General features: G+C 32.8%; 9 protein-coding genes, 1 long non-coding RNA gene and 1 pseudogene across 11 annotated transcripts; 5 read left to right on the forward strand and 6 right to left on the reverse strand.

Annotated features, from left to right (window-relative positions):
* Nucleotides 1-4261: 4261 nt before the first annotated feature.
* Nucleotides 4262-7715, reverse strand: LOC134258965 (failed axon connections homolog). The gene is made up of 5 exons (XM_062741562.1): nt 7601-7715; nt 6272-6407; nt 5695-5905; nt 4923-5102; nt 4262-4332 (listed from the first exon to the last, which is right to left on the reverse strand). The coding sequence occupies exons 1-5, from the start codon at nt 7690-7692 to the stop codon at nt 4262-4264; spliced, it is 690 nt and encodes a 229-aa protein (XP_062597546.1). The 5' UTR covers nt 7693-7715.
* A 2447-nt stretch (nt 7716-10162) lies between these two features.
* On the reverse strand, nt 10163-13930 carry LOC134258976 (uncharacterized). The gene is made up of 4 exons (XM_062741572.1): nt 13924-13930; nt 11893-12025; nt 11166-11265; nt 10163-10369 (listed from the first exon to the last, which is right to left on the reverse strand). Exons 2-4 carry the CDS (start codon nt 11967-11969, stop codon nt 10295-10297), a joined length of 252 nt encoding a protein of 83 aa, XP_062597556.1. The 5' UTR covers nt 11970-12025; nt 13924-13930; the 3' UTR covers nt 10163-10294.
* A 3235-nt stretch (nt 13931-17165) lies between these two features.
* On the reverse strand, nt 17166-31552 carry LOC134259050 (clarin-1-like). Of its 2 annotated transcripts, XR_009990268.1 has the most exons (5): nt 31176-31552; nt 27340-27447; nt 26885-27073; nt 19046-21118; nt 17166-17933 (listed from the first exon to the last, which is right to left on the reverse strand). XR_009990268.1 is itself a non-coding variant. In XM_062741654.1 (4 exons), exons 1-4 carry the CDS (start codon nt 31414-31416, stop codon nt 20859-20861), a joined length of 798 nt encoding a protein of 265 aa, XP_062597638.1. In that variant the 5' UTR covers nt 31417-31552; the 3' UTR covers nt 19031-20858. The 2 variants fall into 2 exon arrangements, 1 of the variants encoding a protein (XP_062597638.1); XM_062741654.1 differs by lacking the exon at nt 17166-17933 and having other exon boundaries at nt 19031-21118.
* Nucleotides 31553-35239: 3687 nt separating this feature from the next.
* Nucleotides 35240-37348, reverse strand: LOC134258987 (uncharacterized). Its single transcript, XR_009990255.1, has 3 exons — nt 37237-37348; nt 35567-35653; nt 35240-35369 (listed from the first exon to the last, which is right to left on the reverse strand). It is a non-coding gene; the product is annotated as an uncharacterized LOC134258987 (long non-coding RNA).
* Nucleotides 37349-40105: 2757 nt separating this feature from the next.
* LOC134259061 (uncharacterized) lies at nt 40106-48202 on the reverse strand. The gene is made up of 14 exons (XM_062741666.1): nt 48116-48202; nt 47447-47651; nt 46217-46296; nt 45927-46037; nt 45290-45499; nt 45017-45132; nt 44749-44869; nt 44322-44547; nt 43951-44015; nt 43513-43650; nt 42725-42970; nt 42189-42295; nt 41777-41915; nt 40106-41233 (listed from the first exon to the last, which is right to left on the reverse strand). Exons 1-14 carry the CDS (start codon nt 48168-48170, stop codon nt 41079-41081), a joined length of 1974 nt encoding a protein of 657 aa, XP_062597650.1. The 5' UTR covers nt 48171-48202; the 3' UTR covers nt 40106-41078.
* Nucleotides 48203-48332: 130 nt separating this feature from the next.
* On the forward strand, nt 48333-53301 carry LOC134258996 (coiled-coil domain-containing protein 130 homolog). Its single transcript, XM_062741585.1, has 7 exons — nt 48333-48509; nt 49919-50052; nt 50352-50526; nt 51319-51403; nt 51536-51708; nt 52062-52200; nt 52743-53301. The coding sequence occupies exons 1-7, from the start codon at nt 48507-48509 to the stop codon at nt 53216-53218; spliced, it is 1185 nt and encodes a 394-aa protein (XP_062597569.1). The 5' UTR covers nt 48333-48506; the 3' UTR covers nt 53219-53301.
* A 13378-nt stretch (nt 53302-66679) lies between these two features.
* Nucleotides 66680-75383, forward strand: LOC134259011 (A disintegrin and metalloproteinase with thrombospondin motifs 18-like; annotated as a pseudogene).
* A 12835-nt stretch (nt 75384-88218) lies between these two features.
* On the forward strand, nt 88219-105896 carry LOC134259020 (fibroleukin-like). Its single transcript, XM_062741618.1, has 5 exons — nt 88219-88507; nt 91421-91557; nt 91949-92045; nt 92398-92565; nt 105565-105896. The coding sequence occupies exons 1-5, from the start codon at nt 88219-88221 to the stop codon at nt 105894-105896; spliced, it is 1023 nt and encodes a 340-aa protein (XP_062597602.1).
* Nucleotides 105897-109387: 3491 nt separating this feature from the next.
* LOC134259030 (uncharacterized) lies at nt 109388-110891 on the forward strand. The gene is made up of 3 exons (XM_062741630.1): nt 109388-109794; nt 109958-110019; nt 110434-110891. The coding sequence occupies exons 1-3, from the start codon at nt 109388-109390 to the stop codon at nt 110889-110891; spliced, it is 927 nt and encodes a 308-aa protein (XP_062597614.1).
* Nucleotides 110892-111144: 253 nt separating this feature from the next.
* On the forward strand, nt 111145-131342 carry LOC134259039 (A disintegrin and metalloproteinase with thrombospondin motifs 4-like). The gene is made up of 23 exons (XM_062741639.1): nt 111145-111180; nt 116938-116998; nt 117125-117182; nt 118091-118328; nt 118525-118681; nt 118902-119083; nt 119550-119636; nt 119754-119857; nt 120987-121112; nt 121670-121786; nt 122765-122835; nt 123955-124034; nt 124545-124655; nt 124756-124913; nt 125346-125415; nt 125558-125693; nt 126045-126187; nt 126855-126966; nt 128826-128918; nt 129821-129984; nt 130262-130325; nt 130567-130650; nt 131136-131342. The coding sequence occupies exons 1-23, from the start codon at nt 111145-111147 to the stop codon at nt 131288-131290; spliced, it is 2607 nt and encodes an 868-aa protein (XP_062597623.1). The 3' UTR covers nt 131291-131342.
* A 5038-nt stretch (nt 131343-136380) lies between these two features.
* Nucleotides 136381-138251, reverse strand: LOC134259003 (uncharacterized). Its single transcript, XM_062741598.1, has 7 exons — nt 138195-138251; nt 137506-137664; nt 137346-137397; nt 137029-137236; nt 136830-136898; nt 136613-136694; nt 136381-136509 (listed from the first exon to the last, which is right to left on the reverse strand). Exons 2-7 carry the CDS (start codon nt 137592-137594, stop codon nt 136449-136451), a joined length of 561 nt encoding a protein of 186 aa, XP_062597582.1. The 5' UTR covers nt 137595-137664; nt 138195-138251; the 3' UTR covers nt 136381-136448.
* Between the last annotated feature and the right edge of the window lie 2182 nt (nt 138252-140433).

A 140433-nucleotide genomic window follows, 5' to 3' on the forward strand; every position in this document is an offset into this window, starting at 1 on the left:
AAAATACAGAACTCCTACATGTATCTTTACTCCGCACCAAAAAAAACCCCAGAAAACCTAAGACGTACTGTACCATGTACACTAATTAGCATGTTCTCGAAGTGGTGTACTAGTATACCAATTTTCAAAAACTCCATAAAACTTTTAGAAAAATTTAAAGTCAGTACTACGTAACATCAAAACTTAACGATTTTTCTACACCTTTTCCCACTTTTCTCACGAGAAAATTTAAAACTTATCAGCTTTGGGATGTACTAATAACAGACAACTGTGTTTTCAAAATGAAACTGGAATTTTTATTGTGATTGTGCACCACCAAAAATTACTTCGCTAAAAGTACTCTGATTACAGATAAGTATTCTGAAGTTATATGGAAGGGAATTACCGCCAAAAGTCTATGTTTCTTGCTTTTATTCTTATTCTGCCTACTTCTTTATGCTTTGTTATTATTGTAATTATATGTCACTTTATTGTTTTCATATTCGTCTTTATTACATTTCACTTTGACTTTTATCCTTCTTCATTTTGTCCTTACTTCTATGTTGCTTTATTCTTGTAAATGCATTCTACTTTTTTTTAAATTTAAACAGTTTCTTAAATAAATTATTCAATCACGCAAACAATGAAGCATATTCAATGAAGACGAATGGAAGTTGTCAAACCGTCAAAATTTAGTGCGGCATTATAACGCTAGGTGGTGTGGTGTTCGCTACGAGTGTTGGTAAAACTAGGTAACCAAACCCGGGTCGGGTTATTTAAGATTCTTCAATACGCCTTAGTACTTTAATTATCAATCGAACTTCTGAAGGCTGGATCCAATAATCCGATCCAATAATGGAAACTTCATATTTATTTTCTCTGGGCACACAGGAATAGCGGCCTCTTTTTTCAGACATAACTTTATACTATACTGAATATGTTCATTGAAAGGCCGACCCACTTTTTGTAAGAGTAAGGGTCAAATAAGTTAATGTAGTACGTATAGTAGGAAGAAAATTTAAATTTGATTCTATAGAAGAAGTTGAATCTAACCCAAAACTCACCCCGCCTTCGAAATAGGATTTCATTGGCATTGGAAGCAAATTGAAAGTGGGGAGGGGGGGCTATGTGTAAGAATTTTTTAAGACCTTAAAAAAAACCTGACAAGCAAAAAAAAAAAAAAGAAAGAAAAGAAATGTCCATTTTCCGAACTCAAATATTCAATTTCGTCGGGGGGGGGTGGGGGGGGGGGGGGGGGGGGTAGGTTCGAACTCCAGTGCCAAAGTTTTTTTCCATACAACACCACTTTCCCCATTTTAAACCTATACTGCATCGTGTCCATGGCAAGGTGGGGGGGGGGTGGTGGTCTAAACCTATGCAGTACTAAGTCTATCTCTGGAAAAAAAAGTGGGGGCTAAGCCCCCCCCCCTCCACGGTTCCGACGCCTAGTATGTATTTTCAAGTTTGGACAATTTCCTGGGGTTTTTTTGCGCTTGTCAAGGTGCTTTCAGCCGGGTACTTTACCATTTATTCTCTTGTTGCCCCCTCCCTACTTTCAAAAACGTACAATGCTACGTCACTGTTCTCTCGCCTGAAAAATATAACTCTATTAAAGTTAATTGTTGGATAATTGAATTCCAGTTTAATTGATATAAAAACGTTCAATATTTTGATACTAGTTAACCCTCATAAATTGGGTTGTTTTTTAGAACCATCCACTGAACTGAACTTCAGATAGTATATAACTGCTCATGTGCGTGATTCTAGGGACATGGCTTTGCAAAGGAGTGAGGAGCGATAATATGGGTAGGCAGGCGCGGATCCAAATTTTTTTTTTCCGGGGGGGGGGGGGGGGTCCACCCCAGTCCAAAAAAAAAATTTCCAATCCCAGAAATTTCTTGACGAGCATAAAAAAAACCTAAACTCGCCCAAACGTCAAAATCCTATTTCGTAGGGAGCGTTTAACATTTTTTCCTTGCTTTAGTATATACGTTTTTAAACCTTGTAAATTCCAGGGGGTCCTAACACCCCACCCTCTAGATCCGCGCATGGTAGGCGAAGTAGGAACTAGGCATCATGCATCCAGACATACTAGAAACTCCCTGGTCTTATTTTCAGCGTTAATATTTTATATTAAAATAACACTTAATTTTCAATAAAGAAAGAATTTATATCTTTAGTACGCATCGTATTTGTGATCAGCCAGAAGAGCTAAAAAAATTCTTAGAACTCAAAAATTCTGTTTGGTGGTGGTGAGGGGGGAGGGGTCGTCAACTTTTTTTCAGTACTAAATTTTACTCATGCAAATAAGTACATGACTTTTAATATATAAACTGACTATTAGTACTGCAATAAAAAGGGTAAGGGATGGGGGCAACAAGCCTTTCGCTGAACGTTTCCAGTAGTAAAAAGTTACGTTTAGGAAAATGTTTCGTGGCCACCCACCCCTCTACCGGCGAAACTTACCCCATAGGAGGTCGTCCACCCGGAAGTCAGTATATATATTGAGACTTTGGTGGTTTGATTGTACATTGTATAATGCCCCTTGCGAGAATTTTTAACTCAAAAGGAGAAGCCACATCTTGCCAGTGGAGAGCTGCAAATTTGTCCTATATACTTGGCACTTATAGCCATTGAGCAGTGAGGGATCTTTTTTCGTGCCAGCACCTACTGCGACACGGGACCTCGGATAACAAGGTCTAGATCTCACCCGATGGATTGAACTCCACGTCCTTCAGTGGGATTCTTACCCACGACGTATTGATCGACTCCTTACTACTGTACTTCGTGACTCTAGACGCCGTAACCACAGTGCCACGCGGGCGACTTTACCCAGGGGGAGGCGGGAGGGGGGGTGTCATTATCCATATGTACTCTTGGAGATTATCTATGTTTAACTATTGGTTAAAATGATTTAATTATAAAGCACTTTTAAAATGATATTATTTAAATATTTATTCATACATGTATCATGTGTATAGGACGGATAACTTTTCTTCAAAAACTGAAAACGTTCGTATATATAAATATCGTTTTACGATTAAAAAAAAACTATTCGGGGGAGGGGTTGCTATGAAGTGGGGGCGAACTGCTATATAAAGCGAGATTTCCCACGGAAGACTAGCTATAACCCGGGGGAAGTCCCACTGTATAGTCTTCCGAAGGAAGCATCACTATGTAGTCAGTCTTCCAGGGGAAATCTTACCATCTAGCGAGACTTCCGAGGGAATGGCATGTATCGGGTACATACCTGAACTAATAACAAACATCATTCATTTGAAAATTTAAGTTCGATTGATAAAGTATTAAGGCAGAAAATTGGGAAAAAACTCGAATAACCCCGGCCCGGTTTGCTTACCTAATTTTACCAACACTCTTAGCGAACACCCCTGCCACCTAGCGTTATAATGCGGCACTAAATTAGGACAACTCGTATTCGTCTTCATTGAATATGCTTCATTGTTTGCATTATTGAGTTAACGTTCGTAATAGAGATAATCATTTAAGATACTGTATCAATTTAAAAGAAAATAAAATGACTTAACAAGAATAAAGAAACATAGAAGTAAGGACGAAATGAAGAAGGATAAAAGTCAAAGTGAAATGTAATAAAGACGAATATGAAAACAGTAAAGTGACATATACATGTAATTACAATAATAACAAAGCATAAAGAAGTAGGCAGAATAAGAATAAAAGCAAGATACATAGACTTTTGGCGGTAATTCCCTTCCATAAAGTTAATAAATAATACTTATGTAGTCTTTTAGATCGAGTACAAGTAGGTCTTTCGATAGTCTGCTGGAATTTCGATGGACTTTTACTGAGCTCTTTTATTTGTCGACCTGTATTTTGATTTCTTAATTTGAAGCTTTCATAATTAAAAAAAACTTCCATATTAAAAAAAATAAAGAACTTGCTGTGGCCTTTAATTCGACATTCAAATATATCGACGACGTTGTATTTCTTACAGTCATATGTCTTATTATTTAAAAAATGGTGCTAGATTGATTGTATGTTGTTTAACGTCCCTCTCGAGAATTTTTCAGTCATGGAGACGCCACCACTTGCCGGTGGAGAACTGCAAATTTTGTCTTATACTCGGTACTCTTGGCCATTGAGCAGGGAGGGATCTTTTTCGTGCCAGCACTTACTGCGACACTGGACCTCGTTTTCTACGTTCTCATCCGAAGGGCCGATTTCCTTGTCCCACAGTGGGATTCGAACCAGCGAAGTAAGGGTCAACTACTCACTTCGCGACTCTAGCGCATGTACGCTCTAACTACTGCGCCACACGGTCTACAAATGGCGCTAGACTCTGCCACATCTGTTTCATATTTGGACGTTTGACTGCTTATTAACAATAAGGGCCAACTAACAATTCGTATAACAAACAATTTTCCGTTGTTAAGTTTCTATATTTATGTAGTAATATTTCTATTTCTAATATTTTTCTCTGTGATAACTCTTTGAAAGTTAGGGGTAGTTTATTTCTTGATAATTCTGCCGGAATGTAAATTAGGCAGGTCGATGGGTCGGGAGCTAAGGAGGCCTAATACGCATGCAATTCTCGTGCGCATCTGTCTCTGTGTCTGACGCTAGGGAGGCCAAATATGCATGTAAATCTCGTGCGGCTGCCTTTGTGTTTGACGTCGGTTGGCGAGGACTGTTGAAATTGGCATGGACGTCATCATGTGATTTAAATCTATTAAGCTACATTTTTAAAGTCTAAATCTATAATTTTATTTCACAATGAAATGGAGATATAAGGAATCACTGTCTAGTTAGGAGGGTATGTCAGGGACATCAACAATAGTGGGAAACATGGGATAATTTAAGCATAACAGGCTTCGCCCGTTATGCAAATTATCCCATGTTTCCCACTATTGTTGATGCCCTGACATACCCTCCTAACTAGACAGTGATTCCTTAAAAATACCTACCCAGATAGTTAGACAGAGCCTCGATATCAGCTTGACCTATGCTCCAGACTTCCTCCACACTGTGGCGTCCAATTCCGTGTCCCCAGGTGGCGTTTTTTATGGCACGTCTCACAAACCAATAATACAGCCAAAAGCCAAATCCCTTAAATGGAGCTGAACTTTTCAACACTGGTATGTTGTCTTGATTACAGAACAGTTCGATACATAGCGTCCAGAAATGTAAAACAGACATCAGCTACATTCAAAGGAAACCTTTTGATTACATACATGTACATGTATCTTAAATATTTGGAACCAAGATGGTTTAGAAAGTCTATTTGTTACATTTTTTAAAGAAAATGAATTGTTTATTTTAAAACTTTGTGTAGTATAAATGTAGCTTATCGATATCTCAACGAAAATCTTTAATAATTAATATTACTCGGAAGGCGTTGGAACCGGAGGGGGGAGACTTAGCCCTTACTTTATTTTTTTTTTTTGCAAAGTACCCATAATATAGGCAATGGACATTGGAGCGTAGGTATAGTCCCCCCTCCAACTTTCAATAGGCCCGTCGCAGTTTAGGTCAAGAAAAGGTTATGTGGTATAGTGTTTGGAAAAAAATTGTTTTGTTACGTTGCCGATATATATCTACTGTCCAAACTCAGTTCATGAAGGAGGGAGAGTATATAAAAATAATATATGCTCATCAATATTTATGTTTCAATGGGGGGGGGGGGGGGGGGGGGGGGGGGGGGTAGAGGTGGGGGACGGTTGGAAAGGGTACATGTACTTAGGCAGTCATACCAGTAAAAGTTTTCTTCAATCAGTTTCAAGAACGCCCTGGCTACGCTTTTCTGCCGGGAACTTAGTTCTGTATTCAGGTCGATGCCGTTTTTCTTTTTCAGGAAATCTATACAGAATTGGGAATCCGCAACTTCTGTATCATTGAATTTGATCCATGGTGTTTTACCTTTCTTGGACATTCTCCCGCTGTGGTCATTCTAAAAAGGTTTTAGAAATTAATATATTCTTACGTACTTTTTAAATGTATGGATATGTCAATGAAAATAATTAAATTTCATCTCGATCGAAATGGATAACTGATACAAACCTCAGGCATGCCTGGTATACTATACATACAACGTATCTTTAACTTCTGGTATAAATAATATCAAATCTTTATATACAAATATATAACCTGCTTTTTGACAGAATGTTATGAAGATAGTAGAGTAAAAGGCCATTTTTCCTGTTTGTCAAGATTTTGTTGCAGGTTGTATAGATCTGCACCACTCTTACAACTATAGTTTAAAATATTACTAAATTACAAAAAATAACAACGGTTTATATTATATAAAAGCGCCCACCATATATGGTGTTTTGGTCATGCGTAGAAACGTCTCAAGCTTCATTGGGAATGGCGACTTGCTGGGAACCATCAACCCTCTTCCAAAGAAGTGATGGACCACTACCACATTTGTAGGAACTGTCAGAAACTTTTTCCTGCGAAAAAATGTTTTATCCCTTTCAATTAATCCATTGTCGGAAACCCACGGTCAATCTTCTCGCATATACACGAAATGTAACATCAATGCAAATGTAATACAAATGTAATACTTAGTAAATCGGGATTATTACATTTTACGTTTTTAAATTTTGCGTCGAGATCAACAAAGAATGTAATCATGCAAAATGTAAGAATATAAACATCCTTTTTGTTATTATTACATTTTACGTTATTACATTTTACGTCGAGGTCAACACAAAATGTAATAATCTAAAAATAACGTCATTACATTTTGCGATTTTACATTCAGCGTTGATCTCGACGCAAGATGTAATAACGCAAAATGTAATAATCCCATGCAGTTAATTACATTTTGCGTTGTTATTACATTCCACGTTTAATTTTAACAAAGCTATGCTTATTGACCGGGTGATGATTAAAAGACGAGGACATCTCTGGGTATCCGACGATACTTTCAATCAAAATGGTGATATAATTTTGTTTTACAATCGTGCTTTAAAAACTCATAATGTGAGAATTTTCGCAATTCGAATTTTGTAAAAATGTGTGCCGAGAGACCTCGAACAATCTCCCAAGCACAGTTGCTCAATCCACAGAGCTTTGGGGAGGGACCTTCCCATCCCCCTTCCTTCATAATTCATAAATTGGTCCGTACCCCTAAGAGTTCTTTTTTACTTTTTTAAGTATCAGATGGTATGGGGTTTTTTTATATATAAAAGGCTTGTTTTAGCTATAATGGATTTTCCAGTTGTTATACTCTGTGAATATGTCATGGAAAAATATTTCATTTAAAAAAGGTCAAATAACCAATCCTTGGGGTACGGAAGGGGGGGGGGTTCCGGGCCGTCCCCGGGCACCTGTGGAAATTAATAACGTTTTAACCCAGTTTGACTTCCATACTACGTATTTTATAAACACAAGACTTCTTTGTCCATGTAACAGAAGAATGCTTTCAACAATAATATCATTTAAATGTACTTTCAAATATTACAACTTTATACATAACTTAATCTTAAAGAAATAATTTTTTAAAACGTTTTTAATCCAAAAATAACATTACTCTTATAAAGTTAAGTCAAGCATGAAATATCAAAATAAACATGGAAAGGCGGTCATAAATTTGTGAATAAACTATAGGCCTAGCAGTACAAGTTCAATGTAATTTTACCGTTTTCGAAGGAGACAACAGCACAGAACAAAACAAAGAAGAAGTGCGCATCCAGCCAAAGAAAGCCATGCTCCTTGTTTGAATTCCATCATACCGCAGAGCGTAAATTGCGTACATGAAAAGATGAGTCTGCCCGACTAGGTCAATGACCTCATCGGATTTTTTTCTCTCTGAAAATTGTTTTGCGTCAGAAATTAGGTCATGACAATGTTGTTCATGGATCAATTGACAATACCTTTCAAATCAAAAATATTCAAGAGAATATTATACATGTACATGATGTAATACGTAATCTGTACTGCATGGAGACTACAGCATTTTATGAAATTTTAGGAGTGGGACCCCATCTTGCTGAGTAATTATCTCAAGATATTTAACTGCATTACTGATTTGAGGAATTCTAAAAATGAAATATATCATTTAAAAACAAAATTCTTTATATAAATTTTATTTCGTGAATTTGTCTTACTTTCGCAGGTTGATTATTTTCAATCTTAATTCTTCAAGGTTCTTGTCTAATTATTCATTTTTTTATTAAAGGGGGGGGGGGTCGACTAGGAGATCGTTTAAAAAGATGCTAACTTTGATAGTAACACCATTTTACTGATACTTTAAAATTTGCAAAAAAAAAAAAAAATAAATAAAAAAAAAATTAGGTTCCTGGTGGATAATTGAACATTCAAAGACTCAAAGTTGTTTAATTTATTTAAAGTTTGAACAAATATGTAAAAAAAAAATATATATATATACGTGTCAAAATCCCTTGAATAAATATTGAAATCTCTCCTTTTCCATTATTGTCTTTCTAAAGGTGAGCACCTTTTTCCGACTCATAATATGGTAGAGAGGGGTGCCCTTGTCAACAAGTACCCGTGGTTCAAATGTGTGTTCATCGTGACAAGTATTTTCCATGAATATAAAAATTTTTAGACCTTGACTTTTGACTCACTTTTAAAAAGCCTTGGACATAATTTTTGAATGGCTTTTCTACATGTATTTCAAATGAATATATTCATTGAGACAATTCCTTTCTTTTAGGTTACAACATTTTTTTTCCCTTTGACCTTTACTCTTGAGTTTGATCTACTTTTGAAAAACTTCAACCTTTGCCATCACTTTTGAACATTTGGTGCTAGAGCTACAATATTTAGTAGCTGTATTTTTTTCTAAAAAGGCCTTCCCCTTGGTACCTTTAATTTGACCTTTGACCTTGACCCACATTTTAAAAAAAAGTTTTAACCTTCGCAAAACTTTTAATTAGTTAGTGCTTTGGCTTTTCACATGTACATGTATAATTATTGAGACAAGTTTTATCTTTGGATAAAAATATTTTTATTGCTTGACCTTTGGGTTTGATTAACAATCTCTAGACTTCAACCTTTACCAAAAGGTGCCATATCGTGGCATCAGTGTTTTTTTTTTCACATACACACACATACACATCTTGTTTTCTTTTGAATATTCATATCTACAATCTGTCATAGAGGGATAAAAGCCATTTCTTCTTTGTGCAAACTTTTTATTTCTATAAAACAGATTTCAAGGTAAAATTGGTGTAAACACGAGGAAACAAATTAGATAATAATAATTAACAAAAATCAACATAGAGATTGTCACAGCAAATATATATAATACATGTATATTTATAAATGAATATTATTATATCATATTCATGTAAATCAAAATACAAGCATCAAAGTTTAGTCTTAGCAAAGTGACATACTGGTTTGTAAGACATTTCACTTCTCAATCAGCAAAAGTTTGTCAAAATTAATGCTAATTAAATTTAACTGCATTTTCTGTAATATAAAAAATACATAAAGAGATTTAAAAAAAATAAAAAGCTGACTTCAGTAAAAGAAATTGCACATTGTTTCAGTGTTCATTATACATATATAGGAGGGACACTTGATGAAAATCACATGAACGGATTAAATAATAAATAACTAAACTAAATGAACAGAATGAAAAAAAAAAATGATTTCTATATGCACAGTTATAATACTGAGAAGTTTTAATTTGCAAAAATTGTTTTAAAAATATTAATATTTGAGCATAATTTTTTTTATCTGAACTTTCACTCTGGAGCTTTTTTTCTGGGGGGGGGTGTCTTTCTGCACTTTAAACTCTTTTCTGTAAAATCTACCTTTTATATATATATAATAAATATGACCAAAATAATAACAAGTGTGACCAGAATAATAACAAGAGTTCACACTATAGGTTGGAATGTGACATCAATATACCCTTACCAGAAGCCCTTTACAAATGACAAATAAAGGTCAATTCCTTGACAATACTTTTATTTTTTCTTATCTTAAATTTCAAAGATTCAAGATGTTTGTTTCCAAGAAAAAAAAAACATAAATGTAAACCACAACTTTGAAACCACATTTGATGATGTGTCTGCACCGGTAAATTAATTTAATTCTAATCAAATTCATTAAAACTAGAAATTAATTAGTGTCTAAGAGTCCTAGTTTATTTTAAGTAATTTCAATAAAGCAGAGGGTATAGCATTAAACAAATATATGTACTAATGACAAAGCATCTAAATAAAAAAAAAATGCTGAAATTAATTATGCAAGGATACATGTAAATAACTGTCACCACCTATGAACTACTTTTCACACCACACACACTTGAGATTGGTCTTTATTATGTGTAAAAGTCGCATATTGCAGTCTCTCTGGTTTATCTCATCATAGCTTTCTTAAGACTGAACTTGGTTTCCTTGAAAATCTTGACATTAATGGAATCTTTCTTTGGCTAATCAAGAAAATAAAAAAAAATCAAATATATATATATATAAATATAAATTAATAATACATGTAATAATTGAAAAACTGCATGACCATTCAGCAAGGGCCCCATAGATAGATAAAACTATATTAAGGGAGCAGCTTAATTAAGGGATGATGATTTTACTTAGGAAAAGAATTATTAGTACTGTAAAACCCTTTTTTGCGAGATCTTTATTTTCCCTTCTTTACACATGCTATTTTGCATTCAATGGAGACAAATCTTAGTTTGACAGAAATTATAAAAAATCTACCCATCTACTAAGGCAAACATGACCCTAGATTGACCTTGATTTCAAATTAACAACATTTTCAGATTGAGATGTTAATTAATCTGGCTGTGACAGCTACGTATATGACAGGTTAAGGTTCTACAGCAAATACACAGCCAGTTTACAGAAGGAACCTCTACAGCAGTTATCTCTCTTTGCTCATTTATTTTAGGAACCTATCCCACCCCCTAGCTCTAAGCTGAATAATGAAGAATCAATGAGTCTTATGACTTATTTAACCAATGTAAAAATGAGAACTTTATTGGACAGAGGTGGAAAAATGTCAACAACTAAGTGGATAGATAGACAGAGTGATTGCTATAGAGCACGCATGCACAATTAGTCTTTGCCATGCTCTAAAAATTTATTGTAGTACAACATGTACAATGTATTGATATGCTTCAGATTAAGAACTCTGCAGTTTTATCATTGATTGACCATTCAAAATGTCAGTTATAATTTCTGAACATTTCCATATATTTGTGTTCTTACATCTACAACTGTTTTGTCTGGATAAATTTTCTGTCCTTCTGGTATTGGAATATCGTATCCATACAATTCACCATTGATTGTAATCCTTATGCCAAGATATCTGAAAATACACCAGTATTATAAAACAATTAAAAATTCACATATTGTTTAGTGTTTAGACTATTCAGCAATAATGGTACAGCTTATTTTATGAGGAAGTTTCAAAAAATTTAAGTAGATCTCATTCAATCTCATTGAAAAGTTTTTTTTTATATATACAATTTACTCTGTACTTATTAATGTGTATACAATATACTCTGCATTTATTCTTTGTGTATATGCCAGCAGAATATGGCTCTAAAACAATTCTAGCTTCTCATCTCTGTCAACCCCCTTTTTTGACCCCTCCCTGCCATTTTATTAAACTTTATTTTGAAATGCAATAAAATTCAGAAATTCGAACAGTTCTAATCTGGGGTCAGTATTCAATCTACCATTAAACTACAAAATTTCAGCATGATTGATTTTGACAGTTGACAATTAACCAACTAATTGTGAAAAATTGGTAAAAGTTGAAGAGTCAAAGAAAACTGTAACTCTTTGATTTTTATTCAGATATAATAGTGAAAATCTGCAACAGTTTTTAAAACGTGTCAATAAAAGTATCTGTACAATGAACCTGGAACAAAGAATTAAAATTAACATGCCATGCCCACCATAATTTTTTTCATGAAATTTAGAGCCTTACGTTTCTGTCGGGATCTTTTCTATGGCCCCCAAGTGATCTGAGAACTTTACATCTTTCAGGGTTCTTTTCTTCTGCATCTCGGTCTTTGATAGAATCACCTCTGCTTCATTGTCGTTTTCCTTGCCAAAGTCAGCTGTGTATGAAGAAAGGGCATAACTAATTTAAAATACTAACAGACAGGGCTTGATTATTATTACTGTAGATCCCTTATATTTTTGCAGTACATATTATTGCGAAATATGTCTTTAACATCAAATTGTGAGAATAATAATTTACGAATGGATGGTTGATAAAGAGTATTAACATAGATTTCAGCACCATAAAAATAAAGGCTGGCAGTATCTTTACTTCCCGGGTGATGCTCCTAGTAAAATTACTTGATAATTAATTCCTTGCATATAATTAGGAATTTACTGATGGCTAAAGTTGTCAGTCCTATACCAAATATGTTTTAGCTTAATGAGAAAAAATTGACCTTTTTAAAATTCATTTTTTTAAAAACAATTGCCACCAATTTTAGGGACTAATGAGGTCTGTCATTTGTCTATAAGTACAATTACTGAATTAGTCAATTTGTCTGTCTTTCAAAAATACAAAGATATATAAAGTCTCTCAAAGAATGCAAAGCTAGGAAATATAAACATCATGAAGATTTTCTCAACTTTTCCTTTTAAAAAAAATGCATTAAAGTTTAGTTAACTAACTTCTTGGCAAGAATTCTCTATCTGGACCGCATATTCATGAGCCTTTAATTCTAATCCAAGATTCCTCTGACTCTATCCCCTGCTTTTATATTGTGACATGTCACAATATAAAAAGCACGAGTTAGAGTCATAGGAATCTCGGATTAGAGCCTTTCCTGCTTTTGCTTGGAAAAAACCTCAGATGTTTTTATATCGTTACGGATGTTAACAATTTGAACAAAATATGGCCGCTTCCTATTTATTAAAATTTTGGACAGTTGGAAGTTCAAAAATCCAATATTCTCTGAATCTGATGAGAATAATAGTGGACAACTTATTATCTTTAATATGTATTTGACGTAATATATAAATAGCAGGTCCGGCACAATGTCTTGATTAAGCTATATAGCTTTAAAAAGCTCTATAGCTTTATTAAGCTATCTAAAATAGCTTAATAAAGCTATTTATATGCAGTTTTTAACAAAAACGTTTTTTGTAAGAAATAAACAAAAAGTCGCAAGTATTTGACTAAGCATATATGTACTTTTGGCAATCAAAAATACAACCTAAATCATAGAAAGTTGTAACATTGCTGTGTTGTTGATTTAAATAAATCTTCTAAGGGATTAAATAACTATAATAATTTATACCAAACAAGTGTTTTTTTCATATGAATAATTCAATATTTTTATTTTTAACGTCTAAAACCTATATAAACAGTATAATTATCACACTCAATTAAGAGGCGATCTGAGGGGCACAGGTAGAGTTGCAAGTAGAGTAGACAAGCAAAAGATGAATTTCCATTGTTTGAGTAATTGTGTGTGCGGTGAGGCGTGGGTTAGTATGATTGCTTCTCATTGTGCTGAACTGTTACCAATCAATTATCATGTTGGCCATAACTGACCTCCTTTTAAATTTCATTCAAGAAATAACTGTGTGGTCACTCATCAATAGCCCCCACACTTTTAAAACTTTGAGTACAAAGTCTCTCAAGGAGACGCAATTTGGTGAGTGATTTATACATGCATTGTATTCATCAGAATTCAAAATTTAATATTTCCACTGCACCAAGGTGCGACTTTTTGCAAATGCTGAACAAATAAAACATTTGAGAAGAAAGTGTGATAAAATAGCTTATAAATCAAGCTATTCTGAATAGGTTGATAAAGCTATATATATAGCTAAATCAAACTATATAGCTTAATCAAGACATTGTGCCGGACCTGAATAATGTAAACATCACAATCATATATGACTGTATTTTTCCAACTCAAGCTTTACAATTATAACATATCATAGCTATCGATATATAATACAATAAGTCAGAAAGTTATTGTAAACGCACCATTCAGTTCTGATAATTTTTTTTTTTACAGCAACAGCACCAATCAGCCAATCCGGCTTATTTTTCATCAGCGACACTAACCGGGTCAATATAAGAAGCCATGTTCGCACCTGTAAGCAAACAATACACATTTGATCAGTATAAATTACAATTACTTTACATACGTTGAAATTAAAGAAAACATGACGAAGTCGTGTGTTCTTCATTTCTAATAATACGTAGATACATATCTTTTTAAAACTTCCTAAACGGATGTTGAAATTGAAAGTAAAGTTTCTACCTGGAATCCCCCAAGAAGACGAACCCTTCGGAACTCATCTTTTCTTTAGATTAATGTATTCGAAAAGATCCGAAAAGTTATGATACAAATTGTTCATTCGTTCATGAATGTTTCGGAAATCTGACGATATACTTCTTGATAAACATTAACTAAATTTTACAGAAATTCTGTCATTAAACTAGAGCTTTAAATTAAAAAAAAGTTTTGTTGCAAAACAAAACAATCTTTTTTTATTATAGTTATTTTTTTTCGGGGGGGGGGGGGGGTTATACTACCAAAAAATATGTTCTATTCGATTTCAAAAATTACTTCAATTTTTTTTTTGGTGCGTGTGGATCGATAGTTCATCAGGTGACCAATGATAAAGAATGGATTTTTACGTTATACGTCAAAGTATCGGTGGTTGAACATGTTAAACTAAAAAAGTTTAAAGTTTCAATACAAGAAGTCTCAAATATTGCCCTTAAAACAATGTACACGAAAACGGCATGTCACAAGCTAGGCCTAATAGATGACCAATTACAAGTTATGTCTTAATTGTTTAATTGCGAATGGTTGACATATACGCCAAAACCCATTGGCAATGACAAGAAATATACATTAGACCGAGAAAGTGTGAAAGAAAATGTTATGGCAAACAAGAAACTTAACCATGCAACAAAAAAATTACATTTCTCCCGTGCGAAGATTTGCATATTTCAGCAAATATAATTAAGCATAACTTTTTGCAGAATTGTAATTCATTTTACCTCTTTCAAGTTATTTTGATAAAAATAAGAACGGCAGACTGTAAGTTTACATCTAGCTATCACCTTAAGTGTTTTACATCTCCCATCTTAATCAATACTCAAGAGCATCATCCATGCAGGCCCCATGCAGTAAGATCAGTAACCCTAGGCAGGCTACTCGGTAGGCTACGTGTTAGATATAGATCTAATAAGTTGATGTTACAAGGACTTCAACCATTTTGTTTAGCAAAGTCTATGGTCGGCCTTATACACTGCTATAATGACTATATTTATAGCAAAAATAACCTGGTTTTCCTGTTATTTGGTCGTATTTGGCTGATGCATCATACCAATATTGTTGTAAGGCCTTTATTTTTGTCCCCAGCTTTCACGATTGCGAGGAGACATTAAATCTCATTCGTCTGTCCGTCTGTTGCAAAAAACTTAAACCTTGCTTATAACTTCTGAATGAAAAAATTTATGGTTTTATGTTACACATCTGTTCACTTGTGATAAGACCTTTTTGAATACGTGTACATTATCATCGATTATGATTTTTGACCCATGACCTTGACCGTGAAGTTTGACCCACTTTTCAAAAATATTAACAATGAATGAGAAGAAAATAGGGCTTTTATATTTATATTTCACTTTTCACTTACACCTGTGAGTGTGACAAGACCTTTCTAAATAACCATGATTTTTGACCCCGTGTCCTTGAAGTTTGACCTTTTCAAACCTTTCCTTATAACTTTTGACAGCAAATAGATAGGGCTTTCATATTTGACATGTTCAATCATTGCCTGTAACAAGATGTTTCCGAGGATGCTATAATTTTCGATCCCTTGATCAATATTAACCTTCATGTTTTGCCTTATTTAAAAAAAAAATAATTTTGGGGATTACTTTTGCATGACATTAGATAGGGCATACATATTTAAAACAATATCATATGCCGTAAGTATTAGAAATTTCGGTTAAGTGTAGGCATTTGAAGTTTTGTATTACGTCACGATCCAGTTGTAAACCGAAGCTTGCGATTAGGAGACGTGTATTTACCTTGAGCGCAGCTGTCATCATAGGTTGTGACGCATTAATGCAAAACTTCACACATAATTGAAATTACTAATATTAATGGCATCCCATCCACTAAGATACCGGAAGTGGGGGCACAGTTCTTTGAATTTGCTTGTTAAACCGAATTTGACAATGGAATGTTTAATCTACCTGCTCAATACAAAGGAATTGAAAGGGGGGGTCAACAGGGGATCCCCCCCATAGGCATTTGTTCCAACCTCTGGAATTTCAAAGGGTCCATATTTTATGCCCTCTTCAGCTTTGTACTTTTACAGAATTTTTGAAATTTGTCTCACTTTTAAATAAGTTTTCAATGTTTTCTCACAATGCTAAGGGTCCTGTCCGAGCCAGCACGCTACTGAAATCTGAAATACTGTTGGATGCAACCTGTTGACTCTGAACCCCTGGCATTGCAAGGACGAGGAGTGCATAACTATAATACATGTATTCATGTCCTCATTGGCAATTGATAATTGTTAGAATTAACAAGGTACACTTTCAATACACATTAAGCCCTGTATTTTTCAAGAATATGAAAGTGATATAAGAAATTAAAATTCATTGTGTTTGAATCATAGGAATTCCATGCAGTAAGAATACCAATATAGATGTTAGATCCGCTCGTATACTCTCTACACTAACATCTAACAACATCCCATTGAGAGTCACGTCAGAGGTCAATGTTTTCAAAGCAGTTTACATGATATATCCAAAAATTGAAGCGGGCGACGGTGGAAGACACTATTTTCTAATTAGGAAAATAAGCACAGAAATGAGCCATTCTAAGGCTTTTCTGCATTAAACTTAGAAATGTACCAAATTAGTGACGTCATATTTCCAGAATGGTCCTCCTTCATGCCAATATTCTTTCATAATTTCTCATACTGGTATTCATCTATTCAACTATTGTAAAACTACTAAAAGCCAATTTCATAACTTTTTAAAAACATAAAATTTTTAAGGCACAATAAAGCCCAAACCGTACCTTCTTCTTTTAGCGAAAGATAGATTTAAGACCTTGTGCCAAAAATCAGGTCCATTGCACTGCATTTTTGGGGGGTAATTTTTTTCATCGGGTAAAACAAAACAAACTCTCAAATTAATATATAGATACTGTATCTTTTACTGTAAAAGGTAACAATCATAAGCTATTTAAAATTAAAATCAAAAATATAAAGTTAAAGGATCCAATCTTTGAATTTAAAAATACAATAATTTTTAAAGTGTTTAAAGTGTTGAGACAATGTTTTGACAGATGGATATATGTACTACATGATTGTAATGGTATTTCATATATAATCAATAACCTGACTTACTCAAAGAAATGCATATTATATAAAATACATGTAAAAATATCTTGATATATTTTCATTGGCCCTTGTCTTTGGATTTCAATCATTCTTACAATTCAACAACATTACTAATAATAAATAACATTCTATGATAAAAAGTGTAAATCATTTTTTGGTACTAATTAGTTGACTAGCTAACAATGGATTAAAATAGTAAACCATAAGAAGTAGAACTATTTTCCATATCACTAAATTCTAAAAAAAAAAATCACAAATAAAAATTAATGATATTATTAATACAAAAAAAGAAGGAAAATCATAAAAATAACATAATCATTTCATAAATCAGAAGACAACAAAACAGAAATTAACTTAATCAAACACGTTATTGTTTTTTTTCAACATGAACAGAATCATTCAACATTGATATGCCTGTAGCACCTTACTATGTGACTAAACTACAATAAAAAGTTGTAAAGGTTCATGCCTGTAGCACCTTCCTATGTGACTAAACTAAAATAAAAAGTTGTAGAAGTTCATTAAAGCTATGGTCCAACAATACAAAATTCTGAATATAGAGTCTAAAAATGTGATGCATGCATACAAATGGTCAAAGGTTTAACTCTTTTCCCCCTAATGCATTACATCCTTTACCCCCTGATGCCACCATTTGACGCTATGCCCCATTTCCCTGATGCCACCATTTGACGCATACACACAACAACCCTAATTTAGCTCTGTGATTTCCCCTGTTTCTAAATAAATTCAGGACTAAAATAACAGCCAATCATGTGTATTACAGTCATTAGGTAATGTTACTATAATTAGTAAAGTCACATGTTGTGAATTCACATGAGATTTACCTGTGTAAAAACAATGGCGCCTAGTCTGTTTACAAGAAGAAATTGGGCCTTGTTACAAGCAAAATTCAGCCTTAATATAGCATTTTTTGTAACATACCTTGGATTGCATTAGCATTCACAATGTTTTTACATCAGTTCTAAAGTTGAATTTTATAGAAATAAAATTTTACAATGAAAATTAGAGGAAGAACATCATAGAATCTTTAACAATTAAGAACAACAATGGCGGCCACAGATTTCCCATGTGTTTTATCAGTTTATGAGTACATGTACTAAATAATCTACTTTCAGCATTTTTTTCATCTGGGCATTGATTTAGATAAAAACATGTATTAATTTATTTTCCCCAAGACTTTTGCAAGAAGTGGTCAACTAAATATATAAAATAGTTAATATAAACAATGGTTGCTTGAACATGATTGTGAAGTTTAGTTGGCTCAAGTCTAAGATAATTACCTATCATTATCAATCTATCTTGATTAATATTAATTAAAAAATAATGAGCCTTTTAATTGGTTTGATATTATATTTTAAGTTTACTGGTATATTTTATAGAAAATTTCTTTCATAGAATGGATAATATGAAGATTAGTTGTGAAAAATTCATTTTACCTGGTTTCACCTATATATTGTTAATTGTAGATTAATTATTCTTAGAAAATTATATGACAATACTAAAGTTCAATCCATTCCCCAAACATTGATATATAATATGTGCCACTTTGATGATGTTTAGGTACTTAATTAGCATGTTCTAAATGTAATGGTCAGTCATTTCAAGTCAGTCAAAATGGCTTCAGGGGGCAGCCAGATAAACACTCTAGGGAAATCGCAAATGCGTCAAATGGTGGCAACAGGGGAAAAGAGTTAATATGCTTACACCATAAAAAATGTAATTAATAGTTTTTCAGGTCAAAAATCTCAAAATTCAATGCATGCATCAGTTGTTCAACAAAATGTGATATTAGCTGAATCTTTATTGCTCTCTTAACATAAAAAATTATAATTTGTTAAATTTACCCGGTATTTAATGTTATTCTTAATACCTGTATTTGTTATAAAGCCAATAAATGAAGGACCGAAGAATATTGTTTATCTGATAAAAAGTTTCTTTACTTAATACTGTTATGAAAAAGGAAATAACTTAATTTTCTTTTTCAAATTTGAAAAATAGAAAATTGAGTTATTTCCCTTTTTTAAATGATGATAAAACTGATCAATGTGGCAGTTTTTGACCTGATGTGGCGGCGCCTGAGAAACTATTCATTAATTTTTTTGGCCTTACTTTTGATACACTGAAACAATAATGCAATCAATGCATGTCTATACATGTCTACAATAAAAAGTTTTCAATACTATTTAAAGCTATATGGTCTGGTAATACAATATTCTGAATATACAGAGTCTGAAAAATTATATGTACCATTGGTCAATACAAACTCATCACTTCAAGTTTTAAGTTTGCATTCCTACTTTTGTTACATTGAAACAATATTGCAATCAATGGTATTAGGAAATGAAGTTTACAACAACAAATAAATACTCTGTGCTTGAATTTTTTGCTCTGATTTAGTCTACCTGCAAAGTTCTTCAATGGTACTTTTTCACATTATCATTCAAAGCTTGCAATATCTCGAAATTTCTTTTCCATAGATCTGGGTAAGTACATTTTAACTCGAAAATAAAAGTTCAACAAACGTCACTTATAATGATCAACAATAAGCACTTCTAAAAATTTGTTTTCCCCCAACCGCTATTTAATTGCTCTGGAAAGCAAGTAGCTCATTAATTTTTTTTCTCTTGTTATTTTGCAAATGTTCATTTAGCATTATACACATGACAATTTCAAAAAAGAGGCAAGAGTATGACACAATAAAGCACCAGGAATGTATCCCATTAAACAGGGGGCATTGTCCTTAAATCATCTCCCATGTGGATATATGAAAATGATACAAGTTTAACAATTTTTCCATGGTAGAATTTATACTGGGTTCACTCCAAAATTGCAGTGTGGCAAGTATAATTTTAATAACAGACTGACAGATTACGTAAATCAACCAGCTGTTACAAATAAATATGACTTATGTTACATTTGTAATGAATTAAAGGCAAAGTGTCATCCAGGTCCACAGAAAGCAATTTCCATTTCCAAGTTGGAGTGGGGGAGGGGGCATCACAACCCAATAGAAATTCCTTAAAAATAAAAAGGGGATTTCAACCCAACAGAAACTCCTTACAAATAAAAAAGGGGGGGGGTGGTACAACCAACAGAAATTCTCCGACAACCAAAATATGGAGGGGCACAACCATAAATTAAATGGAGCCCTACTCTAAAGTATATGTATTATACTGAACATCATTCCTCACAAAAACAGACTGTGAGGGTCCTCCACCCCTCACAAACACACACTGTGGGGATCCTGTGACATCCCTCATAAACACACACTGTGAAGATCCTCCACCCCTCACAAACACACACTGTGAGGGTCCCCCTATCCCTCATAAACACACACTTTGAGGGTCCTCCCCCACCCCAACAGACCTCTCAATTGTCACAGCTTCACATTTTTGATTAATAATATATAATTACTTTAGAAAAATGCATGGAATTTTGATTTGCGAATAACACATGGATATATATACATTTATATATCACTGATATGCAAACTTCAACAAAACACTATTGAAAAAAAAATCAATACAGAATGATGCCATTGTCCATCACTTTCTCTGCCTCTCTGGTGAATCCACAAGAAAATTTGAGTCCCGATAAACACAGCAATATCAAGTTAAGAAAGAAGAGAATGACGGCCACCATCAGCATGTAGAATGAGAAATCCAGGTCGGCGTGGCTGACGAAGCCCTGGTGCTGGTCCTCCCGTGGTAACACGCTCTTCTTGTAGTGCTGGAAGTACAGCACTAAGTACACCACCACCGCCAGCAAGGAAAACAACACTACAATATAGAACACTCACTATTCAAAACTAAAATATTTTCTCCTAAGATTTGAAGAAAAATTAAATGGTTTAGGGTCCGTAAGTTACTGTATATGTAAAAAAAAATTAATTATAAATGTAAAAAATTGAATAAGATATTATATACATTCAAATCTCGTTATCTTGAACTTTAAGGGACTGAGAAGAAATATTGAGATATTCATTCCTATAGGATATTGAGGTAGGGGTGTGCAATATTACCGGTATATCGGTATATTGCGGTATTATCCACCACGATAATATATCGCGATATGAAAATCAGATACCGGTATTTCACGATATTTATAAAATATATAAGAACCTCCTTTATTGTAGAAACTGCTAAAATAAAACTGGAAACTTCTAAGGCTTTTTCTTTCTCGTTGAAAGAATACTTCGCCAGCTTCGTTCGTTCGAGAGAGAGAGAGAGAGAGAGAGAGAGGGGAAGCTTTAATTCACTGTTGCAGTTTTGAATATCTTACTTTAAAATAAAATTGCTAATTGATAAGACTTTAAAATGAAATAAATTTATAAGAAAGAAAATATATATTTAACATTTTTACAGGGTGTATACCATGTGCATTGTGGTTCTCAAAATACACGATCGACATCGCGGTGAAATATCAAGTTCAATATACATGTACATATTACAAGTAAATGGTCGTCCATGTTTTCACTTGTAGCAGTGTTGCTTTAATTCGTTTTTAATAACTTTCATGCCATTTTAAACACCTCATGCTATACCAGGAGCATGTATATATTAAAGCAGTAGATATAGGTCATGTCTTGTGAAATTAGGTCGGGTTAGACTAAAACACCAAAACGCAGGAAAACAGGTCACAATTTCTTTCTGGTTTTAAATCTATTATGTAACCACAATAAAATTATTTTCATATAGGCCTAGTATGTATATTGTTTTAATCTTTAATAACATTTTATGCTACTTCATTAAGACCCCCCCCCCCAAAAAAAATTAAATGAAACAAGAGGCCCAGGGGCCACAGCGCTCACCTGAGCACATCAGCTAGGAAAAAACACATATCAGATCAGAACTGAAAGTTAAGTTGGGGAGGGGGGGGGGGTGAATTTTAACCCCCAAAGGGATCATAATTTGAACGAACAAGAATCTACATTACCTGAGGATGATTCCATACAAATATTACTAATCCTGGCTTTGAAGTACTTGAAAAGAAGATTTAACAAGAGGCCCAGGGGCCACAGTGCTCACCTGAGCACATTGGCTAGGAAAAAGCACATATCAGATCAGAACTAAAAGTTTACTGGGGGGGGGGGGGGGGGGCTTTAAATTTAAACCCCCCGGGGGTTCATGATTTGAACAAACTAGAATCTACACTACCTGAAGATGATTCCACATAAATATCACTAATCATGGCTTTGAAGTACTTGAACAGAAGATTTTAAAAGGTTTCCCTATATGCCTATGTAAAACTTTGGTCGGAAATTATGTCCCCACCCTAGCCCCGGGGGTCATGATTTGTACAAACTTGAATCTACACTACCTGAGGATGATTCCACATGAGTTTCATCTTTCCTGGCCCAGTGGTTCTTGAGAAGAAGATTTTGAAAGATTTTTCCTATATATTCCTATGTAAAACTTTGGTCGGCCATTTTGGCCCCACCCTAGCCCCGGGGGTCATGATTTGAACAAACTTGAATCTACACTACCTGAGGATGATTCCACATGAGTTTCATCTTTCCTGGCCCAGTGGTTCTTGAGAAGAAGATTTTTAAAGATTTTTCCTATATATTCCTATGTAAAACTTGGGTCGGCCATTTTGACCCCACCCTAGCCCCGGGGGTCATTATTTGAACAAATTTGAATCTACACTACCTGAGGATGATTCCACATGAGTTTCATCTTTCCTGGCCCAGTGGTTCTTGAGAAGAAGATTTTTAAAGATTTTTCCTATATATTCCTATGTAAAACTTGGGTCGGCCATTTTGGCCCCACCCTAGCCCCGGGGGTCATGATTTGAACAAACTTGAATCTACACTACCTGAGGATGATTCCACATGAGTTTCATCTTTCCTGGCCCAGTGGTTCTTGAGAAGAAGATTTTTAAAGATTTTTCCTATATATTCTTATGTGAAACTTTGGTCGGCCATTTTGGCCCCACCCTAGCCCCGGGGGTCATGATTTGAACAAACTTGAATCTACACTACCTGAGGATGATTCCACATGAGTTTCATCTTTCCTGGCCCAGTGGTTCTTGAGAAGAAGATTTTTTTAAAATGCCATTAATTTTTCTCTAATTCATAATTATCTCCCCTTGGAAAAAGGCGTGGCCCTTCATTTGAACAAACTTGAATCCCCTTTACCCAAGGATGCTTTGTGGCAAGTTTGGTTGAAATTGGCCCAGCGGTTCTTGAGAAGAAGTCGAAAATGTGAAAAGTTTACGGACAGACAGACGGACAGACAGACAGACGGACGCCGGACAAAATGTGATCAGAAAAGCTCACTTGAGCCTTCGGCTCAGGTGAGCTAAAAAGGTTTCCCTATATATTTCTATGTAAAACTTTGATCGGCCATTTTGGCCACACCCTTACCCCGGGGTCATGACTTGAACAAACTTAAATCTACACTACCTGAGGATAATTTCACATGAGTTTCATCTTTCCTGTTTCAATGGTTCTTGAGAAGAAGATTTTGAAAGATTTTTCCTATATATTCCTATGTAAAACTTTGATCGGCCATTTTGGCCCCGCCCTACCCCCGGGGGTCATGACTTGAACAAACTTGAATCTACACTACCTGAGGATAACTTCACACGAGTTTCATCTTTCCTGTTTCAATGGTTCTTGAGAAGAAGATTTTTAAAGATTTTTCCTATATATTCCTATGTAAAACTTTGATCGGCCATTTTGGCCCCGCCCTACCCCCAGGGGTCATGACTTGAACAAATTTGAATCTACACTACCTGAGGATGATACCACTTGAGTTTCATTTTTCCTGGCCCAGCGGTTCTTGAGAAGAAGATTTTGAAAGATTTTTCCTATATATTCCTATGTAAAACTTTGATCGGCCATTTTGGCCCCGCCCTACCCCCGGGGTCATGACTTGAACAAACTTGAATCTACACTACCTGAGGATGATTCCACATGAGTTTCATCTTTCCTGGCCCTGTGGTTCTTGAGAAGAAGATTTTTAAAGATTTTTCTTATATATTCCTATGTAAAACTTTGATCGGCCATTTTGGCCCCGCCCTACCCCTGGGGGTCATGACTTGAACAAACTTGAATCTACACTACCTGAGGATGATTCCACATGAGTTTCATCTTTCCTGGCCCTGTGGTTCTTGAGAAGAAGATTTTTAAAGATTTTTCTTATATATTCCTATGTAAAACTTTGATCGGCCATTTTGGCCCCGCCCTACCCCTGGGGGTCATGACTTGAACAAACTTGAATCTACACTACCTGAGGATGATTCCACATGAGTTTCATCTTTCCTGGCCCAGTGGTTCTTGAGAAGAAGATTTTGAAAGATTTTTCCTATATATTCCTATGTAAAACTTTGATCGGCCATTTTGGCCCCGCCCTACCCCCGGGGGTCATGACTTGAACAAATTTGAATCTACACTACCTGAGGATGATTCCACATGAGTTTCATTTTTCCTGGCCCAGTGGTTCTTGAGAAGAAGATTTTGAAAGATTTTTCCTATATATTCCTATGTAAAACTTTGATCGGCCATTTTGGCCCCGCCCTACCCCCGGGGGTCATGACTTGAACAAACTTGAATCTACACTACCTGAGGATGATTCCACATGAGTTTCATCTTTCCTGGCCCAGTGGTTCTTGAGGAGAAGATTTTTTAAAAATGCCAATAATTTTTCTCTAAATCATGATTATCTCCCCTTGGAAAAGGGCGTGGTCCTTCATTTGAACAAACTTGAATCCCCTTTACCCAAGGATACTTTGTGCCAAGTTTGGTTGAAATTGGCCCAGTGGTTCTTGAGGAGAAGATGAAAATGTGAAAAGTTTACGACAACGACGACAACAAAGACAACGACTACAACGACGACAGACAACGGACAAATTTTGATCAGAAAAGCTCACTTGAGCCTTCGGCTCAGGTGAGCTAAAAAGATTATATAATCTGTAAAAACTTTTTTATTTCAATCTGAAAATTCTCCAAGAGAGTTCATCTTGTTGTACTATTTTACCTGGAATTTGATTAAAAGTAAAGTGTTAATTTGGTGTGCAAGCAATGTCTTATCTCTCCTCCCCCTTTTAAACTTAAAGATAAATTCAAATAGTCTTTGAACTTGACAGCATTTCAAACATTCTGCTCAAATTTATTAATGATAATTAATCTAAAATATATTGCAATATATTGCAATATTCAAAGTAAAATATTGCAATATACATACATGTTAACTCTCCCGATTTAGGCGGGAGTCTACCGCTTTTTAACTCCATCTCCCGCCTACCGATTTAATTCAGAAATCTACCGCTTTTCTTCAAAAGCTGCGTCTAAAGTATTTTTGGTTCGCTTGGGTATCCATTTTTAAAGCACTCTCATAAAATCTCGCTAGATATCGCGTGATTTGCCTCAGAATCATACAAACGCTTTTTTGTACATAGATTTCAAGCACGGATTTGACAACGACACCAACATAAGACTACCAGTGATTACATTGGTTACGATAAATTAATCAACATCCCTGCCATGAAAAAGGAGATACAGCTTTTGAAAATTAGATGAAAACATTTGACATCGTCTTTAAAAGCACAGAAGCTCACAACTTTATCAATAAAGTCAATAGAAATCACTCGATTAAACAAGCCATGTGGCACATCTCTACTTTCGTTTTCGATCATCGCGGGAAATCTGATTTACATAACAAACTTGTTTTAGATCTCGCTTAAACCATGCCATCATTTGTTTTGTTTAAAAACTGAATGAACATTCAGAATTATTGCTTCTAGGTTATTTCAGCAAAGATCACTCTTCAAAAGGCTAAGTAAAGCAGCCAATCCAAGCAAAATGATGAGCATGAAAAATATTTGAATTTGTACAATTTATGTCAAACTTAAGGTGTTTCTGTCATCTTTTTGCTGTTGATATTTAAGATTAATTAGTGTAGGTACCTGATTTCATTTAAAGCTTATAATATACATGTATATTACATGAAAGATATCGATAATCAAAGCGTTAAACAACGCGAGCGCAATGCTTCCGCTTTTGAGGTCTGAATCTCCCTCTTTTTCATCACAATAGGTTAACATGTATGCAATATATCGCAATATGGTTTTCCTTCGCAATACCCAACTCTATATTGAGGTTAAAATACTGAAATGAAAAGTAATTAGGTATTTTGACTTTTAAATCACCTCACTCAGGCGCGGATCCAGGATTTAAAATTAGAGGGGGCACCAAAAGTAGGCAAGGGGTCTGGGGCCGCCTTGAGGCCTCCAGTGGGTCCAGGGCAAAGCCCTGCTGGGGGCCAAGGAGGCGAAGCCCCCAGAAGCTCCTGGATTCTAGAGATTTTGTAGGGTAAAAATGAGGTCTAGCAAGTATACATATTTACATTTTCTAGATGAAACTGTGATTTACGTTAATTTTGACAATTTTTGGGGCCGGGTGCGCCCCCCCCCCCCCTTAAATCCGCCTCTGTCACTTCATGTGTGAATTCACAATATCCGTGTTCGTACTAAACGAGTTTTACTGTATCTTCATGGTATTTGAGATATGAGTGTCAAAAAATTACGGGAAAACTACTCACATGCCAGTCCTTTCCAAATGAATAGACCAAGTGGCCCAGTGATGGTCTCGATGGGTTTCCCACAAATGTTGAATGTAGCGAATCCAATGTAGACCAGGCCCCAGATCATTCCCAAGGCAGACATGACTAAGACCACCACCCAGAGGCTGAAGGGAAATAACCCATACTGGTACATTTCTGTATCTCCAGCTACAATAGGAGTAAAGTGGTAAAAAAAATAATATTAACACCTGATAAAATAAAATAATAAAATTTTATGATGACTTGTTCAAATTATACTTGTCAATGCATGGTATTACATTATTACAATAATCTCATTATGTCTTTCAGAAGTTTACAGCAAAATATATAGGCAAATTAATTATTACATTAAAATTATTACAGTCAGCTTACCGTGATGCAACACATTTATCAAATGGAATTACATGCACGTACATCAATTATAATGTGTATACCTGTTTGATTATGAGTGTAAAGATCAACCATCGCCTTCAGTTTTTTCCTTGATCCTATTCCTCCTACTTTGTCATTGTAAAGAATGCAGTACTTGCTATCACAGACAACTGTAATGAAAAGATAATTTTCATTTTATATATTAGGGCTGGGCAATAATATCGATATTTCAATATATTGCAATACAATGACAAAAAATATCGTATCGCAATACGATTTTGTAATATTGATATATTGGCAATATGTTTAGATTAAGGAATTTTGTCATTTAGATATAAAAATGGACTCATGAAAGTTTGTTATTAAGCCAAACAGTAAGTCAGAAGTTGTTTTGTGGGAACATTTCAGAGCATAACTTAAATGAAATCAACAAGGTTTTTTTTTCTGTGTTGGTTACTTATCATAGTTATGTACATTCTGCATGTAAATTAAAGAAAATATAGTAGAAAATGCCATTTTTATTACATTGAAAATATTGCAATACATATCGCAATACAGTTTAAAATATCGCAATATATCGCAATACGAAATCTCGGGCCAATACCCAGCCCTATTATATATAAATTTAAATAAATTTGTAGGTAGCACAGGTATATTAACAGAGGATCTTACTTGTAGGAGTAAGCAAATATTCACCGAATACAACCAACTGTTCAGCACCAACATATTTATGAGACAAGAGTTTTTATAACCCCACCCCCACCCCCCGTGCTTGATAAGTGGGAGGGTATATAGTAATCGGTATGTCCGTCCGTCCGTCCGTCCGTTCATCCATCCGTCTGTCTGTTACGCTTTAGGGTACCCATCTCTTATCCACAACTCTTCTTATACCACTGAGTGAAATTTAATGAAACTTTCACAGAATCTTTATTACATATTGCAATTGTGCACCTCCTATTTTACTTTTTGATCTGACACATATTTTGGGTTTCCCGGCCACAGCAAAACATAGTCTTTGCCATTATAACCATATGGGAGGCGGGGGGTATCATTTAGTGAGCTCATTGCTCACCTTTAGTTTTTTTTTCAGTGCTTGAAAATATTGATGCATCTACTTACTTATACATGTAGTATAAATGATGACCAGCTCAGCCAAACAGACATGAAAAGAATGTACATGTATGAGGTATTAAATCTGTCTCTGAGATATTATTTTGTGTCTATATGGCAGATCATTATACCCCCACTTGAAATGCGGGAGGGTATACAGTAATCAGGATGTCCGTCCGTCCTTCTGTCTGTCTGTTGCACTTTGGGGTACTTATCTCTTATCTGCAACTCCTCTCATACCACTGAATGAAATTTGATAAGACTTTCACAGAATCTTGAATACATATTGAAATTGTGCACCTCCTACTTTACCTTTTGATCTGACACATATTTTGAGTTTTCCATAGCAAACTTTAACTTGGACACTGCCATTCTATTCATATGGGAGGCGGGGGGTATCATTTAGTGAGCTAACATTGCTCACAGTACCTCTAGTTTACAATGATCTACCAGTAATTCAAAATTTTATAGAGGGGGATTTTTTTCAGGGCCTATGTGGACCTTCGTTAATTACATGATCAAGTTATATATGGTCGTAAAGAGGGCCTATCTCATGACTTGCACAACTTTGAATAATTTGAGTAATAAACTTGGCTTTATTTAATGCACATATCAAATCCCAGAAGTGAATTGTACCATAAAACTTTATTGTGAAAAAATTGAACAGACAAATTCAAAATGACCTGTATAAGTCTCAAATTGAATTTAAAATTTCAAAGTTTTTCATCAAATTTCTACAATATTGTCCACATAATTCATTGAAAAAAATATATTGTGAAACACAATTTATTTTTTAAATTAATGTTCTGAACAGTTTCAGGGAAACACTGAAACTTTTCAAAAACATTAATTTTATGAAACACTGGTCACCTATAAGCATGATAAGTAACAGCTTGACTGTATATATTATCTTTGAAACAGGTTGTTTGAACAAAACATGATCAAATTTTTAAAATGCAACATTGCAGAAAAGAAAACAGGTGATATGGGTACATGGTTTAATCGGGGTAGATCTATATAGTACTGCATTGAACACTAGGTGGTTATAAATAAAACAAGTCGTGACAGGTGCACAGACTTCCTGTTCCTGGATTCGCAGGAATGTCCGTAACTCCGGTCACCGTAAACTTCATCGATAAGAAACAAACACCCCGATTAAATGATTCAAAACCCTATACAAAGTTATAATCCTGAATTAGTGGGCTCTGAAGTACTTCCTCATATCTGTACATGGGTGGTATTGGCACTTAAACATTTTCTTCATCACTTACACTAACAGGTGCTTGTGATTTATACACTTGTAAAAGTTCCCCGGCCAATGGTTATATATATTATACATGTATTGAGTTCTTATACATATATAGTTATAGTAAATACTAAAATATGCTGAATGCTTGTGGATTTAAATAAAACGACATATTCCACATGATGTAATATTTTAAACTGAATGATTGTCATATTGTATATATATATATATTTTTTCATTTCTAATTTTTTTTCTCTGTGATAACTCTTTGAAAGTTAGCGCAGTTGATTTCTTGATAATTCTATACGAATGTAAATTAGGCAGATTGATAGGTCAGGAGCTAAGGAGGCCCAAATATGCATGTAAATCTCATGCGGCTGCCTTCGTGTTTGACGTTAGTGGCAGAGGACTACTGGAACTGGCATGGGAATCCTCATGTAACTTAAATTAATGGAGAAATAATGTACAAATAGTGATTTTACAGACCTGTGCTATTTTTATTATCCATATATATGAGTTGAGCTGTTGAAGCTTACAAGAAGTGGGTCAAATTCCAAGGTCAAGGTTAAAAATCAATTTAATGGTACCCAAGGGAGGTCTTGTCTTAAGAAATATACTACCAAAGATTATGGTTCCAAAATGTCTTTTCACAATTACACCTGTGTCAGAAGTCTGAAAGCTTTAATTAGCACAATCTGTTCAAATTTAGGTAATTATATGGACAAAGTTAAAGTTTGGTACTTTTTTCAAAAGTGGGTCAAACTCAATGGTCATGTTCTAGAGGTCAAGCATGTTGGCACCAAAAGAAAGATTAATCATTATATGTAACATTATCATGATTATATACATTTATTGACTGAGTTCAAGGGCAACATGCATTTTGTCGGACCCAAGAACCAAACTGTCTGCCTGAGGCCGTTAAGCCAAAGGCAGACAGTTTGGTTCAAGGGTCCGACATTTTGCCCGAGAACTCTGTCAATAAATGTTTTGTTATACCTTTCATTTTATTTTATGTTTTTGACATACATGTATTTTGTACTGTATTCCATGATGTAAAATCATGTCTGTTACTGTTTAACACCAACGAATGAAAATGAGATTAAGCTCCGCCCATTCTGTGACGTAAGCGGTCCAATATCTCTCCGAGCAGTCCAACATCTCGCTCAGCGGTCCAACATCAATTTTTTTATGCCCGCTCAGCAAAACATTAAAAATATTAGACTTTTTTTCCGTATAGATTTATATAGGAACAAATTTTAAAGGTATAACAAAAGATATGAAAACCATAGCTCCAATCAATTAAAAGTTATGGGGAACATTAAAGTTTTTTTGGCAGACAGACAGACAGAGTGATCAGGACGAACCTAGATACATATATATACAATACGTACCCTCGAATCTTACGGTGGCATAATAAATGATCAAGTGACAGTCTCAATATGACCCCCCCCCCCTTCTGTTTTCATTTTCTAACACTGAACAAATTAAAAATCAATATGTTTCCAAGAACAAATAAAATGAAAGCTTATCAAAATGATCTACCCGCTATACTATGAGGCCTCGGTCCATTTCCGTAGTTAATTCTTCGACTTCCACGGAATAAACCAAAGCTACCATTCATGCTGGGCACATTGGAAACGTTGTAGTTTGATGTGGTGTTTTTATTTCCCGTGGCTTTTATCCAGTTATCGGTGGCAAAAGACCCCACCATTAATCCCAGAGCCACGAGAGTCAGAATCAGTGTTATTATGACGAACAGTTTTTGACGCTCTTCTAGCGCCATTTCTTTCAAATCCTCCAAGAAAACACGCGTCAGAAATTAACGTAGGAAACGCATTTTGATTTTTCACCACCTGTCCACGCCCTTGTACTGTGTTTATCGGAATTCATGGTCGATGTCATGCACACTACCTGATTTATCCATTGACGATTATCATTATCGAAAGCGCTCAAAGGACGGGGACCATACAAGGATAATCAATATATTGAGAGAATGAATAAACTTCAAGGCAATTATTTTCCGGCTGCGGAGAGAGAGAGAGAGAGAGAGACGCAGTGTATAGTACAATACTTTACATGCAAATATTTGAAATAACCTAAACTATTTCTAAGCTTCATAACCAATTAATCAACCATTTACTATTTTAAAAAAATTTCAAAATGAATATGCATAACGTTAGAAATAAAAAAAAAAAAAAGAATTATACTTTATGGGTTAAAAATTTATTACAGAAACAATTTAATTAAGTGCCTGTCGGTCTAGATCTTTTCCTTTGATTCCACGGGGCATATGACTACATACATAACTCTTCAGGACAGAAAAAAACTCTTTGTAATATTTTTTTATTAATTGATTGAATATTTCCATCTCTCTGGCTGATGATCTTCCAGGTGAAAAAATATTTGACTTAAAAAAGGGGGAGGGGATTCCAAGATTAGACGAAATAGAAATAGTTTTGGAATGTTCGTTCATTTCCATCCGAACAATCAGGTGAACATTATATTTTCAGGCGAACCGGATCATGGAAAGGAATGAGTGTGGAGGGGAGGAGGTTGTCCTCATCCTGAAACCTTTTCAATGAACGTTAATTCTTACTTGCTGTATAAAATGTTTGTTGAAGGGCAAAAGCCTCCCCGTTACTGGAGGTAAACGCAACCTCCAAGGGCTACCCCAATCCAACCCTCTCCCCCAAAAAGAAATGAAAGAAATCTCTTTTCTGGGGTTTGGCTAGTCAAGTTTTTTTTCGGGTAATTTCTTTTTTTCCCCTTTTCAACATACCCTTTTTAAGAGTCAAAATCAGCAAGCATCGAGCATTGAATGGAAAGTCAAAATTTTATTTTTTCAAAAGCTTTTGGTATATGAAAGATTTTGTCCTACCTAATGCTAAAACACAATTAAAATTTTTTTTTGAACGTATGAAGGGACTGGTATCCAAGGAAATTCATTTCCTTAGCAACGGGCTCAAAAATCCATAGGAAAATCAATGATTTTTAGACATTTTTCTATGAATATTTTTTCTGAACGTGATAAGATAAGATATTTTGGTTACTTTATTTGTTGAAAGGTGGAATTACTTTATTCTTAAAACACAGGAAAAACAAAATTTCTGTACTGATATTGTTGCCATGACAACGGGAAAAGAACATGGCGTCAATGCTTATTAATTTTGCAAAAAAAAAGTTACATATGTTTATAACTATATACACAAAATCTACAACCACTGCTGGAAAAATGAATGTTGTGATCTTGTTACGGGTTATCTATATGTCATATCTATACAATAAAATTTGCAGGCAACTTTAGTAGAAAAAAGTTACAAATGGTTAAAATGTGTGATAATCTGGCATTTATAAGCTTTTTTGAAGGGGTGGGGGTAATTTGAATACATGTACAGTGTCCATTATATTGGTCATATTGGTTCTGATCAATGCATACTCATAATTTTACTATTGTTGATAAATAAATGCCCATTCAATTTCAAAAGGAATTTTATATTCCTCACAAACGAAACTTTGAAAGGGGGGGGGGGGGGGTAGTAATCACCTTGTTCACCGATCCATATGTATGTAAAATTTTGACTTGTCCATAACATTTCAATGAAGTGCCACTGAAAGTTCATACTTGATATTAAGATTGCTTGTGATCGAGAGATTGTCAAAAACTTGACTCAAGGTCATTTGAACAAGTTCAAGGTCATTGGTAGAAGAAAAGTGCAATCTTCGCCCATTCTGTAACATTCTAATGAAAAGACTTGGTTTCATCTCGGGAATTATTTTTGAACTGTAGGCTTCAAAGATTTAGCTTTCTGGTCCCTTGTAGCCCCATTTTTGTCATGACCTTGACCAAAGTTCATTTGGACATGTTTGACCTTGACTCAAGGACATAGCTTTTTCAAGGTCACTGCAGTAAAAGTGTACTATATGAGTTTGTGCTCAACACAACGGTTTTACTACTTATGACTTGAGTATTTGTCATAGTCATTTTTAGTATGTATATCTACACTAGCAAAATTTTAATAGGTTTCAAATTAATATTTGGACCTTTTTTTTTTGTAATAAAAAACATTTAATGCAATAGCAGGAGGGTTGGTATCATTTTATGAGCTTGCTCACAATAATTCTAGTTTATGAGAAAGAGTCACTATGACAGCTCACATAATTTTAAAGTTAAACCATGTCAATCAGGCATGTAGCATCAGGATGACATCCCCAACCAAACTTTTTTCTCAACATAACCTGATGTTTACCCCCACCCCCGAGTTTGGAGAATTTCCCCACTTTTTTTGCAGTTTTTTTAATGCCTACATGTACCCCACACCATGCACTGAAAAAAAAATAGTTGAAGTACTAAGAAGACTAGTAAATTTACTGTCCATACAATCACTACCTTAAAAGTAGTTTTACTGGGTATTGATTAGATTTACTAGATAAGATTAGTAAATCTAGAATTGATAAGTAACTTTCATTAGGTATTTAAGTATCTATACAACCCCCGCTCCACTTCTAACTATCTTAGACAGTAAACAGAAAGATTACTAATCACTACAAACGCTTTACGAGGCACACTAGTTAAAATCACAATGTATTTCTTTCAGTGTGCACTTTCAAAAACGATACCATGTCTGTCTTTGGTATTGAACCGATGATATATTCTCCTACTGTCCTAATTTAGAAACAATATTGCAGGACAGCTAAGACCTCAGTAGCTACTGATGCCTAAAATAAAAATCTGGAAGGGCTAAATATGTATGAATGTCTAAATTTGAACTGACCCTAAAAGAAATTCATTAAAACCCTATTGGGCAATCTTTGAATGGCATATATCGAAATTTTTATTGTACTTATATTTAAAAACATTTTGAAAGCAATGTAGAAATCAGAAGAGAAGGAAAAATATGAATATTTTATATATACATGTGTAAGGCCACACCATTAAAAATTTTGTTCGTCGGACCCGCGCGCTCGTATTTAAACAAAACGATACAAATAATATTAATTTAAATTTCCCGCATCATAGGAATTCTGTGCTATTTTCTGTTTCATTTCTGTTTATTGTATTTTTTATCTGCTTACTCTGTAAATCAGAAAAAATATAATTGTCCGCTCACATTTTTTCACGCTCCGCCTAAAACAATTGGCCAGAAAAAAGTAATAATATTATTATTTAACCACTTGCCCGCTTGTACTTTTTTTAAATCAAATTTCCGACGAACAAGAAATTAAATTGGTGTGGCCTAATACCTAGAGATACAAAACATATAAATTTGAGGAACATGTCGTCCGACTTTTAACTAGTTCATCATCATCATTTTTATTTCACTCACACCAACATCAGTGGTACATGAGGTACAATATATAGATTAGCGCTCTTTCTTTTTTCTCACAAAAACATTTTGTCAGTTTTGAAATTAATTAATCATTTAATATTGACCTTGTATTAATTATGATACTTCAAAATGCAGAATATAAAGATATGTTTCAGATTCTTCTACTATCTATTTATGAATCTGCATGCTAAAATTTGATAGTTATTAGATTTACATCAATAAAAAAAATGCTAACAGACAAACAAAGAGTGTTACTTTTGGATTGAACATTTTTATTTGATCCATTTTCATGAATACACTGTACAATTTATGGATCTATTTTCTGGATCCCCGAGTCTCCGGTAATACTATCCACTCACTTCCAGCATCAATGGTCTGTACTGTAATAATGTATTCTCATAATGATAATCTGAAAAAGTGATAAAATTAAAATGTAATAATATTGTACAGCTTTGCCTTCAGATACTTAGAACCATTTCTAGTTGAGCTTGAGCAATGATGATGAATGGAAAGCATGTTTATTGGAATCAATTAAATTCCAAGAGATCTCAATGGTTAATCATTTTATTTTAAAAAGTTAACGTTTTTACTAAATGTATTATTTACATGTTTTTCCTGTCTAATTCTATATCAGCTCATCCAATTCTGTTTCTGCTTCTTTCTGAGTTTGGCTTCAAAGTGCCGAATTTCATTCTAAAAACAGAAGTATACAACACAAAATTGAGACCGTATTGATTTTAGATATTCTTTAAATTCAAAAAACTTGTAATAAAAAGGTCAATTGGTTCTAGGTTTTGTCAAAACTCTAGATTATGGTTTTCATTTCTTTCCAATACCCCCCCCCCCCCCCCCCAAGAGACAAAAAATGGAGTATAGATATTCTTTTCATAAATTTACGTGCTTTAAATCTAATGATGCTTATTATTGAACCTAGTTGGCTTAAATTAGTTCAGTGGTACCGGAGAAAATGTTAGCTGAATATGAATTTTCTTTTATAAGTAAACACTGGATGACATCAGCAAAATTTTTTTTTTAATTAATTATTCTACTGTGGTATATATACAATTCAGTTACCACTAGTCCACTACATAATACACTTGTCTGTATCACAATACTTCCAAGGTAATCCCCTTTCCTAAACTAAAATATATTAAGTACAGAGTTAACCCCCTGCCCCCCTTTTTTTTTTACGGACGCCATAACAAACATATAGTCACGGGGGGGGGGGGGCAGCGGGGACACTAGCCCCCCCCCCCCCCCCCACTTTCAGATCTGGTGGGGCAAGAGTATGTCTATGCCCCCCCACTTTTTAATGAAGAACAAAATCACAGCTATTTTGAAATAATATTTAACCTCATTTTATGGCTTTTTTTTAAAGTTCAGCAACTGAGTAAGCATTTCTCTTGAAATAATAGTTGTATTATATAGTAATGTAATATCGTAATTAAATCGTCAAGACCTGTGCCGCCCCCCCCCCCACCTTTTTCCCAACATAAACTTTACTATAGGAAATGTTCATTGAAGGAATACTTGCCCCCCCCCCCCCCCCCGAAATTGGATATTCGGGTTTGTGGAACTTTCAATTTTTTTTTTTTTTTTTTGCTTGTCAAATAATTTCTGGCGTTGCCCCCCCCCCCCCCCCACTTTTAAGTTTGTGACTACGCCTCTGACAAAGGTCATTCCATTTTACAAATAATTCATTATAGTGTTGGTTTTCATAAATTCATAATTTTTTATGTAAAAAGCAGGTATTATCTTAAATGGTAAATAAAGATATCTATTATTATATACAGAATTTTTATTTACCCGACCATCACTCAAGTTATAATCATTATAGCTGGTGAGTGACTTGGTTACACACATGCCGTGAATACAACAAATCAAAATTAAACTAAATTCAAATTAAACTTTATAATTTGGGATACAGTTATGTAACTGATCATGACCAACTTTTTCACGTTAGGCCCGCAGAAACAATCTATGTTGGGGAATTTAATTTAATTTTATCATATTATAGTTTAATATCGGCAATATTATGGGGGGGGGGGGGCATACCCCCTCCTCCTGGTTCCTCATATAATGCATAATCTTTTCTTTTTAGTTATAAAATACTAAAGTAATGCTAACATATATACTAGTAATCAATCAGAATTAAATTGAAATACATAAGCAAAAACACCTGCCAAGTGTTACATATTTTACTGCATGGTTAATTTATGTTATACATTCTTCACTAACTGTTGTAATGGTAAATTGTAAAAATTTCAGTCACTCACCGTAATTAAGACTCATGAAAACGCCAAAACTGAGGGCTCAGACTGCTCCAAGTTAGTAATTTTCTGCTAGTCTTCTGTACACTGTTATTGAAAACAATGTAAGCAAACTACCGTTTATTCCTCCTATGTTAGAGAGCTTTACCAAAGGGAGGTAATTTGAAGCAAAAGTGACAGAAAATAATGGATTTAAATCAGTTATCATATATAACTGCTTTAGTTGCCTGCAGATTTTTTTCTTGATACTTCTAGAACAAATACTGTTTAATATATATTTTATGTTGATAAGCTTTAATGTGGTTGTAGATTTCTTATAGAGTACTTCAAAATTGCTGTTTTTTAAAGCAAAATTAACCTCCAAAAACTAGTTTTATTTATCAAAAGGTGAAAAGAATTTCAATAATCAACAGGTTTTAAAATAGAGTATTTTCATATAAATAAAATAATAATTAAAAAAGCTTTTATTAATGACTAGTGATAAAAAATTATTTGTTTAACCATAAATTCAAGTGCCATGATAAAGTACAAACCACGCTATTTGAAAGGTGCGTGGTTTCCATAGCAACAATGCGAAAAAATATTTTTGGCTTGCTTTTTTCTATTATACCCATTGTTCTGAAAATTTATATATGAGTTTTAACTAAATCTGTTAATATGCCACTTTCCACATTTTTTAACTAAATGCTCGATGCTTGCTGATTTTGACTCTTAAAATTCAATCCTCGTGCCTTACACATTATTACATGTACATGTATTTTTACTACATCGCACCTAATATAGATTTAACAAAAATATCTTTAGTACAATTGGATATATTTGAATATTTTTATCCCGTTTCTCTCATTGTTTTTGGCCATGACCAAAAAGTATGAGATGGCATGGATTGCTGAATTACTTTGTATCATTTGAGCATTATGAATATAACAATTATTTCTTCCGTCTTTCTGGCATATTTTTTATTCATTAATAAAATATGCATTACGTATATGTCTTCTTATTTATATATTTGCATTATTTTTTATTTGGGTTGTTGGTAGCTACACTTTTGTGTGCTACTCTTACAGCAATAGCGGATCCAGAAATCTTGAAAGGGGGAGGGGGCGACCAGTTTGGGTTCAGGGTAGGGGACCATGGCCACACCAAAAAAAAAAATATTTATTAAATCTTTTGTATTTTTTTTTTTTTGGACACAAAGGAGTTGCGGGTCCCCCTCTAAATCCGCTAGTGTACAGGACTTGCGTGTCATACAAGGGAGAAAGACACTCACACCTGTCTCTGCATTTCGTGAATATTGTATTTCGAAGGTGGCTAAATCATCGTATTGACTAAAAAACGGTTATAATTGGGGAAAGGCCTATGTATAAAATTGTTAATGAAAAGAAAATAAGTGCTGAAAGGTAACACTGTATATTTGCATATCCACTGCACTCTCCCACTATGAACATGTAGCCATCAACTGCGTTCACAGGACTATAGACGCAACTGCTTCTTCTATGAGTGCAATTGCTCTATCTCACTCCTGTAGGACAAGCTCTACTACAGTCTCAGTTGGTGTTGAGAAGTATATATACTAAATGTTTCGTAAAAGGACTAAATATCAGTTTTTGATAATATTTATTGGAAAAAAAAGAATTCAGAACAATTTAAAATTGCTGTTTGATAACTTTAAAATTTAATTTTGGTCAATGTATTTAATTGTAGTATAAAACTTTTTAAAAATTGAATAGAACTCCATATTTTTATTTTTTCAATCATGCATGTACAAAGAACGATAACTCTTCGAACTTGGGTAATAACATATAAAGAGATCTAGATCTATATCTTTTTCAAGAAAAAAAAATAAGAAAAAATACCAAAAAAAAAAAAAAAATCACAGAAAAGCATACTGGAGTAATAATCATTATAAAAGCATTCTCATTTTTATCATAGTGTTAAATTACTTATTTTTGTCAGATGATTTCAATAAGGTTGATCGATGACGTCACGACTGCATCAAAACAAAAATTAGGAGAATGTTATGACGGCGCTGCTTTTATCCAGATAACTGTGTTTGAGAGGGAAATACTTTATAAATTCTGATTTATTAGAGAAAAGGAGTATTGATCAAGTGTACTGATTTTAAAGCCGTATGGTTTTCTTTACTGAAGACAGAAGAAGCTGCGTCCTTATGTAAGTCAGGATTTCCTCTATATTCTTGAAAACATAAAAAAAGAATGCTAAATATAAGTAATAAACAACGATTATTTAGTGAACATGGCGTAATGAATAGCAATAGCTCTGCTGGCATATTTTCCATGATGCGCTAATAACAACGTAAGCAACATTTTTGCATCACAGCGATGCACTGAACCATGCACCAACTGAATATTTTAAGGCAAACGTCAAAATAGATAGTACTATTAGTATATGCACATTTTTTAGAAACAATTCCAGATTTTAAAGCAGCCACGCATGATATTACTTTCGGTCCAAACTTCATAATTCTTTCCCAAGAAAATTGACTTAGAAAAGTGTATTCTTCTAATCCTTCCCGCCCGGACAAGGATCAGTCGATTTTGATTCTAGTATCTTAAAAATACACCTCAGAAAGACCGACGAGTAAATGTTTCCATAAAACCACGAACTCAATGCATAGTAGAATTTAATCCGTACAACATCTCGAAGCGAGTGGGGTAGGGTATGGGAGGAACGTATACCTGTGAAGTGACTTTTGAAATCTTTTGTGAGTACATGTATCAATAGATAAAAGCATTAAGATTTTATTAAAATCTGCATGTTGATATTTCCTGTTTAAAACTGTCAGAATTCTATATAATGTATAACTTTAAAACTGATCAATTAGAACAGAAGTGTATAAAGAACAATTAAATAATCAATTTCATTTTTTTATTTGTAAATTGTATAAAATATCTTGCCATCTGATTCTTTGATAACAAATTGATGAAATGTAAATTTAGTCTGGAATGCATGAAGTATACAAATGTTCCGATAGAAATTATTTACATATATACAGAATAAAATAAAAAAAGATATCACTATATATATAGTACAATAAAACACAACCCCATCATGGAATGGCACATAAAATATAGAGTGCTTTAATTAATGTGTTAATAATTATCACTAAATGATATGTTAATAATTATCACTACAGTAACAGGAATATGTTCACAAACATAAAATATTCTTCTCACAACCTGTAAATATTAAACTAGTGTACAAATAGTGTGTCAATGCATTTAAAAAATTATATCATTTTGTAGAAAAAGAAAACAATTCCCCCCCCCAAAAAGAATATCACAAATATATCATTTTATAAGACAAATGTCTGTTGACAAAATTTTTGTAAAAATACATTATAAATATAAAATGTATACAATAAAGTTGTATTAACAAAATTTATCCAAAGTCCAACTGAAAAAGGAATTAAAGTAATGATACCTATTTTTTTTTAAGTAAAATTTTATTCAAGGATTATAATACTAGAACAATTTAAGGAGTCTTTTCTCTTGGAATTCAAAAAGGTGTTGATATGATACTGGAATGCAATGCACTAGCTGCAGAAAATTTGTGAAAATAAGCATGCTCAGTCGAAAAAATTGCTTTCTTAATCGTATGACACAAGGTATATAAAAATGTCACATAAACATATGGGGATATGACAAATATCATAATTGATATGCATAAATTGCTAGAATATACATATTTTAAAAATTCACATTTTGGTTAAACCATTCTTACCCATTCACTCCTCCAAATGCACAATAAATCATACATACACTTGATTAAAACGTCATATAGAAGTTCAGGAATCACACAGTCTTGCACAGTACACATATACAGGTCTACGATCTAAACAGCAGTACACAGATCAATGATAGAGTAAGGGAGAGGATCCAGGGGAATGGCTTCACAGTGATGGCTGAGTTCAGTACCCAGATGGTGTTTGGTAATTTGTATGGATTCACACCCGAGTCGAAACGTTGGGGACAGTTATCAACTGTAATATAAAGAAAATCCACGATCAATAATTTTAAAATTCTTTAATGGAACTGAGCTGGGTATATGATCTCTTGGTATTCTAATCACATCCCCAAATTTTATCCATATTTGTTCATATATTTTCCCACAGTAAAAAAAATCTCCCAAACCATTTGGTAACATATCCCTTGATAATTTAATGCTTTTTGGGAAGGAAATTGAAACCCAAACACAAAGAAAGAAAATTTAATTTCTTAAGTGAAATGAAAAAATTATATAACACAATGGCACATGCCAATTATTTAATATTATAACATTTTCTTTTAATTTTTTTTCCATACTTAAAATTAATGAAGATTAAAAATTCATACATTTTTAGAATAACATAAAAGTAAAAGCAAGAATTCTGTTAAGGGGGCTTAACCATCAAATATAACTAAATTTTTAAGATATGATATCTTCATTTTTGTATATCTTTATTTGGAACTCTTCTTCTTAAGGAGGTAAATAAAGTTTGAAAAAGGCCACAACCACCCAGCCTTCTTCAAGATTTGTTACTTACAGAGTCTTTCATTTTCGATCATTTCCAGCATTAACCCCGTGCCAGCCATCTGATAATCCGTGGCTTCCTGTTTCTTGTTACAGCGGGCATTCTGAGCTCGAGACATGTGAAGTGTAGTCCAGCTGGCTCTCTCATACACCTTTAATAAACAAATACAGAATAAAGATAACAAGGAGTCACTGCAAGAAATACAGTAAAACTCAGTTATAATGAAGTCACTGGGACTTATGAAATTACTTTGCTATATCCATAATTCGTTTTATCCATGTATGGAATTCGTTAAATTTAAATAGCAGGGGATCCAGAATAACTTGCTACATCCGTGAATTAGCAATATCCAGGTTTGTTCTAAACACGTTTTACTGTAACCCTGATATAACGTTTTTGTTTATTTTAAGAGTGTGTCTTTTACCCAGCATCTGAAGTTAGAAATGGCGTCTTCTTCGTCCCACGTGACCAAGTAGGACTTGTAATCCTCCATCCAGAACCCTACACAGGTTAACTCGTGATCCGACACATCTACAAAATACAGCAACACATTAGGTATATCGTTGACATTCTTTTCAATTTAAAATAAATACTTTTCAGTTGTTATGAGTTAAATAAAAAATTATATGTTATCTGTATATAATCAATAGTTTGTTTTTTTATGAAGATAGTAGGTCTTTTTTAAATTCATGAAATTCTGCCAAATTTAGGCCCCTAAAAAGTTTCCTTTCTCTATATAGAGTATCATTGTAATTTTTAAGGAATGATTCATTTATATGCCATTAAATTCATCTATATTTGGAATAATAGTATTAATTAGTACAGATACAATTGTGTTACTAATTTTGTACTGCACTATTTTGAATCCTAAAAAAATTCCTAACCGTAGTGAAAATATAAATCTGTTTTCAAATTCCAAAATCTAATGACTTTAAGTCTTAATTAACTCTGCCCACTCACCGTACTCTCCAATAGGCCGTCCCCTGTAGTCGACCGTCTCGCAGTATTCAGCGTCGACAAAGATTTTCGTCAAGTCGTTACTGCAGGACTTGATCTCGGACACGACAATGCGACAATCCACCTGTACACGAGGCTTCTGTGTTACTCCTCGAATCCTTGTCTGGTATTTTTCATTCTCTTTGTCGGCATTCTGGATAAAATTGTAGCGACCCCCAACAGGACAGGGGTAGGGGGTGGGAGGGTTCTCTGTAAAATATGGGACAATTTCAATCAGAGTGCAATTCATTTTATCATATCAATCATTCTGTTAATTTTTTTTCTTACAACATATAATCATTGGGGTCATTTTGGGGAAAAAACATTTATGGAACTCTAAAATTAGACATGGGGCTCACCCACTTTTCAGATTAGCCATCCGTATGATGTACGTCAAGTGTCAGTTACATTTTATAATACGAAAACAAGGAATACCTAGTTTTTACTAACTTGATCTTGAATACATTATTTTAACAAAATTCACTGACTCTCCATAAGAATTAGAAATGAGAGATCAATTTTCTAACTATATACATCCTTCATATAGATATTATTTTAAGAGTGTTCTCTTTTTTTTCAAAGAAAAGAATCTATTTAAAATTTCAGTTAAATTAGAATATATGTGTATCAGCTGATCCCTAGATTTCCAAAAGCTCTACTACTCTGACTTCTCACTATGAAGAACTAGACTTATTTTAACTTAAAAACATTTTTCAATTTGTCAATAATGCAAATAAATTTCATAAACTTACGGATGAGCACTTCGTATTTCCAGTCTATGATTTCACGATTGAAGGTGAAGGACATCCAGCTGCAGGCATCTCGGAACACCATCTCAAGATAATTAGGGTCCTTCAGTTCCGTCTCGGACAAGCGTCGTGCGGGCTTACCTAACATTCATAAAATACATCTCATCAACGACTCTGATATAATCTCAGAGAGCGATTTGAAAGACAAAGCATATTTGAATATTTCTACGAGTCTCAGACTTCTTTCTCCCCCAAAACTTTAATGATATTCTTATATCCTAAAATAATTAGTTATCTTTAAATTTGACAATAGATTTGGAGACTCTTTTTTTTCATTTCCAAAATTATGAGTGGACACAAACATGACAATTCGTACAAAAGTTCAAGAAAATATTACTAATTAATTTTGAAATAAATATCTGTAACATATATTATTCTTACCTATTCTGTATCTGACAATGCTGTGATGTCGAGGAACAATGTCCATACACACAAAGTCTACTTCACTGAAAAATGACAAAAGGCTTTCATAATCATATTGTTACAAACAAAAGCAGGGAAAATTCTAAAAAAAAAAATAATGTTTTGTTTTTGTTCATTTTAAAGGTGCATATGTTTAAATATTTTACAGATTTGTGTTGAGAATTCCACACTTAACATTTGTTTTAAATGATAAATTGAGTTGAAATGATTAATGTCCACAAGCATGAATAAATTAAAAATCAATCAGATATCCTTAATGAAATCTGCTCCTGTACCAATGAATTAATAATTTTTTTTATATCACGGAGTGAATTTTGCCTCAAACTCACCATTTCCCCACTAACACCTTGGTCATCAAGTATCGAGTTCCTAAAGTTTGCTGGCAGGAATAGAAGGCATCCTGAAACTCAAACTCGTTAAGTCCAGTGTGGAAATGGACGTGAGTTTCGTTGACGTTTACGTCAGATTTGAATTCAGGTCCCTGTGTGAACCAGGTCCCGGCAATGTCTCTGGGCAAGTTACAGCGAGGGATCATATACTGGGTGGGTGGAGCAACTGTCAAATTAAAATTAATTTTCAAAATTTTTTTATATCGGCATTAAAATTCATGTATTTTGTCAATGTAATTGATCTTCTCCTCTAGAATAATGAAAAGAATGTTTGGAAAAAAAACTGGACATTAAAGAAAAATCTGTCTAATTCCTAAATTTGTTACCTGCAAGTAAGTGATTACAGCAATATATTAAATTTACTCACTTCTTGTTAGAACTAATTTAAGAGGTCCCTTGTAAATTCCACTCAAACTTGTGCAGTCAGGAAAACGAGACATGACCCATCGAATCTGATTCTTGGCATCCTTCTGGTTTTTCAAGGTCATCTACAAATAAAATCTCCAACGATAATATAAATTTCTACAGTACATGTATTTCCGTTTTCTGTAAAATACACATTGCAAATCCTTGAGTGCAATAAATCTTATAATCAAATTTTTTTTACATTCTGTCTAGAAATAAATATTTTTTACCAAGCACTTGAACTTTTCTCTGGTATCCTGTTCCACAGTGTCAGCAACGGCAGCGAATGTGTAGCCGATTCCACTACGCACAGCGAACCATGAGCCCATACACTGGTATCTCACCTCTACAACATGTCATTAAAACTTTAAATCAAAATATATTCTTCTTTAAGATCATTCAGTAGTGCTTAATTTTACTTACATGCGCATCAAAAAAATTGTAAGAGTTATGTCCCTTTATCCAATTGATACATCAGGATAAAACAGAACCTTGATACTTACGTTCATTTTTTGACGTTGACACGTCATGACATTTGCGATAGGTCATGAGGAAGACTTCGTTGTCGACATATTGAGATCCGGGTTCTTGACAAGCTTTGATTTGACTGTCAGGGTGGTTACAGATACCTCCACCCCCCTGATCTACTTCATAAGAGAACTGGTACACGCCCTCAAATGTGGTCACACAATTTATCTTCTTTGGAGCTTGTCCTAAAAGAATTAATAAATCTTGAACTAACTGTCTCATACTATGACAGAATTAACTTTTCTTTCAAAATGACAATTTTTAAAATATAAAATTGTCAAGCATAAAAATGACCATTTCTATCAAATTTTGTCCATTCAAAGTAGAGTTAAACTTCATTATCTTAACTCAATGGGACTGAGAAAATAAATTTGAATTAGCCAAAGATTTGGGGTAGAATATCTAAAAATATTTAAGTACATTTTAAGTTGTAGTTGGGAGTTCCATTTCCACAGTATTTGAGTAAAGGGTTTTGAAGATATCGAAGTTCAACTGTATGCCAAAATTTATGTATTTTAAATACAAAATCAATTTCGATTGGGAATTCTTGGCATTGAAAAAAAATTTAATATGATAGATGAACCCTAAGAAATCTAACATGCTTTGACTTACTAAACATTGTGAAGGTAACGTCAGTGCTGGGCAGACCGTACCAAGGATTCATAGATTTACAGGAGGCATTGAGGGAAATCTGACTGCCGGACTGGGTCGTGATGCAGTCCTCTGGAAAACGGAACCAAACAAGTTAACTTATTATATCAAACAACTGCAGGTAAAATACAGGTAAAGCTTTGATTTTTCACTCATAGTTTCATTTTATAGTTTCAAAATGAATACATTGTATATTTTATCATTTTCATTTTATAGTGTCAAAGAGAATGTATTAGTTCAATGTAGTTTACCTTGCCTATATTGTAGAATGTTGATTGTTCTCCATAAAACGTCTACACACATGTAACATTTGTTTGTGAGACTTCCACCACTACAGAAAAGAAAAAATAGTCATTTGTATACATATGTATGGATGCAAATATTTCATTATTATAATATTACATAAAGTGAGCAACAGGTTAAAATATTGGGTTTCAATTTATGACTGTAGAAATGAGAACAAAGAACTTATTTTTTTAATCACAGAAAAACACACAAATCATATTATATTACACACTGTGCCTCAGTAACCTAAAAAATCTCTGTCAAAGAAGGTCAGATAGAAATCTGTCTTCCAAAGAATTGGAATAAATGAAGTTTCAAATTAATGCAGATCACGGGGGCAGATACCTTTTTTTCATTGTACATGTATCTAGTTACATAATGCACAACTCTAATTTCCCTTTTTTTCATTTCCTACACACATGCTCTGGACTGCATGCACACTCACTCACTCATCCTTAGACTGCATGATTATGTAAATACCAAGAGCTTCTAGTACTAATGCCATGTGGTCAATAATTTCACCAAATTAGAGAGAATAGACAAATATCAATAAATATTGACTGAATTTCAGCTTTCTGGGGAAAAAAGCAAAGTTAAACTAAACCTGTAAACTGGCCAAAGTGAATGGTCATCATCTGAATTATTCAACATAGTGCGAGAATAATTATTTTAATTTAAACTCTTTACTCTTGTCCTGGTTCATAAATTGTTTATAATTTAATTTCTCTGAAATATCTTTTAGAACATTGTTAACATTGTTCATTTCCCTGGATTTCCCTTTTGACCATTAACATTTCCCTTTTGACCATTAACATTGTAACACTGTTCATTTCTCTTAAATTTATTTCCCTTTTGACCATTAACATTGTAACACTGTTCATTTCCCTGGATTTCCCTTTTGACCATTAACATTGTAACACTGTTCATTTCTCTTAAATTTATTTCCCTTTTGACCATTAACATTGTAACACTGTTCATTTCTCTTAAATTTATTTCCCCCATTAACATTGTAACACTGTTCATTTTAACATTAACATTGTAACACTGTTCATTTCTCTTAAATTTATTTCCCTTTTGAATTTATTTCCCATTTTTGATTTCCCTTTTGACCATTAACATTGTAACACTGTTCATTTCTCTTAAATTTATTTACCTTTTGACCATTAACATAACATTGTTTATTTCCCTGGATTTACCTTTTGACCATTAACATTGTAACATTGTTGCCATCCTGCTGAAGGCCTAGGTTGGGGTGGATGAACAAATCCTCACAGTTTAACTCGGTGTCATCCTGATTGCTGTCCCACTTATCATTATTTACCAATGTTCTAATGTCTGTACCAGATTCTCTACTGTACCAGTCTCCGTGAAAGTACGCTGGAATGTTGCATCTTCCCCAAACTGTGTTAAGAAAAAAAAAGAAAAAGCTTTTGCAATGTTAATTATTTACTTCAAATGCATATCATAAACAGGCTATTGCAACCTATTTGAGCAATTATTCCCAACCTTTCTACACCTGTTACACATAAAGACACATACACACCTAGCTAATTAAACAAATCAGAAAAATCCATGAACTAAATTAAATGAAGGTATGTAGCTTACTATATTACCAAACATATAAAAATCTGCAAATTTTTAAGCTAAAAAAAAATCTTTTAAAAAATTCCGCTGATAGTTAATTTTGAAAAATAACACATTTTGAAAATCATTTCCGGGTGACTCACTGACACTTTGATGTTACGCATTTTCAAAATAATTTAAAGAATTTAAACGAAAATTGGTAAAATAATGCTTTTGAAACACAAAAATAATTCTAAAATTAAGTCTAAGCTAAACATAAATATACATCCGAATGTATTTACCTGTCACAGGTAAAAATAACAAAAGCAAAACCTTGGCGTCTTGCAACGCCGCCATTTTCCCAGGTGCAAATGGTAAGGGTAAAACAAGACCCAATCAACACTGAAAAGTCTCGATCAGCAAAACGCTTCAACTTATGTGTACTGTGAAAAATTATTTTTTGTTTTTATCCCTTTTTAAAGGCATGCAAAAGCGTTTTGAAATATATGAATTTTGAGTTATAACGTAACTTCAAGTTAATTGTGTTTTTCATCATTCTGGATTGACTAAAATATTTGAATTTGTAGCTTATGTAAACATTATCCTCAATTTACACCGATCATAAAGAAAGAGGACTGGTAGGCCTAGAATATCCACAGAAGTTGACAGACTCGGAGAGCAGAAGCCAGGGATATGGTATGTGATAATGTGACAGTTACTTTTTTTCTCAAACTGTGTCACTCTTATTTATTTATTGACCAAAAATACCCCTGCTAATGGGACTGAGATCTAAGAATAAATGAATTGTCAATTCATTTAGTAAATGTATGAAAACTGAGCTGTTACAGTGTTAGTGTTAAAATTAAATGATCATTAATTAATTCAGTATGGACTTAAGTTTTGTAGAAGCAGACACTTAGATTAAAGTACAGATACGCTTCAAAACTACATGGCAGTTATGTATATAGATCCCTCAGTTGATGAAAATATGATTCACAAAATAATGCTCTACATATATGAACAATATCTAAAACGAGGTAAATTATTGACATACAAGTTGCTGAATCAAGAATAACAGCAGGCTGGTTTAAAGTTAGTTAGAATAATCTAACTGTGTCTCAGGACAAGCCCTCATCACAGAATACCACCCATACACTCGCAATGTAGCAAAAAATTGCAGAATTGGCAATTGCTCCGAAACGATTTTGAAAGATACAAACGGATTTGCACTGAAAATAACTTATAAATTAATCAAAACAAATCTTTTTGGGGCTGTGTAAGTATTTAATCCTAAAGTTTAGTCTTAATAAAGATGAAAATTCAACTAATTTTCTCAAGGTTTTTTCTCGCTTCAAATTTACACGCCATGTTTACGTTCGGAACTCTCTTGATTGTTCATAGTAAATCACTAGTACAAGTTATCGCCCGTGTTTACTTTGCTACATTGTGAATACACGGAACGCATTCTATCGTTAAACCGGGTCCGTAGGACATTTATCATTTTAACGATAGAACATTCAATCTAGTTTAAAGTAATCATTTCATAAATGCTATGGTTGATACCACTAATCTGACCTTGTCAGCAAATACAATGATTTTTCCGTTATTTCCCAATCATAATAACGAGCACATAGTGGGTGTGACCTGTCGTCAGGGGATGCTCGCACCTCCGTAGCACCTGATCCCACCTCTGATATTTTGGAATCTGTGTTTGCTCTACTCTAATTTTGAATTGTTTAATGGACTTATGAGCTTTATAATATTGCAGTTCATCATCTCCATATAATTGCATATAGATACAGACCTATAATAATTCATGATTTCTTTAAATATGCAGTAAAACACACTTATAGCCAACACACTTCTAATGAATTGATGTTCATCATGTTTATAGTGAAGAGATTTTCATTCCCCAAGACTTCATATGGGATACTTCATTAACTTTATATTGGTTATTAATAGATAGTTGAAATAATATGTTAAAAAGGGCCTTTTTTAACATAGAAAAGCTCTTTAGTATTAAATTTACCCCAGATCAACCTTTTGCTATTGAGCAAATCAAGATTTGTTATTAAGAAGTATTAATTAATTCTATTTTATCCTAGGCTGAAAGAAAGTCACAGAACAAGTATTACCCCCCAGACTGGGACCCCAGTAAAGGATCCGTCAACAAATATGTCGGCCAGCACCCCCTACGAGACCGAGCCAAAAAAATCGCTCAGGGCATACTTGTTATTAGGTGAGTACACTTTGATCATCCAGGAAATAGAAAGGCTATATTTTATTTTACCCATAAATGGCAGTTTTAAATGAAGAAATTGTTGTTAGTAAATTTGTTAAATATTGCAATCTCCTTCAAGATTAATTGAAGCATTTATTTGATATTTGAATTTGATGTCTTGCCATACCATAGTACTGACAGAACAGTGGGGGCATATTATTAGATTAAAAAAAAAACATAACCTTTTTAAAACAGATTTTCTTATTGGATAGAATTAAAATGACATGCAGTATTATATATTTTTCTTCTCTGGATAGGTTTGAAATGCCGTATAATATTTGGTGTGGAGGCTGCAACAGTCATATTGGAATGGGAGTCCGCTACAACGCAGAGAAGAAGAAAGTGGGAAACTATTACTCCACGCCAATCTGGCAGTTCAGAATGAAGTGTCATTTGTGTGATAATTATTTTGAAATCCAAACAGACCCCCAGGTATATCATGGTATATTTATGCCTCCCTTGAAAGAAAGGAAGGCTTATTGCTTCGCTGCTGTCAGTCAGTCTGTCGCTTCACCAGGTTTATGTTCATTTTCTTGGCAGTGGTTGTACATACTGAATTGAAATTTGGTATACAGATTTTTAAAAAAGAATATCTAGTTCAAGTTCTGTTTTGGGAAAGATTGAGCCATTTTTGACAGAGTTATGCCCCTTGAACTTTGAAAAATTCCAATTATTTGCAATTTCCGTTTATTATTTTCACAGAGGTTAGACTCACTGAAATAAAATTTGGTATACTATACAGATTTTTTATAAGAATATCTAGGTCAGTTCTGTTTTAGGTACGATCGAGAATTTTTTGACTGAGTTATGCCCTTGGACTTAGAAAAATTCCAATTATTTGAGGGGAGAGTGGCATATTAAGTAAAATACTTATGCCACTCTCCCCTCAAATAATTGGAATTGCAAACATCTTGTGTTGATTCTTTTATTTTTACTATTTCTAATGATTTTTTTCTTTTAATTGCAAAATATTTTTTGTCGTTTGCATTCAAAGATATTTGAACATAAAATAATATCAATTGAATAAAATTGAAGCAAATTGAAGGATAAGAATCTTTCAGAGAATTTTAAGTTTTTGAAATATATCCATTTTTATGCTTATAAATTTAAATTTGAACAAGATCTTGTAATTAAGATTAATCTTTAACGTGTAATTGACTTTCTTTAGACCTGCCTCCTCTGTCATTTTAGAAGAGCAGCTGAAAAATGTAACTTTTATTTTAGCACCATGACTATGTGATTGTGAGTGGGGCCAGAAGAAAAGAACAGCGATGGGACCCCAAAGATAATGAACAGATTGCTACAGAAGGTATAAAACCACAGGCTGCGCTGTATGGGGCAGATATACCAAATGTAGTGTGCTTCTGTCATAGATTTCCCAATCAAAAATTTATAAGTTTAAAATTTATAATTATGAAAGAATTTTGCGATACTGTTTTAGATAAAGCTATTATAAAGAAGATGGCCAATGACCCCATGTTTAAGCTGGAACATACGAGTGATGACGTGAAGAAAGCGGCCAATGTACAGATGACCGTTGGTCAGTTAGAGGACAGGAGAAGTGAATATCGAGACGATTACATTCTAAACAAGATGGCCAGAAGTCAGTTCAGGGTAGGAATTATAATTTGTAATATACTTGTATAAATTTATAAAGTTTATTGGACCATATTGAGGTTAAAATTCTATCGTTAGGTAGCTTTATGTTTTTGAAGCTATATACATATTTGCTCCTTATTAAATTTGCAGCTTTCATTTTATTGAATGAACAAATTGTGTATACTTGTAAGTATTAAGAATTGATATCCAATTTCCTTGATAAGGCTAATTTTACCTTGAAAATAGCTAATTAAAAAATGAAACTGCGGGAATTGCAACACTGTATACCTAATCAGATTTTACAGTGGTACCTTGTAAAGTTTTTATTATGGCATACTTTTAGTCACATTTATTTGCTATCGTTATAGGAAGAAAAGAAGGCCTTGAAGAAAACAGCCCTGGAGGACAAAGATTTGCTGGAGAGGTCCTCACTAGATATTACACTTCTACCCGAGTCAAAGGAGGATGTTAAGATGGCCTCCCTCCTCAAATACAAGTCCACGGAAAGTATGCTTCTTTATCACCATACACAGTGATTTTGTGTGACTGTTTATGCATGTCTGTCTGTCAAATTATATAGATTAAAGAAGCTTTTACATCCATATACTTAACGATAAAAAGATTACTGTAGATTCCTAAATATATGCGTGGAAATAATTATCGCATTATTTCGCGAAAAGCACCACAAGCGTAATTAAAGTACATGTCTTTATTTTTATAGTGCTGAAATCTATATTAAAACTCTTGATCAACTGTCCATTCGCGAATTCTTATTCTCGTGATTTGCTGTTGAAGAGTCCATTCGTGATAAAAAGTAACGGTGTAAGATTAAAAAAAATATGAGCAATGAACATTCACGTGTCACTGAATTTGAAGGGTCTCAAGGGGATTTGATGAAGAGTGTAAGATTTTGAAAAAAAAAATAAAAATATAAAAGCCTTTGTAGCAAAATTTAGAAGTTTGAGAAAATTTATCAGAACAATTTCTTCATTTATACACAGAAAGTTCCCCATTGTCTATATAACAATTTTTTTTTACCATATTTCCAGCCTATGATGAGAAACAGAAACAGTTGAGGAAGGAAATTGAGTCGCAGACAATTTTTCAAAAATCTAACCAACCAAAGGATGGAAAAGAAACAATAAAACATAAACTGGCAGCAGCCAATAACAACAAACACTTGGGATTTAACAATTGTGAAGCCATAACGTATAGAACGTTGACCGAGAGTCAGAAGTTGTTCGGAATCCGAAAGAAAAATAACTTAAACAAGACCAAAAAAGACCATTCTCGATCATCGCAGGCCACAGAGCAGGCAAGTAATGAGGACGTAGAGATAAGACTAGCCCCAATTTCAGAGGAAACCAGTAGTGATAGTGTTATGGGACAACAAGATGAAGAATGTGAACAGCCCAAGTACAATGTTATCAACAAGGCACCATCAACGTCGAACGACATGTCTGGCCTTAATCTAGTCAACAGCTATCAGGACAGTGACTCAGATTCCGACTCCAAAGTCACTTAAAAATATCAAACGCTGATGTTATTTACTGATACTCATTGCATTCATTAAATTATTTGTTATTGCCAATAAATATGACTATTGCAGATTTTTTTTTTCATTTTAGCTCACCTAGCTATTTGTATGACCTGATCAGAATTTGTTTATGATATGTCGTTGTTGTAAACTTTTCACATTTTAGCCATTCTCAGTGACCTGGGCCAATTATAACAAAACTTCCACAAAGCATTTTAATTTTAAAAATAACTTTTTTTGAAGGGCCACATTAATTCAATGGGGGAAAAAATTAATGAAAATTTGATTATGTTTTAAAAATCTTCTACTCAAGAACCACTGTGCCAGGAAAGATGAAACTTTTAAACAGATCCTAGGTAGTTTAGATTCAAGTTTTTGGTCTTAATCTTTTTGAGGGTCATTCAAAAAATTTGTAGAGTTTTGCCCTAAATTTTTTATTTAACGTCATTTTAGATCCAAATTTGGTACACATATTTTAATAACAAATGCGAATAATTTGAGTAAAAAAATGGAAAAGTTTTACATAGACACATTGGAAAAATCTTTAAAAAGATCTTATGAAGAATAGCAAAAATGATTGGTCATGGGACTACGATTTAAAATTCAATAATAAACCAATTTTCACTTTTTATCTAAAGCCATCATAGGTGAGCGATGTGGCCCATGGGCCCCACCCACACACACACACACTGAGGAAATTGTTTATGATATGTATTGCAGTATATATACTCCTTAGCCATACTCAGTGGCACTAAATTATAACCAAGACCAAATTATAATTTTAAAAGTAACTTTTTTTTACATTAATCAAAAATTATTTAATTCTTTTTTATAAAACAATACTGAGACATAAATTTAGAAAGGCAATTTTAAACAGATTAGGTTTTACATTCAACTCAAATTTTAAATTTGGTCTTAAATCTTTTTTTTTTGATGTACGAGGGTCATTCAAAAAAGTTCGTAGACTTTTGCCCCAACTTTTATATTTAACGTCATTTTATATCCAAATTTGGTACAAATATTCGAATAATTTGTGTAAAAAAATGGAATACCTCTTCATATTGATAAAAATTATCAAAGATTTAGAACAGCAAAAATGGGGTCATCCACAGCAATCGTCGAGAACCCTTTGAGCTTTTGCAATGAATTTTACATATAATCATGGGCTAACCGGAGGGGACCCCTGGATTTTGATTTTGACAATGGTCAAACATTTCAAAGGTCAAGGTCATTTTTAAGCTTGTCATGTTTTTTTAAAACAATTTTTTTTTCACACACTCTAGAACCATTTGAGCTATCGCAATGAAATTTTGCTAACAATGCCAATGGCCATAACCTCTAATAAATGGAGATGAAACGAAATAAAATTTACATGTTTAAATTAAGTCTTGCTGTACTACTAAAAATGCTATCAGGTAATGTGCGCTTCACTGCTGCGAAACTAATAGAGTTACCCGGTAAAGAATCTGAAAACATCGACAATCTAGTTCAAGCTATTTGTGCAATTGATAGCGAACAAGGTGTTAAGTGTTATGGATACGTTGTTATGAATGAAGAAGACGATACAAACCGTGTGTGAAATTAAAAATCAGTCTGAGTAATTTTGTGAAACTTTCTCGACGTTGATTTTGACGTTACAATGTCGGTAAACCTTGCTCCGTGGTAACAAAACATGTTGCTTTAAAAATTGGCTAACATGAATCCTATTTACTCAAATGGAATGAAACTTCACGCTTCGACAAAATAATTTTTTTTATTTTCGAAAATGCTATGATCTATCACTACTGAATTAAATATCCCCTTAGATTCCAAAAAAATCCCCTGTTGTCCCCCTGTCTGTCCCTGACATTTTCCTGCGTCTCCTTGACTTTCTCTTATGATCCCCTGTCGTTGTCCCTGCTCTTCCTGTCCAGTCCCTGTCGTTGTCCCTACCTACTCTGTCTACTCCCTGTCGTCCCATGACATTCTCTGATCTCCCTGTCCAGTCCCTGTCGTCCCCTGTCGTTGTCCCTGCCTTTACTGACTTGCCCCTGTAGTAAAACATTTATTTTGGCCAAGAAAAGGAGTTCAAAATATAATCTTGATGCATTTAAGAGTAGAAAATGATATAGTCTTGAAAACTCTTAAGTGTTCTAAAAATATAGACTTCGTAATAAGTTAACACATTTTAAATGCCTTAACTAGATCCTCTGTAATTTAGTTTCTATGATTTGTGTTGCTTTTTTAGTTTGATAGCATTTCGGGGGGAAAAACGACAGAGAATTGTATCAATTCTAAAGGAGAAACAAATTACCAATTTATTGCTTCTTGTAATGCTAGACGGCATATACATGTACTTTATGAACCTTTTATATACTAGTATATTGAAAAACTTTTTCATTTATAATATGACTTACTTTGAAACATCTTTGAGCGTAATAACTGTCTACGTAAAAGATTTAAATAGTCGGAAATAAATGATCAAATCTATGCATTTGATATTTTTTTCTAATGAATAAAATTAACAAAAAATTAACTGAAAAGAACGATATATAAATGCAATTTTAAAACAAATGTCTAAGTAATAAATAAAAATTAGTAAATAAACTATGAATTTATTTTATTCATTCATTCTGTTATGAAAATACCGGTATATCTACAAATGGACAGAAATTAGAACGAATGTATGAATAGAGAGATACATAAGATAAATAGACAGATACATGAATAAAAAAAATAAATAATAAAATATCAATTTATTTATTTATTTTATTTTTTAAAATTGAAAATACAATAAAGAGCTATATGCGGTATACTGCATATCTTTGCCCCCATAAAAGTCAAATTTTGAAAAATTCTTGAAGTGTGCTGAATTCTATAAATTGTATAAGAAATATAAATTAACGTGACATATTATAGTTTCAAAGTAGTTAACTGACAATTTTTGTTTTTATGACGTCACAAACTAGTCAGACTTTATATCATTTTTCAGAAAGAGGACAAAATGGACAAAATTTCAACTATTATAGCTTTGAAAATTATAGAGCGCAAGTTTGCTCAGGAACAATACTGCAGTATTTACATATTTCATTGATATTATCACTCTACACAGTATATCAAAATATTGAGCCTGATCAGACCTGCGCTCGGTGATTTTTACTCAAAATATCGACGTAATATATACATTTTTCTGTAGAAATCATGCAAATTTAAAATTACGTCATTTTTGTGACGTCATTTCAAACATTTCGTAATTTCTTATGAAAATATCCATGGCCAGTGCTTTGAAGTTAGAATATACACCCGGCCTGTTTGAGAACATAATTAAATATTTCTCCGTCAAAGTTTGATTTGGGGGACAAATATTGATTATTACCGAATAAAGTTCTTTATCAATCATTTACTAGTTTATCCCCAAAATTTGATTTGTAAGTTTTATTTTATTTAAACAGTTTTTGTTTATCCTAAAATATGCTACAAAGTATTTTACATGCATATTAAAACGACTTTCAATTATTTTACGTCCATGACGAATATCAAAATAGTCGTCTTATTATGCACAATCTTAATTCTTCAATTTAATTTTTGATACTTTTACTTTGTTTTGATTGAAAAAAAATCAAACACAGTTCTGAAAGAACAGCAAAGCCATTGATAGTTTACCAGTGACTGGTGAGGAACATTGTTTACCACAAATTCGAAGCGCCACTGTATTTACCAAAGTGAAAGAAATTGTTTTAAACATGGTAAATGTCTTTTTTTTCTTCTGTATATTCAAAACTGAAGTACAGAAAAAAGAAGCGTCCTTTACCTTTTCACAAGAAAAGACTTGTATGGATGATTTTTCTATATTAAAATTAACTTTTTTATATGTACATATGTTTGCCTTTTAAGTGCATAAAAATACAAAATGTCAGCACATAATTATGTATTGGAAGAAAAGTCAACACCTAAATGTGGCTAATATTTTAAAATAAGATAATTACATGTATCAGCAAATTTCAATGATATATCTATTCTGAAATTTAAAATTACTTATATCTTATTTATTAATAGCGGTGCAAGGTGTTCCCTTGGTATTTACATTTTTCTCATGAATTTTTATCATTTCTATAATTTATAAAATTCTATCATTATAATTCATATAATTTAAAATATTATACATCAACTGTTTCGATACAATATGATTAACTTAAATAGGAATATTAAGTCTTCAGTTGGACACATCTGGTGAAATTTGCTGAATGGGGAAATACAAATACGTAGTGAATTAATTGTTGCTTATGTTTTCAATCTATATTACAGACCTTCAGATTGCTTTTATAAAATTGAAATATTCATGGGTATAAATACTTTATTTTACCCGTTATGTTCGTCTTGATTAAATCGATCTGAAGATCTGTAAGTCAAATGAAAAAAAAAACGTGAAGTCTAATGAACGTGAAATTTTATACAGTACAACATTTAACAGTGCAAGTGTTAACAAGTATAATTATATTACAAGTTATGTCGTTTACTAATTTTTATTTGAAAATTAAAATAAGTATACGACTATATATAGTCGTGTACTTATTTCAGTTTTCAAATAAAAATCAGTAAACGACAGTATATATACAACATTACAACAGAGATTTACAAGTAATATTCAACAACATTACAACAGAGATTTACAAGTAATAAACAACATTACAACAGAGATTTACAAGTAAAATACAACATTACAACAGAGATTTACAAGTAATATACAACATTACAACAGAGATTTACAAGTAATATTGTTCCTGCTATTTAAGGCTATTTTAAAAACATCTTATTTGCGAGATAACTATTTCATACAAAAAATCGTGAATTTTGGTTAACGTTTTGGTACATGAAGATTGTCTACACTTTTAACCAAAATTCTTACGTATATTGTCATCGATATCAATGACAACGAAACGATGTCACACCCATTCTCTAGTACCCTCTCCGTACGCACAAAAGTTGCAGTTTATTTTCGTAAACTACAAAATATGCCGCCACGGATACTATAAATTTGAAGTACAAAAATACTGTTTTATATTTGAAAATTTTTCTAGAGAAAGACACTGATGGCAAATAAACATTACGATTTCAACTAGTTTTCGATTTCTTCCCTTACTTAATATACATGTAGCGCTCAATGTAAATTATTACCTGCATTTAATAGTTTATGTCTCTCAGTTGAATCGTGTGGAAGCGTATGTTCTACGTGTACCTACGAACAATTTCTAAAACAAGGCAGACTACTGACAAAGTTGGTGATACAAGTATATCATCGTTTAAAGTCAACATTCTTGAAATTCTATGATTGATACAGTGACATTCTTTGCAAATACAACCTTTTGTCTATGGATTTCTCTACCTTGACAAGGGGCATAGAGTGGCTAACATAACAAATCGACAGGGAATGTTTACTTCTCCATGGCATTTGATCCTATTCTGATGTTTAAATTAGGTCCATGTTTGCTCTGCTCACAATCTGTTTAGTTTTATTGCAAGTTTGAGCATGGTTTCTTTTTCTTATGTACGAGGGCTGTTCAATAAATAATGTCATCGGTGCTCGGAAAGAATCAAAGAACGCTTTTCAATGATTTAGTCTTCATGATTTAACTTATTAATCTCTTTTAATCAAAACACATGTCCGTAACATTTTTATCCAATTTCTAATTGTTTTTAGAACTCATTTTTGGGTATGACCCATAGTATACAGGAAAATGGCAGATCCAATGATTTCCAGGACTTGTTCTTCCTTCTGAAAGGTGTTTTTTCAAGTTTGGAAATAGAAACAAGTCAAAAGGTCAAAGATCTGGCGAATATTGTTAATGTGAATAAACATTAACTTTCTGTTTATCCCGAAAACCCCTTTACTCTTCAGGGCGTGCGGGTTTGGACACTGTCATGAAGAAATTTAATGTAGTAGATTCCTGATTCTGGGTCCTTCCTCCAATAAACCTTTCGATGTTTTTGCAAAAAATTGCTTTCTAGACTCCTCCAGAAATTAAAATGTCTCCCCGAATACGAATTTGAACAACAATACCACTAATATTTAAGAAAATTGCATATAAATCTGTCTTAAAGTTTGTGCTCTTGCAATTCTTTGCTCTCGTCAGACCTTCGCTGTTTTTATCAAGTACATATTATGGTAAATTTTGTTTTGAGGGTTTTAAGCAATAGATTCAAGTTCCATTATCAAACAAACGTGGATAACTACAATCACTGATATTTTAAAATAATTGTTAAGACATTCGTACACGCTGTCGTTTTCACTCATTTTTCAAAATATAGGGTGACCTTTGAGTACTAAGCTTTTATTTTTTTTTTTTTTTTTTTTTTTTTTTTTTTTTTTTTTTTACCGTCAAACGCTTTTTAAAAACAGTGTAAACTACTCCCGAAATGATGTCTATCAAACTTGCTTTGTGTCTTAAAGTCAATCCTACATCATCAAATCTTATTTGTTGAAATTTGGAAAACAGTACATAAGTTGTTAAAATTTTTTGATGGCAAGGACGTTAACCATTTTTGATGCCCATTATATAATTTTTTATCATTGAAATCCACCTGCTCATTTGTCTATAAAACAGGCATTGGTTGCTGTAAATGTCACATATTTCAGTGAATATTACTTTGGGATTTTTAACAAGTTTTACAGCAGTTTTAACGAAGCTTTTGTTTTCACTATAGTTTACTAATTCTTTGCCATTCATTTATAATGCAGTGTCTCGAATAGCCCTTGTTTTCCATCTTCTCACAATGAATCTATGTGATGAAAAGTGGTCACATAAACTGTTATAAATTCATTAAAGATTCAATAATGAGAGAAACTCAAGCTTAATGTCATATGATATCTGTATTGTATGTCATATAGTTCAGGACAATATTTATTGAACAGCCCTCGTACGTATTTACATTTCGTCAAATAAAAATGATGTGCACCTGGTAATTTATAAAAATATCTGTAACATATACTCGATAAATTTTAGAGTTATAACTCTCATTGTTCAAGAAAATGGGCAAAAAGTTGTAAGTAGAATATAACCCGAAGTACACTATAAGTATTATAATGTTTTCATTAATTTCCAAAAAGAGAGTTAACTTTAAGTTTTTTAAATCATTAATAAGAACCTTAATGATATACAAGTACAATGTAAGTAAAACTGTATACATAATATGTAAAGAAAACCAACTATTATAATAACTTATGAAGAAAATGATGTTCAGGCCACAAAACAGTGATATGTTCCGGAATAAAGATGTCACAATATTAGACTAGAATTATATTTCAGTGAAATTGACTATGGAAAAATGTAACCAAAGAAACATTCAAATTTTTCCACTCTTGGTATACATGTTTATGCTTTTTATTTTTGAGAAGTAGCGATTCCTTGCATTTGACAATGTCTGCAAAGAAACCAAATGCATATTATAAAACATTTTTGTTTTGAGTTGCAGAATCATCCTAGACTCACAATTTTACACCTTGTCACAGCCAAACCAAAATATTGATTTAAGAATAAGCAAGTAAATTACATTAAGAGTAATTTAAATATTTATGACAGGGAGGGGTTGAAGGGATGTAAAACAATATATATGACAACCGTTTGGCTCAAAGCAATAGCAGTACTATCTGACGGAAGTTAGTAGCACTGCATCCAAAGCAAAATGTCTTTTTCCATAGGAGCATGCGCAGTTCTTGTCTTTGCAGTATACTGTTCTGGTGCAGAGGTAAGGTTATCAAAGCTTTTATCAGTTTCATTCACATTTTAGTTTTTTTCAAATCAAATGACAGATATGAACTTACTTAATCGAAAAAAAGAAAACAGGAATTTCATTAAAAAAGACTTTGAAAAACATCAATAGGATTGCAGCTCATACATATATTGTATACCATTTTTATCATTGTACCCAATACCCTTTATACTGTAAATACCCTTTATACTGTAAAACCAAGCGCAAGTAAAAAATAAATACACGAAATGTAAATAAAATATCAAAATAATAATAATAAAAAATATGATATTAAAAGAAGGGGTAACATAAGTACTTTAAGAATTGTGAAAAAACTTAAATAGTAAAGATTTTATAGACTCATGACAACTATAACAGAAAATTAATTATACACCAAACAAAAGTTTTTACACACATGCTTAAAACAAAGGTTTTTTCCCCCAGAAATCGTGGAAGTAAAATAATAAAGTTTACCCAAACAAAAAACTTTTTTCCTTCATTGTTTCTCTGTGATTTCCTACAAAGTGACTAAATTGTATATTTATATAGAATGATGGACAAAAAGTAGAATTTTGAACATCATAAAAGGTCTATAATTTCATGATATTAAGAAATTGATATAAATCCTCAATTAAAACCAAAAATAAGGCCAAAATATACACCATTTATGCATCCACATTTTTTTGTTTGTAGCAGATAGTCTAAAAATTTATAACTTACGATGAATTGATGGAATATTAAGTCTTGAGATAGTAGTCATTTTCCCCCATATGCATTTTCTTTTATTGTAAAGTTTACTAAATAAAATCAATATCCCTTCAAACAAAAGCATAATAAACACCATCTAAAGTAGATGTTGTTCCTATATTTGTTTAAAGGAGATAACTTACATTATATGCTGAAAATACAATAAACTATGAAACATACATTTGCAGATGTACGGAAATAAACAGATACCTGAATTCACCCTAAAGTCATTATTTGAAAGAGACATTGGTAAGCATAAATTAACTCAACATTACTACCAGAATTGGCCGACGACTTCTTTATGCGTTTTCGCGTGAATTCATCTTACTTACTTCTTTAAAATTCTGACTGATTGTCTGTTGGTCATTCCAGAGGGAATGGAGCTCATTGACATTTCAAGTTTACATGAAGTTAGCAAAGATAGGAAAAGGTGAGCCGACAAAACTCCTGTATTAAGTTTATTATTATTTTTTATTTATACATGTATATTTATTAATTTTTTAAAAGTAGTTCAGTATATTATTGCAGATATCTATAAAACACATCAAATGGAGGCAAATAAAAAAATCAAGATGAAGAAATTTTGGCGCCAAGTCCCCTAATTTGTGTAGTTTTATACACATAAAAGGGCCATTCATGAAATGCGTGGAAAATTTCGCTCTTCGTCACATTTTTTTTAAAAAACAAATTTTAAGATGAATATATTTCATCGTAAAAGCATTCATTTTGTCGATTTGTAAAGTTTCATTTGATTTAATTAAATGAAATTAATGTTAATTACTAGTATATCATTTCAAATACCATTGTTACGTCAAAAACAACGTTCGAAAGAGATTCTAATTATAACTCTCCCTCGTCAGTTATCACGTGGTCTGTAGCATTTTTAGTTACTCTATTTCTTTAAAAAAGGTTTCCAGATCGCCTAACCTTAGTTTGCTATCAAATGTTCGAGTAGCATGTTAGTCTGTTGGAATTAACTTTTCTCAAATTCTTCACCGTGCAGCTTCGCTTATACAATTTGCTATAGATACGGAACAGTGAAGTCGAATATCACTTGACACATTTTCTTTTTCTTCGAAAACCGTTCAGTCTGGCAAACTTTATATCAGCCTAGTTCCTCCTGTATTTCCAGAGTTCCAAATTTTGTTTTACAGGTTTCCATGGTGCAATTAAAAATAAAAATGCTACTCGCTGCTACTTCTGCAATCTCTTCTTTTGCTTTTTTTCCTAGAGGACTTAGGCTACCTGTCAACCAAACTTAATTCCTTTTAAAAAAAAGAAAAGAATGTATATTGCATTACATCTTGGCATACTAAAGGTTATACATGTAAAGTGACGTGAGACTACGCACTGTATGGAGATAACGAACAGTATTCGAGTTCAAAAGTTCATTTAACATTACAAAATATGAACGGAGCAAACATGGACCTCTAAAACATCAGAGGTGGGATCAGGTGCCATGGATGAATGAGCATCCCCTGCCAGCCGTTCACCCAGCCGTTTGCTTCTTGTCATGTTCGGGGAAAACCCTGAAAAATCCGTGGACAACTGTTAGATAATCCTTCTGTTTTTCTACTTAATAAAATTGCTTTGTTGAAATCTACATTCATTTGAATTCCATAATTATAACATGAACCCTATGGAGATAACGAACAGTATTCAAGATCAAAAGTCCATAAAACAACACAAAACAGGAGAAGAGCAAACACGGACTTCAAAAACATCAGAACTGGGATCAGGTGTCATAGAGGAGTGAGCATCCCCTGCCGACCGGTCACACCCGCCGTTTGCTCCTTATTATGTTCGGGAAAAACCGGATAAATCCGCGGACAACTAAATAAAAGTGATTTGTTGAAATCTACATTCATTTGAATTTAATATTTATAACAGAAAAGAATATAATTGTTTTTCTATGACTTTTTCTGTACAGACCAAATAGAAAATTAAAATACCTTTCATGATCCCAGTATACCAAAAGGAAGAGTAATTTAACGTTGATATGCAGGAAATTTAAAATAATTGTGTATGAATTGATTTATAGATCAAATGTTCGGAGTACCAGAGGATTATTACCAACAGAACTCAGCTTGTCAGCTTTTGGGGAGGATTATCAGTTACAAGTATCTAAACCGGAATCCGTGTTGCACCCGGAAGCCAGGATTGTAACAAGAAATAACAACGGCGAGAAAGAGTGGAAAGGAATAATTCCGGATTGCTTTTTGGTCGGTCATGTGACCTCACACAACGGCACTGCTTCCCTGTCGCATTGTGAAGGCTTGGTATATATTCATGCATAAGGATTTTTTTTATTTTATAGGGGCTTTATTAGATCATCTCTTCGCAAGTTCTGTAGTCTATAAAACCACAATGTCATAAAATACAGTATAATTTATCATTGAGTCGAATGCTGATTGATGTTTTTCAAGCAAATTTCAAACCCATTATTTACGCATTGAATTGGTTAGATATTTTTCTCTCGCAATTTAGAAAAGCAAGAGCGTATAAGCATCCTGTATATTTCATCAGCTTTACTCTCAGTTTTTCTCCGTTATTATTCAAGAGTGTTCGACTATTTTCTTTACCGCGTAAATATCATTAATGCAAGGATTAATACAAATTAAAGGAGTTCCATTTTAGTTTATATAATATGTTAAAATAGTATGCATCCCTCTTGGGTGTTTCTTTTCGCATTACTTAAGGCCGCCATGTAATCAAATTGCAGTCGGCGGAGCTAGTAACTGTATTTCTCCCTAGCGTTTATTTTAAGCCAAATTCTAAGAAATCTTATTAGAGCTTTTTTCAACTCTCTGTATATAGCCGCTAATATAGACAAGACACGTTCATACCAGAAAAAAAGAAGTACATTTAATCACTAATTTGAACCTGTTATTTAGCTGGGATCTATTATAATAAAAGTATATAGTTCAGGGACAGTAGATGTAAAGTTTCTTTATGAATAAATAGTACAAACTTAAAATCTATTTATAGCTATAAGTATTTCGTGTTTCTATGCTTCTTTGATTTAACTCCGCCCAGAAACCAATCGGCTTTGAAAAGGTTGTCCAATAAGCGAGGACATTGCTTAACGTCGATCGAAACGAAGAGTGAAAAGAAGCCGCTTCGATTAAGCTCCACCCCACACCAAACTTACCCGAAGAAAACCGTACGGTTGAAAACCTCGGCCTTTAAGTGAAATCTACAATAGAAACAAAAAATATATATCTACATTAAACAATTTTGATGTTTAGAAAGGATCACTAACCACACCATCTGGAGATTTTCAATTGAGAGAACTCCCCAAAATTCACAACAAAGGACTCAATTTCTCAGATGAAGACACAGTCCTTGTTATTGGTAAAACAAGACCACAGAGCGGGACAAGTTTAAAGGATAATGGTAAGATTTGGTCATATTGATCTGTATAATAACGCATCTACATACAGTGTAAACGGATTACCAATTGCCGATTTGCATGTTACATCAACTTTAATTTTAAAAATAATATTTTTAGGTAAAACGTTTTTTCTACTATACGTTATTGTAAAAGCCTATTTTTCTCAAAGACTTCAGACTTTCTGCTCTTGATGACCAATTAATTAAACTAAAGAACAAATATAGAAGACAGACTGCCTCAAAGGATGTCGTTGTTGAATTGGCTGTGTATACAGACACAGACTTTACGGCAATGCTTCACCAGAAAGAAACCGCTAAGAGAATTGAACTTATGATCTTGAAGTACAATGGGGTATATAAAAAAAATACATATTTCTGAATAGATGAGACATAACAATTCTGTTCACTCAATCTTTAAACGGAGCTACTATTGTAATTTCGTTTGATTAATTTAGGTGCAGTTCGAATTTTCTCGTCCGGAACTCGGTTACAACGTAAAACTACAGATTAAATATCTGAGTTTTTGGGAAACAGACCCGGTAATTGTATTACGTTTTTCATTGGTTACAAGTTATGAACTTAATTCATTCTGTTTGTAAGGCCTATTTTAATTTGTTGAAAATGGAATTTATATTGTATAACCCGGGTTGCCCACCTTAAAGGTGTAACAATCCGCTTAATGCAACAATTTAAAAAAAGAATCTCTAATTGCTATTACTTGTATACATGTATCATGTATATAATTATATAATTATATGAATTTTGATGGTCGACATTTATTTTTATTGAGAAATTTATTGCATATAATATTTACAGCCCGCTTACAACAACTCGTTCTATGTTCACGTTGCGCTGCATACATTTTGTGAAGTAGTCTACGACAACCCAATTAAATACGACATTTTATATCTTCATAGTGGGTGAGTACCCATAGATTTTTAAAGCAATTTGTAGTCACTTGAATAGGTTTAAATATTTTAAAACTAGTACTCTTTTCTAGCTAACTGATTGAGTTATCTCTCTTGGGCTTTATATTAAATACATACATGTACTCTAACTCTATGTTCGAGTTATCTCTCTTAGGCCTTCATCTCCTTAAAATCTTTTAGGGGCAGACCAACACAAGCTGGGGGAGGTGCCTGGCAGTTTGGTACTTGTGATCCTTACAGGAGATGTGCTATTGACAGACAGGAAGTAGTATCACATTCAGCTACCGTCCACGAACTAGGACACATGTAAAAATTATGATTTTTCACAATCTGATATTTCGTGACCAAGATTTGCTATAATGATAATAGATTTAGATTATCTTTCCACATACATAATTATATGTTTTTTTTTACTTTGTCAATAATCATTATATTAATAATTAATAATTATTATTATTAAAAATATTACGATAATGTTACATATGCACTCTTTTTGAAACGAAAAGTAAGCAAATTAGGGACCGTCTTATCTAACCGATTTTTCGGGATCGAGCTTAACCAGTGGAAAAATCTTTTCTTAATTACTTGTACACATGTATTTCAAGATTAATTATCTGTCATATTTAATGAAATTTTCTCTTGATTTTGTTCAAGTATGGGAATGTGGCACGACGCAGATGTAGGATGTACCGGAAGTGACACAGGCGTGATGGGAGGAAAAGGGACCGGATTTAGTTCTTGCAGCATCAGAGACTTTGATAAATTTCTTCAGTACGTCTAAAGAATTATTTGAATTTTGTTTTAGCAGTTAATTTTTAATCATTAAATGATATTATTACAAACAAAACTTAAATTTTTCTGCAGAGAAATCTTCAAAGAAAAACATTATAGAGGTTATTGGTAACCTTTCACCAAAACTTTTTTGACCTTAACGGCCCGAACGGCTACTCACCAAAAATCAGCATCACACCCAATTAAGGGTCCCTCTTAAGGAGTATAGATAGACCTACCCGAGTTTACCCGGATAAGTAATATTCAGTAAATCACCCCTTAGTTTATGATGTGGTAATTAGATGATGGTTTTGGCGAGTTGCCATGCTCTACGTATGAGCAATTTCTAAAACGAGGTTAATTTATTGACAAACAAGTTGATGAAACAAGAATATAAGCAGTCCCGTTTACATTGGTCATCATTTCGTCAGTTCTATGGTCGATATAATGACTTTGTCAGCAAATACAATTTACAATTTGTAAATTACTTCAATTGCTGACAAACCTAATAAAGTTTTTACTTTGGGAAATAGATTGGGTTTTTTATATCCTTTTTTATGTAATAGTTCTGAATTCTGAAGTACACTGTATATGCCATCCGTTTAACAAAGTTGCTACAAACAAATATGAAATTATGATAGCGTAAGATAATAAATCTGAATATTAATATGCTAATTTCAGAAGTAAGAAGGCACAGTGTCTATTTCAAGAAGATGTTCCAAATAGCAAAAGTTACGGTCCACAAGAACCCGTTCTCATAGGTAAATCGGAGCTAAATTTTAAATGATGCAAACCACAAAGCGTACATGTTAATTCAAACTTTATTTTTGATTGAAATTGACTTTTGATTGATACATTGGCTTTGATGTGGAAATAATGTTCTTCAGTTAAGACATTTGTTTGTTTGTTGTTTTATGTCCCTGTCGAGATTGTTTTCACTCTTTTGGAGACGCCACAAATTGTCGGTGGGGGCTTGTTTCCAATCATATTGAGACGCCACCACTTGTTGTTGGGGGCTTGTTTCCAATCATATTGAGATGCCACCACTTGTTGGTGGGGGCTTGTTTCCAATCATATTGAGACGCCACCACTTGTTGGTGGGGGCTTGTTTCTGTTCATATTGAGACGCCACCACTTGTCGGTGGGGGCTTGTTTCCAATCATATTGAGACGCCACCACTTGTCGGTGGGGGCTTGTTTCCAATCATATTGAGACGCCAACTCTTGTTGGTGGGGGCTTGTCTCTACTCACATCGAGAAGCCACCACTTATTGGTGCGGGATTGTTTCCACTCATATCGAGATGCCACTACTTGTTGTTGGGGGCTTGTTTCCATCATATCGATACGCCACCACTTGTTGGTGTGGGATTGTTTCAAATCATATACGCCACCACTTGTTGGCGGGGGCTTGTTTCCACTCATATCGAGATGCCACCACTTGTTGGTGGGGTATTGCTTCCACTAATTTCGAGACGCCACCACTTTTCGATGGAGGCTGCGATCGAAACATCTATTCGATATTCAGGTTTATTAAGCACTGAAGGATCAGCGTGTCAGCTCCTACTGCGACAAGGGACCTTGTCTCATCCGAAGGACCGGTCTCCGCGTCCCGCTGTGGGATTCGAACTCGAGATGTTAGGATCAACTCCTTATAACGCAACAACAAAACAAACGCTCAAATCAATGTGCAATGCGGACGACTTCACTGGGAAAGAAAACAAATTACATGTTATGACTTTATCTGTTGCTTTGTTCTATATTTCTGTTTAAGAAATTCTGACAAATGTTTCATGCGTACAAATAAATGTAAAAGAAATGTTTCTTAAACATTGGATTCATTACTATTAAAGGTCAAAAGTACAGTGCAGACGAAATATGCGAGCTACATTTTGGTCAGAACTTCCACATCCGGAATTTCTCCTACCTCCCGGTAATAAAAACTTTTTATGATGAAATATTGTAATGGAATCATTAAAATAAAAAAATGCTTTCTTTGGTTAAATTGTTAGTACGAGAATTAATGTCGAAGCTGTTGCTTTACGCGGGTTATGTAATTTTTTTCTACAATAGCTGCGACATTAATTCCCCGCTCTTACAAAGACATGTTATTGTTTATATTTACATCTGTTTTAAAAAACATTAAAAGTTAAATTAAATATGTTAAATATTGTATAATAGATGAATATATAATTGTATGCATAAATGTTGGAAAAACCATTGTTCAAGAAATCTATGCACGTGGCTTGCTTAGTGTCGTTTAAGCACTGATTAATGACAATAGTCTTCATAAGAAAATAAGGAAAAAAATTTCATGGAATATAAATATTAATTGTTTGTAGCCATGTGAGATTATATACAGCTGTGTAGATTATAAAGAAGGCGAGTTGTTTGGACAAATGTTTACTCAATACATGGCAAGTCCACCTGGAATATATTGCGGTGAAGGAAAGGTAAGTTCTATAGGACTACTAAGCTAAGATTGATTGTATATTGTTTAACGTCTCTCTCGAGAATTTTTCACTCACATGGAGACGCCACCACTTGCCGTTGGAGAGTGCAAATTTTGTCCTTGACTCGGCACTGAGGGCCATTGAGCCGGGAGGGATTTTTTTCGTGCCAGCATCTACTGCGACACGGGACCTCGGTTTATACGGTCTCATCCAAAGGACCGGTCTCCACGTCCCACAGTAGGATTGGAACCCGTGACGTAAGGATTGACTCCTTACTTTGCGACTCTACTGTCTCTAGAGCAGACTTCTAACCACTGCGTCACGCGGGCGGCTACGAAGCTAAGAAATGCAGATTGAATGCTTTTGAAAATCCTTTTATACTAACTGTAAGATAAGTATCTAAAGTGATTTTTTTCAGCTTTGCCTGAATCATAAATGTCAGACATTTGAAGAGGTCAATATGAAATCTGGTGTTGTCAGGCCCCGGGGGATGGGGACAGTGGGCAGATTGGCAGCCCTGCTCCAGGACTTGTGGGACAGGGTTAACTTACAGGAGGAGATTCTGCAACAATCCAAGGTTTTAAATATTGAATCTACAATAAAAAATCAAATATTTCCGTGGAATCAATTTTTCATAAGTAGAGAACAAAATGATGAAGAAGCGTTGCAATTAAGTTGATAATTTTTTGGAGGATATGCATTCACGAATTTCAGTATAATCAAATTTTGCACTTTATGGACAATCTTATTCTTATGTTTGCCAAGTAATATTGATGTTCTGTCAAAATCTACAGATATATTAGATTTATATAAAAAAAAACGGCCACTCTTCAATATCACTCCAAAGCTCTTTACTAAATGACATTCAACAAAAAGATGTTCATTTGACTCAATAGAGAGGTTTAGCAAACCAACGTGTACGCGTACGTGTACGTGTAGCACCAGAAATCTGTGCATTACGTCATCACTTTTGCTAATGACGAATTTCTACACGTATCTTCTTACGCAAATAACGTGTACATTGCCAAGTACACGTAATTTAAAACTTGTAGCTTATAATTCTTTAACTGCTGTTTATTTTTCAAAAAGTGTGCGTTTTTCTGAAACCTGAATATTTAATGCAAATACTGATATAAGAACTGGACGTCAGTTGAAAAATATTGATTTATAAGGAGTTAAAATAGCAACATCTAGATTTTCGAAAAAGATTTTGACCGATTAAAAATATGAGAACTCTGTACTTTCTTTTTCTCATAAGTACATGCATATATTTATGTAGAACGGTGATAAACGAATTAAAATTATTGCTTTTGCGGATGATATTTAAATGTAAACCACTTTTACGTTTAAAAACTTACAAGTACAAGTACAGGTTATACTTTGCTAAACAAGAAAAAAATGTTGACGTGTACGTGTAATTCTAACTTGTAGTTTACACGTACATGTACACGTACAAGTGAGCTTGCTAAACCTCTCTAATGTCAGTCTTACAGAAACTACAAGCTGGAGTATCCTTTATCTTAAGTTTAAAAAGATTTAAATTTGTTGGAACTATTCTATGTAAAATTTGAAATTGTAGCCACTGAACTTTTGATTCTTGTTTGATTTTTAAAGGAAGTTCAAAAATTTTACTCCATTTGGGCAAGATGAATAGATATATATTTTCATTCCATTTTAAAATTGAAGTACTTGTTTCTTTTTTCTATTAATAAGAATATCATACATGTCTTTACAATCTTTAATTTTGATATAAAATATCTTCACAGAACTGGGTACATTTTGTCTCTAAGAAAAACCAAATTCATTTATTTTGTTTTTTGTTAACAAATCTCTCTATCATATACAGCCTGTTTCAAACCAGAAAATTCAACTAGATTTGTTTTTACACCAAGATCTTTATATTAAACGTGTCTAGGCTTTAGAAATTATTTATGAAAGCAAAACCAGCATTAAAATAACTTTTAATAAAGACAGAAGACCCACATATGATGATTTTTGGATTATACCAGATGTAATCTTGGAATATATTTTATTTTCTGTTGTTCTTCACAACATATTTTAAGCTATCTTCTAAGGACTTCGAACAAAAAAAGATTTTGTTATTTCCTTACATAATTAAGCAGTAAAGTCTTTACCCATTAATCAAAGATTTTTAATGTCTGTATGCATTGGTGATTGAATTAATGTTACCCACTTGGAATCAAATTGGATTTATCTTCAAAAAACTTGTTTTTGCTTATGGATGATTATAACTGAGAAAAAATATCAGAAAGTTTGAACAAAGTAACGGTGTACACTGTATATTATATAATTTCAATATTACTTTTTTATATCGATATAAAGCCCTTTGAACCACCCGGGTTGTGAAGGCGGAGATGACAATGGATATGAATCTAGGACTTGTAATCCGCAGGTAGGCAAACCAAAAAGAACACGTTCACAATCACTGATATTGTAAAGCGTACTCATCATTGGATCTAATAATTAAAGTAAAGAACGTGCAAATATTGTACCTGAAATGATAAATTAATATAGTTTATAATTAATTTAAGCCCTGTCCAAACGACAGTTCCGACATGAACACCCTTATAAATCAGCGGGCGTCTGAAACCTGCAGTAGATTGTTAAAGAATAAAGTATTGGACTCTACAAAGTACACATCAGTTGGGAGGAAAATGGACTGGCATGGTAAGAGAGAGAGAGAGAGCGTCTTTAATTTTAATTTGTTCACATATATAAAATAATTGAAAAGTCTGCTGCTTTACAAATGTAGCCTGTAATTTCGTTTCTACATCGTAACTGAGTATAATCTAGAAATTCACGAAAAAACTTAATGATATGTTGGAGACTCTTTAAAAACTCACTACTTTAGGTCATTTAAAGTGTGAGGTGTCATGTGATCCGGTGCCGGGGTACACGACGCCCGGTTTTACAAGGTTTGGCTTAATCCCCCAGGGAACTCTGTGTGAAGGACCCGCTGAAGAATTGGGCCAAAAGTGGTCAGATTACAGCTACAGATGTCTTGACGGCTATTGCAGGGTATACAGTAATGCACGATTATACCGAACAGTGATAAAGCCTTCTCTTGTTTATAACGAAATTTCACTATTTATAATTGATAATATAAGATGTTAAATGCAACAAAAGTATTTCGGTTGCCCCTGGCAATTAGCTATATATGTGTTCTGAAGTATTTAAACATATACAACGAATGAATATTAGTACTTTAGATGAAGAGAACAAGTCTATTGATATGTTCACCCTGATAGTGTAATATATATAAAATGTATTTTGTCTTAGTTTTTCGGTTGTAACGGTGAGCTCAACGCTAAATATGACGTCTGCGGTGTTTGTAAAGGAGATGGTTCTACGTGTGACGTAGTAAAAGGAGTGTATACGGAGACAACAGCATTAGGTATGTACCCTACCATTACTTATATACTAAAATATATTATACATTTTTTAAACCTGTTATTTACAGCCCTGTATAACGGTGAGATTAAAGAAGGGTTTAGAGGAATTAAAAAATCAAATGTTTAAATGAAAAAGGGAGGATATAGCAATGATTGATCGACCTCAAACAATACAAAACTGTGAATAGGTCATAAACATTGTCCCCTCGACACTCAAGAGGTGGGATTAGGTGCCTAGGTGACACAAGCATCCCTTATTTTATCGGTCACTCCCGCCATGAGCCATATGTATTGATCAATTAGACAGAACATTTTGTAGAAAAAAATTAGTACTAAAGAAAGGGCTCATATAGTGTATGAAACAAGGCAGCCTAAAAAGACCCAGACGAGTGATAAATTTGCTATTTAAGGTCATTTAAATGACCATATCATTTAGGAAATATTGACTTTAAATAAGACCTTCGAAAATTTATTAATTCACATTCATCTCGAATGAAATTGATTTTCTTTACTGTGTCAATGAATTAACTTACTGTTTTCAGGTACAAGAAAGATAATCACAAAGATACCCGTTGGAGCGACTAATATACGTTTCTGGTTTGACTGGCAAACAATCATGAGGGAAAACTATGTAGGTAATATATTTGCATTCTTCAAAATCTGGCAAACTTAACCTACCGTATGTTTTCAACAGGTTTTTATTGTATTGTATTCGCAGATTCTTCATTCGAGTACATGTATTCGGAGGCAATTTGTTACTTAGATCTTGCAAAATAAATTATCTTTTTATAAAAATGAATTCATCTGCATTTTTCTCAGAAATCTACAACAAAGATGGACGTGTAATTCTGTCTAGCATTCAACAATTGATATGGGATACCACAAAAAACCCAACAAATTTCGCCGGTACGTATTGGATGTATACTTTCTGGCGTCAAGATCTCTATGCTAAAGGACCCCTCACCGAACCCGTCATCATTAAGGTAAAGTCTCAATAGTCTTTATCAGTCAAAAGGAATACTTATAAAGTAAACCAACTACTGCAAATTACGTTTTACTAGCGAAAACTTTATGTTTGCGTTTACAAGCAAGACGGTGTACTCACGAAAATTTCATTCTAATGTACATTAGTTTTCCAAAGATAATATACAGTGCCGACCAGACCCAACCTGACACCCAAGCAGTCCCAGAAATCAGTCCCCAGGACTGCTTTGGGACCGCTGTGGGACTGCTCTGGGACTGCTTAGTGTCAGGTTGGGTCTGGTCGGTACTGTACTTGTGAAGCAGTAACCAATATTCATGACAGTTTTGTCTCGATCGCTAATAAGTGTAAATGTTTCTCTCGCGAAAACAAGATGTATGGAATCATTCTTCACAAAATTTGTTTGTGACAAGTAGTCGGATAATAGCTCTTTGGAACTAATGTTTTTTGTTGATTTACCCGACCTTAAATAAAAATTATCTATTTTTTATCTTATGACTAGAAAAAATATTTACTCGTAAATAAAGGTCGGCAAACTTATAGATATTTAAAGGTGATTTACAGTACGTATTTATAAAATGCATCATTCAATAATCTTTTCAGCACTACAGATATGGTGACAAGAAAAATACTGGTATTAACTATACGTATTCAGTACCAAAATCTGGTAAGTGGACACGTGTTAACATAAAAATATTTTGTTTGTAAAGCAGTCATTACTATTTATGCATATATATTTATAAAGTAAATTTTATTTTACTTTAGGTCAATAAATAATCATAATCATGTTGATTAATATAAAAGTGTCCTCCCATGCTTACAATGAGAGTATAGTATATTAAAAGTCGGTTAATATTGTGTATATCCTTTGAAGCAAAGACTTGTCAAGGGCAGTGTGCTAACGGTGGAACATTCAACACAGAGATCTGCTCATGTGACTGTCCCAGTGGATTTTATGGTGAGGCCATACGATTAAATCCATGTTTTCTTAACTTATATGAATCCCATTATAAATGGTGAAAATTTAGTATTATTTTCGGAAAAATACCATGGCTGTTGTGAAATATGTGGAAATTACAAAGAGTATTCGAGCTCAAACGTGGATATCCAAAACATCACAGGTGAGAGCAGGTGTCATGAAGGAGTTAGCATCCTCTGCCAACCTTTGTAGTACATGTACTTATACATATACATGTAAGACCAATATATACATGTAACAAGGAATTGAAGGAAAATACAGATATTGTCGCTGAGATTTTTAAGCAAACTTTGGCCAGGGAGGTTTAATGTAATACATTAAATTTTAAGGTACGAATTTTGATGCACCAGAAGTGCACTCCGACAAATTATGTTTCTAGGGAAAATAATGTATATCAAATATGTGCACCTCTGACTCCACTACTTAGTAGTGGAGTCAGAGGTGCATATACAAAGAATGAATATACTGGACATAAAACATAGGGAAAATGATAAAAGGATTGAATGGTTTCATATTTAAAAGATCCCATATAAATTCTGCCAATTATCACAACTGATTTCTAAAACAGGAACTGATTGCACAAGTCACTGTAACACTTACTGCTTCAACGGTGCAACAGTTGATCAGTCCAACTGCGCATGTCAGTGTAAGGAACACCAGACCGGAAGTCAGTGTAAATGTGAAGCAGGATACGGCGGAGAAGACTGTAAAACGAAAATATAGAACAACACGACGAACTGATGTATCAAAACAATAATAATATTCCGATATAACTATTTTCTTCCTCATTTCTGAAAGTCTTTTTTTCAACTGACTGCCCCAGGAACAATTTAAAGCAACATGTCTAGATGAATTTCTCCTGAATTTTGTACTTGTTATTTTAACTTCTTTAAATTGTTCTTTTGGAAGTCATAGATCTTTATGCACATAGACCATTCACAGGCGCTTGACGTTTTAACCTTTCTTTTCATAAATAAAAATATCCTCTATATTACATAGAATATATAGAGGATATTTTTATTTATGAAAAGCAAGGTTAAAAAGTTCAATCGCCTGTGAAACCATTATACAAGATACAAGATACAAGATTTTATTAACCCGGAGGAGTAAAAAGATTTACAAATAGAAGGAGGAGGATCCAAATGACAGAACAAGCATGATGATGATATTACAAATAAAGAGCAATTGTTAAAAAAAAAAACCCAAAAAAAGTATATAAGAGATATACTGAATATACATACATGTATCGTATTGTAAGTTACATACAAATATATATAATTTATACATATATATATATAGTTAAAGGCAAGAAACTGGGAAAGAGGTATATAATTTTTTTTTATGCTTATCACAATATCTTCAATTAAGGTAAATTACTAAGGAATCCAGCAAGTGATCTAAGGATGTCTGGGTCTTCATTAGTCATGAGCCAATAAAATTGATTATCATAAGATAGAGACTGAAAATTTTTACATTTAATTTTACAAATATTTATGAGTTCAAGTCTTTGTACATTAAGATGAGGACAAACAAGGAGAAAATGAATTTCATCCTGAATCTCGTTGTGATGACAAAGTGAACAAATTCGTTCCTCTCTAGGTATTTTTTGATAACGTCCAATTTCAATTTTAAGCCTGTGAGCCGATATTCTTAACTTTGTTAAAACTGATCTATGTTGATTGTTTGTAAGAATATCTAGATAAGGTTCAAAACAAAATTTAGTCTTTATGCTGGTAAAGGTAGACAATTTGCCATCTTTATGTAAATTCCTGTCTTTTTCCCATGTTAATTTATAGAAATTCAGTAATATTCTTTTCAAATTGATTTTAAATTGTGGGGTTGACATACCTAGGAAATCACTAATTTTAATATCAATATGGTTAAGTAAGAAGTTAACACAAGAATACCATGAAGTAAAACCATTTTGGTGTAGTGTTTTAGAGCAGTTAAAAGCCTCACTAAGCAAGGGAAATTCACCATCTAGATTCTCTAATCTATGCCAGTATGACAACATATTTTTAATGACATCAAAATGTAAATTCAAACGTCCTAGCTCAGATCTTACAGCAAAATTGCTGCTTTTACCATGAACCATTAGTAAATGTTTGTAAAATTTAAGATTTAGAATTTCGCCTTCTAAGCTTTGGTATATTTTGTCTAGTGTTATATTTGGATTTCTCTTAAATTTAGAGGTTGTTGGGTAAAAAAAACCCATAACTCTGAACCATACACGATAATGGGTTTAATAGTGTGGTCAAATACATTTAAAGCAGTTCTAATTGATGGATTAAATGTGAGAAAGTCTTTTTGAAGTTTGAAATAGGCTTTTTTGGCTTTGTTACAACAATCATTTTTAGCATTACTTAGTGTTCCAGATGCATTAACAGTCAGACCCAGATACTTGTATTGTTTAACACATTCAATATTGTTGTTATCCAGATGGAAGGGAATTTTAACGTGTTTACCAGATGAATTGAAGACTATAATTTTGTTTTCTTTGTATTAACTTTGAGACACCAGTCCTTACAGTATGTACTTAGTATATCGAGTTTTTCTTGTAGACCTTCAGCAGTTGGGGAGAGAAGTGCCATGTCATCAGCATATATTAGGCAATGAATGGACATAGATGAATCATTGTTTAATTTTACAAAACTTTTAGAATTTGACAGATAATTTGATAGATCATTGAGATAAATCTTGAATAGGTTTGGGCTCATGTTATCACCTTGTCTAACCCCATTGTAAGTACGGAAGTGACCAATTAATTTGTTACCCAGTTTAATAGAAGAATAGCTTTTAGAATACATATCCTTAACAATTGAGTAAAATTTAGTGCTAATACCAGCTTTTAGTAGTTTAAGCTTCAGACCAGCATGGTTTATACTATCGAAGGCCTTATGAAAGTCAACAAAGCAAGCATATAGCTTCCCTTGTTTTGATTTGCAGTATTTTTCAACAAGTGTTTTCAAGACAAAAACATGATCTGAAGTTCTAGCTTGTTTTGTAAATCCTATTTGACAAGGATTGATTTTATCATTGCATTTTAAATATTTATCTAATCTTGAGTTAAGAATATAGTTAAAGAGTTTGCCAATTGAGCTGGTTATTGTGATTCCTCTATAATTGTTGGGATCATTAGTGTTGTTAGATTTGTATACTGGAGTAATGTATCCTTCACACCATGAAGAAGGATAATATCCATGAGTTAAGCAACCATTAAAGATTTTCAGTAATATTGGTACCAAGACCGTTTGACCATGTTTAAGCATTTCATTGCATATTCTATCAGTACCAGCTGCCTTACCATTTTTTAGTTTACCTATTGCTTTACTTATTTCATTGAAAGATATTTTGTAGTCAAGTTCATCAAATATGGGTGTTGTTGTTTTCTCAGCTTGTTTTAGTTGGTCTTTAAGAAACTGATCTCGATCGAGGAAATCCTCATGAGTTTTATTCAATTTTTTTGAAGTGGTTTAACCACTCATTATTAGAGATTGATGTATCAATTGTCTTTGTATTTCCAGTTCTTAATTCGCCTATAAGTTTCCAATATTTTTTTTGGATCAGTTGAATTTAAAGCATTTAGGTTGTTGATAATATTAGAATGGTATGTTCTAAATTTTTGTTTTCGTAGTTTGTTATATATTCTATATGCTTTGTAATATTGATTCTTAATATTGATATCTCTGGGGTAGTGGCCAAATAAAGTTCCCTTCCTAACTAGTTTTGAGCGCATATTTATCAACTCGTTATCAAACCATTTCTTTTTATGTTTAGCAGAGCTTTTATTACTTTTACATGTTTTATTTTTAGGTAAGTTTGGTTTTAATGACATAATGGCTGCAGCTTCCAGGGAATCTTTTAATCTATTTATTGTCAATTCTATAGATTCTATGTCATTGATGCTCATGGTGTTATCAAGATTGCATTTTATTTTGGGGGATTGTAATGCCTCTATAAATTTAATAGCAGAGTCTTCCCCCCACTTAAAGGATGAATGGGTCTTGTAATTATTATTATCTATACTATTTTCTCTATTAGAAGAATCATGTTGAGAAAAAATATTCCATGATAACATACAGTGGCAGTCAGATAATGTGGAAATAAAATCTGATACTTCAAAAAACAAAATACGTTGTACAATTTCTTCATCAGTTAAAAGATAATCAACAACACTACTTCCATGATAATTATGGCAAGTGAAATTTCCAAAAATGTCACCAAAACATCTTCCGTTCATAATACGAAGTTGGTTTCCAATACATAAATCTATTAGTTCTTTTCCTCTCTTATCCACACAAGTGTCTCTATTAACTCTTTTGAAAATATCATTATCAATTTTATATGTTTCAAATAAGGGTAAATATTGGTTGTTATCATCTAGTATATAATCAGTTGCATTTCCTGTTCTAGCATTAAAATCTCCACAAAGCATTATATTTCCTAAATCTTTATATTGATTAATATCCTTCTGTACGAGTTCCAGAATATTAACATTATTTCGTGTTATTGCAGGTGATCCCTCAGGGGGGTTGTAAACAGTACATATATACAAATCTTTATCAAAATTAAAAAAAGTTTTTTCTAATTTGATCCATTGATACTCACTACATGTATTTTTAATTACAGAAACATGATCTTTAATCTCATGCTTAATTAATATTGATATCCCTCCAAAGTATCTGCCATTTTTAGATATATTTCTACAAATTGTGTGGCAGTAAAAATCATCATGTAATACAACTGTATCTGGTCCAATGTGTGTTTCCACAAGAAATACTAAATCTTTATCTATAATTTTTGATAGAAAAAGCTCGTCATCCATTTTGTTCATACCTTTTGATATCAATCCTCCAATATTCCAAAAAGCACATTTAACATTTGTTTTTCTGTACATCTGATACATTCTAAGAAAAAAATACCAAATTTTCAAACCCAAATCAAGAGAAAAGGTACAACATCCTTCAAAACATCTAATACAATGTATAATCTAGTAGTAACAATATGTGAGAAGAAAAAAAAAATAAATCAGTTGCAAATAAACATGACATTCATGAGTACAGGTGCCCCGATAAGTGGAAGTGGTACAATATTCGAGAATGAAATTCATACATTGAAATACCCGTTAAAAGAATGACATTGTTTATATATATCATCAGTGTAATTGATAAGTAACATCTGATATGATGATAAAAAAGAAAATTTAGTAATTGTAGTTAAAGCCATAGCTGGCAGGATGGTAAGGTCATCTTGAATTAACATCTCTTCCGGTAAATATAGTATCATCCCATGTTAATGCTCACCACTAATGTACTATTATGTAAACATTTGATAAGAATTAATAAACTACCCGATCTGGTCTCATGAATCCGAGTGTTGGTGGTGAATATATCAAAAGAAAACCTTGAATGAAGAAAAAAAGAATTTAATTTTTACACGGAACTCCTGCTCTCTCTATATATTTCCACTTAAGTTGAAAAATACCTACAGCATTCTTTGCTTAAGTAACACAGAGTTCCTAGGTCATATATGATAACCATGTATGACATGAGTCGAACATTGTTGATTATAATTGTATTGTCCATTGACATTGCATGTTTAAATATCTATCTTTTCATATAATTTCTCTTTTCCTTATGATGTTACCTAAGTCAAAAAAACTTATCTGGAAAGCCATCTTTAAAAAGTTGCCTGGTTGCCCTCTCCCCACCGTCTTTCTGAAAATGGTCTGACACAAAACTTTTTTTTACTCCAGGATTTTTTTATACACTCTGAACATATTTTGAAAATACAGCATTGATGTTAAGTTTTTTTTCTTTTTGAAAAAAAAAGAATTAACTACCTACCCGCCGACCCATTTTTTAAAAATAAATATTTCTAAGTTTGCCTTACCTAAGAAAGGATAAAGAAAAATGGATAGTACGAGGGTAGATCCAAAAGTAATGTCACAGTGTCCATATCTTTTATATACCAAAAGATGCACAAATATAAATTTAATTAACATTAAAATTTTGATTTAATAATGTTTATTGAATTTATTTTAAAGATGCGTAAAACATAGAGCATAGGGGTATGTCGCCCCTGCACAAGGAACGTCACGTTTTAAAGTGTATGTTTTTTAGAATGAAAAAGAGAAACACATTAAAAAGATTCTAAAAATGCACCTAATCTCCCAATTTATCAAAAGACACATTTCTCTTCATTTTCTAGTCTTTAATTGAAAATTAAATGACTGCATTGATATTTGTGATCATAAACTTTGTTGTTTACTCTGATGAATTGAAGAAAAGTATTGTCGAAATGGAAAAAAAAAACGGCTCGACGAGTTGTAATGCATTTGTTGCTTAAAATATGGGAATCATCACAAGCTTCAGTAATTAATTAATAAGACTTACAGAATAAAGAATCTGAATAAGAGACATCTAAATAGATGGTTTCAGCAATTTTGGGTGGTTGATTGGTCACTGAATGATCAGTAGAGGACAAAAAGACCGAAAGATAGGAGATCGGATGGAAATGTTCAATGGTGTCTGACGTCAAAAAAGACATACGTATAGAGTGACATGTATATTTGAATTTCTAAGTTTGTCTTTGCTACTGTTCAAAAAATTTTGACAGAGGGCTTAATTATGAAACGAGTGAATGTATAATGGCAGCAAGAACTCTCAGAGAAAGAGGAATTGGTGAAAGTGTTTGCGATTCACACATATTATTTAATGAAACGAAGGGGAAACGCTTGAAAGTATGACGGTACGTATCCGTTATATGACGTTATATTTAGATGCGGCGACTACCATAAACGCACTTTGTTTAAAATCCGATATTTTGGAAAGTATGTATCATATTCCTTTGAATTTTTCAGGTCTGATTTGAAATAAATAAAGCTTCCATCATATATAATTTTGTTGCTTTACGTCGATTTATAGCAATTTAATCAAAGTTGTGACATTACTTTTGGATCAACCCTTGTACATGTAAGATGGTCACAAAATACACCTACATGATACTTGTAACTATTAATTACTTGGAAGGCATATATCTTAATTTATTATACATCTCCTTTTCCAATGAATTCCAGCAGCACAATACCTCAGTTTGTCAATTAATGGTACTTTGAAAAGTAATTCACTAAATTTAATTTACTTTCATATCTCATGAAAACAATTTTAAATACGTCTTTTGTGAATTGGACAAGAACAACGGTTCCAAATTCTTAGTACGCCTTTTCCCAAGCAAACTATACCTCGTCAACAAATTTATCTTTAGGCAAATGCTGACTGACGTTTTTCATACTCCTATTTTGTAATGTTTACTGGACTTTTGAGCTGGGATACCTTTCGTTATCTCCACAACATTTCATTTTCATTCTATGAGTGACATGCATGTATATGTACAAGGGTTGTCGCAAAATTGCGTAGACTGAGCTCAATATCTTTTACAAAAATGAACTTATCTGTGTTAACTTTTCTGGTGAATGAAGTGTGTTAGTTACCAAGTTTTATCAAGTAAAAATCATAGATGACTCGTGATTTTTAAAACAAATGAATGAAAAGATTGCTGTCTTGATTAATTCTAACCACTCAAAAACGTACGTTCGTGTTTCACAGTCGTCTACTGGAAAAATGTGTTGAACCTCCTGATATTGATGTTATGTAATATATCAATTAATTGAGTAACTTTATTAATCTGACCAACTGGATTGGCAAATCATGGACATACAATTAATCAGGTAATGGAGGAAACTTAAACTGAGAATTTCACCTTATTTGAGCTCGTCATTTTATACTGTTTTGTTGAACTTGTGCTAAAAAGCATATTCAGTTTGATATTAACCTTAAAACCGTTTCCATTCGACAATACAAAATTTGAACAGAGCAAACACTGAACTCCAAAACATCAGAGGTGGGATCAGGTGCAATGGAGGAGTGAACATTCCCTGTTGACCGGTCAAACCCGCCATGTGCTCCTCGTCATGATCGGGAGATAAGGGGGGAAAATCGGTCGACAGTTCAGTGTGTCAATAATGGCCTAATAATTAGTATGAAAAACACCAGTCAAAATTTGGATCATTGATGAATTGTATTTGCAGACAAATATGGTAATTGTTTCGACCATAGAACTTAAGAAATGATGACATTAAACGAGACGTACTGCTGATCTACTGACTTCTTAAAGATCAACCAGATTTTAATAGCGAGTTCAAATCGGGGGGAAAATAAATGTAATCTGGAAACATCAGGATATATATTGTTTTGCATTGTTCACAGCCAGTTGCAAAACTAAAAGGGAGATGTTTATATTCAAATTTTTTTTTTATTGTTTTGATACATAAGTTTGCTGTGTTCTATATTTTCGTTTTACAGTCTTCTCCGCCGTATCCTGCTTCACATTTACACTGACTTTCGGTCTGGTGTTCCTTACACTGACATGCGCAGTTAGATTGATCAACTATTGCACCATTGAATTAGTATATGTTACAGCGACTAGTGCACTCCGGATCTGTTTAACAAAATAAACAGTGGAGATACTCAGTATAGATCATTTTAGCATAACATTTACCCATTTTTATCATTTTATATTTAAGCCCGGTATATTCATTTGTATCAATGGCTCCAGGAGTGCAAATTTATCGATACCGTAAAACATAAGAAATACTAGTATGCAATGTATGTCAGTTCTTTCTGTCAAAGTCAAAGAATTTGATGACAAACAATGAAACATAAAATAGGATATAAATATAAGATAACCAATTGTGTATCATGTAACTTAACATTGAATTTACCTTCATTAAAAAAACTGGAACCATGTGAATAAAATGAAATAATAAAGCATAATCATAAATGATAATGTTAGAATGAAGACCATGATAGTCTGTAAAAAAAAGTTTTATCATTATGTACGTATCTGTTCTGGGAATGTTCTGGTGTATTTTTGAAATTCTGCCTTCCTGCTTGCTTGTTTTAGTTTGCCAGGTAAGGTGTGAATCCATTACCTACATAGTTTTCTCTCATAACTGTTAGCCAGTCAAACCAGAAACGTATGTTAGTCGCTCCAACGGGTATCTCTGTAATTGTCTTCCTTGTACCTAGAAAACAATTAAAATTAAAATTAACACATTTAATAAGATAACATGAATGTGAGAAAGTGATGACGTCAAGTTTAGAGCCAGTATTTTGTAAATTTTGTAAGCTTTATAATGACTTTGCCTGCAGATGTAACCCATCTTTTGGCTGATTTTTTGCATTCTAAATATTAGGTCTTTAATTCTATTTATTAAATTTGACAACGAAATGTTCCGACTAGTCGCTCAATACATAGGGCTCAAGGCAGGAGTGGATTGTCATCAGGATTACTAATAATTGAATAATAATATATGTAACAAGAGGTCCACGGACCTTATAGGTCACCTGAGTATCATGAAACATATTTCCAACTTTGAATTTTGTTTGAGTTTTGAACCAGAGGCCATAAAACTCACAATTTTGAAAGAGGCACCATTGCCCATCATAACTACACGTTTAACTTCTATTAATTAATTCCACGAGGCAGAGCTAAGAAGCAAAAAACCCGCATTTCCAAAGTTATTTATTTATACAAGTTTTCATGAACTATTAAAAAGTAGCAAGCCAAATGAAAGAAAAGAAATGATGACTATCTTGTAAAAGATATAAAAGTCGCTTTTTTTTATAGAGTTGAAATAATAATTTCAATGCGTGAGGGAATTATTCACGTAAGTTTAGACTTTTTAATTTTTTCACGACTGTAATATTTGAATGAATCTACACCATTTGTTGATTTATTATGAATTAGGAACACAATCAAATTCAAATTAGAACTTTCATGTCGTTCTCTGTATTTTATTTGTCGCTCACGAGCGACAAATAAAATTATGAAGAGGGAGATGAAAAGTCTAGTTTTAATTGTCAACAACATTAACGAATTACTTAAATGAATGAAATGTGGCTATCTGTATATAATCATTAAGGTCTCTTTTTAAATTAAAAAATAAATAATTGAAATGCTCTTAACAGTTTATTTTTTTAATTAATCACCATTGCGTATAACTAGTCAATAAATGCATTTTGACAGCTTTTTTTTTTAATTACAGCTATAGTTTACTATGCAGACATTTATACATGAGTGGTTTAATTTAATAACAAAGCCAGGGACAAGAAACCGGACTTTTAATATTTCATTGAATTCTGTCTTAAAATCAGTCTCTCGGGCTTGTTTTTAACCGTAAAGTATATTATAAAAAATAATGATATTATGAATATTTCATATGGGTAAAAATACTGGTTCACTGTTCATTTTTTTTTCACAAACATTATCTGATTGCAAGTACAAGTCAAATTCATCTGTAAACAAACTTTAAAGAGACAATTACTCATCTGTTACACGCTTTCGAATTTGAAATACTGTACAATTCTAATAGACATTGTGAACCTGGGGCAACAAGGAGGCTTAGACCATCTTTTCATCTCCTGGGCATATTTTAGTTATCAAGCAAATTAATGCTTTCAATTTTACAAAATATTTTTTTCTTTGAAAGATGCATAGGACATTATTTCTCAATTTTCAAATCATTTTTACATATCAATTTGAAATACTTTTACATGAAATAAGGTAATTTTTGGAATTCAAAGGTTTTTTTTTTATATCAAAATATATTTTCCTCCATGGCACCTGATCCCACCTCTGATGTTTTTAGAGGTCCGTGTTTGCTTGCTTGATATTTGTTTTGTTTTATGGACTGTGATATTAAATACTGTTCGTTATTTCCATATCCTTCATTGCAATTTGTTTTTTCATTTTATTTTTATCATTGTTTTTTTTTTTTTTCATTTTCAGTTTCTACGATGGGTGATCAAAAAGTTAGAAAACTAGCTGAATAACTTCCATAAAAGAAATGATATAGGGTTTCAGTGTTGAAAATTTTTAAAATTAGTCATGTCCGATTTTAACGCACATCTGCAACAATCGTTCTCCCCATGCACAAATAATGTGATCTAGGCACTCACGTAACATGCCCTGAAGCGCTCTGTCACAGAAGCTGAAAGATTTTACCGATTCTTATATTTCTTACCGAACATGTTATTTTTTTAATAAGGAAATCCAGTCCATTTGACAGAAATGGCCAAATCTCGGCAATGGTATGGGTAGATAAGAATATTCTTTTCCAGAATGAGCATGGTGATCATCAAAACCCGAGTAGTCCATCTTTGAAGCGTCGTTTAATTAATCAATGTGGATAAAGTATGGATGCCTTCTTTTAAGCATATTTCATATGTTTAAAGTCAAAAGTAAACAATATTTTTGGGTTTCAATAATGATATTGATCATTGTTTAGATATTCAACATTTCTACAACTGCTAGTGGGCAATCTTTCATATCAAATTGCTCAACAAAAGACACATCATCTCGCTTTCAATGGGCGATAGATCAAACATCATTTTTAAACATCTCCCATACTTCACTTTAACAATCAATCCAATTAATTACAAAACTTATGGAAAGTCTTTTGTCTTTAATTATAAACCGTGTTAAAATTATTATATACCCCTGCAAAGGAGTTTCAAGGACAAACAGCTTGAATTTACAGTCATTCGTTGCTCTAGTAATACTATGTCAACCATTGTTTGTCACAAGTGATCTACATATTGAAGTCATTTTCACATTGTAACGTCATAAAAAGCAAAATGTATCATTATATATGCTATATATATAGATCATTTTGATCTGAATTTAGTTTGGTAAATATAGAGAGAGTCTTTAAACTTTTTGATCACTTCTCGTATATCAATAAAATTATTTATACCTAGAGTTTTGAAAATAGCCCTCGATTTGATACCTCAATATTATAATAAAACATGTCCAGATTAGGCGCAAATCCAGGAATATTTCCAGGGGGAAGGGCAACCCAGTGAAAAAAGAAATCCAACCCAGAATTTGCTGACAAGCAAAAAAAAAAAAGATCCCCCTCTAGATTGCCAGATTATTTATAATTATTCGGTATATTTTGCTATTTTGAATAAATAGATAAATTCAAATTCTGGTAAGGTGGTTCCTTTTGTTTTTTAGTACACTGAATGCTTAATAAGAAATATGGAAAGAACATGAAATGTTGGGAAGAATGTGGAAAGAACCTGACATCTGAAGTCACTACACTTCGCAGGAATGTAAAATATGATGTGGTTTAATATCTTTTTCATTCAGTTGCATTTAGATAATTTTGAAGTTTTAAAATGATAAACGTCATTCACATTAATTTTTTATTTTAAAGTTATAAGAAATTTTAACTTAAAAAAATCTGGCAGAAAAGATTTACAAAAAATTTTTTTGTTATTAAAGGGAACTAGATAGAATTTACAACCTCTCTTTGGGTTGTCTTTCATATTAATTCTACTGTTTGTTTTTATTACAAAATTTGACTAACCCCGGTCTAATTTATTAATGAATTATCATTGACTGAACAACATGTTTCTCCTGCTAAGCACATGGACCCAGGATCATGAAACTAGACTTAAGACAAATTTCCATTCGCCTCTAAAATGATTATTAATATTGAATTAATCTCTAAAGTTGCAGATGACAACATTTCTGGAAAACAATGTGGAGAAATAATTTGATTTAGAGGTGCATGACTTTACAAGATATAAATACAACACAAAGATTTTGACTTAAGCTTCAGATGTTTCATGATCCCGGGGCCTGATCCTACATCGTAGGTTTCCATGGGTCCATGTTTTATGTCCTGTTTACAGAGTTGTATTCTGTGAATATTCGAAGATCGAATTTTGCTATCCTTACATTCTTTTAATTGAAATAATTTCAAATTTCATGTAATTGATCAATTGATAAGGTGTTGCTGCCTAAAAGCATAAATAAGACCAAATAACTTAAAGAAAACTCTCAATATATTTTCGACAAATCAGATAATTCTCCCTTTGACCGTAAAATAGTAACTATATTGTTTTAATTTTGTAAGGTTAAGAAAATCTAGTAAAGGCAATAATTCTAAACGTTCGATAATTTTTTTGATTGTTTGATTGATTGCATGATGTTTAACGACCCTCTCGAGAATTTTTCACTTATATGGAGACGTCACCACATGCCGATGGAGAGCTACAAATTTTGTCCTATACTTGCCACTTAGGGTCATTGAGCAGTGAGGGATTTAACACCTACTGCGACATGGGACCTCGGTTTATACATTATCATCTGAAGGACCGGTCTCCACGTCCCACAGTGTGATTCGAACCCGCGACGTTCGATAATTTAAGGACAGCTTATTCAGAAACTCATAACAGTGACGTAATATTAGACATACTATAGACACAAACTATGCCTTAACAAAAATGCAAACTTTCATTTTAATATTTGAAATTGCAATTGCAAAGTAAACATTCATTGCAATTCATATCAGATTCAACAAATCAATATTTTTAAATGTTTGAAACATACTGAGTACGTACCGTTAGCCAATCACTTTTCAGTAACTGATATTTTCCTTGATATTTATATTAAGTGTTTGGTATAACATATTGCAAATTCTTATATGTACGCAGCACGTAATTTTGAATACGAACAAATTTCGAAATGGGAGTGCTTTTGGCTATCTGCTTAATTTTTGTCTTTTTAGCGGTTTCTCGGTCTACCATTATTTCGCGGAAATACATCCGGAAACCAGAATTCGATGATAAAAAATCAAGTAATGAATTCTTGGAAGAATACAATTCTGCATCCTTTATCAAGTGTGCAACTCTCTGTCAAACGGAGTGCTTTTTCTATGGATTTAACCCTCGCATTAAGAAATGTCGTACCCACAAAATGATTTTCACATCTGGAATTTATAATGAGAATGACTGGAGATACTATTCCTTTGACTGTATGTATATTTTTTTTTTCTGTCTGCTTGCTTGTTTGTTGTTTAATGGTCCCTCTCGCGGTTTATAAAGCCCCAACTGCCCCAACCTAAGTTATATAGTCAAACTTGGGTATACAGTACAGGCCACGAGTTTTCCGCAACGCTCGGTGGAAAAAACACCGTGTGAAACGCTCTGTGTTACACCGTGTACACGGTGTAGCATTGAAATATACAGGTAGGCACACCGTGCCGCACCGTGTCTAGAAAAATCTCAGCTAGTGACCTCCGTGTCCCACCGTGTCCAGTAAATTTCGCTCCGTATCGCACTGTGTGTCTAGAAAATTCTCCTCCAAGCTGCACCGTGTAAATAGTATTACAGACAAAATCGTTTGTTTCTGATAAAAAATTGAAAATAAATTTTGATGACAATTTATAACTGGGTTTATGAATATATAATAAACGTTTTTTTCTACCAGTTATTGGACTTCGAATGGCACGCATGATATTGAGATTAGATATCTTTAAAAAGAGTGAATGATTTTCATTTGAATTACGGTAACTGTGTGTCTAGAAATTTATATTTTAGTAAAATTATTCATCCACGTTACAAAATCAAAATTATTAATTTCATTTTCAATGAATAATTTAATCTCATGTGTTCATGTAACAAAGGAAGACGAAATATCGTCGAGCTGCAATCGTGCCACATACACTGTATAGTACAGTATAAAATTAAATCAGAGCTGTATGTTTATGTTCATGATTTTAACATGTTACTAGTGTTCCAAGCATTATTATGTATATTCCTTATTAAAATACATTTATTTTGTTCATCTTGAATTATTCTGAATGTGGATGCGAAAATCGTCAGCAGAAACACTAAATTAATGCAATAATTTCAAAGCTTATTTCCCGTAACAGCAAACATTATTTTCATAGAGTTGTTACTGAATTCACTACGTTATGTTTTTAAAATCCTTTCAGTGTAAGTAATTATAATAAGTTTTTCTTTTCTTGTAAAGTGTATAAAAAGCAATACCAGAGAGAGAGAGAGAGACTCATACAACCCCCTTTTAACATAGTCTGTAATTTATTTTTTTTGATTCTTCGTTTTATTTAAGTTACGGAGGTCACAATTAAGTTAATCATTTTATAATTTTATTTAATTGCCACAGCTTTTGTTCATATTCAACCCATTTAATTCAATCAATATGTTTTCTGTATATGCAGTACGCACAAAATTCTCGTGCATCACCTGCCAATCAAAATCCCATGACGCTAGGTGACCTTGAAAGTCTGTTTACGCGAAAAGAATTTCTCTTGTGATTTGAAACATTCTGATGGTCAGTTCCGAGTTCACACCTGTTCAAAAAATATATTAGATCTCTGCCGGTGGGCCAGGGGCGCCGTATGTTGATCACACCTTTCAAATTCTTTAGCTCTGACCACAGCAAGTGTATACATGTAACACACTCAACTGATATCATGCGAAATTCATCTTCCAGGTTTCACTACAACAACAATTATAAACTTACATGTATTTGTTAATTTATTTATCCGTTTTCAGACACAAATAAAAATGTATCCCGTAGATTAAGATTTAAAAAAAAAAATAACATAAATTTGCAGACTTCTGATAAAGTTTTAAGCAGCTGATTCGCATTCTAGAAGGGGGGCATTTTTAAAAATCGCTAAATATGTTTCCTCAAACCGTTTTTTTTTTCTTCTTTTCACACGATATATTTCAGAAAGAAGTAATATACATACTGAAGTTAGCACATTTCCTTTGCCGAAAATTCGGCTGTGATTTTTGTATTCAGCGTGTTTACTAAGTTTATCACTATTTTAATTAATGAAATTTATCAGATTATCATCTCTGCCTGTTCAGTTGATTTTCGAGATTACCGCATTTAATATTTATCTCCATATTTTACATAATTACAGATTTTTAGTGTTAGTCTTACTGCAATAATCCTTATCTGAACCTGTCCAATGATTCGCCGAGTATCGGTATCAAAGAGCAGAATTAATGTGCGAGTCTGATACGTATTTCTTTTTTTAATTTATTCTAGACACAGTACATGTACACATATATATATACATATGTTAATTCTTACAAAATAATTAATTCACATGTAGTATATAATCACGCATCTGATATGTAATACGTAGGGAAAAACGATCTTGCAAAACGATTTAAAATCAAAATCGAAAGTAGAGACAATCAAGTAATTCATTTATGAATGTGTGTTTCCTCTTAGTGTAATATAATAATAGTCTATTGAACTTTTTATGACTAATATAATTAGGATTTAACTTGAAACGTGATTGTATCTTTTTTTTTGCTGGACACGAGTACGTTATTATAAAGTTTTAAGGCATCTTATAAGTTTAATTATCTGTATGCGATAAATTACCAATATTAATTTATGGAACAGTATAACAAATATTTCAAAAGACAGTTGATTTAATTGTATTAAATAAGGGCAATGAGAATGTTTAAAATATTTATCATCAGAACTTTGACACACCGTGTTACACGGTGCACAGAAACGCTGACTTCAAAGACGCCGACAAGGTTTGAGGTCCACGCTAAAGCGTGGACTTGCGGTCCACGGGGCCCCGTGTTTTTTGCGGAAAACTCGTGGCCTGTACTGTAGCTATCAAATTCATTCCTTTATAATTTTTTTTTTGAATGACTGTTGAATTCGAAGTTGATGGAATTATATTTTAATAAACTAAACATTCTCTGTCGGCTTGTATTGTTTAAAAGAATTTTTTATCTAAAGATTAAAAACAAATTTATTAAAGCAAAATAATTTTAAAAATTAACCTTCATAATTCTTACAGGTATAATGTATTCTCTCACAGCACTTGTATGTTACATACTAGTAACATTATTACATTTATTTTTTTTTCTGCTTTTAAAATTAGTTATTCCCAGAGATTGTGAGGATCTTTACTCAGATGGTAACACTAATTCCGGGGTGTACGACATCTACCCCTATGGAACCATTACTAGTCCGGTCCGAGTTTACTGCGATATGAACATAGTGGGGGGAGGATGGACGGTAGGTTATTTCAAAATTAAGGGGGCTGGATGGTTGTAGCCATTTTCAGGCTATTTTTATCTCCTTTAGAAGAAGAGTTCCATGTAAAAAAAAATGATCAAATTTTAAAACTAAAATTTATGCAATTTTTCTTTGCCAAATGATAGTTGAAAGCTTCAGATATCATATCTAAACGAAAATAAGTTATATCTGATGGTTAATTTGTTGACCCCTCCTCCCCCAGCCTCCTTAAAAGTACAAAATATAATTCACACTCCGTGTTTTAGTTGTTCATGAAAATACATGTATAGGATAAAAACAGATGAATATTTGAAGATAATATCAGTACACTTTGATCATACAACTGTTCTGAACCATATATTTGTATTGATATTCTTGTTAATTTCAAAAGGCGATTCAAAAACGTGTCACTGGATCCCAGAGTTTTGACAAGGATTGGGCAGCATATAAAATTGGTTTTGGTGCCCCGGAACAGGATTTCTGGGTTGGTAAGTGTAAATCTCAATCAAGTAGGGACTTTTAGCCGCTTCAAAATTTGATAAAATTGCTTTGTTGTGACAAATAAAAAAGGAAGCGTATCAAATATCTGGTTTTAAGTCTTGGTTTTATGTTTTTCATGATACTCACGTACCATATTAAATTAGTACTTAAATAATACAATAATGAAAACAAGAAGTAAAAATCACTAAGTGGCATTGTCTAAACGAGACGAAAATTCACACTTATGTCTAAAGCTTAACTAGAAAAACATCTTTTTTCATTAAGTTATATTCATATTTAAAATAAAATCAATTGTATTCCAAAGACCTTTCTGTTTGTATAAAATACATCTTAATACAGGAAATGACGTAATACATCTGTTAACAAAAGAAAAGAACACATCCCTGTATATTTCCATCACTCTCCAGAATGGCACAAAGCTGTATGAAATATACGACCGATTCTCTGTCTCCGATGAAACAGAAAATTACAAACTCTATCTTGCAAGACCTGCCACAGGAACGTTAGGTAAGGTTATTTATGTTAATTGTTTTTAAAGTTTTTAAAATTGGGTACAAAACATGTACGAGGGTTGATCCAAAAGTAATGTCACTGTGTCAATATCTTTAATATTTGAAGTCATATTATCAAATATTATATACCAAAAAAGGCATTAAAATAAATCTAATCAAAATTGAAATTTTTATTGAATAATGTTTAAGGTACATTGATACTCTGATAAGAGAGATAACTCCTAATGACACAAATGTATATTATTCCTTTATAAATTTGTCAAGTTTAAGTGCCTTTTTTGTCAAATTTTGCCCCGCAAGCCATGCTATAATTGTTTGTATTTTATTCAGAATATACATTTGCTTTGGAAAATCATAAAAGTTAAAGAAAAATTTCATATGAGTGAGCAGAGGTATTATGACCTTTAATTGAATTTGTTTTATAAACGTTTAAAATATTAAACATAAGGGGTGTCGCAGCATCACCACTAAAGGTCAGGTTTTAAAGTGTAAATTGTTAGAATGAGAAAAGGCAAACACATTAAAAAGCATCTAAAAAAGCGTCTAATCGCCCAATAATTTTTAAGACAAAAAGTTTTCGACATTTTCTAGTATTAAGTTGAAAATAAAATGACGTCATTGATTTTTTATCTTAAACATTGTTGTTTTAATCTGCTGTATTGAACAAAGGAAACGGGCTGTGATGCATTTTTGCTACAAAATGGAGAAATCGACCGTAGAAACAGTTACGATGATTAATCAGACATACAGAGGAGATAATGTAAATAAGAGACTTGTTTATGGATGGTTTCAGCGATTTAAGTGGGTCATGGGTCACTGAATGGTCAGCAAAGGACAGAAAGGCCGAAAAAGGGAGGTTGCACCTTTAATTTACACTGAAGTCTAAGGGCAATGCATAGTTTTTATAAGATATTGTAGAGAGTTATTTGAATTTTCAACAAACCTCTTGGTAAAAATATCCATAAATTATCTCTTTTTATTAAACAATGAAATAAAATGAACTATTTACATTTTGAGAAATTATTTTTTTCCCATTTTCGTCAAACTCTTCATAAAGTTACAGAATTAAATAGAACATACAGATCACCAACACTTCGTAAAAATGCTCAAAACAAAATTAAAGCTAGAGACCAACACCTTGAGGTTAAAATTGCTTCTTACGATTCTAACGAATGGATACCACGTGGTATTCAATAGAAGATTTTGTCAATGACAATTAATCTTTGCGGAAGATATATATCACACAAGCAAATATAGGCGGATGTCGTTGCTATGAAAATGCAGAAGATTTGTACAGCATGCAGATAGGATGTACATTATTTTTGTAACTTCTTAATACTTTGACATTGTAAATAAAAAGTTAAGTATGTTTTACAATAAACATGTAATGCATGGAATGTTTGTGAAGTATAATTATTAAATATTTTGTAATAAATTCCGTGCACATTGAATTGTTAACAAATAAAAAAGGTCAAGGATTTACAAAAAGTGATTATTTTCCTATTAATTGTAAGTCGGGTTTATAAGATATTGTAGAGAGTTATTTGAATTTTCAACAAACCTCTTGGTAAAAATATCCATAAATTATCTCTTTTTATTAAACAATGAAATAAAATGAACTATTTACAAATTATTTTTTTATCGTCAAACTCTTCATAAAGTTAAAAAGGATCACCAACACGTAAAAATGCTCAAAACAAAATTAAAGCTAGAGACCAACACCTTGAGGTTAAAATTGCTTCTTACGATTCTAACGAGTGGATACCACGTGGTATTCAATAGAGTCTGGATCAAAATGCGGAAGATTTATAGAGTAGGCGGATGTCGTTGCTATGAAAATGCAGAAGATTTGTACAGCATGCAGATAGGATGTACATTATTTTTGTAACTTCGTAATACTTTGACATTGTAAATAAAAAGTTAAGTATGTTTTACAATAAACATGTAATGCATGGAATGTTTGTGAAGTATAATTATTAAATAGTAATAAATTCCGTGCACTGTGATTGAAAAAAAGGTATTTGTCGGGATGCAAAAACTGATGAAATTACTCGTTTTAAAACTTTTTTATCGATCTGTAAAAAGGATACAATGATTACGACTATCGTTCACAACATTCTACATTCAGAATATTAATTTTGTAGTGGGTATTTGTGAGCTTTATGTGATGTGACAAAAATGTTAGAGCCCCTATGACACTGCAAACCTTGTCACTGTAAGCCATAGTGTGATAAACGACACCCAAATGTGTGATGGTAGTGAAATTACTTTGGCAGAAATACATTCATTACTGACCCAAATGAACTCTGACAAATGTAGAATCCAAAAGTTACTGTTTAGAAGTTCGGCTGACCGAAATTAAAAAGAAAATTTCAGCTATGCAGCTGTAGACACAGTAACCTCCAAGGTCAATGTGATGACAGAAGAAATGCAAACTATCAAAAACGATCAGAAAGAGCTAGAATCTGTTCTCTGGGTAATTCATTTGATTCAGTAAAAGACGCAGTAGGGTCCTCAAAACAGATAAATGAAAACCGAAAGGAGTTGGTCAAAATCAAAGAGGGAAAAGGTCAGCAAGATCGAAAGAAGATATACAGACATTGAATGAGGCAAGTTTCAACCTACGGGAGTCGATGATTGATCTCAAAGCTCGCTCCATGAGGGACAACTTAATATTCAGTGGAATATGGGCAGAGAAAAACGAAGACACCGAAGCAGTGTTACAGGAATTTATTTACCGCAAATTTAAGCCTCGCTATACGAAATTTCGTTTGAGAGAGTGCATAGGATGGGAAATGTAACGAATTTAACGAATTCCCCCGGCAATATACATGTTGTGGCTAAGTTCTCTTTCTTTAAAGACCGGGAGTTCATACGGACACGTGCATCCCAAAAGTTAAGCGGCACTCATGTCTGGGTCAATGAGCCATATCCCCCAGAGATTTAAGAAAAAAGGAAGAAGTTATATCCCGTAATCCGAAAAGCCAGGAAGGATCACAAAAAGGTTAAACTTGTTCGGGGCACATTATACATAGACGGTAAGGTTTACACTCCACCGCCTGATCAGGCTGATCAATTCGTCACTAATCAGGGGAAGCAGAACAGGATCAACACTGACCGACAGCTGAAATTAGTGTTTAGCTCAGTTTTGACCATACCATTCAAGATGGTGTTATCAAACTTCACATGTTGATACATACTGATGAGGGCTATTCAACTGCATCAACATTTTTTACCTTGACCTTTTCTTTGACCTTGGCCTTATTTTTCTAAGATTAGTGTTTAGCTCAGTTTTAACCATAGCATTTAAGACGGTGTTATCAAACTTCACATGTTGATACATACTGATGTGAGCTATTCAACTGCATCATCATTTTTTACCTTGACCTTTTCTTTGATCTACACCTCACTTTTCTTTAATTAGTGTTAATCTCAGTTTTAAGGATACAATTCAAACTAGTATTATCAAACTTCATATGCTAGTACATACTGAACAGAGCTATTCAACTGCATCAACCTTTTTGACCTTGACCTTTCCTTTAACATTGACCTCAGTTTTCTTTAATTAGTGTTTAGCTCAATTTTAAAGATACATGTACCATTCAAGATAGTATTATCAAACTTCATATGCTGATACATAATTAAAAGAGGGCTATTCTACTGCATTAACATTTTTACGTTGACCTTTCCTTTGACCTGCATCAACCTTTTTGACCTTGACCTTTCATTTGACCGTGATCTCACTTTTATCAAATTGTTTTAAAGAAATCATTCAAGATTAAACTTTATATGTTGATACATATTAATGAGAGATATGCAACTGCATCAACATTTTTGACCTTGACCTCACATTACTAAATTATTGTCAAACTTCATATGCTGATGCTGATACATATTGATGTAAGCGTTTCAACTGTATCAACATTTTTGACCTTGACCTTTCATTTGACCTTGAACTTACTTTATCAAATTGGAGTAATTAAGTTTTAAAAGAAACCATTTATAATACTTTTTCAACTTAATATAATGATACATACTGATGAGAGCTTTTCAATTGCATCAACATTTTTTTAATTTGGCTTTTTTGACCTTGACCCCACTTTAAAGAAATTAGTGTAAAACTTCATATGGTAATTGATACTGATGTAAGCAATTCAACTGCATCACTTTTCAAGGTATTCTGATCAAATTTCATACAAATTATCATGCTGCATTATAATATACCCTCGGCGGAGCATTCATGTCCTATGGACATATTTCTAGTAAATTGTGTTTAACTGAAACAAAAACAGATAATGCTGAAGATATTAATATACCAGGTTATAATACTTACATGAAAAATAGATTTGATGTAGCAAAGGTTAAATCTGGCGGGATAGTTTTAGCCGTTAAAGTAGATTTTGTCATTTTTTTAATTGTACATAATACATGTTGCCCATATGTTTACTGGTTTTCGCTTGCCAAAACTTTGTTTAATCTACCAAATGACATTCTATTTGGAGCTGTATATATACCCCCTGAAAATACAAAATATGCATCAAAAGATTGTTTTCTAGAAATAGAGAGAGAATTGTTTAATCTATCACATGACACTGATTATACCTGTTTATTAGGTGTTTTAATGCCCGAGTGGGTAAATTGCAAGACTATGTAAATATCGATGAATTTTTAGCCGAGCATAATAACTATGGGTATAAATGCATTGAATTTTGTCAGAATAACAATTTATTATTCATTGCAAATGGCAGAACTCACGTGTAGAAGTAGAAGTACAGTAGATTATGTAATATGTAGTGTATGGGCAGCGGAAAGGGCAAAAATTACCATAATGAGAAAACAAACAATTATTTTAATTTCAATGATCATAAAAACTTAACAAATGATATACAATGCATAATCAACAGACCTTTTCGCAGAACAAGTATACATTAAAGCATAACCAACGAACAAGTACGTAACAAACATATATGAATGCAAAACCAACGATCATCTTTGCAGTCATATAACGCACATAAAAACACGACAAACGAAATAAATTTAACCAACGTGCACGCGGTAAATCTAGTCTTCCCGACTTTCGGCTCCCGATGGTATCGGATTTTTTTAAATTTCTTTTTTGTCGGTGCACAGAAACTCTTCAAACTTCTCAGGCACATTTTCTTTTTAAATGAATTCAATAATATGTAAAAACTTAAACAATTTTGCGTATTTATTACTGAATCAGCAGTATCACCTTCCAAAAAGCGGTAAATGTAGTACTCCGTTATAAATATGAAAACCAAAAACGGACATCGATACAGAGAGACGTAAGTGTCGTAGATAGTAAAGGTGCATGGACACAGATTTGAAGTTAATATTTTCTGTATGATATTACGACTTATATATTTTAATAGCATTTCACACAAAAAATATATTAATAATCTTATTTCATCTAAAAGTTATAAAAACTTTTTTAGACGGGTTTGATTGACACATCCTTGCACTCTCACAAACTTTAATTTTATTCTTAATACTTAGGAGAAGTGGCAATCTTGTTTCAATAACTTTAAGACGAAATAAATTAACTTCAAATCTTTAAAGATATTTAAGGTATTGATATTGAGAAGATAGAATTAGTATTTCAGTGAAATTTGGTGGTGTTAATAAAAAAAATGAACAATTAAATTCAATAAAAACTCATAATATCAAAATGATTTGATTTCAAAAAAGATTTTTATCAAAATCTTCATAAAAATATCTAAATCTAAACATTGTACTTATGGTAAAATAATGCAAAACGAAAGTACTGCATTGTTATACATTGACTAGCATCGTTTTTAAAAGGAGGGGGTAACCAAAGAAAAAAATTCAATCTAGCTGAAAAAAAGGTTTTAAAAACTTAACAAGCAAAAACAAAAAGGAAATTTAAATGATATAGTCCCAACTCGAAAATCTCGTGTATGTGTGAGTGTGTGTGTGTATGGGGGGGGGGGGGGGGGGTAGGTTCAACTTATTTAAGTGCCAATTTTTTTTTCTAATATAATATACAAGTACTGAAAATTTCAGTAAATGTTTATTTATCATATTTAAGTGCATGATAATTTTTTTTGATAAAATATACAAAAATAAAGATTTTATTATGCTTGAATGTTACTCAAGGTTTTATTAAAGAAATACAAGTGTGAATTCAAAATAAAAGTTTTAAATACATAAGATTTGGATTAAAATTATCCTAATTCAATTCCACAATCAATTTTGTAGTCTTTGTAAAATTTTAAGGCATTTGATTAATTTCTCATATGATATGTAAACACAACACACCACTGTAATGTAAAGTTCCGTTTTAATTCGATGTTGTAATGACACCTTTAGAGACTTGTAAATTAAAGAAATAAGATTATAAAAATATCACCATATCTTAAGTATACAAATGAAATAGGACAAAACAACTTATGTAACAACAACAACAACAAAAATTGATAAACAGAAACGTTGGCCTGTTTTCTAAAGAATGTGTATCAAGAAATTCCTAAATTTGAGACTCATCCAACTTCATCTTTTCTGTTTTACATTCGTTATAATCCATATGATACAATACATTCATAATTTGTTTATTTTCATATATTTATCTGAAATTTGCTGTGTATATTCATTTAAATTGAAAATTTCAGTGATGTTTATTTTTTACACTAGACAACTTGTCCACGATTTTACGGGACAACCCTCGTACAAGTACTACATAACTCTTTTTTGACCTTACTCTTAAAAAAAGATATGCCACTGTAATGTAAAGTTATCATAAAAAAATTTAAAGAAGGGGGAAACCAACTTATGTAACAACAACAACAACAAAAATTGACGAAACGGCCTTCAGGAGAATGAGATATTTTTCTACATTCTATGTAAATTCTTTTCTTTCATTTAAATTTTTGTATAGCCAAAAAGGGAACATAAACATAATGTGTCAGAGTTCTGTACAAAAAAATGTGTGGGGGAATTTCTGTGCATACAAATTATCTAGCATGTAAATAAGGGTTTTCATTTATTAAAAAAAATATTTTTGTTTGTTTCAGTTTGTTGTTTTTAATCGCGATTCTACGAAAACATCTGTGTCCTTTTTTCAGTGGCTTTCGCATTTATAGCTGAATACTATATTTACCGATTTTGGCAGATGATACTGCTGATTCAGTAATAAATACGCAAATTTGTTAAAGTTTTTATATATTCATGAATTTTTTTAAACCTAGAAATTTGCCTGAATAGTGTGAAGACTGTCTGTACGCCGACAAAATAGAAATCGCCAAAAAAAAAAAAAAAAGAAAAGAAATGAAAACGGGACCGTCGGGAGCCGTGAGTCGGGAAGACTAGATTTACCGCGTGCACGTTGGTTTGTTGTGTTTTTATGTACGTTTGTACTGCAAAGATGGTCGTTGGTTTTGCATTCATGTATGTTTGTTACGTACTTGTTCGTTGGGTTTGCTTTAATGTATATTTGTTTTGCGAAAAGGTCTGTTGATTATGCATTGTATATCATTTGTTAAGTTTTTATGGTCATTGAAATAAAATAATTGTTTGTTTTCTTATTATCGTAATTTTTGCCCTTTCCGCTGCCCATAGTAGTGAATATATGTTTACACTGCTTAAAAAATTAACATCCATGACTTATGTAACTTATATTCTGATGTTCATTGTCCAGTTACAACCACTCAGCCGATCAACTGTGTAACGAAAACAATAAAAAGCAGTATATATGGAATCCAGAAAAATCTGAACAATTTAAAGAAAATATTGATGTCGAGAAATTGAAAGAATTACGGGCAGAAATTTTACAACTAAGTGAAAATCTCGATACTGTTCAAAATAACGATATCGATTCTATAATATCTCTAACAAATTATGTAGTTTATTTCTATCTTCATCAGAAGTCACACTAGAGGTAAAAAGCAAACCAAAATCAAATAATAACCGAAACGTAAATTTTTATAGACCATGGTACAACGCGTCATGTAGGACTTCAAGAAGAAAATTTCATATGACTAAACGCCTTCATAACAAACACAAAACTACGGAGAACTCCGAAAATCTTAAGATCACAAGTAAAGAGTACAAGAAAACAATGGATAGATTGTATTAAAGAACATATTTTATCTATAACCTCAAAATTAGAAAAATCTACAGAAAAGTAATATTAAAGAATATTGGAGAATTTTGAATAGCTCGAAGCCTAGATGTTAAACTGAATTCGATTTCAAATCAATGTAGGATTTTTTGAAAAAAATTAATGAATCTAAAGATAATGAAGTTGTTGATGATTATAATGTCAATCTCGGTAATAACTCTCCTTTAAATTGTCAGATCTCTGCAGAAGAAATCTTGCAAGCAATTAACAAACTAAAAAATAATAAAGCTCCAGGAAATGATCAAATTTGAAACGAATTTATAAGAACAACAATATAAAGCTTTTTGCCACTTTATGTTGATACGGTGTGTTCCCCGAATGGCTACTCGGAAAAAACAACAAGTAATTATCACACTCAATTAAGGGGCCCTCTAAGGGGTACACGTAGACTAACCTGTGTTTACCTGGATAGGCAATATTTTATAAATCAGATATATTCATTCAATTTTATTTTAATTAAGAGGTTTTTTTTTATTTTCCGAAATATACTGAATAAAATATAGATAAATTAATATAAATAGATAAAATTAAGATTTAAGAAAAAATAAAATTTTTAATTGTACCTTTAATTTTATTTTTTCCAAACTATTCAATAGTATTGATTGAGAATTTACAAATTATTATCCCCTTTTTGTGCTACATTTTCAAACTCTTTTAAATAAATTAACACAAATGATTTTTTTCTTAAAATAATAAAGATATTTATGTATGATAAATTGTTTTTATAAAGTTTTCTCTAATTTAATTCATCTATTTATCATTTTTAAATTATTAAAACATTTTTTAAATCATCATACAGAAGTTTATATTTCAATTTTTAAAATAAATATAGACGATTGAAGATAAAAACAGACCACTTTAATTTTTAAGGAATTCCTGAGTTAATATAAGCTAATTGATGAAGCATCTGATAATTGATATCAGTTCACTTTGAATTTTTTAATAAGCAAAACTATTGTAATAAGTGTCAAAGAAAAATGATGTGCTGAACTTGCCTAATGATGCAGTCCAAGCTGTAAATACAAGAACAACACAAGTTACAGCTCAGAATATATACATCCCTTATATGGTCCTTTAGTTGTGATGAAACATATGGAGATAGAGTAAATAAATTGAAAATATTGTAAATATGTGTGATATGAAATTGAAAAAGTGTTATTTAATATATAATGCGAAAATCAGTGCTGCTAAATAATAGAACTTCAAGATAATTTATAGTTTTTAATGTGTTTTGTGCTTGTAAAATTATTTATTTTAAAAAAAAGTATTCAAAATATTTATTCATACTAGTGCTCAAATAAAAAAAAAATGGATTAAAAATCCATTTTATTTTATGTGAATTCTAGTCGATTATTCATACAGGTAAGTCTACCTGTACCCCTTAGAGGGCCCCTTAATTGAGTGTGATAATTACTTGTTCTTTTTTCCGAGTAGCCATTCGGGGAATAAACCGTTGATACATTGTATTTTCAATGTGATTTTTGATACTGGTTATGTACCTGATGAATGGCTCAGTGGTATCGTTAAGCCAATATATAAAAACAAGGGTGACCCAACTCTTCCTAAAAACAATAGACCAATAACATTACTAAGCTGTTTAAGAAAAGTTTTTACCAGTATTTTTTGTGAGCGTTTGAATACGCTTACTGAGGAATTAAATCTGATTACTAAAGCTCAAACTGGCTTTAGAAAAGGATATGGTACAACAGATAAAATATTGATATTAGATTTTTTTGTGTAAATTTGTCTTGTTTAGTAAGAAAAAATCTTTATTGTGCATTTATTGATTTTAAGCAAGTCTTTGTAACGGTATGGCGAACTGGTCTGTGGTCCAAAGTGTTAAAAAGGGGGATAGATGGTAAATGTCTAAGATTTATCAAAAATATGTATATTGGATCCCCCCAAATATTTTTGTACAGAGAAGCACCAATTGAAATTGTGAACGAATTCAAATACTTAGGTGTAATCATGTCCCGTAGTGGCTTTTTCAAAAGTGCCAAAACACACTTAACTAAACAAGCTTCAAAAGCAATGTATGGAGTACTTAGAAAGATAAGGTATTTTAACATGCCAGTCAAATAGATCTTTTTGACAGAGTTATAAGCCCAATTTTGTCGTACGGGTGTGAAGTTTGGGGCTACGAAAACATAGATATCTTAGAAAAGGTACACTTAAAATTTTTGAAATTTGTTTTGCATGTTAAGTCCAGTACCCCAAATTGTATGGTGTATGGAGAAACTGGGCGATTTCCTTTAGGTACGAATGATTACTTACTGGGCTAAACTTTTGATGTCACACATACAAAATGTATTGCTTTCTTTACAAACTCTTTTCTGTTCAAAGGATCATTTATGCACCCATGGTTGAAATGTATGAGACATCTTGAATTCCTGTGGTCTGTCCTATGTCTGCATGAATCAAAATTTCATTAGTATTACATGGTTTTAAAAATCTATTGTGAAAGAAACGTTGTTAAATTAATTTTTACAAGACTGGCATATGAGCATAGCAAACTCAGCTAAATGTTTAAATTACAAGATTTTCAAAAACAATTTTGGACGAGAAATGTACTTGAGTAAACTTCCAAAAGACTTAAGGATTGTATTAACAAAATTTAGAACTTGTAACCACAAACTTCCAATCAAATCTGGAAGATGGACTAATACTGATAGATCTTGAAGATTATATAATTTATGTAGCAAAATTACTTTGGGTGATGAATTTCATTATGTAATGGAATGTCCATATTTTTCGTCTTTACGTGTAAAACTTATTGATAAGAAGTATTGTTCTCATGTAAATACTTATTATAAGTTTGAGAAAATTATGTCCATCACAAATGTTGACTTACTGTTAAAACTGTCTTTGTTTTTCTAAAAAGATATTGGCCTGCTTTCAGTAACTTTTTTCTTATGTGACGCTCCTCTTCCTTACTTGACTTTGTATTTTGTACATAATGTAAATATGTTCCTGTACCTCATATACCATTGTATGGTCTGAGAGTAAATAAACAAACAAACAAACAATTGATCTGTTCTGTAATCCTGGTGGAAGCTCATCTTGGCAGACGGTTGCTGTGGATGTTGATTGTGTGGGATGATTGAATTTTGGTTTGTTGGCTGGTAATATTCTAAGGATTGTTTTTTTTCATGGTTCTTGGTAGGCTTTCAAAAGGACGTTTCCACTCCTTTGGTTTTTCGGCCATTTCTCTGGGATTGGTGCTGGTGAATATCAAGGTTTCTTTAAATTCCGTATCTGGATGATCTTTAGCGATATGGCGTTGAACTACATCTTTACGGCAGTAAGATTTTTTTCACAAATATCACAGTAGTATCTGGTTACAATCGGATTATGTTGAAGTTCATTGTGCGTCTTGAATTTGGTTCATTTTTTTTCGTCGTAATCTAGCTATGCATTTAAAACCAGTTTAAAAATATTTCAAAATTCTTCAAAAATCCCTTCATTATACATTCAAGGAAGTTGTTGAATAAATATTTGTTCTAATATTCTGTAAACGTCTTTGATTCCATATTAATTAAACGTTTTTAATATTGAATACAGTATTAGATATCGTTTATAGGTACAATTACAGATTTTGGTCATTTGATTTCTCATTGTTCAGATTTGAAATTTTAAGTCATATTTTTAAACAAAAAATGTTATGTTATTAAAGTATTTGTATCTAGGATATCCAGTAACTATCATTGATCCACCATTGGTGATTATAGCTTGGGTGTCTTGATGATTTTCTATAATTCACAGTTTACCTTACATGTACTACGAAATAGAAAGTATGACATGCCCAACGTTGCAATATTCGATCTTTTCCATTTGTATTGTATTATTTTTATTTGTATTCTATAATATTCCATTTTTCTCTGATATTTTTTTTCATTTGTATTGTATCTAAAGGGTTGTTTATATTCTTCGTTACGAAGGATTTCATTGGTCAAATTTTAGTCTGTTGTAGTAAAGAAGCAAGATATGTTTTGGGTGAAGTGGGCTCTTCTACATGTATTTGCGTGGATGCCAAGGTACATCTCGGGAAGGGGGGAGTAACAAAAAAAAATCTGTCCAAACCGAAAAACTCTATTTCTTTGGGGGGTACGTGGGAAGGGGTAGCTGAGGTACCAGTCAAGATCAAATCATTTATTTATTAGTCAACATTTCTAGGACAGATAAATACTTAATTACCATCTACCAGCGCTCTATTTTCACCTGTAGGCCAAATCTTGACCATTGAAATTCTTCGTAACGAAATGAATAAACATTATCCTTGTATACAATCCAAATAAAAAAAATATCAGACTTGGGAAAACCACGCATGATCCCAAGGAAATTGCTCGGGCCGACCATGTTACAGTAAGCAAGATTATTTTAACCAGATTTTTGAAATTGAATTTGAAACATTGCTTCGTCTTTCAGTGTATTGTGGTTCATACTTATATGGATCCTTAACAATTTTGTTTTTTATGCAGGTGACCGTTGAGGTTCTTGGGCTTCTTGTATACATTTAAAAGGCACAGTCTCTAACAAATAGTTTTTTCTTCACATATTCATTTTCCGTTGACCTTTACGAAAATAATCATTTCTTTTTTTTTCAAATCATACCTTAAAGTGTAACAAACATGGGTTATTATTACATTAGAAAGGATGCTAAATGAATTACACAATGTATTTTTGCATTATATTTAAAAAAAAAACAACAAATATTATCGCTCTTTTCAGCACGAAAAGACGTCGATCTAAGGTGTACCTCAGTATTATTATTGGCAATTAGATTGATCAAGCATATGAATCAATTATCTCTGTGATATATTTTCTTGACTTCTACAGGTGACCGTATGTTGGACACTGGTATTCCTCAGTATGACTTGTCTGAAATGTACTTTACAACTCGGGACAGAGATAACGACAAGTATAGCTATGGTAACTGTGCTGTGGACTGGCAGGGAGGGTGGTGGTTCAACTTCTGTCACCACGCCTACCTTACCGGCCCCTGGTCCTCGCCAGGCTGGCTGTATCCATGGAACCCCGCTGTAGAGAGTGGGGAATCTGTTAGAGGGACACTGATGTTGATCAAAAGTCTTCAGGTAAAAACATCATTCAGAGGACTGGGTCAATCAGAACTCATCGGATGTTTCGTGAACTTAACAATTAATATATAAATAATGGACTAACAATTAGTATGAAAAACGTCAGTCAGCATGACTCAATGATAAATTATTTAATGAGTAAAATGAATAACTTTCACCGCTTAGTTTTTAAATTTTTATTCAAATTTTCACAAAAATGAGATTTAAAGTGAAAAATATTTGTATAGATTAATAAGGATGGTTTAAGAAGGGCAAATTTTTGAGGCGGGAGTATCATTAAGTGAGCTCATTGCTTACAGTTTTATAGGGTATAATAGCTGCGCTCTGTATTACACATGCACAGTGTGCTGAATTCGAACCGTACATAAATGATTGATCATTTACAAACACTAAATGCAACTTGCTTCTCGTTTAATAAATGTTATTCAAGTGTTTTCTGGCCGATTTTGAAGATTTTTATCACGTGCTTGTTTACTATCGTTTTTTAAAGCGTTACGCTTTCCCAAGACGGTATTACAAATGTTGAGCAGATACGCATATGTTTCTTTGTACAGTCGATGGTTGATAAAGACGACAGAATCAGCCGAGGTTTGCAGAATGGACTGGGTAGTTGTGTCTATTTTCAGACTAGATTTTGATATCCTTCACAAGAAGAGCTCCATAAAAATGATCAAATTTGAAAACTAAAAATTTTTCTTTCGATTCGCCAAATGATAGTCGACAGCTTAAGATATTATATAGTTTTAAAAATTTGTTATATCTGATGGTTAATTTATTGACCCCACTCCCCTTATACTAGTATCTTAATATTGACTATTTACTTTTCCATAAAAGTCTTAATGGGATTTTAGAAAGTTTGGATGAGTAGTAAGCTGTCAGATTTCTGAAACAATTTTTTATTCTCTTTTTTTTTTTTTGCATTTTCAGTAGAACGGATGTTTAGAGATGTGAGCTACCTCAACTTGATATCGACCCATCAATCATTTCTCTTCAAAGATGCGCTTTTAAATTTATCATGATCATTTTTTTTAAGTTCACAGAGAAATATAAGGAATGTTTTTAAGTTTAGTGTGAATTAATGGTGTGTGAATCACACAGAATTCCACGTAGGCATATTTTTAGCTCTACTGGTCAGAAGAGCTTATGCGATAGTAATGCGTCCGTCGTCCGTCCGTCTGTCTGTAAATAATTTTTCAAAATGCCACTCCTACTACAGCTTTAGTAGGATTTCAATATAACGAAACATACAAGTAGACTACACTAAGATAAATAATTCTGTATATCGGTTTTTGATTTTGATGAACGGGGTTGCCGTGGTTACAAAAAATAGAAATTTCTTTGAAATACTTTTAAAATGCTACTCCTCCTAGAGATTTGGTCTGATTTCAATTTAACTTGACACAGAAGTAGACTACGTTAAGATAAATAGTATATCTGTTTTTTTATTTCGATGAACGGTGTTGCCGACGCAATTAAAAATAGAATTTTCAGTTAAATACTTTTAAAATGCCACTCTTGGTAGACTTTACTTTACCGGTCCCCAGATCCGCAAGATCCTCGCGCTCATTGGCGTAACAACTGAAATGGGTTAAATTTGCACACTATTCGACTGATTAGGGTTAGTCTTGCACCCACCTGAGAGATTAGGGTTAGTTTTTGCACTAGTATTCAACTGATTAGGGTTAGTTTCACATCCATCCTAGAGATTAGGGTTAGTCCTCGCACATTATTCGACTGATTAGGGTTTGTTAAGCATCTTCCCGGGAGATTTCGTCTAAACGTCTTAGTCCTTGCATACCATCCGAAGGATTAGGGTTAGTGACTCGTTCTTTTAGATAAGTTAAAAATTTCAGTTGTTTCTGTAATTTTTCAAGATCATTATTCAGCTTCAAAGGCATTTTGTTCGTTTATTTACATGGAAGAATGGGTAAGGCCGAAAGAAATGCCACTAAGCATGCGCCGCACGCGCTTCGAGCAGAATTATTCGTTGTCGATTTTTTCCATGAATAAACAATATTTATTATTTTTTCGGAGAACGGGATTAAAAAACTTCGTTTAAAACTTAGGTTTCAAACTAAACTTTTAACCGTAGAATTCGTTTTTGTGGTCAAAAGGCCAAAAAATCCCTCGTATTTAAATTTTTTTTCTCGCATCCATCTTTTGAAAATTGTTTGGTTGCACTCTCCTGACCGACTGACTAAAATGACCCGACTCAGAAAACTTTTTTCAACATTCCTGGGCACGTGTTTTCTTTTAATTCCTCTAATCCAGATGTTGTCAAGTATGTTGAAATTTTCTGCAGAAAAGATTTTCCCACCTACCTGTCGACCCAACAATTTTACCAAGAGTCGGGAGAGGGCAACCAGGTATTATCTTAAAGATAGCCTAAGGTCATTTTGATTTTGCCAAATGTTGCAAAATGTTATTGTCAGTTATAAATTAATAACAATAAACCTATTGTTTAACATATGTTGTAATACATAGAGATTTATTTTATATAAGCAGAGGCCTATATATACCTAGGTGTTTTGAACTATTATACATGTATATAGTATTTAACAGTAGTGAAACAAATTCATGCTTATATATATATTAATTTTGTTGTATAAAAAATTGACATTCTGTTGTATTTGTATTCATATATTATACTAGTTAGGTCTCTATTTTTCCTTTAAAAACTTGTAATCATTTTCAATTCTTACTACTGATTTTCAGAACCCGATCCGAGGAATTGCCTACCTCAAGATACGAACTTTAATGACATTTTGTGACAAAATATTCTCTTTATATTGAATCATCGTTTGCTTGTGTATAGTGAGTTATACATGTACCCCTGTAAGCATTTCATTCTTTAAATGAGAAATTATCAGCAAATTTTAAATAAATTAATATAAAAACGTATAACTATTTATTGCCTGATTTAAACAATGCTGCAATATGTTTCGGTTGTATTTACATTTTTCTCATGCATAAGACAATGAGTCTATTCAATTTGGTGCCTGGAAACAGCTGATGATTTTCGGTTAAATGTTGGTCAAAAATCAGTCAAAAATGTTTATATTCTATTAATATATACCATCAAAAGGAAAAATATGTTTTAAAGACAGTCTCACAAAAAAACTTATTTTGATAGATGTCATAAAAGCGACAATTTTCAATCAACTGAAGTAAGACTGAAAAACGATTGAAAAAATTGATTGAAAAATAAAATGTTCCTCCTATAAAAGTTTAGAAATGGGTTTTCTGGTTCACTTTAAACTACACTGTAATAATAATGTTATACTTTACAAGGGAAAATTGGGAAAGACAATTTTATATTCTAATAGAGTAATTGCCACTGCTAACTTATAAAACATTGCAAAAATATCCTTGTATTATATAATAAAAATTTCTTTATCTAGGTCAAAATATAACATCACTCTATTGTTGGTCAGTTAAATTTAACTAACATATATGATACTAAATGACTTATCTAAATATTTGCGCACAAGAATGACATATACATATAACGTGCAACAGGGGCGGCTGATAAGACAAAAATTGTTCCAAGTGAATCATTAGCAATGGCGATCGTTAGTTTTGTGAAAGATCTCTTTTCAGCATTGTGTTGTGTGGTTTATGTCAAGGAGGCACATTGTGGAAACATTGAAAAGCGGTTTCTTATTAACAACGGGAGCTCAGTAAATTCTCATCTCCAAGATTTACAAAGCAAACTCTTGGATCTCACATACAAGTATATGGCTCAAGAATCCACCATTAATGAGCTGAAGTCAGAAGTTCTTTTAACCAAGACTGTTAATGGTAACCAATCTAGAGTCATACATGACCTTGAGGTCAAGGTCAAAGCCCAGGAAACTTTAATTCGAGATCTCACCACAAAATCTCAGACTCAATCATCGACTATAACAGTCATAACCCTTAAGTTGCTCCGAGAAAGCAATAAAAATGACGACAATGCATTACGTATTCAGTCGCTGTCCTCTAAATACCAAACGATGACGACGACAAAATCAGGTAAATTCTTCATTTATCATTTTAAAAATTTTACTTTTATGACTTAAACTGACTGTCTATTTATAACCTAAAAAGTGAGCAAAAGATAGCATATATTCAGCATTATGTTTTTGGTTTAGGTGGCGCACTGTTTGGGGAAGAAAGACTTGTCCCGACAATACAACGGACCTTGTATACTCAGGTACATATGTAAAAAAAAAAAAACCCAATGCTTTATTTATGTTACAGTAGATATGTCCAATAAAAAATTCCATTTGTTTCATGAATTTTAGGAAATATCAGAAATCCCTATTCTGTGTAGGAAATATGCGATTTGCTGATTTCAGTTAGAAAGAAAGAAACGCATATTGTTTTACTCATCAAAGAAATTTTGAAAAAAGTATTAGGAACAACTATCTTTTATATCATTGGATACATGTGACCTATTTTAAGTACAACATAGGCTATTAAACCCGAATTATTTCCCTTGAATAAGCATGATTATGAAAATAGTGTTTTATATGATTTCTTGTAAATCGGGGGGTCTATATTCTTTATAAAAATATTTGATTTTGTGAAGAAAATTTTAAAATAACACGGTTTCCTTTTCTTTTAGGGTATGCAGGTGGGTCTAAATATTCCAAGGTAGGCGGACCTGCTAATTTCCTTTGTCTTGTGCCAGATCCAGATTTAATTCCAGATGTAGGAAGCGGTCAGTATATCCATGGCGTGGAATATGATCACGGAATAAGCGGATCAAAAGTAGGACAAAATGATCTTTGTTCAGTATGTAGAAGTAGAACCGAGGAGAGCACACTCATGCTTCCAGGAAAATCGTCTTGCTATCCCGGATGGAAAATGCAATACAGAGGCTTCTTAGCATCTGGAAATGAAGCATTTAAATCTTCCGCAAATTACATCTGTTTGGATGAACATTCAGATCAATGGCAAGCAGGAGATGAGGTGACGTTGGACGGAAAACTCCTGTACACCGTCAGAATTGCGTGCGGTTCTCTGGCTTGTCCGCCCTATCATAATGACAGAGATGCAACGTGTGTTGTTTATACCAAATAACCTTCAATAAAATACCCCGGTAAATAAAAGGAATACATCATTGTAAAGCACCAATATAATTCCTTTTCTACTGAGAACATTTCTACATGTACTCGTATACTTCTTGATTTAAAAAAATCAATAACTGTAAAATCAATGTAAAATTATTTTGGACCGAATCCTATATATCCCTGACTAACTGAAATGACCCTACCCCTAAATGACACAAGAACAACAAAAAGTACAGTGAGATCTTAGGTTGGTGTCCTGAGTAATGGGTTGTTACCAGGCACGAAAACAGGACATTGAAGTAAGAAGGCTAAAAAAATAGGCTTGGTACCGCCTTCAGGCCTTCAGAGTCCATGGGCCGAGTTAACATCCCTTGGTGATCGTTCACACCCGCCGTGGGCCCTACATGTATATGCTTGTATGTTTATCAGGTAGACAGAACCTAGCGTAGTTATTGAAACCAACTGTTTCAGACATTTTGACGATTTAAAAAAGAAAATCATACCAGAAAATAAAAGAATAACAAGACTGCATCACGATATTTGACCTTTGGTCTCTCAACATGACTTTGTCCTTTAAAGCACTTTTTTATAACAAAGGTCAATTAATTTTGGCATTATATTATGCTTTTTTTTCTGGTGTACTTTATACACGAAAAAAATTTAAACTTGTTTTATATATTTACCTCTCCCTCTCTCTTTCTTTCTCACAACAAACGGATCTATGTTTCATATGAATACAATGTGTTTTTTCATGGAAATTAGTATGCATACTACCATGTGATTTTCTCTGGATTCGGAAATCTACATTGAATATAAAAAAAAATATTTCTGGATTATAATGTTTATGACCATAACTATAAAGCAATTCTTAAACATCATTTAAACTTGTCTCAAAAACTAATGTAATAATATTATTAAGCAATATTTGAGCTGCCAGGCAAAACAACTGTAACAGTTGAGTTTCTGAATCTTTAACCAGCAATATTATCATTATTGAAGTAAATTATTGAGCACTTTATGCTTGGAAGTTTAAATAATAAGAATTTTTCAGTGAGAGAACACGCTAATTATTTTTTCTTAATTTTATCTTTCAGTATACTTTGAAATCAGTTATTTTCATGGGGTCAATATTTCGAGGTTTGAAGATAAATATTGGTTTGATCGGATTTGATTTCGTGGTTGGGGAAAAATTGAGAAGTTATGTATATATAAATAAATTTTTTGGTGGACATAAGTTTGTTGGTCCCTTCATATCTTGAGTACAATGAAATAAAACCATAACGAAAATAAATTGCATTGTTAAAAAAAGGAATTGGATACTGCAGTCTTTCCATGGTTGTTTCTTAGGACATTTTTTTTTCAGATGTGTCATTTTTGATATATTATATAACAAATGATTCAATTTAACTTTCAATGAAGAATGAGGAAACATATATATATGTACATTATTTATAAATTTTAAAAGTGACTTTTGTGATATGAAGATAACGAACAATATTCAAGATCAAAAGTCCATAAACAATACAAAGTTGGTGAAGACCAAACACGGAACTCCAAAACATAAGAGGAGTGATCAGGTGCCATGGAGGAGTGAGCATCCCCTAGTGATCTTCATGAGTATTTTCAATTACATGTTTAGATTACTCCTGATTTTCAGAACCCGCGGAATGGACTACCCTAGGATACGAACTTTAAATGTCATTTTATGCCAAAATATGCTCTATATTTTAATCATCGTTTGCTTGTATAAAATGAGTCATATCCTTGCTGACATTTTATTCTTTAAATGAGAAATTATCAGTACATTTTCAATAAGGTATATAATAATGTAAATATATTTATTGTCTGGTTAAAACACTGCTGCAATATGTTCCTTCTGTATTTACGTTTTTCTCATGTATAGATTTAAACCTTATTTATTAACTTAATATTTTTATGCTATTAACCCTTAATTTAGATACAATTGAGAGAAAATGAGTCAATTCAATTTGGAGCCTGGAAACAGATGATGATTTCGATTAAATATTGGTTAAAAATCAGTCAAAATTCTATATTCCATTATATTCCATTTATATGAAAACATATGTTTCAAACATAATCACAAAAGACAAAGCAATTTTGAATAAAACAATAAAAACAATAAAAAGGTGCGACAATTTTCAATTAACAGAAGTAAGACTGCAAAATGATTGAAAAATAATTGAAAATTAAAAAAAATTCTTCCTATAAAAGTTTAGGATTGGGTTTATCTGTTTCGGTTTAAACTAAGAATAACTGTTATACTTTACATGGGAAAAATTAGAAGGGCAATTGTATATACTTGTAGAGTTATCACAAATGCTTTATTATAAACGTTTTAAAAATGCTCTTGAATAATGTTTTGTTCTCCATTACTTAATCTTGGTCAAATCATAAAATCAAGAATTCTTTTTATCTATAGCACACATGTATGATGTCAAGAACTGACTCCTGTGTCTAATTCTTCATCATTTTACATACTCAGAGCTCTGCCATACACTTAAACCTTCCATATGCGTAGAGCTTCTTCAAGGACGCTGGATAAAGGATAGACCTTTAAGATTATTACTTACTTTATTATGCCTGCTACCCCTTTAGGGGCAAAGACAAATGAAAAGATTCCTCCAAGCCCTCAATCCTGAGCAATGCTTTCTATATCTTTCCAGTTCTTGTCACTTGAATCTTTTACGCCTGGCTCCATTATGCCTTTCTGTCTGTTATTGGAAATATAATATTTTGATGTCATATAATTTATTAAATGTATCTTTTTATATGAACCATAATTAGACATTTTTAAAATTGTGATTATACGACTCAAAATACCTAGACACTATAACAGTAATTCATGAAATAACCTGTAACGTTCTTGATATTAAAGTACCAAACCCATTTATACGTTCATGCTACAAAGGGTTCGTTGGCACGAAATTTATATATTAATTAGCAAATCTGAATTCATATGTTTCTACTGTAGATACGTTTGCCTTTCCAAATTTTGATATTGAGGTACAAAGTCAAGTAAAATGCTTCATTTTACGAGTTTCTTTAATAATTATTCATTATTAAAATAATCACATGAGCTACATTACCCGTACCTAGGCAGAACAAAAAATCCGCAGAATCAGCAAGAAATTGATAAAATATAATTTATAATAAATATTTATAACTTAAAGGTTAAGAGCATGAAAAACATTACTTATAAAAAGCGTTTGGCTAACAAGTAATTTAACAGAAGTTCGAAAGACTACTTTGGAACTACAACTGCAGCCAGATGTCGTTTTCCTTGGGAGTATATGCATTTCTCATCTTTTCAACGTACTGTTACGGCGCTGAGGTAATTCTTTTAGCTTATATAAGTTTTTTTATCTTTGGTACGGTATATTGTTTTTTCAAAGTGTAAGTGATCATGAAACTAATAATAAAAATCAATAAATGTTTAAATTTGTTTTGAAAAAATGAAGAAAAATAGAGGTGTGTAAAACTTTTTGAATATTCCTAAATTATGTGTTATAATAAATTCTATGCATAGATTGGTGTATGCATACCTTTGAATTTGTGGTAAATGATATATTATCAAATCTTACAGTTTTTATTTTATATTTGAATTCCTATGATGTTCAATTTTTTTTTTCATTTCTCTTGAAATTCTAATATTTTTTCTATAATTTTGTAGATCTTAATAGATCTTAATAGATCTTAATAGATAATGATAGAATTGATAAAAATATTGAATTAAACGTATATATTTCACTCATTAGACCTCATTTTGTCCTTGCTATAAAAAACTTTGCATTTAAAGATTGAATTTCTTATTGATAATTTTCCTCGGAACATGTGTCATTCTAGATTTCATCTTGCCGCAATTCCTTCATCATTACAATCACTTATCAATTTCAACAAGAAATCAGTACTTATTTTAACTGATGTAAATAGTCGATTTAAACAGGGGTCAATGTTTGCATTCACTGAAGAAAAAAAAATCCCGGTTGTGCATGCAAAGATTTTATTATTTTTTTATTCAAGAATTTAAGGAACTTAACAGGAAACAATAAACTACTAGTATGTCCTGGACAAGTTTCTGTACATCCCTGAAAATCACGTTTTATAGAAAATATCAGATTAGAGCAATTTTATAATTTGGTATTAAACACCGCCGGTGTGCCCGGTTGGCAGGGGATGCTCACTCCTCTAATGATTTGGAGGTCCCTTTTTGCCCTGCTCCTATTTTGTATTGATTTATGGACTTTTGATCTTGAATACTTTTCATTATTTCCATATGTTTTGAAGATAGATTTTACCATTTCTTTCATTAATTCTTTATAGAGTAGGATTTTTTTTTTAGGTCACCTGAGTAAACTCGGGTGACCTATTGCTATCCGTTTTCGTCCGTCGTGCGTCGTGTGTTAACATTTGAACATTTTCAGCTTCTTCTTTGCAACCACTGAACCAATTTCAACCAAATTTGGCACAAAGCATCTATGGGTGACGGGGAACAAAAATTGTGAATTTCATGATCCCTGCCCCCCTGGGGCCTGAGGGGTGGGGCCAAAACCACTAAAATTAATGCAATCTTTAAAAATCTTCTTCTTTACTCCTGGACATCAAGCAGTCAAACTTTTGGCATGATTGTAATCAGCATTGAGTCCTCTACCAAAACTGTGAAATTCATGGCCCTGAGGTCGGGGTTCTAGTGCTTGGGCGGGGCTAAATAAGTATATAGTGAAAATGCATTATTTCTTTGAAAATCTTCTTCTCTGCTCCTGGGTATTAAATAAACCAACTAAGTACATAGTTATGATGATCAAGAGTGCCTCTACCAAAATTATGAATTTTATGGCCCCAGGGTCAGGGGTTCTGGTGTTAGGGTGGGGCTCTATTAATTATATATAGTGAAAATACATGATTTCTTTGAAAATCTTCTTCTCTGCCCCTTTGTATTAAATAAACTAACTAAGTGCATAGTTATGATGAGCAAGAGTGCTTTTACCCAAATTGTGAATTTTATAGCCCCAGGGTCAAGGGTTCTGGTGTTAAAGGGGTGGGGGGCTCTATTGATTATATAGTGAAAATACAAGAATTCTTTGAAAATTTTCTTCTCTGCTCCTAGGTATCAAATAAACTAACTAAGTGCATAGTTATGATGAGCAAGAGTGCCTCAACCAAAATTGTGAATTTTATGGACCCAGGGTCAATGGTTATTGTGTTGGGGGGGGGGCTCTATTGATTATATAGTGAAAATACACGAATTCTTTGAAAATCTTCTCTGCTCCTAGGTATTTAAAAATAAACTAACTAAGAACATTGTTATGATGAGCAATAATGCCTCTTCTAAAATTTTGAATTTTATGGCCACAGGGTCAGGGGTTCTGGCGTTAGGGCAGGGCTATATTGATTATATAGTGAAAATACATTAAATCTTTGAAAATTTTCTTCTCTGTCTCTGGGTATGAAGCAGATGAACTACCTAAATAGTTATGATGAGCAAGGGCCCTAGTCTTGCAGAATTGTGAATTCAAGACCCCAGGGTCAGGGGTGGGGGAGGGCTCTACTTATATACTGAAAATGAATTAATTGTTTGAAATCTGCTCCGTTATATTAATAAAACATTAATATTTATTTTTTTTGATAGGCAATTTTAAGGGTGCCTTTTTAAAATTTGTGCAATGTGTGGACCTAGGGTCAGGGGTTTATGTCACAGTGTTAGGGGCACTACTGATTATTGCTGAATATTACTGATTAGTTGGAATGTAATATTGTTCCCCTGTCCTGCATATGGGTATTCAGTAACCAAGCTAAGCAACTGCTAAGTGTATTCTTATGATGGTCAATGGTCCCTCTTTCAAAATTGTGAATGCTATATAGCATCTGGATTAAAACATGAATCAAATTCAATAACTGGAAAGTTGTTGCATAATGCTCAGGTGACCTATAAGGCCCGTGGGCTTCTTGTTTTATTTAAAATTTAAAAAAATGTTCTGCTATGAAGCAGTTGTTGCATAAATGCTAACTACAGAGTAATACCGTTAATACATTTTCAGATTTACGGAAATAAAAAGATACACGAATCAACCTTAAAGTCTTTATTTGAAAGAAACATTGGTAAGCGCCTGTTATAGTTATTACAGTTACTATAATTAATGATACCCGCTTTAATTATGTACTGGTATTTAAATTACTACGTACTATTTACCTATTTTCTTGATTTTATATTATTCTTTATTCCAGAGGAAATTGAGGCGATTGATATTTCTAGCTTAAAAGAGGTTGGCCATGATAATAGACGGTAAGAAAAATAACACCAAATTTATTTGGTCTATTCATCAATTCAAAAGATAAAAACTATATTAAAAAAAGCAAAGTAGGAAGTGGGGGCTAATAGGTCCTCTGTAGGGAACTAGAACTTGTTTTCTCACTAAAATTTTATTTAAACATTTCAACAAGTTTATAAAACGAGGATACCAACATGTTAATGTCATCATTTTGTAAGTTTTATGCTCGATACGTACATACTAATATATCGTACATCCCATCATTGAGTCAAATATTGACTAGCGTTTTCGTACTTATTATCAGGCCATTATTGAAACTCTGAATTGTCTGCGAAATTTTCGTTTTTCCCGATCACAACAAGGAACATACGGCAGAAGTGACCGGTGGTCAGGGGATGCTCACTCCCCATGGTACTTGATCCTACCTCTGATTTTTCTGTTTGCTCTGCTCCAAATTGGTATTGTTACATGGTACTTGAGCTTGAAAACTGTTCATTACCTCTAATTTCATGAAACCTATCAGAGGTTGCATTTTATCTATCTTATCGTTGCCTTGAGTGTCAATAATTGGCAAATGTTATTAGAAATGGTTTCTTTTTTAACCATTAAACTGTTTTTTTAATTAAGATTCACTTTTGGAAGAAAATAAATAGAGGGTCCCTGTTCATTTAGAGATTATTTTCCTAGAAAGATGAACTCTTTTGATATTTTTTTGAAAAACAATGAGCGTGACTATCTCCACAAAACTTTATATTCTATTACGTTTTAGGAAGCGTTTAGTGCTTTGAGTCTTCAAAACTATCTGCTTTTATTGCAATTTTGTATTTGTAAATATGTAGCTTTGAAAATATCAAATTCAAGATCATTTTTTCTTTACTGTGTATTTTACTGTAACGAAAACGCTCTTTTTTTAAATTAATAGGTCAAATGTCCGAAGTACCAGAGGGTTATCACCAACAGAACTCAGCCTGTCAGCTTTTGGTGAGGATTATCAGTTACAAGTATCTAAGCCGGAATCCGTGTTACACCCGGAAGTCAAGATTGTAACCAGGAATGAAGATGGCGACCAAGAGTGGAAAGGAGTAATTCCGGATTGCTTCTTGGTCGGTCACGTGACTTCACACAACGGAACTGCTTCCCTGTCACATTGTGAAGGCTTGGTAAATTATTAATTTACGTATTATGCTTCTTATAAAAGACGCAATACTACAATCCAATTCATAATTTGTGACCAATTTCTACAGGAATGTTTTCATTTGTGCAGCATTTTTTCTCCACGAAAACACTGTAAATCATATTTTGGTTTTACTTTTATTAGCATTTTAAAATCTTTTTTGCAACATTTTTTATGTTTAGAAAGGAACACTAACCACGCCATCTGGAGATTTTCAATTGAGAGAGCTACCCAAAGTTCACAACAAAAGACTCCATTTCTCAGATGAGGATACCGTTCTTGTGGTTGGTAGAATGAGACAGAGAAACAACATGGGAGGGACAGGTGTTAACGTTAGAGGTGACACAATATCTATCATTTATCATATATTAGAGAATTGACTATTTCGTATTCCCTTTAATTTATCGGTAATATAATCCATCGATTTTTTTTGATTGCTACATATACTTTACCGAATATATAATCTGAATTTCCTACTTAAAATTTGTTAATAAGTTAATCCAATGAAAAATACAAGATACGTAATGCAAAATTTTTTTTTTTTACAAAATCTTGTTAGATGTCAGTCTATCTGCACTGGATGACCAAATAATAAAACTAAAGGACAAAAACAGAAGACAGACCACCACAAAGGATGTGGTTGTTGAACTGGCAGTGTATACAGACAGCAAATACACAGAAAGACTTCGATCCAAGGACACTGCAAGGAGAATTGAACTTATGATTGTTAAATATAACGGGGTATAGAATTTCATAGCTTGCATATATTAAAGATTTAATGATAAAAAAAAATTAAAATTCATTTTTAAAATATTTACAGATGTAAAAATTTTCCTAATAAATACCTATTAGATCAATCCATATTTAAACCTATTATAATTACAGGTTATTCTCATGACAACATAGTTATTGTTTTAAAAGACGTAAGCTTATAGTGAAAGCGTATGTTGCCATCTTTTTTATTTTCAAAATATATTCAACGTATATTTATTTGCCGTTTTTTGGAATTTTATAATTTACCGGTATTTCGTTTAAAACAGTCATAAATGTAAGGATAATACTCAGATGTGAGTACTTTAATGACTTACCTGTATTCGTTTTAAACTGTAACATATATATATATAATTTCTCAATTACCTGAATAATACAAGTTTTAACTATAAATGCTAATCTCCTTTAATTATGATGTTTGCTTAAATTGATCCAGGTACAGATGGAATATTCTAGATCGGATGTTCTCGGCTACAATGTAAAAATCCAGATTAAATATTTTGGTTTTTGGGAGAAGGATCCGGTAATGATATTTTTCTGAATTTCATCAATCATTCATTTTTAAATATATATTAGTATAGATCTCATTTTCAAATTTTGCGAGAATTAAACTGAGCAAATTATGACTTTATATTTACAGTCCTTTTATTCTACACATTATCACCTTGGGAACATCTTGGATTCATTTTGTGAGGGCATGCGCAAGAGTCCCATAAATTACGATATCTTCTATATGCATACCGGGTACGTATATGTATTTCTGAATGAAATTTGTAGAATACTAACTGTAATCACTATTAAAGCTCAAGTATGTTTTCTTTTATTATTCGTGCACTGGTCAGGTGACATGTATTCAGGTACTATAGTATTCTATATCCGTCTTTGACCTCGCAATCCCATAAAGCTTTGCAATTTTTTTCAAAACCACTGTAACTTTCAACTACATTTGAAATAAAGCATCCTAAAGGTGATTCAGTATTTATCGAACGAAAAACTAACCATTGATAAGGAAACATAAAGATTAAAAAATTTAAAAATTAACAATCTTTTTTAAACAAAATCAGATTAAAATTAAAAAGGTGAGCGTCGTGGTCAATGGGGTTTCTTGTTTCTCGCGATTCGTTATTCACTAACTTTCTCCTTCTATGTTTAGCAAAATCTTTAAGTCACAAAATGTCACCTGTAATGAAAGCATTTTAATTACTAATGTCAAATCAATTGCTTGTAACCGGGTTAATTAAAGTAATTTTCATCATAGAACTTAGATATTAGTTAATCAAAGATTACGAAGTTCATCTCGACGAATGTTATCTATAAGGCAAATTTCACATATTTTTTCTACTTGTGTGTATTTCAAATTCAATACCCAAGCAAATGAATTTGCTCCAAGAGTGAAATCTGTTTAATACCTGGGAAATAACTAGTTAAAAGTTCGAAATCTGGATCAAGTTGTTTCCATATTTATGTAGTAATATATTACACTATTATTACATCATTGGTAGCTGTCGTTTATTTCTCCCTATTTCTTCGAGTAGTCACGAGTATTCTTTAAGGGAAATCAATTTCTTAACCTAAACAGAATTCTGAAAAATAAAATCAATGTTACATTGATTTTAACAATTTTGTTTAAAATCATCATTTTGTAAAGTATTTTGACGTTGTAATTATGTCCTTAATAGAAAATTTAACCTACCAATTGAATGGTTGTATATTCACTGACTTGTAAAATCCTTGGCAACAAATTACTCCTTTATGCAATAGACAGGGGATGCTTAGTCTTCCTTGGTACCTGATCCTACTCTGGAGTTTCTAGTTGTTTTTTTCTTTTGGATCGATCAATATCTTTGCAAATGATTGTTCACTTACCTTTTAGAGAGACGCACACTAACGTTAATGGGAATGCCTTTCAGGCTTCTGCTTGTAATCCACTTTACCATTGTGGTATCGATAATTTACCAGTATTAGCACACGCAGGTACAGCCCACGAGCTAGGACACAGGTAAGAAAGGATTGATTGATTGTATGTTGTTTAATGACCCTCTCTAGAATTTTCCACTCATTTGGAGACCCCACCAGTTGCCGGTGGATAGCTGCAATTTGTCCTTTACTAGGCACTCGGGACTTTTTCGTGCTAGTACTTACTGCGACACGGGACCTCGGTTTATACGGTCTCATCCGAAGGACCGGTCTCCACGTCCCACAGTGGCATTGGGAGTCAAATCTGCGAATAAGGATCAACTCCTTTCTCCGCGACACTAGACCAGACGCTCTAACCTCTGCACCACGCGAGCGATGGTAAAACAAGAAGACACAACATTGTTTAAATAATAGGTTTGGAATATTTGCATTCATTGAAAGCAGGGAACAATGTCATAAAGGGTGAGAAGACCAAAACAACCCAAGAGATACAAAAAATACGGAATGATTATTTTAAAAAAATATGTTGCCATTGTTTAGTTAATGTGTATGTACTGTTCTCGTTTTATTAAAAATACACTTCTATATAAACTGTATATCACTGAAAGAAACGTATTAATATTTTTTTAACATTTTAAGTATGGGAATGCGGCATGACGATGAAGTAGGATGTACCGGAAGTGACAGAGGTGTGATGGGAGGAAAAGGGACAGGCTGGAGTTCCTGCAGTATCAGAGACTTTGATAAATTTCTACAGTATGTCTAAAAATGAACTGTAATAGATTTTTATATACATGCTAGTTAGTTGAATTATCTTTCTTTCATAAGTTTCGATCTCTATATATATCCGCCGAACTATATGACCTTAAGTTAATATGTTACATTTTCTCTCACCTTTAAAGCCGCTTAATTAACCCGAAACAGGCACATATTATCTTATACAATAAAAGTACTTCATTACATAGATAATATATAAAAAGAAATTATAAGATTGATTTAATAGTTTATTACAACAATCCTTACATGGAAAATGCAGATCAAAAACCTTATTGACAAGCAGTAGTTCCTAACGGAAGTTAAGATCTGTTGTTAAGTCAATTTTGAAAAAAATAAGTTTATCGGATATATCTAATAATGAAGATAATTCATACCCGAGTATTTTTTTTCTCTATTACTGTGAGTATAAGAAGCCTTAGTCATAATACATCTTTTCAAAATTAAGAAAATAATTGAACATAGTAATTTTTATATTGATATGCATATTTAAAGACTAAAGGAAGATCAGATATTTAAAATAATTTTTTTGAAAGGAGCTAAAATATTGTCCGTGTACAGGTTATATATGTACTTTGTTGTGAAGAAAAAATGCTCCGGTTCGTTCTTCATGAGATAAACATGTAAGCGATAAATTTAATTTTTCGAAGGTGATTTAACGCAATATCAACAATGATCAACATAGGATTATTTTTTGTGTGACCTAACAAAAATTATTTTTTCAACTTTTGAATTTTGATAGCTTTTAAAAGAAAAGGACTTTGGTGACATAATTTGACAAAAGTTGAAACAATTTATGGACAATTATTTTTCAAGAAGAAAATCGAATATATATTTTTAGCGATTAGAATCGGACCAAGCGGCTTTAAGTTTTCGATGTTCTCCATTTAGACAAAGCTTTCGCGGTCTACTCATGACTTAGGCAGAGATGAACTGAATGCAAATTCTTCTTGATTTCAGAAGTGAGAAGGGCCAGTGTTTGTTTCGCAAAGATGTAACCGTCTTTGGTCCCCTCACACCAGCGCTTCCTGGTAACACCATTCTTACGCTTTTACATGTAACTTCCCCGGACTGTATGCTCAAGAATGTTTTTACTATCACATTTTGTCTGTCGCCTATCTGTCTGTCTGTTTACTTTTTCGACCTCCTGACCATAACTTTTGTGCCAATTTCTACCAAACTTGCCACTAAGGATTCTTGGGTGAAGGGAATGGTAATAAGAATAAGGAAAAATTTGTTGATGCAGTAATTGCTTTTTAAAATTCTTCTCAAAAACAATATGGCCGAACAAAAAATTGACACTGACCTAAAATGTGGCCTTCTACCGACGACATATTGTTAATGAACAATGGTTACATTGTATTTCCATTCTTTTGTCAATACTTGTTCGAAATATCCCGGTGTACCTGAAACAAAACTAACTACAGAGACTAATACATCTTACTTACCTATGAGTACGTATGAACAATTTCTAAAACGAGGTATAAATTATTAACAAACAAATTGATGAAGCCAAATTTTGACTGACGTTTTCTTACTAATTATAAGACCATTATATATGTACACTGAATTGCCGATGGATGTTTTCGATATTTCCCGGACATGGATCACATGGCGGCTGTAACTATTTGGTTCAGAATGCTTTCTCCTCCATGGCACCTGATCCCATCTCTAATGATTTAGAGGTCTGTGTTTTCTCTGCTCCTGATTTGTATTGTTTAATGGACTTCTGAGTTCGAATAGTGATCGTTATCTCCCGATATTTTATTCCATCAATCCTTCAATTTCATTACTTTCTTCAAACCAAGCATCCAGTGGTAGGAAAGGCACAATTATTATAGACGATCAATGTTTACATAGAATATCTTTTCAAAATAAAAACAGTCGCCCGTTTTAAATAAACAAAATATCACGATTCTGTTGAAATAAAAAATGATTTGAATGGTTTGAAAATGTAACTCTGGTAAATAAATCGGATGTGAATGGAATTTTAAATGAGCATGATAAAATACACTTGTTTTTATTAGTCAAAATTGCGTTTGAAATGCTTTTGAGATCACTTTCACGTATAAACACTAAAGAAAAAAAACAAACAACTGTCTGTTTTATCTTAAATAAAAGTTTTTTGCTTGCTTTTGCCAATATTTTAGGTCAGATGCACAGTGCAGACGAATTATGCGAGATGCAGTATGGCCCAAATTTTCACTTCCGTAATTTTTACTTTCTTGGGGTAAGAATATCATTTAATATTACATTTTCATCAGTGAAATACTGTAATTTATTTAATGAATAAAAATGATATCCTGTCACATAACGAAGAGTGTTGTAATTTCCTTAAACTGTTATAATATATAGAAAGAGTAAATAAATCATTCTGACAGATAATAAGACTGCCAAAATGTCTCAACTATGACGTCATTTAGCGTATGACTGTATATCATATTACAAAAGGACAAATAGGCAAAGGGAAAATCAAAGAAAATGTAATAAACAGAAAATTCAATGTTTTGTAGTGTAATATGGAATTTATTTCACTCATGAGACAGGATCTTTAAATATTTTCATTCGTGCTTCGCACTCGTGAAAATAAAAAGAAAATATGTCCCATTCGTGAAATAAATTCTATATTCAACTACAAAGCATTGAATATCCTCTATTTATTTTACTGCGACAAATCTAGAATAACGGAATCTTATATATAAATATTAACTTGTAGTTCATATGTTTTGATTTCTTTGAGGATTGCGACGCTTTATATAGCTGTGCAGACTTGAACGAAGGAAATTTATTTGGACAAATGATTACGTCATCATCGCACACCCTTAATGGAATATATTGTGGAACAGGCAAAGTAAGTCCTGTACAAATTTATACTGAGAAATAAGGCCTTTCTAACTTTCGTGCTGTATATAGCTATATATCACAGCATTAAAGCGGTCTTTTTTGAACAGATATGTTTCAATCGGAGATGCGCGACATTTGAAGAGGTCAAAATGAAACCAGGTGTTGTCAGGCCCGGGGGTTGGGGACAGTGGGCAAATTGGCAGCCCTGCTCCAGGACTTGTGGGACAGGGTTAACCTACAGGAGGAGATTCTGCAACAATCCAAGGTTTTAATTCGTGGGGGGGGGGGGGGGGGCTAAAAATATAGTTTGATATCTTTCTCTTTTTTCAAAGTCTTTCAATGTTCTTAAATGTTGTACCTGTATCTCTCGACATGAGATTAAAGTCCATTGAGCACTATATAACAATTTTACGGTATTCATTTGTTTATCTTTCTTCTATTCTAAAGTACTAAGTATACAATGATTCAAAAATGGGTATGTTACCAAATTATCATGTGACTAATTTCGCGGTTACTTGCACTTAGTATATCAAGTTCAAAATTTTCAACATGATACTAGTACATTGAAACCATGGGCACTTGTTTCAAATATATTTTTTTAACCCATAGTATATGATAATAACACTAATACTATGAGTTAAAAATATTATTTTCGAAACAGGTGTGTCTGTAATGAAAACATTTTGTTTTACTCCAGTCCTTTGAACCATCCTGGCTGTGAAGGCGGAGATGACAATGGATATGAAGCCAGGACTTGTAATCCTGAGGTTGGTTAATAATATTGACACGTCCTTGCAATGGATGATTTTTTTTAAAATCAGTTCTTTGAATCTAATACAGTTAAGAGGTTAAACTTGCATCTTATAAACTAACACATATATTGGATAATCTTTGACAATTTAATTGAAGCCCTGCCCCAACGACAGTTCCGACATAAACACGCTTATAAATCAGCGGGCGTCTGAAACCTGCAGTAGATTGTTAAAGAATAAAGTATTAGACTCTACAAAGTACACCTCGGTTGGAAGGAAAATGAACTCTAATGGTAAGATAGAGATCTGCTTAATTTGCATCAACTGCCTTGTCGGTAATTACACTTAAAATTTTAAACGAAAAAGTGTACCCGCCACCTAGCTATGATATTAGAATGGCTATTTGGCATTTTATTATCAATTGCAGTTAAGTGCGCCGTTTCATCACGTCACGATCTTTTTCCACAGATGCACCCAACGTAAACAATTCACGCCCCTGCTGTGCCATTGGTCACATCATTTTATCAACATGTACATTAACTGCAATTCATAATATTTACAATGCAATTTTGAAAAATGAACAAAATTTCGTTCAAGAGAACATAACAAATTTTTAAGAAATGGATCTCAAAATACCATTGTAGGGCATATGAAATGCGAGGTGTCATGTGCTGCGGTGTCGGGATATACTACGCCTTCTTTTACAAGGTTTGGCTTAATGCCCCAAGGTACCCCGTGCGGAGGGCCCGCTGAAAAGAGCTACAGATGTTTGGACGGCTATTGTAGGGTAGGGATAAATTTATTAAATTATAAAAACGTTTGTTTACTATTGCCTACCCACCAAAAAAATGGGTTTTTTCAAAAAATAATTAAACAACTCACATGTGCAGCCCTGGTCAACCCACTTGAAAAAAATTTTAAATCGACATCCACAAAGTCTTACAATTTTTTCCTAAGCTTCAAGCAAAGACAAACAATGTTTATACCTGCCTTTCGCACAGTTGTATTATTACATATTTAATTATAGAATTTTATTCTGGTTGTAAAAAACATTTTTGATTAAATTAATCTATACTGTATAACCTTACTGTTTTGTCACAACAACTTGCGTTAAAACTTATCAATCTGCTTAATTTTGTAAAATTAAAAGTCATAATTGAGATGAAATTGTCTTTTGTCTTACACTTAGTGGAGACAGCAAAATTACAAGGAATAACCTTAATATAGCTACAAATATTATATCGTATGACCTGCTTTGGGACGGTTTACGTTATTTTGTAAACCGCAAGAATGAAACGGTTTAGACCAAAAAACGTTGTTCCAACCCATGCAGGTTATATACCTATAACTTGGGTAGCTATATAAAGTTAATCCCTTAAGTTACCAAGAAGATATACACTGTACTAGTTTTGCATGTACTTACTGGTTTTTTTTTTGTATTATATAAACCTTAGTTTTTTGGTTGTAACGGAGAGCTCAACGGTATATATGACATCTGCGGTGTTTGTAAAGGAGATAATTCTACGTGTAAAGTAAATGGAGTGTATACGGAGAGAACAGCACGAGGTACGTCTGAGATACCATAAAGGACTTAAGTATTTCAAATATTACGAAATCTTTTTCTTTCTCTGTTGTTTATAGTGCTAAGAACAGTGGTGAGGTTTACTAAGGTATAAGAAGTATTGAACAGGATAAATGAAAAATAAAATCAAGATAAACAAACAATTCTATGTCACAAAAACTAAACAATAACAATCTGTGAATAAGCATAGTAAACAAGGGTCCGCCGTCATAAAACTTTGAGAATTCTCAAAAAAAAATTCTCAACTCAACTCTTGAGAATTACTCAGCTGAGTATTTTAGAATAAAAGAGTTTAAGGTATTTTTATTTTTCTCATTTTTATGAGACTGAGAATTAAAATTCTCAGACTTGAGAGCAATTTCAGACTTAAGCATGTTTTATAACAGCGGACCAAGGAGACCTGGAAACTCGTGAGGTGGGATTAGGCGCATGCCTAAGAGGAATAAGTATTCTCTGACCGCCCACTCTTGCTGAGAGCCCTACGTATTTAGCAAGTAGACAGAACATTTCGTGATCAAAGAGGGTGTTGCAGTTCTTTTGTTATTTTCCCTAAATGTGTAGCAGATTAAAAGAAGAATTTTTACGTTGCAGAAACTCGTATTAATTTTTTTCAAATGCAACAATGTATAAAGCACAACGAGAAACAATATTTGGAAAGTGTGCATTGACTTCCAATTTGCCATTAAATGATGTGAAAATTAGTCGTACGGCAAAATATAGCAGATTTTCCGTTTTTTAAATAGTGAATCCCCATTGTTCTGAAAAAGTGCCTCCTTGAAACAAATTAATTTTGATGTATGCACAAAGAGGCAGGAATTTTCTTCAAAACTGCCATTTCCGATTTTTGTTTCAAAGAGGCACATTTTTGAAAAACGCAAAAATTGAATAAAATTTATTATCCAAACGAAATGTAAAATGTGTACTTTAAATAACTCCGTATATCCATCGTGTCCGAAATGGTCTACTGGAAATGCTGGTGGGCTTCCAACTAGTACTTTTACCAGAGAATGGGTTCGAATCCTGGTATGGATAATTTTTGCGTATTTTTTTTTTTCCATATGTAATGGTAGTGCAACGAAATTATATATTTTTTGAAAGAGAGGTGGGGGAGGTATCAAGAAGTTAATTGAGTAATAACTAATCTATATATTAGAAATGCAGGATTAAATTGTTTTCCTTGATATGCTGTGACTTAAAACTAATGCTTGATTTAGTTTTGTCTTGGAAAAAAAGTTACTGAATTGTTTAAATAATATATATATTTAAATACTGTAGTTATGGCAATCTTGGTCTCTTGGTTAGTAGCCAAGATTTGATGTGAAACAAATAAAATGTCTTGGATGTAGCACCAACAGTGTGATCATGGGACGCAGTTTTATTTCATGAAAAATATTTTCGCACGATGTCTACATATATATATGTATATCTTTCAAAATGTTGTTGTAGCCATTGTGCTTTTTGTTCTTCCAACCTCTTTCGTGCAAAACGACGAAAGTGTTTTGCTGTATCAAGCAGGAAATACCCGCCGTAAACATAGTCTTCTACGTAGCTGTATCTATATTTAGACATAACGAGGGTATATAAATGTCCTTCTCGATATATAGGGAATGATCGCGAGTTTCTGCAACACCCTCTTTAATAAAAAAAAAATTAAATGCTTAACATTTAGAATGCAACAAACAAGCCAAAACACAACCAAGTGATGAGTTACATCTGCTAGCAAAATTATTTTAACGCTTACAAAATTTACAAAATATTGGCCCTAAACTTGACGTCTTCACTTTCTCAAATTAGTTGTTATCTTATTAACTGTGTTATAATGAATTATTTTAATTGTTTTCAGGTACAAGGAAGACAATTACAGAGATACCCGCTGGAGCTATTAACATACGTTTTTGGTTTGACTGGCTAGGAGTTATGAGGGAAAACTATGTAGGTAATGGATTTACATTTGTCGTAACCTGGCAAACTTAAATAAGCAAGCACTGGAAGCAGAATCTTAAAATACACCAGAACATTCCCAGAACTGATACCTACATAATAAAACTTTTTTTGCAGACTATCATGGTCTTTATTCTAACATTATCATCTAAGATTATGCTTTATTATTTCGATTTACTCTCATAGTTCCAGTTTTTTTTAATGAATATTAAATTCTACTAAATAAGTTAAGTTACATGATACACGATCGGCAATCTTATATTTATTATATCCTATTGTTTACAACAGACATGTACTAAATTCTCAGAATTCTAATCTGAGGACATGTATTTTCAAGTACAATGAAGCGCATTGAATTGGTAAAATGAGCTATCTTTAGACACGCCTGCCTATTTCTTTAGAAAGGAAAAATCGGTCAAATGAATCAATCGAATACCTGTAGAACAGGTATTCGATAAATATAATAGCCAATCAAATTGGCGATCTACATAAACACCGAGAAAGCACGTGTTCAGTGCACTTCATTGTATGCTAACTCCAATAAAAATGATAAAATCATAATTATGTACAAAATCGTTGCAATGCGTGTTTTACAGAAGCGGAGACTCTATATATAGCTCTTTCATATTTAAAAATCTTCATTTCAGTGTAACTCATGTTGCTTGTCGCGGAAAGTAGGGTGTCCTTAAACATTACGACGGCTATTTCTTTCTCGTTTCTAAAGAAATGGGCGTGTCATTATGTTATAATTGACGCTCAAAACATGACTCAGAACGTTTCATCCAAATGAAAAATTTTACCACTTCAATGTGCTTCATTGTAATTTGATACTAGTACTTACCTTGCAAAGTAAATCATCATTATATAGTACAATGAATTCATCTGCATTTGTCTCAGAAATGTACAACAAAGATGGACTGGTAATTCTGTCCAGCTTTAAACAATGGATATGGGATACGACAAAGAACCCCACAAATTTCGCGGGTACATATTGGAATTATACTTGGTGGCGTCAAGACCTGTACGCTAAAGGGCCCCTCACAGAACCTGTCATCATTAAGGTACATGTACACTAGTTTTCTTCAGTCCAAAGAGGATGGACACAAATTTAACTATAACTATTATTTACTGATGGAAACAAAGTAAACCAACTGTTATTCACAACACAAATATATATACGCGACTATTAGTTTTCATGACTGTGGTAACATTCTACATAAATAGATATAATTCATGGTAATTAAAGTAATTAATGTTTGATATGCTCTCAGATGTTTTGAATGTTGTTTACACCTGTTACAGTGCATATTGAAATACGACATTCACTCATATTTTCAGCACTACAGACATGGTGACAAGAATAATACTGGCATTAACTATACGTATACTGTACCAAAATCTGGTAAATGGAAAAATAAAATATAAAACTTAAAGACAGTAGAGTGAACATTTTTGTAAAGAAGTCATTGCTTTTTTTTCATACATACATACCGGGTTTACATTTATAATTAATTTTCTTTAGTTCGATATATATATATTATCATTATCATGTTGAAAAGTCTACTATTATACTTACAATGATATTAATATAATAAAAGTCGGTTACTCCTATGTATATATTTTACTTTTTTTTCCATTTGAAGCTAAGACTTGTCAAGGACAGTGCGCTAATGGTGGAACATTTAACACAAAGATCTGCTCATGTGACTGTCCTAGTGGATTTTATGGTGAGGCTATAGGTTATGTTTATGTTTTCTTTTTATGTGATGGTAAAAATTCATCTTTGGTTATTGTTGACAACATTCCTTGGCTCAAGAAAATTAAATTCTAGCAGTATCGTATCGCCATTAGATTAGAATCATCTTACACTACATGTATATATGGTGAAAAATTCGGCATAATTTTCAAAAAAATGCAATAGATACATAATAGCCAGTTCAGGTAGATAAAATACAATTTATAAACACGGAAAAATCAGAAATTGGATATAAGATTTTTTTACAACTTTTTGCCAAAGAGGCCTTTTGAGACTTAATATTAATTTGCACCTCTGGCTTTAATGATACAACTGAAAATACCGGACTCAAACACAGAACACATTAAAATGATAAAAGAGGGTAAATGTTATCATATTAAATTTAAGGAATATATTTCAAATATTTCGTATATGAAAATGAATTTCGCTGAGTATCGCAACTGATTTCTAAAACAGGACCGGAGTGCACCAGTCGTTGTAACATATACTGCTTCAATGGTGCAACAGTTGATCAGTCTAACTGCGCATGTCAGTGCAAGGAGCACCAGACCGGAAGTCAGTGTAAATGTGAGACAGGATACGGCGGCGAAGACTGTAAAACGAAAATTTAGGATACACTTTTTGATAAAGATACATGTATCATTGAAAATAAAAGGTATTTTCTACTGCTCTTTTGTTTCTTTTTTATGTTAATTATGATTTTCCTTGACAGGTAGATATTCACCAGCCAATTAACTTTATTCTGTACCATATTTTGCTGAAACCACTTGAAAAAAGTCACATAAAGAAATGAGCAAATGAAAAAGTTGTAAAGCTAGGAAGGGACTAAATTTTTCTTGCTGTCCAGTGAAACCCTCCTTGAACCCTATACATTGACTTTAGACAAGGATTTTTAAAGACATGTAACATCGACAAATCTGTTGGTAGCCTGTCTTAAAAATTGATTGTGAGCATGCTTTTGAATATCGAATAAGTTGGAGATAGGAATATTGTATGCGGGATGGCAGGAAAATATTAAATATGAGAAAAAAAAATTGGTGGAAAAGCTGATGGCATCTCGATAATATATGTATTCAAAAAATGCTGTTCAATAAATAATACAACATAGAAATTATATGACATTAAACTTGACTTTGAAAGTTTCTCTCTTGATTTGTCTCTAATGCCAAATTGTACAATGACGAGTACGAGGGCTGTTCAATAAATAATGTCGTGAGCTCTATGACATACAACAAACAAATCATATGACATTTAACTTGATTTTCTCTCATGATGGAATCTTTAATGAGGTGATAACAGTTTATATGACCACCTTTCATCACACAGTTCCATTGTTAGAAGCTGGAAAACAAAGGCTATTCTAGACACTGCATTTAATTAATAGTCAAGAATCAGTAAACAAGAGTTAAATTAAACCTCCATTTAAGTTGCTGTTAAACTTGTTAAGAATCCGGAAGATAATATATATGAATAAATTAAATTTACAGCAACCAATGTCTGTTTTATACACATTTGAGCAGGTGGATTTCAATGAACAAAAATTGTAAAATGAGCGTCAAAAATGGGTACTGTCCTTGGCGACAAAGACATATAACAACCAATGTATAATTCCGAAAATTCAACAAATTATCACTGGGTATTTTTTATTGACTTTAATCACATAGCAATTTGACATCATTTTGGGGGTTGTTCTCCATTAAACATGAAGTTGTTGAACTTGAGAACATGTTCAAGGAGCTTAGCAAGGGACTCCGTAGAAGGAACTTGTATGGATCTACTATCCCAGACTTCTCTACAGGCTTCGATACCCTCATCGTGCGGAATATTGGTGTACAAAGATGTGACGTCCATAGTCACGAGGAGGGTATGATCTGGGAGGCCAGTAGAGGGCGTCTTGTTAATGTAGTCCGTAGTGTCCTTAAGATAGGATGGCAAACTTTCTACGTGTGGACGGAGATGTAAATCAATGAATTCAGAAATTTTCTCCGTGGGGTGTCCAATTGCGCTGACTATGGGGCGACCTGGCATGCCTTCTTTGTGTATTTTAGGAAGCAGATAGAATTGTCCTGGTCTACAGGCAACAGGATTTAAGGTCTCAAAGACGTTGATACCAATCTCATTTTTCTCAAACATGTCGTCCAGAGTTTTGGTAATGGCGGTTGAGAATTCTTTAGTAGGGTCAGAGTCCAGTTTCTTATAGAAACGTTCGTCTGAGAGTTGTCTTTGGGACTCCGCCATGTAAGTCTCTTTATCCATTACTACAACTGTAGAGCCTTTGTCTGCTTTCTTAATTACAATGTCATCCCGATTTTTTAATGATTGTAAGGCACATCTCTCCTCCTTACTCAAATTGTCGGGAGTTTTGTCTGGCATTGAAAGGAGCTTCTCTATGTCTGACTCAACGGCATCAATATACGACTCAAGAGCGCCGCACTTGCCCGGTGTAAAATTTTGTATTTACTGCCACCCGGTAAATTCAAAATTTACAACATGACAGTAGGTTCCCAGGCACTCTTTGGCTTATAGAGTTTGTGTTCCTCTAGGTCCTGTAAATCTGGCTTGGAAGAGTCGTATGAATTTGCTTCGGAGTCTTTTCTAGAGAAGTGCTCCTTCAAACGAAGTCTCCGAAAGAATGCTCGGGTGTCCTCTCTGGACAACCCATTACCTAACGGGGGCTTTAAAACTTGCTCTGACAGGAGATGTCTTCTTTGTAAGCACAGCACTGGCACAGACAGTTTTAACAGCCCTGTAACAGGCCGCAGCTACAAAATACTAGGGAATTTGTCCTGTCATACTGACAGCTGCATTTATCTCATCAATTGCAAAGTTTGCTCCAAACAGTATGTTGGTGAAACAGGAGATCTCCGTAGGAGAGTCAATAACCACCGTTCGACCATTAGGACCAAAAAACTCAATGAACCCGTTGGGGAACATTTCAACCTTGAGGGTCACAAATGGGAGGACATGACAGTAGTGGTGATTGACCATAACCCAAGATGGACAGATGCTCAGAGGAAAAGCAAAGAAAAGTTCTGGATGCACAGATTGAAGTCATTCCGCCCAAATGGTATTAACAAATTGAATGACTTCACCAGAATGAACGTAAATTAGACCCAATTCCTGATCATACTAAACAAAATTATTCTCTCAATTTAGTGTAAACTCTACAGTTAATTTGTGCCACCAACTCTCGAACTCGAACAACCACATAACTAAGTATTGCTTACGCCTTTGTTAATTATTTTTTCCCGATAATAAGTCCTTAAATATTTCAAAATTTATAATTGATCACAATTCATATGTTTAAATATCCCTACTTTATGATTCTTCTTTCATTATTCTTTATTAAGTAAAGTTACGCCATTTTGAGAGAATGAAATAACGTACGATTTACTGATTGTCGTAATTAATTAGCATAATTAATTCGTTTAATTATGTAAATCGCACTTCACCCGAGTATACCCGATAGACCGGACGCATTTCATAGCGGTCCGAATTTCTTTCGTTATTAGTGTTCTTTAAAATTTCCAACTCAACATGTAATTAAGTATGTAAATATCTAGTGTTTAGTAGTTTAGTAGTAGTGCTAGTTGTTTTTGTTTCTCTTTTTCCTTTGTTCTTATGACTTTTTAACTTTTTTCTTTGTCCTGAGGAAGGGACAGGGCGTCCCGAAAATTTGACAATTTTTATTGTTCGTGTCGTTGGTCATTTTTAGTGCTATATATATATATATATATATATATATATATATATATATATATATATATATATATATATATATATATATATATATATATAAAGCACTAAAAATGACCAACGACACGAACAATAAAAATTGTCAAATTTTATATATATATGTATTCTAAGAATGTATTTTCTACGCTTTTTTACTCTTAAACGATAAATAATTCTTCTATCGCTGATTTCATTTCTGAAATTTGCATAGCAAATCCGACATTAGAAAAAAAGTAATTTCATCTCCGAAAATTTTTCTTTCATTTCCGACATTTATTTAATTTCATTACCGGAATTTTTGCAAGGTGTCTTACCGACAACCTTAATGTTACCAAGTAGGTGGAAATGGAATTTTAAAGAATTTACTTCATAGAACATTTTCAAATATTAATAAATACATCAAAATCCTGCATGTATATGAATCTGTGCATGTAGCTTTAAGTCTAGTTAAAAGAGTTTAATGTGAGCATGCAATTTTTTCATCACATTTAATGTTCACTAAATTAAATAAATGTTGATGACTGCATGCACCGATCTTATATCCAAGACATTTAAAATATTAATACTGTGTAGAATTTATTCTTTAAAACTTTTTCATTAGTGAATTTTTCAATCCTGCTTTCATTACCGAAAAACTGAACACTACATAAAAAGTGTCGGAAATGAAAACTGTAAAATGTCGGAAATAAAAACTAAAAAAAAAAAATGTCGGACATAAAAAGTTGAAAATCTTAAAAAATTCCGGAAATGAAATACAGCCTCTTCTATTTTCTTTATTTGTTATGTAATACCGTACAAATTTCGTATATACTGTTCTTGTTTTAATTTTCAAATAAAAATCAGTGAATAACTAAATTGTAAAAAGCTTGCGCTATTATTATAAGACATAAATGTCACTTCTTATTTCATATCATGCTAATGGGCAAGCATTGGTACATGTATCAATCGCTAGATAGAAATTGGATTTCTAATAAAATGTATTTATTTCTGTAATTTTATGGGGTCCAGTCTCCATTTTTCACAAGAATGTTTCTAACAAAGCAGAAAACATCATTTTATTTGAAAGGGTCAATATTTTTGTTGTATCTTAAGAAAAAGGGAGCTTAGAGAGTTGATTCTGCAAGTGGTAACCCATCTTATATTTCCCTTACTAACGAGGAAACTCTTCTTAGAGAGATGTCAGATTTAATATTCTTCAAAATCAAAATTTTAATGACTATTGTTACAACCAACTTTTTTTCAATCAAAGAGTGCGTTAAATTTGCGACCCAGTCAATTTAAATTACAAAAATCTAAGTCCAGAATTTTGGTTTTAAACACTTTTTTTCAAAGCTAGTGCGTTAAGTGTCTCCGTTGTAGAAAAAATGTTGATGTACACACTTACCGCACGTGAAAAAAAATTCAATGTGCTTTGTTACAACGCACTTTGAAGAATTACGCACTTTCAAAAAAATTTTCAAAGTGCGTTGATTTTGAATCAATTTTAACGCACTTTGAAAATTTTTTTCAAAGTGCGTGATTTTTTCAAAGTGCGTTGCCACACTGCGTTGTTTTGTCCCATAATTTTTTCAAAGTGCTTTGCCACAATCCATACCTATCCTTACAACCAGAGATATATACAAGTTACAGTAGAGTACTCTGACCTCAAAAAAAAAAGGATAGCCGACAATTTAAGACCGAGATATTATAATGTAATTTTTTCCCGACCAGTTTTACTATGCGCGTTTCATATAGAGGTGTATACTTTTTAAAACTCAGATGAGGGGTGCCTGTGATCTATAGTAATGTGCTGTTACTGTAATCCACCGGGCATGGTCCATAACCTCTACTCAACTCTATACGAAACGCGCATAGTAAAACTAGTCGGGAAAAAATTACATTATAATATCTCGGTCTGGTCGGCTATCCTTTTTTTTTAGAAAAATTCTAAACAAAGCAAAAAAATCAGATAACAACATTTTATTGTAACATAGTTTAAAATTCTAAAAAACGGTTGATGCAGAGTTCATAATCAAGGTGCTATGGCTCAATACTTCATCTTCTGTATTTACGGCTCTGTGGTGCTTTGTGAGCTTGGCTCTCCATGTTGTTCAGTCTGAAATCAAATTATAAAATGTAAATATCTTTTTTATATTTCTTTTTAAGGCACTTGCAACTAAAACAAAAATAAATTGGGGTAAAATAATTATTTATGGTACCTGATGCTGAACATGTCGGTGTGGAAATTCAGCCACTTGCCCAAGCTATACTGTTCCCGGGAAAGGGCGCTTAATTTCAAAGCTGCAATGAAATTGTCAAGCGATAATAATAAAACGCCAAGTAAAGTAAAATTTCAATCCCATTGTTATATGAACTAATGATAAGTGTTTGATTTTTACGTATATATGAGTTTCTTTGTGCAGGAGCCATACTCACCTAAGAGTTTCTCGGCTTCCTCGGCGTCGTTCATATAAGCTGTTAAAATCAGCCTCATCTGTATGTTTTCTGAAAATGTAATGAAAGAAAAGTTAAACACTTATACCATATTTAATTAATTTTTTGTTGTATAAAATGTGAAATGCTACTGTAAATTACAAATGCACGAAATGTACAAAGAATATTTAAAAAAATTAACCTTCTGCAAGATCTGCCATTTTTCTTTTGAGGCCTTGCATTGAAGTGTAGAACTGACGAACAAACTGAGCACAACGAACAAACGAAACAACAAAGAGCAAAAAGGCCAGAAAGAAGAGCAGATCTGTTGCCGAGAAGTAAGACAGAGCAGCAGCAGAAGTGGTTGTGGTAAAGCTGTAAACACTCTCACCGAGCGACAGCAGCTCACGCTAAGAGAAAGTTAAGAAAGAGAGAGTTAGAAAGTTTACAGACTGAATGCTAGAACACAAACATAATAAAACAAATAACACTGAATACATATTCCAGTTAAAAACTTACCCCTAATGTGGCACCCATCTCCTGACTAACCTGCCCTATATCACGACCAAACCTGTAAACAAAACAAAAGGCGTTGCCAAGGACGCTCTTTTGTGAAACAACAAATAATTTGACGTTATTTATCAAAATATTTTATCATGTTTTATTTTCAATTACTTACTTATACATGTCTAGATGCAAGGCACGGCCTGTTGATGACAGAAATGTACCAAGAATGGCGGACGATCTGATGATCTTGGAGGTTTTCATTTTGCGTCTCTCTTCCTCTAATTCGTTAATTGCAACTGATGCTGAATCCTAGAGCTCTCGTGCTTATATACTTTCCAGGAAAATATGCGTGCAGACGATTGGCTCATTTTTGCTCGTGTTGATTGGTTCTCAAAAACTGAGTTATCCAATGAGTGAAAAGCGGCAAAACGTTGCACTCACGTCAAAAAACAAGATGGTGTTCGATTTTGTGCTTCATGGTCTACAGTGTTTTGCAAATAATGTTTACTTCTTACAAATTCATCATAAATGATTGCATTAACTGGAATCGTTAATTAATCGTTTCTTTGAAAATACCCATTGATGAAGCAAATATCATGCTTATGTTTTAAAATTTCATAAAACAACTGTCCAAGAGGCCCAAAGAAACCTTTTTGCCATATTTGGGAATGTTTCCTCTATAAGTCTCACAAATTAGCATTCATTTTCTGGCATATATTTATCAAATACAACTTAAAAAACAATATTTTACAAAAAATTAACGTTTTATTCAAAATTATTGTCATAAATAGCATATTGCTCTCCCATGGAGGAACACGGGAGAGCTTGAATTTGATGTCGGAACGACAATTAGTTAGTTACCTTTTTATACACAAATATTCTTAATCCTAACATATCCTTTCATCGTGCAGAGTAAAAAAAAATCCATATGCATAAACACGGTATTGGGTTAATGTAAATATCCTTGTTCAGCGTGAAGTAACTTTTTGTTTACAAATAGGCGTTACTATGACGTCATGACGACGCCTCTTTGGCGGGCCTTATGCAGTATCATTTGAATATTTTCAAGAAGAACGTGCTTTATTTGAAGTATCTCATGGTTTTCTAATAAAAATCAGATATTACTTGGTAAGAAGACGTATTCTTCACCATTGAAAAGGCCTATTTTATGAAACTTTCGATGCAAAAGCCCCTTCTCTAAATATCAATATAAAAATAAGATTTATTCAAATGTGTGTGGCAGTTAGCAATAAGCAGCTGACAGTTGGCAGTCAGCAGTTGGCAGTAAGCAGTTGGCTGTCGTATATGGCATTCCATACTTCTCTGATTTGCATTGGAAATGCACATTTTTTCTCTTTTATTTCTTTGAATTTTGTCAATTTTTTTTTCTTCTTCTGTTTGGCAAGTTAAACTTTTTTAAACTTCAAAGAAACTTGAATATTTAAATATCAAATGAAAATTGTTGCACGAAAAGATTTTAATTTCAATTCAGTTTCATTTTGAAACATGTGTTTTAAGGGGGGACCTATGTCCGAAAAGTCTTTGTGTGAAATTTTCAAAACTTTGACATTTCTTTCATGACCACTTGCTCTTAATTTTTAGGTAATAAAAACAATACCTTTATATGCTTATTTTTACACAGGAGCACGTGCAAAAACAGTGTGAAATGCTAGAAACAGATTATTTTCAGACATTGTTGTACTACCCCAAATATGCGTTAAAAAGAATCAAAAATGTCAAATCACATTCAAAATCAACAGGTATTTAAATCATTTGACTTGTATCTTTAAAATGAATGCAAATTCGCTGTAATTCATCTCGCATGAAAAATTATTATGGAGCTCAAAGTAAGTATTACCCCATTTTTCTTGTTGTATTTTTTACAATTCCGACATGCATAAAAGGTAATATCTTAAAAAGTCTTTGTGTGGAAATGTTGTAGTTCATATTTTTTGAAAGAAATGAATTATCTCTTTATTTTAATCAAGAAAAAAGTATACCTTTATGATAAAATAAACGAGAAATATGACGTTTTCCTTTATTTTCGTACTCTTGTGTCATAAATATTGACCTTTCTGCACTAAGACAAAGGTAAATAAGCACTGACAAACATCTGAATATAAAACCATTTTGCGGAAAACAAGTATTTTGTTTTGATTAGCAACAATTTACGCTTATTTAATCTTTTCTTTTTGATTCTATACAATCATTCTGCCCCCCCCTTCCCCGTCAAAAACCAAACACCTATAATATTTAACCTAGGAATTACTTTATACAATTTAATTTAAATGTACTAATCAAAAAGCAAATATAATTTATGTACAAGTGCATTTCTTAATTTTTTTTCTTAGTTTATCGAGAAAATATATACAATTAATGGTAAACAAAAAACTAAACATATTTCCCTGATTTAAGCTGCTATCTTTGCTGAATTTTATCTTATCTTTTTGCATGTTTATATCAGCATAATATCGAGGTATTTTTTCATAACTGAAATTGCTATGAATTATCAACCAAAAGAAGAGATTTCTAATATTAACAAACTCCATTTATCAAATAAAACTGCTATTAATGATGTATAAATTTTCTTTTTGTAAATTGTGTACGTCATTGATTATTCACAATGTTAAGCCTATATCACAGTTGCAGAATTCTACAGGTAAAAACAAACGTCGCTATTGTGACGTCACATAACGCTGCTTTGACGTAGAACGACATAGGTCCCCCCTTAAATGAAATAATTTTTTTAATGTATTTTTTAAATAAAGAACGTTCTTTAAATCTAATTTTAAATACAACTGTTCTAAATAGCATGATGATATCTTTTAAGTAAAGAACGTTCTTCAAATAGATCTAATTTTGAATACAACTGTACTAAATAGCACGATGAATCGAGTTTGTATGCAAGTATAAGTGGGAGCGTAGCGGGAACGATAACTCTGGATAGAGATTGGTTTGTATGGTGTAAATAACATCGGGATCGGAATTTGCGCAATATTGAAAACAATGGCGGGAAGTATGGACGACTTCGATGAAGAAGGAGACGATTTGTTGGCTTCGTTCGTCGAAAACAAAGATGGTTTGTGTATTATTTGTGTAT

Source organism: Saccostrea cucullata, unplaced genomic scaffold (assembly GCF_032062105.1).
Source record: "Saccostrea cucullata isolate Sc308-1 unplaced genomic scaffold, CSIRO_AGI_Scuc_v1 ctg4637, whole genome shotgun sequence".
NCBI lineage: Eukaryota > Metazoa > Mollusca > Bivalvia > Ostreida > Ostreidae > Saccostrea > Saccostrea cuccullata.

What these genes read in the sequence shown, in the direction of transcription:
- LOC134259050 (XM_062741654.1), bottom strand. Translation starts at nt 31,416, where the DNA reads ATGGCGCTAGAAGAGCGTCAAAAACTGTTCGTCATAATAACACTGATT. An exon ending in TTACACTCATAATCAAACAG is followed by an intron (nt 27,074 to 27,339) that starts GTATACACATTA and finishes CTCCTATTGTAG; the next exon opens with CTGGAGATACAGAAATGTAC. An exon ending in CATTTGGAAAGGACTGGCAT is followed by an intron (nt 21,119 to 26,884) that starts GTGAGTAGTTTT and finishes TCTATATTGTAG; the next exon opens with TGTTGTTTTCCTTGCTGGCG.
- LOC134259039 (XM_062741639.1), top strand. Translation starts at nt 111,145, where the DNA reads ATGGGTTGTTACCAGGCACGAAAACAGGACATTGAA. An exon ending in GACAGGTGTTAACGTTAGAG is followed by an intron (nt 118,682 to 118,901) that starts GTGACACAATAT and finishes AAATCTTGTTAG; the next exon opens with ATGTCAGTCTATCTGCACTG. An exon ending in GTTTTTGGGAGAAGGATCCG is followed by an intron (nt 119,637 to 119,753) that starts GTAATGATATTT and finishes TTATATTTACAG; the next exon opens with TCCTTTTATTCTACACATTA.
- LOC134259003 (XM_062741598.1), bottom strand. Translation starts at nt 137,594, where the DNA reads ATGAAAACCTCCAAGATCATCAGATCGTCCGCCATTCTTGGTACATTT. An exon ending in TTGCATCTAGACATGTATAA is followed by an intron (nt 137,398 to 137,505) that starts GTAAGTAATTGA and finishes TTTTGTTTACAG; the next exon opens with GTTTGGTCGTGATATAGGGC. An exon ending in AATGGCAGATCTTGCAGAAG is followed by an intron (nt 136,899 to 137,028) that starts GTTAATTTTTTT and finishes TTACATTTTCAG; the next exon opens with AAAACATACAGATGAGGCTG.
- LOC134258996 (XM_062741585.1), top strand. An exon ending in TGGCCAGAAGTCAGTTCAGG is followed by an intron (nt 51,709 to 52,061) that starts GTAGGAATTATA and finishes CTATCGTTATAG; the next exon opens with GAAGAAAAGAAGGCCTTGAA. An exon ending in CAAATACAAGTCCACGGAAA is followed by an intron (nt 52,201 to 52,742) that starts GTATGCTTCTTT and finishes CCATATTTCCAG; the next exon opens with CCTATGATGAGAAACAGAAA.
- LOC134258965 (XM_062741562.1), bottom strand. Translation starts at nt 7,692, where the DNA reads ATGATGGAATTCAAACAAGGAGCATGGCTTTCTTTGGCTGGATGCGCA. An exon ending in TGACCAAAACACCATATATG is followed by an intron (nt 5,906 to 6,271) that starts GTGGGCGCTTTT and finishes AAACCTTTTTAG; the next exon opens with AATGACCACAGCGGGAGAAT. An exon ending in TTACTGGTATGACTGCCTAA is followed by an intron (nt 5,103 to 5,694) that starts GTACATGTACCC and finishes TCTGTAATCAAG; the next exon opens with ACAACATACCAGTGTTGAAA.
- LOC134259020 (XM_062741618.1), top strand. Translation starts at nt 88,219, where the DNA reads ATGGGAGTGCTTTTGGCTATCTGCTTAATTTTTGTCTTTTTAGCGGTT. An exon ending in GGAACAGGATTTCTGGGTTG is followed by an intron (nt 92,046 to 92,397) that starts GTAAGTGTAAAT and finishes ATCTTAATACAG; the next exon opens with GAAATGACGTAATACATCTG. An exon ending in ACCTGCCACAGGAACGTTAG is followed by an intron (nt 92,566 to 105,564) that starts GTAAGGTTATTT and finishes TGACTTCTACAG; the next exon opens with GTGACCGTATGTTGGACACT.
- LOC134259030 (XM_062741630.1), top strand. Translation starts at nt 109,388, where the DNA reads ATGGCGATCGTTAGTTTTGTGAAAGATCTCTTTTCAGCATTGTGTTGT. An exon ending in GACAATGCATTACGTATTCA is followed by an intron (nt 109,795 to 109,957) that starts GTCGCTGTCCTC and finishes TTTTTGGTTTAG; the next exon opens with GTGGCGCACTGTTTGGGGAA. An exon ending in AACGGACCTTGTATACTCAG is followed by an intron (nt 110,020 to 110,433) that starts GTACATATGTAA and finishes CTTTTCTTTTAG; the next exon opens with GGTATGCAGGTGGGTCTAAA.
- LOC134259061 (XM_062741666.1), bottom strand. Translation starts at nt 48,170, where the DNA reads ATGGCGGCGTTGCAAGACGCCAAGGTTTTGCTTTTGTTATTTTTACCT. An exon ending in ACAATGTTAATGGTCAAAAG is followed by an intron (nt 46,297 to 47,446) that starts GTAAATCCAGGG and finishes TCTTTTCTGTAG; the next exon opens with TGGTGGAAGTCTCACAAACA. An exon ending in CATTGTCAGATACAGAATAG is followed by an intron (nt 43,651 to 43,950) that starts GTAAGAATAATA and finishes TATGAATGTTAG; the next exon opens with GTAAGCCCGCACGACGCTTG.
- LOC134258976 (XM_062741572.1), bottom strand. Translation starts at nt 11,969, where the DNA reads ATGCAGAAGAAAAGAACCCTGAAAGATGTAAAGTTCTCAGATCACTTG. An exon ending in GAAAAGATCCCGACAGAAAC is followed by an intron (nt 11,266 to 11,892) that starts GTAAGGCTCTAA and finishes GTGTATTTTCAG; the next exon opens with ATATCTTGGCATAAGGATTA. An exon ending in CAGACAAAACAGTTGTAGAT is followed by an intron (nt 10,370 to 11,165) that starts GTAAGAACACAA and finishes TTTCTTGATTAG; the next exon opens with CCAAAGAAAGATTCCATTAA.